The 102,688-nt window shown below is 39.6% G+C and overlaps 6 protein-coding genes across 10 annotated transcripts; 4 read left to right on the top strand and 2 right to left on the bottom strand.

Annotated features, from left to right (window-relative positions):
• Positions 1 to 2,401: 2,401 nt before the first annotated feature.
• Positions 2,402 to 24,330, bottom strand: LOC140268451 (macrophage mannose receptor 1-like). Of its 2 annotated transcripts, none has more exons than XM_072363315.1 (31): positions 24,180 to 24,330; positions 23,329 to 23,682; positions 22,829 to 22,999; positions 22,443 to 22,598; positions 20,107 to 20,217; positions 19,020 to 19,157; positions 18,719 to 18,895; positions 18,057 to 18,208; positions 16,273 to 16,386; positions 16,041 to 16,156; positions 15,524 to 15,672; positions 15,232 to 15,431; positions 14,827 to 14,942; positions 13,958 to 14,033; positions 13,712 to 13,865; positions 13,271 to 13,309; positions 12,652 to 12,815; positions 12,476 to 12,537; positions 11,745 to 11,845; positions 11,500 to 11,642; positions 11,187 to 11,289; positions 10,866 to 10,993; positions 10,660 to 10,704; positions 10,453 to 10,555; positions 9,974 to 10,206; positions 9,443 to 9,608; positions 8,162 to 8,326; positions 7,950 to 8,066; positions 7,643 to 7,798; positions 3,162 to 3,188; positions 2,402 to 2,972 (listed from the first exon to the last, which is right to left on the bottom strand). In XM_072363315.1, exons 1-31 carry the CDS (start codon positions 24,286 to 24,288, stop codon positions 2,731 to 2,733), a joined length of 4,287 nt encoding a protein of 1,428 aa, XP_072219416.1. In that variant the 5' UTR covers positions 24,289 to 24,330; the 3' UTR covers positions 2,402 to 2,730. The 2 variants fall into 2 exon arrangements, with proteins under 2 accessions (XP_072219416.1, XP_072219417.1); XM_072363316.1 differs by having other exon boundaries at positions 13,958 to 14,030.
• A 13,371-nt stretch (positions 24,331 to 37,701) lies between these two features.
• LOC140269166 (MAM and LDL-receptor class A domain-containing protein 1) lies at positions 37,702 to 44,213 on the top strand. Its single transcript, XM_072364191.1, has 16 exons — positions 37,702 to 37,780; positions 37,870 to 37,989; positions 38,333 to 38,435; positions 38,524 to 38,674; positions 38,786 to 39,005; positions 40,314 to 40,437; positions 40,965 to 41,094; positions 41,183 to 41,261; positions 41,363 to 41,515; positions 41,923 to 42,048; positions 42,142 to 42,354; positions 42,440 to 42,559; positions 42,790 to 42,951; positions 43,067 to 43,158; positions 43,688 to 43,855; positions 44,007 to 44,213. Exons 1-16 carry the CDS (start codon positions 37,702 to 37,704, stop codon positions 44,211 to 44,213), a joined length of 2,247 nt encoding a protein of 748 aa, XP_072220292.1.
• A 1,497-nt stretch (positions 44,214 to 45,710) lies between these two features.
• Positions 45,711 to 52,731, top strand: LOC140269165 (MAM and LDL-receptor class A domain-containing protein 1-like). The gene is made up of 14 exons (XM_072364190.1): positions 45,711 to 45,821; positions 46,565 to 46,679; positions 46,787 to 46,930; positions 47,438 to 47,628; positions 47,989 to 48,154; positions 48,822 to 49,040; positions 49,142 to 49,320; positions 50,276 to 50,513; positions 50,842 to 51,001; positions 51,079 to 51,193; positions 52,008 to 52,125; positions 52,268 to 52,364; positions 52,470 to 52,545; positions 52,630 to 52,731. The coding sequence occupies exons 1-14, from the start codon at positions 45,711 to 45,713 to the stop codon at positions 52,729 to 52,731; spliced, it is 2,031 nt and encodes a 676-aa protein (XP_072220291.1).
• Positions 52,732 to 54,735: 2,004 nt separating this feature from the next.
• On the top strand, positions 54,736 to 57,265 carry LOC140269451 (uncharacterized). The gene is made up of 4 exons (XM_072364545.1): positions 54,736 to 54,843; positions 54,942 to 54,989; positions 55,539 to 55,651; positions 56,746 to 57,265. The coding sequence occupies exons 1-4, from the start codon at positions 54,807 to 54,809 to the stop codon at positions 56,869 to 56,871; spliced, it is 324 nt and encodes a 107-aa protein (XP_072220646.1). The 5' UTR covers positions 54,736 to 54,806; the 3' UTR covers positions 56,872 to 57,265.
• Positions 57,266 to 58,089: 824 nt separating this feature from the next.
• Positions 58,090 to 66,989, top strand: plxdc2a (plexin domain containing 2a). The gene is made up of 14 exons (XM_072364544.1): positions 58,090 to 59,493; positions 60,920 to 61,065; positions 61,332 to 61,463; positions 62,137 to 62,206; positions 62,769 to 62,891; positions 62,979 to 63,097; positions 63,175 to 63,274; positions 63,353 to 63,448; positions 63,560 to 63,641; positions 65,005 to 65,065; positions 65,188 to 65,419; positions 66,079 to 66,114; positions 66,332 to 66,489; positions 66,774 to 66,989. Exons 1-14 carry the CDS (start codon positions 59,403 to 59,405, stop codon positions 66,987 to 66,989), a joined length of 1,662 nt encoding a protein of 553 aa, XP_072220645.1. The 5' UTR covers positions 58,090 to 59,402.
• On the bottom strand, positions 66,843 to 92,312 carry myripa (myosin VIIA and Rab interacting protein a). 4 transcript variants are annotated; one of them, XM_072364542.1, is made up of 17 exons: positions 92,158 to 92,312; positions 91,419 to 91,592; positions 85,394 to 85,615; positions 84,203 to 84,339; positions 80,848 to 80,928; positions 79,471 to 79,568; positions 78,646 to 78,726; positions 78,286 to 78,426; positions 77,719 to 77,854; positions 76,140 to 76,690; positions 73,260 to 75,218; positions 72,918 to 72,974; positions 72,157 to 72,336; positions 71,263 to 71,424; positions 70,894 to 70,992; positions 70,752 to 70,812; positions 66,843 to 66,884 (listed from the first exon to the last, which is right to left on the bottom strand). In XM_072364542.1, exons 2-17 carry the CDS (start codon positions 91,526 to 91,528, stop codon positions 66,877 to 66,879), a joined length of 4,083 nt encoding a protein of 1,360 aa, XP_072220643.1. In that variant the 5' UTR covers positions 91,529 to 91,592; positions 92,158 to 92,312; the 3' UTR covers positions 66,843 to 66,876. The 4 variants fall into 4 exon arrangements, with proteins under 4 accessions (XP_072220643.1, XP_072220641.1, XP_072220642.1 ...); XM_072364540.1 differs by lacking the exon at positions 66,843 to 66,884 and adding an exon at positions 67,537 to 68,615; XM_072364541.1 differs by lacking the exon at positions 66,843 to 66,884 and adding an exon at positions 67,537 to 68,612.
• Between the last annotated feature and the right edge of the window lie 10,376 nt (positions 92,313 to 102,688).

The following is a 102,688-nucleotide window of genomic DNA, read 5'->3' as shown; positions in this document are numbered from 1 at the left end:
TCATTCCATAGCCCTATGAAATGACTGGTACTCCTAATAAAGACAAAACTATGAATGTTAAGATTTATTTTCTGAAACAAGAGTTAATTGATTGCTGTTAAGAGAAGCACTATAAGTTAAAGTTCTAGTACTATTCAGCCTATCATGCTAGTATCACAGTAAGAAGAACACTCAATAAGACCCATGTAGAGAAATAGTTTAAACAAGCTTTTTTAGATAAATGGAGGTAGGCTAATGAAAAACAATATATATTATACAATATATATTTATGAAAATACATTTTTGGCGCTTATAAACTGTGCAGTTCAGTTGCCTGTATGAATATCTGCCTTCCCCATTCAACTGAAAGGCAGACAGAAACGGATGTGACTCAAATTGCAGTGTATAAAGGTTAACATGTTTGTCACTGTTTCTTGAGAATAAATTGTTTAAACTGGTTGACAGGATGAAGTGTTGCGCAGTGCTTACCAAAAGGAAGTCTTCAGATTGCTGACAAGTCTATTTTCATTGGAATTGCAGCTCATCTTTTTACAGAAACCTGACCTTTTAATACTTTGGTGGTGGTAGTGGTTGCTGTTTGGTGTGATTCAGAGGAAAAGAGTGATTTGTAGTTCAGAAGAAGCTTTGTGACTGATTGTTTTTACTTGTAGAAGAGCACAAGTTTATGTTCCCTTAAATAAATGGGCATGCTGATATAATATGAGGTAATTAGGAGTTAGAGATTTCGGATGCAAAATGCCTGTGTTGTTTGTCTAATATTTATAAACTAAATGAAAATGATTTCTCCCAACTCTTCTTTTATCTTTTATTTTAACTTTGCTCTCCATCATTGATGTATATTTTGTAAGTAGCAAAAGCTATAATGCACCAATGACTCAAGTAGAATACTCTTTCTTTGCTGTTAAATGTGTGTTTTGCTTTCTTAGTTTTGTTTTATGGTCTCGTTACACAGACTGCAAAATATTTCTCTTTTTAGAGAAAGTATTTTTCTGACCATATACATGGTTGAAGGAATTCTTTCGGCCAAATGTTTCATTATATCAAGTCTGAAAATACTACTAACCACAAAAAGAAATTACCTAAACAGATATAACAGTGCTATATTACTGTATTAGGTATTGCAGTTCATTTGATTGGTTATTCAGTCCTGCAGTCAGATTTATTGGGAGTAGTTTTAATAGTGTACTTTTTACTCATATAGTAGGCAACATTATATCTCAGTTTACAGTTTACATATTGGTCATACATCGAGGTGGATGATGCTATAATCTACATGATGAACATGGCCCTCTCCCATCTGGAGAAGCAGGAAAGCACTGACAGTCATGTTTTTCGATTTCTTCGGTGCTTTTAATATGATCCAACCCTCCTTGCCGGGAGAGAAACTACTTGAGATGCACATATTAACTACAGACTGGACTGACGGGCCATTGAGCCTTTCAATAGACTCAAACTGGATGTTGATTGTTGGTTGCCCTTGTCTCATTTGAGGCTCCACAGCATCCAGCCGTTCCAAGAGGTTTACTATGGCAACCTCATTAATGTGTAAATCTGTGACGGCAGAGTATGCTACCAAGCTGTCTATGACTTCTACTCGGTCACGGGCATCTGACACAGATATATTATTCGATTCTACCTGCTCAGCTAATTCCAACAGTGTTTTGCACAATTTGAGGGAGCGCCATGATCTGTGATGCGTCCTCTAAAGACCCGGCAATTCAATCAATTTCCTGGCACATTTGCAATGTAATGCAATGCAGATGTGCACACCGCCCCCTACCGAACAAGATGGGTAGCTCGGTCAGCAGGGAGCTGAAGAAGAGCTGACGTCACTCTGCTGTGCCGCTCAGTTGCTTTTTCCATATTCCAAAATGCATCTATGTGGACATATCAGAGAGAGCAGCTGGTCATCTCGCAAGAACGTTAGGTACGATGGGTATCATCTGAACAGTAATGTGAGAAGTCATGCATGCAGGTGACTGGGCCTAAAGAGGTGTGTGTTTCAGAGAGAGGGGTACCAACACCAAGCCTGATATAATCATTGATCCAAAGAACAAACCACTAATTACTGTTTTCATATGAATTTATGGGAGAGGGAAAATTCTTAAACTGTTGAACATTAATATGAAGAGGAGGTAACATACTTCTCCGGTGTGTACTGGTATCCTCATATTAAAACATAATATTAGAGAGTGCTTGTCAACTTTTATATATTTTTGGCTGCTGAAGAAATTTGCCATTCCATATATGCAACATTCATTTTATACAGTTCACCTTTGCCATCAGGATGAGTGGATACTCATCTGTAAATGTAAATTAGAGGGCTGTGTTATAAAGTGTTATTACATAATTACAAGTTAAACATCATACCTTTTCTTATTGATTAAATGCTTAAACAGTGTCATTTGTGTCAAGTTTAATTCTTATTTTACAGTGTCACGCAGTGAGGTTTTACACTTTTCAAGAGTACAAGCAATGACCAGCATCTTGGGTATGAGCACCACATGTTACTGTTATTTACATTTAGTCATAAGTTCAATACAAATCATTCTCATTGGGACATCCTGGACCCTGAATTGTTCTGTCTCATTAGGTTATACATTTCCAACTCCACTGAACTTAGTCATATACTGTTAAATAACCGAATATATACCGTATGTAGTAAAAAAAAAAAAAAAAAAAAAGCAGTAAAGCATCACAATGTAGTACTTGAGATTGGGATACATTTTCTCACAGAGTTAAAATAGGCTCAGGATTTTCCGCATTCTCTATCAGTTTGTTGGTGTCAACCACATCAGGCTGAGGTGGTTCGCTGTTAAAGTAGAGTGGATTGTCAAAGGTGGGGAGGGGACGAGGCGACTTCTTGTAGAAGAAGAATGCAACGACTATCAGCGTGGAAGTGATGGTGATGAGCAGCACAACTACCAAACTTGTGTGAGCCCGACTGGAATGAACCTTTTCTATGTCAATTTCTGTACATACAACAAGGAGACAGTCAGTTTAAACATTTCAAAACAGAATCAGACTTAAGATACACTCATTTTTTTCTTTTTCTTTTTAAATGTTATCACACTATAATGTTTTAGATTTGACTAAATGCTACTTCAGATGTAATAATTAATGAACTACACAACTTGAGAAGATACAAGGATTTAACTTACGAGGTTCTGGGTCTGAATCGATCGGCACTGTTGGGAAAATCACAAATGGTGGTCAGATCACAAATGTCTTCAAACAAGTCTGTTGGTCTAATTAATCTATTAGCTTTACTGCAATACAATGTCTAGGTCTGAACTATAGTCTGTAAAATTCCAGTGTAACTCTTCAACAGGACACACCAATAATAACCTAAATAACAAAGAAACAGTAGATGACCGGAGGCTGGAGGTTGTGAGGTAGCTGATAGAGGATAACATTTATTTTTGGTTTTTGGCAACTTGCATACTGATGCATGTAGTGAGATCACTGCGTTAGGATATCTGCATTAACTCTTTTATATCTGCCGCTTGTCCATGTAAAAGAAAAAAAAAGAAAAAGGAACTCAAATAGGAAGAAAAAAGCTATTTGAAAAGTCAGCACACGTCTTGTACATTGGCTGGTAATGTCTTAAGTTTGGATAGGCGCTGATCGTTGTGTTTGAAGAACTAATAAAAAACAGGCAACTGGTCACATTTGAAGATTTGAGTTATTTTAGACTCCCTCCTGAGCTGTCACCTTATCGTGGTGGGGGAGTTTGCGTGCCCCAATGAGTCTGGGAGCTATGTTGCCCGGGGCTTTAAGCCCCTGGTAGGGTCACCCAAGGCAAACAGATCCTAGATGAGGGACCAGACAAAGAACAGCTCAAAAGACCCCTTATGATGAACAAAAAATTTGGACCTCGTGATCCCTTGCCCGGATGTGGGACACCGGGGCCTCCCCCCGGAGCCAGGCCCGGGGGTGGGGCCCGGCAGCGGGCGCCTGGTGGCCGGGTCTGTGCCCATGGGGCTCGGTCGGGCATAGCCCGAAATGATGACGTGGGTCCCCCTTCCGACGGGCTCACCACCCGTGGGAGGGGCCAAGGGGGTCGGGTGCGATGTGAGCTGGGTAGCGGCCGAAGGCAGAGGCCTTGGCGGTCTGATCCTCGGCTACTGAAGCTAGCTCTTGGGACGTGGAATGTCACCTCTCTGTTGGGGAAGGAGCCGGAGCTGGTGCGCGAGGCTGAGCGGTTCCGGCTAGATATAGTCGGACTCACCTCGACGCACGGCTTGGGCTCTGGAACCAGTCCTCTTGAGAGGGGTTGGACTCTCTTCCACTCTGGAGTTGCCCGTGGTGAGAGGCGCAGAGCAGGTGTGGGCATACTTATTGCCCCCCAGCTGTGTGCCAGTACATTGGGGTTTACCCCAGTGAACGAGAGGGTAGCCTCCCTCCGCCTTCGGGTGGGGGGACGAGTCCTGACTGTTGTTTGTGCCTATGCGCCAAACAGCAGTTCAGAGTACCCACCCTTTTTGGAGTCTCTGGGGGAGGCACTGGAGAATGCTCCTACCGGAGACTCCCTCGTTCTGCTGGGGGACTTCAATGCTCACGTGGGCAATGACAGTGAGACCTGGAGGGGTGTGATTGGGAGGAACGGCCCCCCCGATCTGAACCAGAGTGGTGTTATGTTGTTGGACTTCTGTGCTGGTCATGGACTGTCCATAACGAACACCATGTTCAGACATAAGGGTGTCCATATGTGCACTTGGCACCAGGACACCCTTGGCCGCAGTTCGATGATCGACTTTGTGGTTGTATCATCGGACTTGCGGCCGTATGTCCTGGACACTCGGGCGAAGAGAGGGGCGGAGCTGTCAACTGATCACCACCTGGTGGTGAGTTGGCTCCGCTGGTGGGGGAGGATGCCGATCAGACCTGGCAGGCCCAAACGTATTGTGAGGGTCTGCTGGGAGCGTTTGTCAGAATCCCCCGTCAGAAGGAGCTTTAACTCCCACCTCCGGCAGAGCTTCAACCATATCCCGGGGGAGGTGGGGGACATTGAGTCCGAATGGGCCATGTTCCGTGACTCCATTGCCGAGGCAGCTGATCGGAGTTGTGGCCGTAAGGTGGTCGGTGCCTGTCGTGGCGGCAACCCTCGAACCTGCTGGTGGACACCAGTGGTGAGGGAAGCCGTCAAGCTGAAGAAGGAGTCCTATCGGGCCTTTTTGGCCAGTGGGACCCTGGAAGCAGCTGATAGGTACCGACAGGCCAGACGGGCTGCGGCTTCGGCGGTTGCTGAGGCAAAAACTCGGGCCTGGGAGGAGTTCGGTGAGACCATGGAGAACGATTTCCGGACGGCCTCGAAGAGATTCTGGTCCACCATCCGGCGTCTCAGGGGGGGGAAGCGGCTCACAGTCAACACTGTTTACAGTGGGGACGGGGCTTTGCTGACCTCAACTAGGGATGTTGTGAGTCGGTGGGGGGAGTACTTCGAGGAACTCCTCAATCCTACCAACACGTGCTCGGAAGAGGCAGAGTCGGAGAGCTCGGAGACGGGGCCTCCCATTTCTGGGGCTGAGGTTGCCGAGGTGGTCAAAAAGCTCCTCGGTGGCAAGGCCCCGGGGGTGGATGAGGTCCGTCCTGAGTTTCTCAAGGCTCTGGATGTTGTAGGGCTGTCTTGGCTGACACGCCTCTGCAGCATCGCGTGGACATCGGGGACAGTGCCTCTGGACTGGCAGATTGGGGTGGTGGTCCCCCTCTTTAAAAAGGGGGACCGGAGGGTGTGTTCCAACTATAGGGGTATCACACTCCTCAGCCTCCCTGGTAAGGTCTATTCGGGGGTATTGGAGAGGAGGATCCGTCGGATAATCGAGCCTCGGATTCAGGAGATGCAGTGTGGCTTTCGTCCTGGCCGTGGAACAGTGGACCAGCTCTATACCCTCGGCAGGATCCTGGAGGGTGCATGGGAGTTCGCCCAACCAGTCTACATGTGTTTTGTGGACTTGGAGAAAGCGTTCGACCGTGTCCCTCGTGGAGTCCTGTGGGGGGTGCTCCGGGAATATGGAGTGCCGGACCCCTTGATAGGGTCCGTTCGGTCTCTGTATGACCGGTGCCAGAGTTTGGTCCGCATTGCCGGCAGTAAGTCGGATACGTTTCCGGTGAGAGTTGGACTCCGTCAGGGCTGCCCTTTGTCACCGATTCTGTTCCTAACTTTTATGGACAGAATTTCTAGGCGCAGCCAGGGCGTTGAGGGTGTCCGATTTGGCGACCTCAGAATCGGGTCTCTGCTTTTTGCAGATGATGTGGTTCTGTTAGCGTCGTCAGGCCGTGACCTTCAGCTCTCACTGGAGCGATTCGCAGCCGAGTGTGAAGCGGCTGGGATGAGAATCAGCACCTCCAAATCCGAGACTATGGTTCTCAGCCGGAAAAGGGTGGAATGCTCTCTCCGGGTCGGGAATGAGATCCTTCCCCAAGTGGAGGAGTTCAAGTATCTCGGGGTCTTGTTCACGAGTGAGGGACGAATGGAGCGGGAGATTGACGGGCGGATCGGTGCGGCGTCTGCAGTGTTGCGGGCTCTGCACCGACCCGTCGTTGTGAAGAGGGAGCTGAGCCAGAAGGCGAAGCTCTCTACTTACTGGTCAATCTACGTTCCCATCCTCACCTATGGTCACGAGTTGTGGGTAGTGACCGAAAGAACAAGATCGCGAATACAAGCGGCCGAAATGGGTTTCCTCCGCAGGGTGTCTGGGCTCTCCCTTAGAGATAGGGTGAGAAGCTCAGTCATCCGGGAGGGGCTCGGAGTAGAACCGCTGCTCCTCCGCATTGAGAGGAGTCAGATGAGGTGGCTCGGGCATCTGGTTAGGATGCCCCCTGGGCGCCTCCCTGGGGAGGTGTTCCGGGCACGTCCCACTGGGAGGAGACCCCGGGGAAGACCCAGGACACGCTGGAGAGACTATGTCTCTCGGCTGGCCTGGGAACGCCTCGGGGTCCCCCCGGAAGAGCTGGAAGAAGTGGCCGGGGACAGAGACGTCTGGGTTTCTCTGCTCAAGCTGCTGCCCCCGCGACCCGACCCCCGGATAAGCGGCAGATGATGGATGGATGGATGGATGGAGTTATTTTAGAGCTCAAGTTATTAGATTTTCATATAAAAGGTGGATTCAAAGGCAACTGATTGCAACTCAAAACAAACTGGTTTAATAGAGAGACTTGCACAGCTAACATAAAAGTATGCGAGGATAAACGATTGTCATTTTTGTGGAGGTTAAAAGGTTACATCTTCTTAATTGCTAAATTAACACAAAATCCGCTTAATCCATCGGTTGGGTCGCAGGGGGCGCTGGAGCCTATCCCAGCAGTTTCTGGGCGATAGGCAGGGTACACCCTGGACAGGTCGCCAGTCCATCACAGGGCCACACAGAGACAAATGGGACAAACAACGACACACACTCACTCCTAGGGAATATTTAGAGTCATCAGTTAACCTAACATATATGTTTTTGGATGGTGGGAGGAAGCCAGAGTACCCGGAGAACATGCAAACTCCACACCGAAAGGCCCCAGCTGGGAGTTGAACCTGGAACCTTCTTTGCTGTGAGGCAACAGTGCTAACCACCACACCATCGTGCAGCCCCAGCAAAACCAATAATTATTCAAATTGACATATTGCACATGCAAATATTCATGACCTTACCTTTGGGTGTTTTACAGATGTATGATCTGTCGTGCCATCTGCGGCCTGAATTCCAAGTTCCATCTGAGGTTTGAATGGCTCCATAATCAGAATCTGGCTCTTCTGGAGCCCAGTTAGTGTAGTCCATGACTGTTTTATCCAACCACCTCCACGTTCCTAGTGGCAGTTTTGAGAGTTGGCTAAATAACCATTTTACAGTCACTTTTTATTGCATGAAAATGGATTTGGCTGCCTTTGCGTCTCAGTTATCTGTTTGAAACTGTTTTCATGAAGTAGTTTTGCTTCATATTTTTTAAAAAAAACTGACCTTTGTGTGTTTTATAGAGGCCAATCCAGTAAGAGCTGTGGCTATCTTGGAATATTTCTACATTGCTTTTGATGAATTGTTGCTCCAAAGGATCTTCAATACTGGCTAGGATTCCACCTTCACATCAAGAAAAAATATGGTTAACAATTAATAAACACATATTGGGGTCATTTGTGTGTGTTCCTTTTTTGGTGTGGAGTCCAGTCTCTCACCATGCCTAACACAACTGCTAGCGGCATCTGCCCATTCAATTTCATCAGTGATAAACAAATAGCAGTGTCCCCTGTATGGCAGCCAGGTGTTACTCTCCTGATACTCTATAGTAGTATCTTCAGGGCAGCGTCCGGAAAACTGGGTGGACTCAGACGGTGCCACATCTGTGAAGGACAGTGATAGTGCTGATTAACTAATTCTGTGACATTCATTGCCTGTATATTCTGTGAAACACATTGTTGTACTCCAGTTTGACTCCTGAAAAATGGGATAAATATTATGTTGTATCTGGGCTGATTAATTTCTCTGATGGAGGACCAATAAAATTACATTCAAACAAAACAATCTTAACAGTAGATTATTTAGAAGATTTTCATTGTGTATCCCATCATGAGTGACAACACAACGTTCTGAATAACAGTACCATACAACAGCATTTTGGGAGACATTAAAGGGTTAAGAAAATAGATGAATGAAACAAAACAATAATTAAAAAAAAAAAAATTTAAAAAGATGGACGCTCTCAGATATCTAACTGTTAAATTACGAGACACAAAAATCAATCGCATCATTTCATGTTTCAAAGCTGTTTGGACAATCTTTATCAAAGCACATATGTCAGCACTTGGCATATATGACTGCAGTGGCTGACCTAATCAAAGTATGTTTTGTGATTCATGTATCAACAGGATATGACAGGTTACATTTACCAGCAATTTAAATGGGAATTGTGTAACAGCAAGGCATGGCACCCTGTTAGCTGCTGTCATGTCTCGTGTGATGAGTGTGAGACTGAACACACGTTCACAAAGTGAAGCAGTGTGGTTCCTTCACAACAGAAAAAGCAGAATTTTTTATATTTATTTTTTTTGTTTGTTTTGTCCTGGATTTGTGACCTTTTAAAAGAGTCTGACTTCCTAACCTAATTATTTTGCAATGTTTCTTTCTTTTTATTATTATTATTTTCTACAATATAAATCATAGAAAATATACAGGTGTTTGATTTTTTTCTCTATAAATTTACAACGCAAGACATTTCTTTTCAGCAATATTCATAATATGCCATTGTAGTTCTAAGTTATTTTTTGTTTTAGCTATTTAACTTTAAAGATTTTTTCTTAAACATTTTCCTGGGTTGAAATCTCTTTGACTTCAAGCTTTCAAAGCTCTGCATTTAATTAGCAATGGATATTTGACAGTTGCTGGTTTGGTCATGTTGAATAAATAAACTGATGTAACATTGCAAATGTTCCAAAGCTATTCCAAAGATGTGGGAGTACCTGTCGACAGCATGCAAACGCTGAACATGGTCTGGTTGCAGAAAGCAGTCTTCCATTTTCCGTCCACATCTATGTACACACAAGGTCTGTCTCTGCTAGGTTCCAATGGTGCCCATTGGGCAGAGTTCAAGTGCCAGCCGTCAATATACCTGAAATAACCTTTAGTCTGAAAATAACAAGAACATTGTTGGCTGTTTTCAAGCATGAAACCATCCATCCATTTTCTATACCGACAGTCCGTTAATCGGGTAGCGGGTGGGCTGGAGCCTATCCCAGCAGTCATCGGGCGAAAGGCAGGGTACACCCTGGACAGGTCGCCAGTCCATCACAGGGCAAGCATGAAACCAAAATTAATCAATTTTTACTCACCTTTTTAAACCTTTGATCGCCAAAATCTAAATCTATATATACCTGACATCATTTAGCAGATTGCTCTGATTACTTACTCACTCAATAACTTTTGAAAATCTTTTTTTAAACCTGACCAAAGGGCACGTAGTACAGTAGTTTCACATGTTTGCAGTCCTCTACCTGCTGTTTGTTAAGTCCAATCCACAGAGGAGAGTTGAGATTCAAAGCCAGCAGTTCGACATGTGCACGTGTCCACTCGTTTCGCAGGCTGGCCAGGTTGGCCTTTTCACCCTGACAGCGTTTCTGGGCGTCATCCCAGGTCAGATTTTGAGTCACAGCCTTGATGCTGTCATTTCCCAGATGTACATAGATCAAAGGGTCTATTGGTTGTAGTTGATCCTGGATATTTGAGTCTGTTGGGTGTAAGTCAAACAAAAGCTAATTTACTTACATTATCACTGACATTGACTGTAGGTTGAATTTGTTGTCTTGTATTTTTCTCCAAACTTGAAACATGGGATGCAACAAGAATCCACACTAAATTTTAAGCAGTATGGTGCTACAAATCCCTTTCACTTTGGGGCTTCGTGGGACAACATACTGTTCTTAATATCTTCTTTAAGTTTTCACATTTTTAGCCACATTTAGAAGTAACTCACCAAGATTTCTCTGACAGACAAAGCCGTTGGTGTCATTGCAAGAAGCAATCAACCATTTCCCGATCCCATAAACTGAATTGCTGGTCATCAATACACACTCAGCCTGGTTAAGAGTGAAAAGATTTACAATGTGACAATGAACTTTCTCATCTACAAATGTACTTAAATGGAGTCAGTATTTTACTAAAAAATCTATCAAATTTTTACCTCATTCCATCTTTGATAAAATGTTCCAGGACGCCGTTGATTTTTCTAAAGAGCAGAATCAGATTTTTTTTAATGAACATTGCAGTTTCTTCTATTAGTTCTGTTATATCTTGAGTATCTCATTGTCAGAGCAAAGGAAGTGAGGAAGAGAAGCACCTGCCCACAAGAAGTCCCCCATTTAACCTGTAAATATGATGTGTACTTACAGAGTAACCCCAGTTGGTGTATTCCCTTTTTGCCCCATCAGTCCAGTAAAATCCATCCTGTCTTAAACTATTCAAACCAACCCACAGGTTTGTAGATAACACGTCGGCCATTTTTGTGGTAAAAAATGCTGAAAATTTAAAAGATCGAAAAAACAGACATCATTATTTCATTCAGTTTGAGTTTGCAACGTTTCCCTTATTTTGGCAAAAGTTCCAACATGTTATACATTGTTTAGGTTTTGTGAGTGTGAAAATTATATTTTCACGCTTCCCAATACAATATACACTGGTATATAATATACATGAATAAAGAGGGCAAACCTTGCACTTGTCTTGTGGGAATGGAGCCTAAATGGCCTCGCATTGTGATGCACTGTTTCCGTGCTTCTTCCCAGGTTGTCTTTCGGTCATTTATTAAGTAACACTGTAGATAAGAAATTCTAATTGGTTTATATCATACCTTATACGTGCCTAATAAATTCTCTCATACACACGTGCACACATCCTGCTTCATCTAACAATGTACATTAACCCTTAACCCTGTATTTATTTCTTGATTGTTATTGATTGATAACAAAAAACAAACAAACAAAAAAAAAACATTTCTGTTTATGGAGTAATGGCAATTTCTGACCTTCTTTCCAAATTTAGTCCATGGGGGCACACAGCCACCTTTTGGAGGAACTGTCGGAGCTGCGGTAGTGTTGACTGATGCTGATGTTGTTCGTTTACAGAGGAACTGAGTCTCTCTGCCACAATTGGTGGTGCGCCAGAAACCTGTAAGAAAAGCACCATGTCCATAGTGTAAAAATCTTATTCAGACAGTTCAGCTGGGGTTAATCATTTTTTAATGAGAGAGTGCACGACATTTTCCCTCACCCATGTGATAAGTCATAGTGACACAGTTCTCGTCAAAGGCAGCAGAACTAGGCTGATTTTCATCCCACCGTAGAAATGACACAGGAGTATCATCCATCCACCTTAAAACACACAAGTTCATTTAAATGATTATATGTGATTATAAAATAAAAATAGTCTTTTACCATTGTGTTGTCATTTTGATGAGTTATATAAAGAAAGGGAGGTTAAATTAAATGCAATGACGATAAATGTGGCCAAAGAATACATATACACAAATGAAGCATTAAAGCTGTATAGAGCTGTATGTTTCTATGCAGGATAAGGGAGCTGGGTGGATGTCTTTTGTTGCCCCCTTAGAGCCAACAGTAAACTGTATAATCTTTTCAACCAAAGCGGTTTCTTTGCTGGTTCAGGGCTGTTACCAGAGCATGTGCTAAGTTGAGTCAATAAAGAACCAGCCAAGAACTGGGTTGTTTTTCCACATCCAGAGAGCCACCACAGAGCCACATCCCTTTAAACGGCTCTTCAGTCCACATTCAAATGCTTCTCTTGTGCATTCTGAATGTGTGTAGAGAACCACAGGGCAGGAGGACAGTTCATCACTCATTACGGTGTTTGTCTTATTTCCCTGAAAACCTGTCTTAATGTCACCTGTCTAGTTCATAAATACTATTCTAAAAACACCAGTCATTGTTGCCAGCTGGTGATATTAAAACAGCCCTTATTTTTGTGGCATTAATAGTACTCACCAAAGTGATCCATCAAGTTCCACCGACAAACCTATATAAAATGACCCATAGAGTCTGGATATCTGCATAGAAACAAAAAATAACAAAAAAAGAGTTCTAGTAAGCTGTATGTGTTTACATGTGTCTATATGAGTCAAATCCTAAATGTGTTGTTTTGCAAACAGAAAAACACCTACCTGTTTCCATATGAACGTATTTTCATCCTTACTGTTGATTGATGCTAAGTCACCGTGCCGCTGCTGACAGAAGTGACGAGCTTCTTCCATAGATTTTGACATTCTGTTGATAAAATATTGTTTTCCTCTCCACTCAAGCCAACCATCGTCAGTCACATTGTAGTCTGTAAAGGTTTAGAGGCATACTGCATTGAAATTTGAGTTTTACAAACCTGTTAATGTCTCATCAGTTTGATTGGGACTCCAGAAATCTATCATCCGAGTTTTGTATAACCATTTAAAAAGAAAAAACTTGAACTACAGCGAGCAATTTCCAAACAAATACATATGTTGATTGTGCAATGAAGTAAGATTGAATATATTGAGTTCTGTTGTTGCAAGACGAATACATTCCAAAGACTTCACCTTAAGCTGTGGGAAGCTATACCAGGCATTTCTTCACCATTTTCTTGTATTTTAAAATAAAAAAAAAAATGTCTTTACTCTAAGAGATTTTTCATTCGGAAACTTATCTAAAATATGTATCTTGTTGTGGTAAAACAGGTTTGGTTTGACATCCATGAGCTTTGAATTTATGTATTTGCCAGCTTGATCGCATTATAATTTGTTATGAACTTACCGGAGGCTGTATTATTTGGAGGTGGCTTTGGAGTTACTCCTGTAAGAGAACAAACAAGTGTTAGTTTTATTAAAAGAAAAGGAAAAAATGAATCAATTTTATCCAGCATTTTTATCTTTCTTTTTTTGAGTTGCAGGAGAATGGGAGAGTAACCAAAAACGTCATGAAATAAAAATAATGTAACTGAGAGTGTCTTGATTTCAAGAACTTTGCGTTTATTCTGCAACATGGTTAATTAGATAATTATATATTTTCTTTATGATTAGCAAACTTGCATCAATTTTGCATCATGTATTTGACAGAGACTTATGGAAGGCTTTGCACCAAGAGACATGACACTCACTCAACTACTAGATCATTATGCATGTCAGCATGCCACTTTTAAAAAATATCTTAGTAATATCTTAGTAAGAGACAAAGCACACATTTTCTCAACTGTACCTGCACGGATCTGACACACCCAGTCATTGTAACTCTCACAGTTCAGATCGTTCCACGAGCCCTGCTCATCCCAGTTATGAATAATAAATTCAACACAGGATTCTGCATTATTGTGATTGTTTGGTTCTCCTTCCTGCCAGTGCAGGAAGTTTAGCTGTTAGGGGAGAAAAAGCAAGATGATATTTATTTATCCATATTTAATGAAAAAAGAGTCAATGTTATTAGGTACAAAACTTCTAAACCAACCGGGCTTCCATCACTCCATACATAACCAGTGTTTGGATCATCAACATGAAGTCCGATCCAAGCTTTTCCACCTCTTCTGCATTAGAACAAAGATATCATCAAATAACAATACTTACTTACAGAAGTAGTGTACAGGATTTATTGACATCACGCCCTGAAGTTACAGACAGCAACACGCTGAATACCCTTCACCTTTTCCTATACTTGAAACCATGTAGAGGGACTACAATGTCCACCAAAAGTGTAAAAATGTTAGAAAGAAAAAAATTTTATAAACATTCATATTTTATTAGGATTGTACATTAATGAAAACATAATTATGAATACTACATTGCTTTCTGCCAGTGCATCACTCTAAAAGTGAGCTGTAAAGATGTGTTGTTCAGCCTTAGAATACCTAAGCGTCGTAACATACACTTAACGACAAAGGAAAATGGGAAAAAACTCAACTTGAAACCTAATATGAGACAAAACAAAAAACAGAGATAGCAGAGAGAGAGAGGCTGCACAACCTGGTAATAACACCAATACATTGCTACTATATATTTTTACATAGCAAGCAAGTAATTGTGTGATGCTGCCTCTTGCCTCTGGGTTTTAGATATTGTATTTTGGGACATCAAATTTCAGGTTTTCTGATGATACTGCCATCACTCTGCTTTAAAGAGGCTAAACCATCTGCGCTGGTCCTCTCTCAAAAGGCAAGACATCATTGTTAAAGTGATGTATTTGCTCCTCTGATCTCTTGTTTACAATGTGGCTTTTTTTATGGGTGCTAGATTTAATGCGATAAGAATTGTGTACCTTTTTTTTTTTACATACATCTAATGTGGCAGCTTCATTGAAAAGTCGTATTTACTGCTGCTTACCGTCCTATTATCTGCTCAGGACCACTGTGGATGCTCAACAAATCCCCTCCTATGGCTCTGCAGAAATCTCTGGCTTCAAACCAGGTCTTCTCATGTGAGCGAGGCCCCGTGAAAAACTAAAGGACAAGATAAGGCGTTTGTTAGCGATATGAAAATATACCGCCTATACATAATCAACAGCAAAATATGTAGAAAAGGAGTACTAACTGTAGTATTAATGCGCTCACCATTGATACATGTATTCATGTATCACTGATGCATGAACTTATCCAATTCACATTCTTTAAAAAACACTTAGTAGTATTGTGATGATGGCAGTATACTGACAGAGCTCAGAGGCATGTTGTTCTGTTAGCAAGTAAAATTTTTCAATTCATTTCACCTAAATTTCAAATGTATTTGTACCTTAGAGCAGATGCTTCTTGTTCCCACTGGATTCCAACCATCAGCACACTGAGGAGGAGTTTGAGTTGGTGGTGGAACTGTTGAAACTGCCCCCTCTGCCAGGTGCTTGCAGATGTATTTCTCCTTATTGGTGCAGGGCAACACATCCCAGAGTCCAGCCGAAATTCCAGTTGCCATGGCAACACACCCTTGTTGGTGACCTTAGTGTTGAGGGGAACAGAAGTCGAGTTAAAACTGTTGGGCTGCTGTTCATGCTTTATATTATAGTGTGAAATTTCGCAACTTTGCGCACCTGGCATTCCAGCATTCCAGTGAGTAAATCTCACATGTTCTGTATTGGTCCATGAAAAAACCTCGATGTTGACCTCATTTGACAGCCCAAGCCAGAAGTGTTTCTCTGGTCTCAGTCCCACCAGGCTCACAAGGAAGGCATTATCCACCCTGCAGGTATACAAATTGATAATCGTTGAAATAAACTATAAATGGGTAAATATAAATATATTCTACATTATATGCTAGTACAGTGTTAACCCCGATCCACAAGGCACACAGCCCTGCATGTTTTGCATGTTTCCCTTTTTCGGCACACCTGATTGAACTGAATGTGTCTTCATCATCCCCCTGCAGAACTTAAAGAGCTGACCCATTTATCTGAATATGAATCAGGTATGTTGGAACAGATGGAAAACTTGAGGGGATGTGTGCTTTGAGGACCAGGACTGAGAAACAGAAACAAGTATATGCTCACATGAATTTTCTATGTCCTGCACAAATATTTCCACATTTATGAAAACACTAAACATTCTTACCCATTTGATACATCAGCTATGTAGGACTCTGACCTCTTGCAGTCATCTTTAGCTTCGTTAAAAGTCTTTGTCTCAGTTCCTATAAAGTAGCAATACGAGCCATGTTTTTTCCAACCCTGAAAATAAATCGAGCACCGTTAAGTACTGAAGTGTTGCACTTTAAAATGAGATGTAATGAATTTGCAAGTTAATGTTTGGCCTTAATTAAAAATGATTGATAAACTTCACTCACAGCTTTGCAGCCCTGATCCAGCTCTTCTTCATCCCCAGTTCTTACTGTGGAACTTTGTTTCATGCAAATAAATCCATGTTTCTGATCACACAGACCATCAGCCCAGTTCCCATTCTGCAAGAAAAGACATGCATGATAGGATAAGATGAATTTTGGAACTCATCATGATCTCAGAGCAATGCATATAAATATCATGAAACTTTTTATTCAATTTGAGCGTCATTCATATCGCATTTTAAACTTTTTGCATGTCACGTCATTCCCTTATCGTGACTCGCCAAATTGTTCAGGTTAGGGTAAAAGGAACAGGGCATAGTGTCATCCTCTGTCTGTACAGATGAAATGACACAAAAATATCAACAAAAGAGAAGTAGTTATAACACACAGTGTAATTTGATGTGTTATATCTTTAATATCGCATGACACCAGCTTGCAGGTTGTCATCCCTCGACAGAAAATGCCCTTCAATAAGATAAAATGCAACTATGGTGTAATGACATGTAAAATGACTCGGCACACCATTTACATGCTATTTAATGAGACCAAGCTGTGCACCTGGATGGATAAACTGCCTCTTTCATTAGTGAATACCATTTTCCTCTTACAGCTTGAAATGCTTGTCGTCCCCAGATACTGTACGTGATCAATGGAGATGGTCCCCTGACTACAAAGCCAACTCCAAAAGAGTTGAGACACCATGTAAAATGTAAATAAAAACAGACCGAAAAGACTGAATATTCTAAAATCTTCGGTACAGAATATCAAGAGATTCTGAGAAGTTTGAGGCGTCTCTGTGCGTGGTTAGAAATACAATCTTTCTTCTTCAGGCAGCACTGCACTAAAAAGAGTCACCATTCTCTTATGGAAATCTCTGCATGGGCTCAGGAGCACTTCCAGAAATCAATGTTTTTGTAAACACAGTTCACCATGATGTCCACAAAGACATGTCAATGCTCTATCATCCAAAAAAGAAGCGATATATGAACATGACCCAGAAACAACGCTGTCTTCTCTGGGGCAAAGTTCATTTAAAATTAAACGACACTAAGGGAAAAATCTAAATTAGAAATTGTTTGAGGAAATCATGGCTGCTGTGTTCTCTTAACTAAAGAGAAGAGGAACCATCAGACTTGTTAGTAGCACTCAGTTTAAAAGTCTATATTTGTGATGGTAGCAGGGTGTATTAATGCCTATGGAACTGGCAACTTTTACATCTAGAAAGGCAACATCAGTGCTGAGAGCTATACTCTATACGATGTTATGCTCCCACTCAGATGACATCTTATTCAGGGAAGGCCTTGCATATTTCAACAAGACAATACTACACCTCATACTACATTGAATAGAACACCATGGTTTCATAGTGGAGTCCAAGTGCTGGACTGGTGTTTCTGCAGCTCAGACCTTCACCAATTGTAAACATTTGGAGCATCATGTAACACAAAATACAAAACGACCAAGGACTGTTGAGCAGCTAGAATCCTACATGAGACATGAATGGGACAATATTCCCCTGCCTAAGGTCCAGCCGCTGGTCTATTCAGTTACCAGACATTTATAGACTGTGGTTAAAAGAAGAAGCAATGCAGAGAGATTTTTAAGATAAGCTCATATCTTTAAGGAAAAAGTACAACATCTCATGTGCTATGGTGCTGACACACCCTGTGCTAGTGTTCACAAGTTTGGAAAGTGTATTTTTTACTAATATCTTGACAACTATTCGATGCATATGTATGTGCAGGAAGGATAAATGTGCACAGTCATATCCACATGATTCCTCTTACCTCTCCTCGGATGACAACGCAGTCCTCTGCCTCAGAGACAGCTGGTTTCCCAAACTCCCAGCTAGTGAAGCTGACAGTAGAGTGGTCACTCCAGTCAAACAACCCCTCTGTCTTCCTGTCGTTCAGTCCAATCCAAAGCTCATCAGTGGATGCTGCGGTCACAGAAAGATGAAATGTCATCTTTACAATAATTACAGTTGCAATGTAGACCTCAATAAATCTGTCAGCAACACTGTCTAAATCCTCTTAAAGAAATTATAAAGAAACTTCATACAAAATGCATTTTTTTTCTTTTCTATGATTAATCAATTTTCATTTGCTGTGAACATGATTACAGAATCTTATTTTTCCCATTGTGGCAGCTAAAAGAATTTGAAGAACGTGCATGCAGCAACTTGAGTTGGATGAACAACATGACTAAATAATTAATAAGAAACCTAAAGTCCTTATTCAGCTCACTGTCCTTCCTGATTTATAGAAAAAGTGACGCAAACAGCATGCCCTTACTGGTTTAAGAGTATCAGAATTGTATCAGAATTGTCCGTATGTCTCTAGTTTACATGTACAGCCCTCCCAGAGAGAACTTTTGGTCATGTTTTATGTTTCCTGATCCATGTTGGAATTTTGTTGTATTTTTTCAAAGAGATGGGGTTATCACATACCATATCCAAGTTGAGAGATGACAAAGCTTTGGTCCTCCACATTGCGGATGCTCACAAGGTCCCCTCCCTCCTTGCGGCACTCTATCTGAGCATCAGACCATGTCTTAGGATTGCGCTCAAGGTGGAAACAGTGGCCATTGTAAGGGATCCAGTGGGTGGAACAAAATCCTTGTTCAGCTGATGTTGAAAATCAGAAACATGGACTGAGTGACTGATTTATCTGATAAAACACATTTAAACATGAAACATCACAGCAGCCAGATGAAAGTAAAATGTCACAGAGTCAAATCATTTTCTGTACTTTGTGGGGGGGCTGGTGGCATGCCGCCTTTATAGCAGATGTAGCCTAGTCTCTTAGCGCAGGATGAACTCTGCCATGAGTACAGGCCAGTGGAGTCGAGAAGAGCACAGTTGTGTCCCGGATTAGGCTGTGGGTATCCTAAAACAAGATGATGATTAAACTGTAAATTCCCTTTTTACAAGTGTTTAACATCAACATTTTGCTAACTGAGTAAACCAGAATCACAAAATCACGTGCAAAGCTTTGCCAAATCAGGAAATATTGCTGCGTGAGACATTTGATGGACACTCATCTAAAACAATACATTGAGAAAGAATTGTATTAATGGAAAGAATACATATATATATATATTAAAAGAGGGTCAACTCTATAAGGGATGGCCTTGTTACAAGGATGATTATCACATAAAACTAAGCATATAACGTTTTGGCAACTTGGAGGGAATAAAGTCATTTTTACACATCCACACAAAGAAGAGCTTAATGTGTGGGTTGAGATTAAGATTCACAAATAGAAGCAAGTAGCCTACAGCCTTTTCCATCCAAAATCGCCGAAAACAAATACAATTTTAAATCCAGTAAGTGCTCCTCCTGCTTATTTTTCAGCATTCAGTTTAACCACTATTTTCTGTACAAATGTCCTTAATCAGAGTCTCTTTATGTTCGGTTTCAAAATACTAAATATAGTATGATTACAAGCTAGTTAATGTTCAACAGGTACTGTATAATGAACTTTTTCTATGAATCCTATAATTGGAAATGATAAAGATAAGAACCATTAGAGTGATCTGGTTATTAAACAGTCAGCCATTATGACATCTCCTATGTGTTAATTAATGTGTGCCATCCCTATAAAACACATACCATTACATTCATGAGCCTTGATAAAAATGCGTTACTTGTATATTTAATTCTCTGTTACAGAGCATCCATCAGTTTCATGTCTTAGAAAAAGCCAAAATACTTAATGTTATACACGAAGTACCGACTTTGAGGACCAGTTATAATGCTGGATTCAAACTGGATTGTTTTCTTACTTTTCAGCAAATGTCTGAATGGCTTAGATATTGGAGGCAGCGAAGACTTACCTTCAGTCCATCTCAAATAGCGGAAAGGCTTCCCATTGGTCCACTGCCAGCCATGTTCTTGGTCCAAAACTAACCCGATCCAAAGTTTATTTCTGCTGGAGCCCAGTAGTGCTGTGCATTTGTGTGATAGCGAGAGACAAAAAAGAAGAATCAGAAATTTGTTTTGTTGTTCCTCTTTTTCATTGCTTGGGTCTGCTGTCCACATATCTTTTCTTTTAGAGCTATTCTCAATTGATCCCACCCAGTAAAGAGTATATGTGGCCACCCATTTGAATAGTTTTCCAACTATCACTGCTGTTACCATCTTACCCTTTACCGTTTTAGGCAACAAATTATATGGGTAAAAATTGTCTCTCTGCTACCAAGGAAAAAGAAAGTTGAACTCTTTGTTTCTCAATCCAGAGCTGTAGGCTATGATATGTCAGGCAGAAATGAGCAAAACAAAGAAACCACAAATTTGTAGGAACAGATCGATCTGAGACTAAATGTTGGTTGTATTAGCTTAATATAGATAATGTGACAGGTATGAAGCTGAAATGGTCTTTTGAAATGTCCCAAAGGTGCCAGAGGATCATAGAAAGAAGTCCAACTTAAAACTGTCCCTGCTTTAACCTAAAACAGGCCCATAGCCAGGTTCCTTCCAATAGTATCTTAGCTCTTGCACAAAATTATGACATTCACAGTACTGTTTCTGATGGATTGTGTCATACACAAACCTCTCCCTACAGCTGTCCAATTTAGATGTGAAAAGCTCATCTGTATGGGCGGGGTATTCGTGGAGGAAACAACAGTGTTAAACTAATTTACTATTAATTAGATAATAGACTACAGAGCTTACAGCGTAAAGTTACTTTGTCATAAAACAGCAGTTAAAGTGGAGATGTACTGATGAGGTACTGTTGGAAACGGAAACGGAGATGATGAAAGACTGCTCCCTCTCACACTGTCAGAGAAAAGTGCAATATGTATACAGGCCTGCAATGTGACAATCAAGACTTATGAAGTGTCTCAGGTCTCAGATTAGTTTAAATCCCTACTTCAGCACCCCTTAAAGAAGAGAAAGTTCTATTGTTATGATTATTCCGTGTTTCCCACAGTGTTGGGCGGATCATCCAGGTTTCCCACCCATGGATTTTTAACAACGTGTTAACATTTTCTTCTTCTTTTACTGCAGAGCTTTGTGCAGCACACTGAGTCAGCCCCTTACTCTGTCACAGATATTCACATGACATTGATCACTCCACTCTTAATCTACAGACACACTCAATCTATGCACAATCATATGAGGAAGGAAGGCTCGAGTGCCATCTGAGCATTTGTATCCCAGCATTTAACTTTTTGTCAAGAGGAGAATGGATGAAATCTGGCAGCACTGTGTTGTCTGTCCCTGCTGCAAACACAGAGAAGGAACAGACGATTTTACAGAGTTGCAACAGATTTGACAGTGTTTTGTCAGCGAGAGCCAGAGAGAACAAGGAACAGCAGCGCAGCTGACGAGGATGTGGATCTGAGTGAGACCGGAGACATGTAGACATTCTGATTTGTTATGATTTGAACTGAAAAATGGATATAACTACAATTATAGATACAAAATAGCCAAAATCAGACTGACCACCTTGCAAGTTGCAAAGACTTGTAGAGATCATTTTATAATTCTCACTGTATGACTTCTCAAACATGGCTTATGCTGTGTAACTGTCACTTTAGGATGACTGTGACAGACTAGAACTTTTTTATGTTGGGATTGGGGTTCATGTGTTGAGTCTGCACAAAAGAGTTTGCATAAAGAAGAAGATCTTCATATTCAGAAAATCTGATTCATTTCAAAGCTTTATTCTATATATTCCTTTATTTCGTAGTCTCAGATTTTTTTGTTTTGTTTTCTGACCAGTTTGCCTCTTGCTCAGATGCAATGAGTAGAACAATAACCTGATTTCATAACTTGCATGTATAATCTGATGCTTCTTTCTTTGATTTGTGGACTGTCCATGTGTGCTTCAGAGAAACAAACTATATACCCTGCTGTTACTGGATCTTTTTGACTCTGACTAACATCTTTTCAACTAATCCATAAAACAGGTATATATCATTTGAATATATAATGATCATTCATGGAAAATAGTTATTACAATTCAACAAATTATTTTCATGAAAAATCAAGCCTTTCAACTGAATCATGAATTTTATGTCTATGTTTGAAAAGCCGGATCATCTTGCAAACCTTAGATTCAACCCAAATGTAATAAACAAAAACAACTAATAGTTGCCTAAAGAAATCCCTCTATGCATATGTATTTATTTCACTGCCTGCAAACATAGTGCAGGCAGCGCCTTACCTGAGATAAAGGCCTGCTCGTTGGGATCGATGATACTGACAAGTGAGGCGGCCTGCTGTTTGCAGCTGGCATCAGCCTCTGGCCACGTCAGAGCCGACTGCGTGTTCAGCTGGTAATATGCTCCTGATACAAGGTTTTTGGTCCAGTGCTCTGTGGCTGTGTAGTCATACAAGAACATTTTACATCTCAAGTCATTCAAATATTTCAAACTTATGCACTGTGCCTTTCGTGTTAAACATTACTTATAGGCAAAATCTTAATCGAGTTTCTTGTGTTTTCTTGGACCAGTCATGTATGCTGTGCAGTGTTGGCATCTACAGGATAATGCATTTCATGTCAACATGATTCTCATTCATTGTAGTAAGGTTTGCAATTGACAAACTCACAAGAAGATGGGCAGTATCCCCACAGTTCATGATCATATTTGGTTTCCACTGCACACCACTGGCGCTTCGATGAGGCGTCAAACGTGGTGCAATCTCCAAACCAGCGATCTTTGTACATGAAGGGAAACATGCAGATCCTACCAAATGCATTTCCAGCGATGGTATAAAGCTCTAGAGACAAAAATAAGTTGATTTTCAATTTTTAATTTATTTTTTTTTTGCAACATCAGCTGTCGTGTAACTTAATCAGAAAAAAATTGCATCATTCTAAGATACTTTTGCCAAACTTTTATATGACAAATGATTTGTCCTAGCTTCTCTTTACAAATAATGACTTGCTCCACTGATACAAGACAAAATTTAAGTTATGAAAAAAATTAGCTTAATTATTACTTAAACTGTATCAGATTTCAGTCACTTTAAAGTGGCTTGTGTTTTTCAACTTCACATTGGTTTCTTGGGACTCAACAAAGACACAAGTCAAAACATATTTTCTGTACCTCTGTGTGTTCTTGAACAGGCACCGCTAGATGTCCCTGAAATTGTGATGCGGTTATTTGGACCGACAGTTTTGGAAAGCACAATCATTTCGGCTTTGATTTCAATGTAGAGCAATTGGTCTTTGAGAGCAAGCAGCGTTTCGTTCTTGCATTCCCACTTTTGGAGGTCGTTCTTCTCGTCACAGTCATACTGGCTCACTTCACTACCCACACTTTTACCCTGCACTCCAAGGCACTTTCTGGTCGTGGTTACTAGAAGGCGGTTACCGGTGGTCCAGCGCACATCAAGGCAGCGGGTAGTTTTTTTGACTAAGCAAAATCCAGTGGCCTGGTTGATGAGTGTGAATGGGGAATCTGCAGAGAGAAATAATCTAATCACATTCTTATCAGCATTTCATGTTTTTTTTCCAGTATGTAGTCAGAGATGCATTCAATTATTTGTTTGGGTTTTTTAGTTTAATATTCAACTCTTCATTGGTTAAGATCCTATTATCTGAAAGTTCTTGCACTCCCTCCTCCCCCAAATGCAAATTAACAATACATTTTAATAATCTAATTTTAATGCTGAAACATCCTTTTAACTGTCAATGATATAAAGTAGCTCCCTCATGTTTCAGTCGTGACTGTTCTTTTTTTCGTCAAATAATTTTCCAAAAGGTATTTTACAGTCCTTTAAGGTCAAGATTTTAATTTGGAAATAGCATTTTTGCACACTACATTAGCCTTAGTTATAAGACGACTTAAGTGATGTGTGAATTAGAATTGCATTCAGTGCCAAGACAAGAAACTCACCAAATGCAATGAAAAACAACATTTCACATAAAAATACGAAGCTCAAAGTAATACTATACCATTTACTGTTGCTGTTGAATACTGAGGTGCTGGAATAAGGAGCACAAAAGCCGCTAGAGTTATCCGTAGTGTCAGCATTTTTCTCATAAGTCTCGGAGCAGACATCATTCATGCATTGCAAGCTGGAGGATGTGTGAGCATGAACATGAAAAAGGAGGGAATCTTAAAAGCATACTGACATGCTGCTTTATTTGCCCTTCCTTTTCATTGAAAAAGTGTCATGTTTCAGATTGTCACATTTCAGCATTTTCGACTGGTTACGAAAAAAAGGAAAAGGGGAGGGGTGGAGGGGTGTTTGGGGAGGAAGGAAGTTTGGCAGAATGCACACAAACACATACAAACAGATGCTCTCTTGCTCGCACGGATCTCACTCTACGAAAATGGCAGAAAGGGGCCACATTTACTTCCCATTCACTGAAAGAGAAAAAAAAAGTTTAAGTGATATGTGGTAAACATGATTCATGATTAGAACTCTCAGCCTCAGAGCAGTGATGCAGATTATTTCAATAGATCCTGTAAATGAGAGTGAGTACTATTCAACACTATACTCAGATCAATCAGTAAGATGGAACGATATATTTCTGTAGTTTTTTTGGTTGCTTGATCGATCACCTGGAGCTTCTTTTGATTGTTGTATGGTTCACCGGTTATGTTTTCAAGCTGCGTGTTTCAGTTCTGTGTGACGTTATCTGGATTCTTTGCCACTCTTATTTACAGTATTGCTTCAGTTAATTGAGGTTTGCAGCCTTTGTTTTCACACAGCTCTCTTGAGGTCCACCCACAGCATTTCAATCAGACTGAGGTCTAGACTTTGCAACACCTTGATTCTTTTCTTTATCAGTAATTCTGTCGTAGATTTGCTGCTGTTCTTGCGATTATTGTCATGTTGCATAACCCTGTTTCAGCAAAGCTTTATTTCACAGACAGATGACCTCACATTTGACTCTAAGATACTTTGGTATACAGAGGATTCCGCCCACAAGGTGTACAGGTCCTGTGGCTGCAAAACAAGCCCACTGTTCCAGACGTCTTGAGGTTTACCTTGTCCTTTTTTAATAGCTGAGACTTTCTTACAAACAAGTCATATTTGTCGCATGTCTTTCTAATTGTACTGTTGAGAACTTTAACATTTGACATGCTAACTGAGGCTCGTTGAGTCTGACATGTAGCTTTTTTTTTTCCAATTGCTTTGAACATCATACAGTCTGTCCTTGGAGTTGGGATGTCCACTCCTTGGGTTACTGTTAACTGTTAATTTACTTGTCTTGTCTTGTGTGTTTCATACTTGTGAATAATCTCTTACTGTAGAATGATCGATTACAAATTGTTTGGAATTGGATTTATAATCCTTCCCAGATTTATGTGTAGCATTGTGTTAACACGCACCCAAATGCTACAGGCAAGCAAACTTAAAAAAAACAAACTCTGCTCTCACTTGAAGGACAAGGACCTACAAGGACTGTTTTATTCTCAAGTCCTTATATGTAAAACCTTCTAACTGAAAGAGGGTGTACTTTCTTTTACAAATGACTATATATATATATATATGTATCTGTATGTATGTATGTGACAGATATATCTGAACATGATTTAACAATAAATATTGCAACTTAAAAATCAAAGTTCTACATCGAGTCAAGTTCACAAAACTTCTTAAAAAAGTGACACAAACAATAAAGTTCACTCAAAACTTTAAACACAAAAAAAAAACTCTTTCAAAAGCTGCTTTCACACCTGTACTGAAGTCCTGAGGTGTTCTAGAGATGTTCAAGAGAGGTGGCATGTGAGGAAAAAAACTGCTGTTGATTTTGTTGCTGATGCTACATTTTGATTAAAGGCTGAAAGTTGGCTTGGGCCAGAAGTTTAGACAGCAACCAATTTCATAACAAAGAGGAAAAAGTGCTAAAAACCATAAAAGGCAAAGAAGCACAGGTTAAAAAAATAAAAAAGAAACAGTAACAGCAGCTGTACTTTCAGTCTTTATCATCATAACACTTAGTTTCACTCCATCACAAAGCAGATCTTTGTCTACTTTGACTTCTGCCTTTTCCAAAGCAGAACAAAGCTAAAGGAACAACAGCACAAAGACAACCAAGAGCAGCCCACAGCTCAGATTGTTCCACATATTTCTGATCCTACCTCTAAGTTACAGCAAAATATGTCCTGAGCCTGCAGAGGTATATCAGGGCCTCAAAGTGCCTTAAGGAAAATAAATAATCCAAGTCCTGTTGAAATTGACATTAATGTTTGGGGAATAAAAAGGTACAAGTAGCATGATATTGATGTCACTAAAAGAAAATTCCTGGTGACAACAAACTTCCCACAACTTATAAACAATAGAAATACAAATGAACTGTCGCGTTCTGTAAAAGGCCCCTAAAAGTTCCTACATTACAGCTGTTCAGAGATGTTGGAAGAACCAAAATATCCAAGTACAACCTACTATTATATCAATGTCCAAAAGACTATTGTGATGAACCAAACAACCAAAATGGGAAACATCCCTCAAAAGAAGAGAGCAAAGTTTCTTGAACATTCTGGAAATAAATTGTTTGCTGGAAAGACTATATGATTATTTTTGTGTCTCAGTATGTCTGGGGAATTTATGTTTTAAGTGGATCTCGTGGACTTGTTGAAAACATTTGCTACTGCAACCCTGAGAAAAGGGTGAAGAAATGACTGTATCTTGAAAACTTAAAGGAGCTACATATTTAGTGCTGAATAATTCAATTGATTTAAATTTATTTGTCCTGATCCAGTGTTTCTGGGAGCATTCAACTTCTTACTTGTATAACTCTTGTTTAAATTTAGTTTGGATGGTGTTATGCTGTAATTTTGTCATGTGTAAGCTCCATGTTTTGGTACAGAGAGACAGCTGGAGAAATCCTGTTTTACAATATCTGGCAGCAGGCCAGAACATATAAGGGAAGCTCTCTCTGTTAGAAAGTTATCAGCAAGATGTTCAACTCAGCAAAAGTGAAGTTACATTTAGACTAAGACCATTTAGGGGATCTTAAGGACAACTTCACTCTATAAGTCAACACGTTTTTGGTGAGAACTGCTAGACAAGAACTGATGACGATAATGTATCTGTCTTAAGCCGTGCTGCTCGTCTTGGCTGAAGTCCAACACTGCTTCAGGCTTGAAAGGCAACAGGGAGACTTTCACTTTGAACCAGTGTGTCACTGACGTGTCCAGTGCAAAGATCTTACACCAATTTTGCTTCCTTTCAAAAAGATCCAGTTAACTACCGAATTCTACTCTGCAAATCTATACACATGCAGACATCCAGCAAGTTAGAAGTTACCTTATGGGTTTCGGTTAGTAAGTGAGCTTCATCTAAATTAATTTTGTTTATGTATGTTTTTGCAGTGTAAATGTTTGTTTTCTTTGTTTTGATTCGGATAATAGTTTAATGTTTCTGATGACAAGAACATTGCGTTCATCCTGAATGTAGCAACACAATATCCTGTACTGGGTGAAGCCATTCAGATGTCCAACTCTTCCTTTACATTAATCATAACATTTTGTACTCTCACTTCCCCTTTGGTTATTCTCCTTTTTGAGTTTGCGCACTCTGCTGAAATATTAACTTATGTGACCACAGTGATTGTTTTTATGAGGCTGTTGCACCATTAAGGCTAACGGCTGAAAGAAAATGGAAGAACTTATTTCATTTGAAATTACAAGCTAAATTTCACCAAACACTAACCATTTTTACCAAACAAACCTTAACGTAATGAGTCTTTGAGAAACAAACAAAACCACCCCAGTGATGACTGGCTTTGCCCTTTTATGCTTTAGCAATGAAAGGTCCTCACATAGGAGGTTTGGTAGAGAAACTAAATCCGTGATGGTCAGATGTGATCAGTTTGTGGCAGCAGGCACTTGGTTGGATTCTATTGATTCTGTCATCATTAGAAATAATGTGGAAAGAATTATGTAGGGCAGCTTAACCATCCGTTGCTAATAAAGATTCAGGAGTGAACAAACCAGTGTAGCTAAAAGAGCTCTGCCATTTCCTTTGTGTCAGGTAACTTATTGCTAATTTGTCTCTTCTGATCTGATGTTTCCTGAAAACACACAAACCTTTGCTCCAGCCATGTTGATGACCTGCTGCTGTCTCACGAGCACGTTACTCTCAGTTTTATGGACCACATGCCTGCCTACACTATCAGATATAATCTTACATTTTTGATAGAAGTTGATTTATATTCCCTCTCAAGGAAAGTGGTAGAGATAATAGTCTTTTGATTTAAAATAAGCAACCTTCTTTTGTTGCCAGCCATGTATTCTTCAACCCATGTGTGGCTTCATGTGCTCATTTTAGAACTTTATAGTATTTCTAAGCTTTTAAACCCAAACACATTACTCACATGGTGATTTTGGGATGAACAGCTTTTTTAATTGAGGAGATGAGCCTTTCAGAATTCCTTACAATGGACTGTATCTGTGTACTGTTGGTTAGTTAACAAGGTTTATATTATTATTTACTGCCCTGCTTTATAGAACACAGGTTGACCTTACATACAGAAACTTAAACATGAAGTGTCATCAGTTTTCCTGGTAGTTGTATCTTCCTCCTGGAAATGACAGATAAGATCCATTAAAACTTGGGCATTGCATTTTTCACTTCACAGGAAGCATTCATTTGATTTTAGTACAACAGCAGATGTTTCTGGACAGTTCATATGATACAAATGCTTCAGCAAAAACTATATTCTTAGTTCATTGTGATCACACTACATTTTTCTGGATTACAAAGTCCATCCTCATTAACATTTATCATCATACGTCACAGTTCGTAGTGTTTCATTTATAACCGGACACTAAAATTCTAGTTTGGCTTTATCATCTAGAACATATATCAGTAATTATAGTGTTCTCTAACCCGGGGACCTGCTTGGCTGAAATATAATAAGTGAGGCATGCAGTATAGTGAAGGAAGTGGTGGGTTATTGAGTTCACACTGGACTTTAAGCTGGGTTTGCAGATAAGGACATGCAGCCTTCGCTCAGTTCTTGTAATAAAAGTGGCATTCCGTCATTTTAAGAACAAACTGTCAATCAGACGGCTAGCTGGTCATCCCACTTTAAGGATTTTGTGTTTCTTTGGATGAATGCTCTGTGTCATGACACTCTAAAAATGAAGCATTTGTTTATGCTGCCGACAGGTAAGAAACATTAAACCTCAATATCATGCACATTTCTATAAGTGTGCACGTGCTGATCAGAGGGGTGTTAAGATGAGGGAGAAGTCACTTATGTTTGTCACTCATTAAAAATGCAGAATTTTCTTTTTGACCACTCTGTGATAAAACCTTCCTTGCAGTATTGTTGGTCATTGTGTCCTCTTGTCCTGACGGGGAGTTTCACTGCACATCTGGAGAATGTCTTCCTGCTCGACTTGTCTGTGATTTTAAGAGGGACTGTACAGATGGCTCAGACGAGGAGTATTGTGGTAGGCTGGCTTATCTACAAAACTCCTATCTAATTTGTTTTTTTCCAACTTAGTGTTGTCAGTTTTGCATTTGTGCACAGCAGTTGATGTGTACAGGACAAGGACAGCTGTGGTTCTGGAGGCAGAGCAGGTCATCTGCTGACCGAAAGATCTTTGGTTTGATCTTTTGTCTTCTTTTGTTCACATGTTTATGTCAATATTTGGAAGATACTGACCTCAACAAATATGTGTGTGTGATAAGTGATTATGGCTTGTACATAATCACCCATTAAAACACAATAAGTGATTAAGACGCTTTTTATAGCCTCTATAGAAATTTTACTTTGTACAAGATGTGTATCCCAAATGGTTGGTAAATTTAAAGCCTATTAAACTATTAAAGCCCAAAATTTAAAAAAACACAAAATAATACTTGTTTAATTACGTGAAGAGAAATTACTTGAAGGCTCATGTTCATTTCTAGCTAATAGGACAGCATGTATTTAACAAATAACAAGAAATTAGTTAAAGGATGGTCATTTTAATCACTTAAATAGGAAAGAATGTGAAAATGAATTATTTGGAATTTAAAAAATAAAGTTAAGTAAGTTATATATTGATATTTTGTTTTGTTTAAGTATTTTTTCCCTCGATTGATGCCCTGTGGAAACTTTACATTCACATTTCTAACTCTCAGCTTGTTTCTACATGAGGTACAGTACATTATCAATATATCTTTTTATTATCAAGGTTCATGTAACTTTGAGGATCACTCTTGTGGTTGGAAAGACAACAGCGGTGCCTCCCACAGCTGGAGGTGGCAGAAGGCAAACGCCACTTCAATACCTGGAGAGGACCACACCACAGGAAGCCCTTGGGGTCATTATTATCATTATTAACTGCTATTAGTAACTCAGACAGTACTTCAGTCATTTGAAATGGATGCGGAGGCATTTCAAATATGTGTTTCACTTGATTATCCAATCCAGCTTGTGATGATGATCTTAAACTTAGATTTTTGCTTGCTGGACACAGGACATTTCATGCATATAGATGATAAAGAAGAAGAGAGTTTTCCTCAGACAGCAAATTTGGAGTTTTCTGTTGACCACCTGGCTGCTCTGGGATGCCAGATGAGGTACTGAGAGCAAATACTTAAGATATTTGTTTCACAGTTGACAACTCTTTGGCTGAAACTGTATGTCTGTGTACCTCATGCTAACACTCTCCTATTTTTCTGATTTATCTGTTTATATCTTTTAGCTTTTGGTATCATATTCATGACAACAAGACATCATCATCATCAGCAACCCTTAAAGTTAGAATGGTCAGAGGTACGGTTGTGAGGGACTTGCTGCAAATTTCTAAGAGCAAGACAAACGGTTGGGAGAATGCCACAGCTTTCATTGGTAATCAACCAGGAGGTTACAAGGTCAGTAAAGTATACTGTACATCTTTAATCTGTACACAGATACGCTTGTTGAAATGTTCATATATTTTTACTACTCTGTGTATTATGTGCATACCTTTTAGTTTTATGGATCTTTATCTGGCTTCCTGTGCTTCATACCTCATTTCCACTGCAATAATTGATAAGCGACTTAGATTTTATTATTTTATTTCGCTATCTTTGATCAGGAGTGGAAATTGCTGCAACAGAGATTAGAGCAGACTGACCCACCTGTCCGTGCTGGTACAAAATCCACCTTTCTAGATCACATTCAAACAGATCTACATGAGTTGCTGTGCTGTGTCAGAACTCGTGATTATGGATATTGGTTTAAAAGGCACGCTCACTATTGCAGATGAAAATATCATTAGAATTTTATGGCAATAACATCTGCTGAAGTGTCACATATCCCTTAATAGAAGGTTGCTCGCACAAATGAACAAAGAAAACCTGGGGGAGATTATGTGAACAGTTTTTGGAGTAATTGAGCTTAATGTTTTTTTATTGGTTTGTTTTATTCATCAGAAAAAATTAAGGGTTTCTTCAATACATACTCTGAACAGAGAGTGGAAGGGGGCAGACAATCCTCAGCAGGCACAAAACACCCATCTGAGGTTAGCCTGTGTTTCTCCTGAGGTTAGATTGTCAGTAACCATAAACTAATATTATTTCTAACAAGTTGTGTTTTGGAATTTCTGAACACAACGATTAGAGAACGTTCCTCGAACCTTGTACTGAGGTGTTTGACCAGCACAGTTATATTATTCAGGAGTGAAGATATAACCTCTGTTGAATAGCACTCCATTTGAGCAAATTGTGATGGCAACAAGAAAATTCCTAAGATTTATAGACCTTAATATCAAATTGTAAGAGTTCTCTTCTTTGTACAGTTGCAGTTTTCACACAGGCCTTCAAGTCTGACAGCCAAGGATGTTATGCTGGATGATATCAGTTTTAAGTACTGTGGAGACGAAGGCATCCCAGATGGATCAGATCTCCTCTCCTGTGATTTTGAAAAGGATACCTGTTCGTGGTACCACGACTACACAGCTAGCCTTTTGTGGAAAAGGAGCAGTGGGACATTTGGAGAAATAACTGGGAATGGTGAGGATACAACACACAAGACGACACAGAAGAAGAAAGGGATTAAAACTCCATTCTATTTAAGGGTTGTTATTCAAAACTATCTATTTAATTCACAGAAGCTGAAACAACACCATGTCCTTTGTTTTAGAATAATGCAGTGCTGATCTTTTGAGTAGATATGGAAATGTCACCTGTTGAAAATTCAAGTTTACTCCCACACTGGCTAAAATGCTCTGGCTATTGATAGGTATCTAAGTGAAAAAGAGGATTGTTTTCTCTTGTTTATTCTTCTTCCACAGGCGACTACATGTTTATTAAAGCTGCGTACAACCTAAACGTATTATCAACAGCCAGACTTGCCAGCTTACCTCAACCTGCGGGTCAACTTATATGTGTGAGCTTCTGGTATCACATATTTGGAAACAGCATTGGTACGAGCCTCAATGTACATAACTGCACTTCCAGACAAAATCAAACCCCCATTTGTCGTCTTTTTTCTATAATGCACAAATCTTTTTGATATTCTCCTGTGATAAGGCTCATTGAAGTTTATTACGAAGCATTCTGATGAACCAGAGACGATTGTGTGGATGAGAAGTGGCACTCAGGGAAACAAATGGCGTTTTGCAGATCTTACCTTCAACAGTGACAAACCAATCCAGGTAGTATCAGTGCCTTGTGTTGTGTTGTATGTGTGTTATTGGGTGTTGGCCAGATTATTTTAAAGGAATAGTTTACTAGTAATACTCTAGTCATACTCTCTAGATACATAAGACATTTAATTTGCTGCAAAGTTATGTCATCAAGACTTGCTGGTCTATAGACAAAAAGTTAAAATATGCCTGTGCTTCTCTTGCTGTTTTTTTCTGTAGCTTACACTGGAGATATTTGCTTTTTATCTAATTTAGAGTTTTGCTTTTGTTTTACATCGACTCGTTGTGGCTTTTATGTGGTTAAACTACTATTATAATAAATCAAATTGCTCTCTAGTTCATTATAGAAGCTGTGCTGGGTGGCGATCAAGGGAGCATAGCCATCGATGACATTGTGGTATCCAGCAGTATAAATGGCTCCTGTCCACCTGAGAGAGAGTGCACCTTCCAGGGCTCCCTCTGTGGCCTTCAGCCCCAACTATCTGCAGACTTCAGCTGGAACCGGATCACTGGGATGTCTCAACCTTCCAACTCTTCTGGCCCCCTCACAGATCACACGCTGGGGACAGAGCAAGGTTTGGCACTGCATGAAATAACAAAAGAAACAATCTACAGCTGATCTAGCAGCATGCTTTACATCACCCATGAAGCACTTCAAGCACTTTCAGCTTTCACTCCATTTTATCTGTAGGTTATTACCTGAGTGCTGAGTTGTGGAGGCACCCTGTGGGGTCAAGAGGCACAATGATGACGACAGTGATGAAGCCCACCCCTTCCAATGGGGAATGCCTAATATTCTGGTACTACATGGAGGGAGGAGAAGTGGGTGAACTCAGTGTTTACCTTATGACAGCTGACAGCCACAAAAACTCCACCAAGCTGTGGACCAGAAGAGGAGATCAAGGGACGCACTGGAGGCACGGAAGAGTGACGCTTTTCAGCCCTGATAAGAGATATCAGGTAGGGGTTCAACCAAAGAAAAATCTCAGTACTCACTTATTTTTGTCTTTGCTGTGATTTTATGACATCATATTTCATGGTTTGTACAGTTCAATCTCTGTTTAAGAAGATTTTTACAGTAGATTGTAAATTAAAACTTTAATCAAGATGTTTTTTGCATTTATCAAGAGTACGTTGATGTAATTCGTAAGGTTTTAGAATCTCAGTCAAGTCAGATTGATTTAATAAACTGTGTTTATTAAATGTCAGATTGATTAAACTATCATAATATTAAACTACTGACTAAACTGTCAACCAATCTCTAATAAAAAACAAACAATGTTTGCAGCAGAGTAATGTGTCGCTGTTGGGTAGTACATTTCATTCTCATCTTAGAGAGTTAACATCAGTTCATCCTTCTGAGTGACAGGTGATTTTTGAGGCAACGGCAGGGGACGGAGAGAGGAGAGACATTGCCATTGATGACCTCACTGTCCTGAACGGTGTCTGTCCCCCAACCGGTTAGTGAATTTAAGATTTTAAAAAGTAAAAAATCATTCAAAGCTGATCATTACTGTTTGCATGCGTTTACGGTGTACCTGTGGCTTTTTTATTGGAGGTTTTTGTGACTTTGAGATGGACTTCTGTGGTTGGGTGAACAGTCGTCCGCCTCAGTCTGGCGCTGACTGGGACTGGTTCTCAGCTGAAAATGAGGGTCTCTTTGTTCCAGGAAGGGACCACACCACAAATTCTGCTTTAGGTTAGCAGCCATACGTTTACTTTAAGTACAACAGCAGCAGGATAACGTATGCTTTACTCGATTATGATCTATTTTATCTCCACAGGTCACTTTGCAATTTTTAACACCGGTGGATTTTATGAATCAAAAATTGCCCGGCTTGAAAGTGAGTCGATGGATGCTGTAGACCAAGCGTGTCTGGAGATATGGCACTTTGCTGAAGCATGGTCTATCAATTGTGCGTATTTTTTCTTTTTTTTTTTTAGTTTCAACCACATTTCAAATTAAATACACATTTTCTATCGGACATATGATGTTGTTTGGTAACAACAGACATCAGAGGTAGGGAGTATACTGCGTAACATAGAGATTTGCATACTAATGCCTGATGCTAATATGGCACACCCACGTGTTTGTCACAGAATAACTGTTAAATCGTGCAGAAGATATTGGTAGGAGATTTGATGAACCATCTGTCTATCATGTTCACAGACTAGCCTCAACCAACTTCAGTGGAGTGAAGCCTGTGGGTAAAATCAAACTCTTGCCAAAGGCATTTGGGAAAATCACTTAAACAAGTCCCCATGAAAATAAATGAGATGTTTGTATGTTTTTAAATACAGCGAAAAGTTTATGGTTTTGCTTAGATTGTCATTTCCTGTAGAGCTATTTAGAAACGGTGCCTCAGTCTTACACTCACAACTGCATTGCTTCCAATTAAATGCTATGATTGAGTTTCAAATTATGCAAAAAAATGTGAGGGGCCTGATCAGACCACTGGAACTGACCAGTCAGAGTAGACTAGGTCTTTTCATCTCTTTAAAAGAACAGCGTTCACAGTTACATTCATATTTCCAAGTTAGATTATTTGTTGAGGAGAAAACTAGCAACATTGTTTTAACTCTGAAAATATTTTCTCTTCATGAGTGATTTCCAATGATGATGTAATGAAAAAAGATGACCAAACTCAGATACCATATTTACTATACCACCATGTTTCACCTTTGGGATGAGGTTCATTTGCTGGATTACAATGTTCCGCTTCATCTGAACACTGTGCTTTTCATTTAAACCAAAACACTTTGGTTTTGTGTGTGCACAAACATTTTATTTTTGCTTGTGCTCTTGATCTTTCCAAACTTTTACATTTTTTTAATTCACAGCTTTTGTTTGGAGAACCATTTTTTTCTATCCATGTTTTGTTCCTTGATGATTATGTTGGTACTTCCAGATCCGTCAGACGTTAACTTAACAGTGTTTATCAATGAGACTGCTGAGCTGCGTCCTGTGTGGAGTACGAGGGGTTATTTGAATAACTCGTGGATCCTAGACAGAGTGGATTACAGCGCTTCAGGTCCTCACCAGGTAGATTTAATATAATTTCATTACATACCTTTGTCATTCTTTTTAGTGAAATAATACTATAAAACGAGTTTAGTTATAAGCTTCAAACAGAGGTCCATCCTTTATTTCAGATTATTTTACAAGCGGTGAGTTCAGCCTCAGCAGATGGAAGTTTTGCTCTGGATGATGTCCACATCATCAGGGGCAAGTCATGTGATGATGTCAACCCAAACACCACACCGAACCCTCCCACCACGACCACAGCTGCTCCTCCCACCGCCATGGACTGTACCTTTGAAGAAGGTGAGGCTGGAGTTTAATGGAGTTAAAGTAGATGCGTGAGATACCAGTCAATTCAGAAATGTTATGTTTGCTTGGAGCAAAGAGGCACTTGAAGATGTTAGCTGAATTGTTATCTTATGTGGATATTTACATACTTTTGATTGCATATTCTCTATTCTCTTTTACTGACATTACAAGTACATTATTTCACAATTTAAATATATTTCTTGTAAAACAGATCTGTGTAACTGGGTCCAGGAGGTAAACAATGACGTGAACTGGACTCTCAGTAGTGGAATACAAGTGGACAAGCCATGGGATGGACCTCAGTATGATCATACTGTTGGGAATAATCATGGTATTGATTACTGATTACAATATAAACACACACACATTGCTGTGTGTAAGTGGAATATGTTTTATTTTTTCCTATTGCTGTTTCATTCCAGTGGGCACATCTATGAACTATTTCAAGATCTTTTAGTGTTTTTTTCTGTGTTTTTTTTTTTTTTGGAGATACAGTATTACAAGCTACACAACTGACAAAACAAGTTGTAATTGATAGTGAATAATGTTAGCTGGAGCTCTTTACATTGTCACCTGCTACATTTCCTGTTATCGCTCCAGTAAAGTACATCATCCTCACAGAACTAACAACCGTTGAGTGATTTGCATTAGTTTATCTCTTCTGGTATCTGGTCATCCTTTTTTTTCTACCAAGGTTTCTTTTTACTGCTGAATGGATCTGGATCTAAAGATAACGAGAAAGCAGTCATCTCTGTTCCTATCCTCAATCCTGGGTCACAAAGCTGCGTTGAATTTTGGTATTACATGCTTGGGCCTTCAGTATCCACGTTGGATCTGCTGGTTCAGACAGTATGTCCCCGAGTTAAAATCACAACAAACTTTCTCCTAAATACTGACAGCAGTATTTTACCTTAGAGATATAATTGTTTTATTTGTTATAGAAATCTTCTGATGTTTTAGTCTGGACTCGTCAGGGGACACAAACTCCAGGGTGGATGAATGCTCAAGTAACGATTGTCATGGATGATGCACTCCGGGTAATCTTTAATGTTTTCAAACCTCTAATATACCCCTTCTGCTCATGGATTTTTTTTAAGCTTGATATCAATATTTAAATTATTTTTAAACATAAAATAGTTGCTGCAAACCATTCATAATTTCTGTATTAATCAGAACATTAAACTGTTTGTTAATTTAAAAAAAATAAATTTTCAGGTCTGAGAACCTAAGCTGCTGAGCTATGCTGAATAATAAACTAAAACGGACTTTTTTCAAGCAGACTTTTTGATTCATTGACTAGTCTGGACCACAATTGAATTTTACTTATGGATACTTAAAGATGAATGAATAAGCTAATATCTGATTTGATTGTGCAAGTTTTGCACGTGCATTGAATATAATTTCAAATGCTATAATATCTAGTTTAATCTAAAGAGACACAAAAATCAAGTACATATGTATCCTACATTTGTATGTATGCTAAGTCTTTCATCTAATAAGAATGTCTTTATCTTGTTTTTTTCTATTTGATTTTGCCATTATTTCTCCTTCATCCACAGATAATGTTCAGTGGCCGCAGAAACATTCACAGCCAAGGATTCATAGCTATTGATGATATTACTGTGAAAGAGGGAGCCTGCAGTAATCAGAGTATGTACACACTGATGCGAACAGGTGTCCAAAATATAGTAGAGATTGTTACCATTTTGCCTTTTTCTTCACTATTTTAGACTTGTGTGGGTTTGATTCGGACACATGTGGCTTTGAGAACAGTGTCAGTCTTCGGGGTCAGTGGGAGCGCAGAAAGGGAACAAAGAATCATGTGGATCACACCTATGGAACTGAAAATGGTGAGTGCAGAGCTCTGCTGCAATGTAGCTGCAGAGTGTATATAGCAGCTGAGCAACCCAACTGATAATGATTTTATTATTATTTTCTTTTAATTTACAAACAACTTGCAAAATATTCAGTTAGCTTCTTTTAAAAAGATTTTTAGGGGGAAAATGTTTTTTGATTGAAGCAAAAAAATCCTATGTTTCACCTCAAAATAATTGTGTCAGTGGATATTTTGTGTATCTAGCTGCATTGTGCGTGGCACAGTAGCTATTATTATTCCTAACGGCAGCAAAAAGCAGCCTGTTTTAAGTGTATATCTGTGGATGTGTGTGTATTTTCGTGCCCGCTCGTGCATAGGTTTTTACATGACTGTGACGACCTCCAATTCTTTGGACTCTGAGGTAGCTGAGTTGCTCACACCAGAGTTCACCTCAGCTACAGAAATGTGTATACGCTTCTGGTGAGTCCGGTACTACTATCACTCTTATCTATGCACTATTATCTGATTCATATTTCAACGCTGACATTCATTTGATGTTCGCTTTCAGGTACTGGTTACCCACAGATTCCTCTAACATCCTTTCTATCCACGTGCTAAGAAGTGGGGATCTGGGCGATGCCCTTTGGCAGCGGCCTGGATCGCCCTCTACAGACTGGGAGGTGGCAGAGGTCACCGTGTCCTCGCCTGCAAAATTCTATGTAAATTCATCGACCAATCAAATAGTATCTTACACAGTATACTGTTAAGATGCACACCGTTTTTCTCTTTCCTGCAAAGTTCCTACCCAAACAGTTACTCTCTCTCTCCAGGTCGTGTTTAAGGCCATCCACATGCCTGGCACTAATGAAACAGTGAAAATAGATGATTTCTCCGTGAGGGATGGGGCGTGTAGTCCTCCAGGAAACTGTGACTTTGAGTCTGGACAGTGCACCTGGGTCAACATCCCAAAAGAAGATGGACATGAGTGGGTCCTGGCCAGTGGAGAATCTCATGGCCCACCAACAGACCACACCACTGAGACTCCAGAAGGTATGACATAGTCATAATGCAGAGTGTGGATGTTTTAGGTCCTGAAAGTGAACCGAGAAGGCTCTTCAAGCTAGATACGAAGTTGAGTAAACTGAGAAGGGAGGTTGTTCCACATATTTCTGAAAACTTGCCACAATTCATGTCTGTATTCAGGCTGTCTCAGCTGTATCTGTATCTTAATGTAACCTCAGTCTGATAAGATGATGTTGAGATCAGGCAGCCCAGTCTCACCAAAACACGTGTAACAGGTACGTTTTCCCACTTGTCCCATTTGTAGTGGTTTGACAACACATGGCTAAGCTGTTATTTTCTGTCAGACAGTGTTCATGTGACACGATGGGAATCACAACCCATGAATGATAAAATGTCTTTACATCCAGTGTAGATTTTTGTAACTAATGAGGTGTAGACCGAATCAGTTACATGAATTTGAACCCTGACCATGTACTTTTTTCATTATCTGCTGGTCAAAAAAAGTGGGTGAGGCTCATTTATGATAATTTTTGTGTTGAAATAAATGACTCACTTTTATGAGCACATCCACAAAAGCAAAGAGAGGTTGGCAGAAAGGAGAATTAGCCTACTAAATTTAAAGTAAAGACTGGTATATTTGCTGCTATGTTCACACATCATCGTACCCATTGATTTGCCAGAGGTTTTACTTGGAACGTGAAAAATATCTGCTAGAAAACCAAAGCAAATGACGCGAGAGTTTGCCACTGCTCCAGAGCATCTCTAGATAATTTCAGGATTCCAGTACATGTAAAACTTTTCTCTTGAAAACAGGTCACCAGTGTCACATTGCTGAGTGTGACCAAAGTCCAGGATATCATGATGCACAACTTGAAAAATTTCCGTTTGATGATTCAATATGTGAAAAAAATGGCATGTCAAAACTGCCAGTATAGCACCCTCTGATTGATGATAACAGAAGCCGCTGATACAGCATGTTAGTTAATAACTTCTCTTTTTCTCCTTGACTTGTGTCCTAATGCTGACATTATCTCCCCTCTGCCCTGCAGAAAATCTCCCGTCTTAAACTTGCACTAAAATAACTAGAAACCATAGTAGTCTCCAACCAACTTTAATCTTGCTGTTCCAGTTTGAACTATTAAACAACCAAAATTAGTGTGTCTGCAAAGTATTAACAGCTATCAGTTTATGCTAAAAGTAAGGGCCTGTGAAGCACAAGTTCTCTTATCTTGGAATATTTCAATGACTTAGGATATATAAATAAAGAACTGCTTGGGAAAGAAATGCTTAATTCTTTGGTTGGGCTTAATATTTTGGTTTTCTTTTTGCACGTAGGTTGGTTCTTGTTGAGCTCATCCCTTCACCAAAACCACCGCAGTGTAGCACAGGTAGTGTCTGAATGGATCCAGTTGAAAGACACCTCCTCCTGTCTCACCTTATGGCACCATATGGACAACAGGTTGGCAAGGGAAAAAAAACAAAGTCATGGCTTTTTTTTCCTACTACATACAGTATGTGACAATGCAGTACAAGGATGCCCTTTATCTTGTTGTTTAGTTTCCTAAGCGACTTCCTCAGGAAGTGTGAACAAATGTCATGTAGTCATGAATCACCTGCTTCACTTTGTGCAAGACTGAAGATTCTGTGATAGAGTTCACTTTTTACCTCAGATTTACTATTAACATCAAACCAAATAAGATTATTTCAGCCACTTTAAAACAACTTCAAAAATAGGATTTTGAGGAAAATTGAATACCATTTTGGCTTGGTTATCATACAAATTAGAAGAAAAGGTTCTGCTTATCAAAGATTTCATGATTTCGCTTTTGATTTATTGACATAAGAGTAATATAGTTTTAGAGGATCACTGTCACAGAACACAAACTAAGTCATTTCTGGATAGTTTTTCAAACAAATTATTTTGGGTTAAAATAACTTGTTTTGACATGATAAACTTAACCATGACATTTGTATGTGGATTGTCAGTGCCTCTGGAACACTGCGGGTCTTCATGAGTTCAGGCCCCTCAGAGAAGGACCTTCTGTTCCACAGTAACAGCAGTGGTAGCAGCTGGAGCAGGTTCTCTCAGTCTGTAGAGACATCCAAACCTTTCCAGGTACCCAAAAACTGATATAGTTTTAAAAAGAATAGTACTGATAGAGAGGAGTATCTTAATTATGATGTTTTCATATTCTTAACAACAGCTGTTGATTGAGGCAGAGTCTAACAACATGGGATTTATTGCCATCGATGACATCAGTCTCAAATCAGGTCTTTGCCAAGGTACAGATGCTATTGTTTCATTCATTGCCTTTCCTTTTGTTGTGTTTACAAAAGTCTGTTTCCTACTAGAAATTAATGAAATTGTTTTTCTATTCTTGCAGAGAATGAAACAAGTTCAGTATTTGTGGGCTGTTCATTTGAAAATGGCACCTGTGACTGGGAAGACATCAGTGTTGGCCAGTTTCAGTGGGTGAGAAGGAATGCCTCTGGAAACGATGGACCCTATGTGGACAACACACTAGGCACTGAGCTTGGTAAGGCTCGAAGACTCTGAACTAGAAGACACTGACACAGGCTGCGTCACACTCCTGATGTTTTAAACGCACTGACACACCTTTATGATATGGAAAGCTATAGGAAATAGAACTCAGATTTTAGCCAAGTTTTTTCTATCAATGAACGTGTTATATTTCAAGGCTTTTTGTTAAACAGCTATTTGATAATTGTTGTAGTTTGAATGTTCACAGTAAATATTCAAGTATAACACAAAATTGAATGACTATTTCATAGTTCTTCCCTTGAACAAAAAATCAAATCTTAAGAAATCTAGCAGATGTATAGTGTTTCTTGTCCTCACAATTGTCATAAATATCTCTTACTCCAACTTTATTACCCCATCTCAGCTGAATATATCTACCTGTTTCTGCACTGATTCTTCCAGGTTGGTACATGGCAGTCGAGGCTCAACGGGGAGAACAAATGAGCCCTGCTGCCCTGCAAAGCCCCATCATGGAACAGGCCAGCACAACCTGCACACTACACTTCTTCTACAACATGTATGGAGAAGGTATGTTTTTTTTATTTGCACCTATAAATGTGTAGCAGAATTTGTGTCCGAGCCTCCTTTGTACCTGGTTCATTATTTCTGTAACTGTGACAGACTCACAGCTCAGTGTGCTGCTAAAGGAGGGCTCCAGGACCACCACTCTGTGGTGGTTATCTGATAACCATGGAGATTTGTGGCAGCATGGTCAGGTTAAAGTTGGCCGAAACCCGCATGACTTCACCATCCTGTTTGAAGCCTCCAGGAACTTCAACAAGCCTGGACACGTAGCCATTGATGATGTTAACTTTATCAACTGCTCCCTGCCTGGTAAGATGCCTGCTTTTCAATGCTTTTGGACTCCTTTTTTTCAAGCTGATTTACATCAATGAAACAGCTTTTCATTGATGTGTAGAGCCCCAGCCATGGTGTCCTGAGAGTATGTTCATGTGCAACAACAGTGTGTGTATCAACCCCAACCGAGTGTGTGACTTCAGTGAGGACTGCGGGGACTGGTCAGATGAGATCAACTGTGGTGAGATATAGCAGACGTTAAATGGGAGATTGTATGGTTAATCCCAACTGTGCATGCACACTTTGCTCGATTCTGCAGGTGCCTCCTTTGCTCTGTTAGGACCCTCAGATATGAAATATTTGTGTATATTTTCTCAGACTTCAGGTTTCAGTTTTCCTGAAAAAGTTGTCTATACTTGATATGTAAATTATTGTCAACCTCCTTCATCACTTTACCTTCAAATACCATAGATAAACATGGTGTGGTGGAGCGCTGCGACTTTGAACAAGGCCTCTGTTTCTGGGAGGAAAGTGATGTGGACTCACCTGGAGCTGAGTGGATGCATCACAAAGGACAGGAAGCTTGGCCCAACCACGGGCCTCCCAGGGATCACACCCTGAACTCTGCTGCAGGTCTGAGACTCTAAGCTGATGAGCTATGCTGAATAATAATGCTCCAAATTTATCCTCTCTTCTACAATAATGCTCTGCTTTAACTTCATTTGTACTCTGTGATGCTGTTATACAGGTCACTATGTTACTCCTGCAACTCAGCTGACTGTGAAGGGCCAGACATCAGAGATTCTCTCCAAAACATTACTACCCAGCTTCAACTGCACTGTGAGTTTTCTGTATATTGATCAAATGCATTATTTACAGGTATTTAAAAAAAAATGTTTGGACAGTATTTTTCAGCTAATACTTGGTGGTAGATCATAAAAGAAGGAAGACAGTAAATGACCCTACAAAAAACAAACAAACACAATAGCCTACGGAGAATGAGATCATCACAATACGCTGCAATAATGGTTTGAAACTGGCATTCATAATATTTGAAAAATTTTCTTTGCTAAAAACTTTAATATTACATATTTGTCAACAGTGTTGACCTTTTACTATCTCTTTGTTGGTCAACATTTTTACTGTTTTCCAGTCCTCTAACACAGGGATGACTATATGTTTACCGGAAAATGTGGGTGGCACCATGACAGGCAGTCAGACTGCAGTAAATATCGTGATGATTGTTGTTGCAGTAATTTAACAGCAGTTTTGCGTGAAGTAAAAAAAAAAAAAAAAACTTAAGAGAGCTTCAGAAAACCTTGTCCTCTTGTACTTTTCTGTGTTAATTTTATTCTTTCAACCTTTGTAGGTAAGGTTCTTCTACTTCAGTGAGGACGATGCTGCAGCCAGACTGACAGCACTGTCCAGGACGCTGACGTCTGGTACTGATGACAGACAGTTGTGGCTCAGGGAGCCATCGCAGAGCTACAGTTGGCAGAGAGCAGAGGTCACGTTCTCCTCCTCAGTTAGCAGCAAGGTTCGTAAGAATACAGTTTGCTAAATGACCTAGTTCATAAAAATGCTGGCTCAAACTTGGAAGTAAGATTTTAGAATTTTGTTTAAAGGCTACAAAAATTACTTATAATTAGACGCAAAATCCAACTGTTGTTTTAAATTTGTCTCCTCAGTTTGTCTTCAGATATGAGCTTGGAGAAGCTCATATGGGGCTGGTTGCCGTGGATGACATCTCATTCTCCAGAGAGTGTCTTTTTGACCCTGACAACAGCAAACTACCCAACACATCACCCACCTCTGTCCCACCAACACCCTCAGCCTCGACTGCACCCATTAATCCCTGTCAGGCAAGTTATAGTATGAGGAGTTCATGGCTGTAGGAGTCTTCCACAAAGTTTTCCACAAAGCAATTGTGAATTCTCTTTCATTGGGGTTGTAGGATGGTGAGTTTTTTTGTCAGCTGTCATCCGGTAAGGTGTGTATTCCAGCCACGTTGCAGTGTGATTATCATCCAGACTGTCCTGAGGAGGAAGACGAGGCTGGCTGTGGTGAGAGCTCCATGTTGCATTTACAGTATTTATTCAGAGAGACAGAAGAGTCACTGTTACCATTTTGTTAACACTTTAAAGTGCGTTACTGAAATGACTGACTCATACTGAGGGGGGGGGGGGTAACTCTATCAAAAGCTGGAAAAAGATGTGGAAATATGACATTTCTAAGTAGCTACTTACACACGTGAACAGCAGAGGTTTTTCGGAAAAAGAACAGATGGTTTTGCACTTTTTCCACATTCGATGTCAACACAAAGGTTAAGAGCAGGGAAGTCTCTGCCTGTGATTCACTTTTGCAGCTGAAAATGCAAGGGAGGGGAATAAGTCCACGACAGAATTTCTGCAGCAAATTCTACTGTGTCACAATGTCTAAAAAAATACCTTCTGTTGAATCCTCATTTAGAAGCAGTAGCTTGTACTGTTGCTGCTGGTTTGCATTGAGATTTCTGTGAAATATCCTCAGAATATCTCCTACTCTCACTGATGTAACAGTAGTGTTTGCATAAAAACATCTTTGCAGCTTTATATCTTTGCAGCTTTATGTATTGCATAGATAGACTTAATCAGATTTTTCTAAAACTGGGAAGTTTTGCAAAATAGTCAAGTGTAAATCACAAATTTCATTTAATACATTGAGCAAACCAAGCATTGCCTTTTCTTTCTTTTTTTAATGGACACTGGCAGGACTTACATAGTATGACTCACTTTGTACTTGTTACTTTAGGGCCATGCACATTTGAGAATGATCAGTGCCAGTGGACGGACACCACTGACGGACAGAGCTTGTGGCAGAGACAGAAAGCCAGTAACAACACGGAACCACCAACAGATCACACAACAGACACTGGTGACTTTGATGATTTATTGACTGATTAGATGAATAGTTGAGATTGTGGGCCCAGGATGTTTGAAGTGAGCAAGACTCCTCCTTCCTGATGTCTGAGGGCCAGCTTTGTTCATTCAGTTGTCCCTCATTCTCAGGCTTCTACATGATAGTGAATGTCAGCCAGGAGTCCACCCTCAGTGAAGCCAAACTCCAAAGCCCCCCACTCCCCCCTTCATCCCCCTACTGTGAGATTCTGTAAGTGATATCCACTGTAAATGTTCTATGATTATCATGCTGAATTGATTCAAAATATTTCTTCTGCTCAAAAGTTGAATATTTAAGTGTATGAATTGCTCAATGCTTGCTCCCCACAGCCCCCATCCTTCTACCATGCAACTCTCCTCCTAATCCGACATTCTCTTCTTCTTCCTTCCTTCTTTCCTAAACCCAGGTTTCACTTCCACATCAGCTCAGAGAGTACTGGGTCACTCAGAGTGCTTATGCAGCAAGCTGAAGGTGGTGAAGCAATCCTGTGGTCACGCAGTCACAGTACCGTCTCCCCCTGGACCCCGGAGCATCTGCCTGTAGGCCTGCACCAACAGCCTTACAAGGTGTTTTTGTCACGCATTCACTTATTATATTAAAAACTTTCAATTCAGAAAAAATTCATAGAAGGGCAGATTTTAAAGAAAGTGACAGTGTGTGTAGAGAGGATGCCCACTTTTCTAAAATATGAAGGATCATCGGTGCACTTCAGCATTCCCTAAGAAAAGAGAGAGAGCAAGAGAAGACTGTCCCAAATCTGGGACAGCAGGTGGACAGTCCTCTTATGTGCTCGACTGAGAGTAAGGGACAGCTAGTGGGTTACAATTAGAGGATCTGAGAGGTCTAGTAAGGATATTCAACATGGAAAGTTCACTGGTGTGTTCTACAGACAAGCCAGTGTTGTGTCATGAGAACTAGGGTGATGTGAGAACAGAGTATTGTAGCAGAGTTTTGGGTCAACAGTAAACGGGTAACAGAGTCTCGGCTTGAACAGGAATGGAGAGAGCTACAGCTGTCTGTGAGTGATGAGACAAAAGCAGGAATTAACCATTATGAATTTCTGAAAAGATGATGAGGGAAGTCATTTTGCAGTGTTTCTTAGGTGAAAACAGCTGGACTGAATAAGTAACTTAACATCTTTATCAAGTTTCAATGAACAAAACAGAGTATAACAGCAGCCCCAGTGCCAGAACAGCATTACATTTTCCAAAATTTGTATATAGACTCATAGGACCAGTAAAACCCAAAGTTCTCTTTATTTTAGGGGACACATTGCCTTTAAAGGATTTATGACCATTCGTGTTTTCAGGTTTGGTTCAGTAGTACAAACAAAGCAATACAGGAGACTCCAGCTTCTGGAGACCACGTTGTTGCTGTGGATGACATCTCTTTTCTGAACTGTGAAAGATCCTACCAGCCGCCAGGTAAATAGGGTTATATTCAAAGTTTCATAGTTAGTGATCTGATTTTGAACTAGAGGTAATAGTTTGAGGGTGATTCATTTATTCTGAAACACTTCTTCTCTCTTCAGCATTGCCTTCCTTCAGCTGTACTTTTGAGGACGGCCTTTGTGTTTGGGTGCAGGGAGCTGAAGATGAGCTGGACTGGCTCAGCAGGTCAGGCCCAACTGAAACCCCCAACACTGGGCCTGCAGGAGACCACACAACGGGCAAAGGTCAATACTAAACTGTCGTTGTACATGCAGTTTTCTTAAGATTTTACAGATTAGCAAGCAGTAATCTTGTGTACTTATGGATTACCTCAACTACAATGTCGCATGTGCTGGGAATTTTCCTTTAAGGCCTTGATATATTTCCTGAGAAGCCGCCACCAGTAAGCATTACTGGAAAACAATTTCCAAGAAGAAATTAAGGTAGTCAGACATGAGTAAGCAAAGACGAAAGCAACGCCAATAATAAAGAATTGAAAAGAATAAATCTTTTTGACAACAGATTTCTTTTTCTGCATTAGCTAGACTTTGGCAGTATGATGAAAAAGCTTACATTGTACCTTTAACTCTTCATCAGAGGCACATTCCTCTAAAACTACATGTATAATATGATATAAAAGGGGAAGATCACACCTCCGGGATCTCAACAATTTGTGGACACGGGTGGAAATGATGTATGTGTCTAATCAAAGGATCAAAGGCTAAAAGAAAATTTGCTTATTTTTTTCACAGGCAAATACCTTTACATCAACAGTTCCACAAAGGAGAGCATAAAGGGAAAATCAGCCCAGCTTAAGTCATCACTGCTGCCACCTGCTGGTGACAAAGGATACTGTTTCACCTTTTGGTATCACATGTTCGGAGCAACTGTCGGTTCTTTAAGGATGATTCTACAAACAACTGATCCCTTGGAGAAGACACTGGTGAAACATGCATCCTTTTAGCTGTTTTATGAGTTTATCTTGTGTGTGATCAAATGAAGTAAGTAAAGGTCAGAAAAGGCTGCATTGATTTCATCAATGATTTTTAAGTAAGGGCACTTTACTTCCCTTTGCTGCAGTGTTAGAAAATGGCTATGCAACTGATTGAGAAATATTTGCGGCTGTTTCCTCCCAATTTGTTATTATACTTTTCTCACAGTTGTGAAATACCGATTGCAAAACAACATCAATGCATGGTATAATGAGTGCAAGCTGCACACTTTTAGAGTATACCACTGTGTTGCAAAAAGTTCCTCACATCCTCATTGTTACAAGTGAATCAGCCTCTTGTCTTTCCTGTAGGTGTGGCAAAAATCAGGAAACCAGGGGGATGAGTGGTTACTGGTTCAGAGCCACGTGACCCTGGAGACAGTACACCAAGTGGTCCTGGAGGCAACGGTGGGAGGAAAGGCTGGGGACATAGCCATCGATGACGTCTCCCTCATCCATGGACCATGCCCAGCTTCCGGTAATAAGGCTGAAGCTGAGGAAAATCTTTTTTTCTAATTTGGTGATTCTTTGTAGATCAGTTTTAAAGTAAACTCTAACATACAATGCTCCTTGTTAAACTGACATATTTGTTTGTCACTCATCTTATTTCTCTAGATGTGCTGAAGTTGAATGTTGAGCATTCTTTCTTCCATGTTACTTCTCATTTCTTCATGTTTGTTGCCACTTACGTGATCAGACAGAAGCAAGTTCACCACAGGCTTTGCGTGTGTTTGCTGGCTCGACAAAACCAAAAGCTCTACACAGAGATAATAGATACTGTGACGGTGGTTATGATGCTTCATTGCAAACTCAGGCTTTCATCTTGAGGCTCTGTGCACGCCCATAAAGTATGGGCATTACATGCATAATTTACCGCTTCTTCCACACAAAATACGCCAATCACCAGACACGTCATTTACAAGAAAAACAGTTCATATGGAGGGAAGAGATGGGGAGTTATGAAATAAGTCCCATACAAGCTATTAACTGTCTTTCGAAATCATCACACTGACAATGAAATTTTAAAGAAAACTATTATCTATTGAAGAAAGACTTTGGGCGGAGAGGAAAAGATACTTGCAAAACTGCAAAGTACACATATGATGTTCAAAATATACTTTCTGTAATGTTATCGTGTCTTGTAGATTTGTGTGACTTTGAGGAGGGCAGCTGTAACTGGCAGCAGGTGACAACCGATGACTTTGACTGGGTCAGACAGTCAGGCCACACGAACAACCCCAACACGGGACCAGACAGCGACCACACCACCAACACAGCCATTGGTCATTACTACTACCTGCCGTCTTCGGCCGATGACCGAGCCGGCCAGAAAGCTTCAATGTCATCACCGCTGTACCCTGCAGGTGGGAGTCACCGAAATGAATAAAAATTAAAATGTGCTATTGTAAATATTCCCTATAATAAATCACATTTTTTATATATTTTTTTTCTCCAATCTTTTCAGGCAAAGGATTTTGTGTACAGCTTTGGTATCACATGTATGGTAAAGGAGTGGGGACGCTGAATATTTACCAGCAGAGTGAGGACGAGAAGGAAGCTCTGATTTTCTCGCAGACAGGGGACCAGGGCCGTCTGTGGAGGTTCGCTCAGGCTTCACTCCTGCCTCGTGTTCAGCCTTACAGAGTGAGTCACGCAGATATACCCAAGATAGGGTACCTTCACAACTTTTTTAGAAGAGTCACTCCCTAATTTAAGATAAAGCAGATCAACATAAAACTGGAGAATGTTAAGAATGTTCACCTGCTTGTTCTCTTTCCAAGTTTTATTTCATTATTAAATACTACCTACCTTTTTCTCATGAAGATCAGCTGAAGTGGTGTCTGTCTCATAAGCCAACGAGAAACACAACTTCAATCATAGCCACTTTTATGGGCATTTCCCACATCATTTAATTGAATTTTAAGATCCCCATTTGGTTTTGCATCTATTTATCCGTTAAGTGACGGGGCAACGGCCTGTTATAATCATCAGAAATGAGCTCTGTTAGTCGATTCAGTACATCAGTGTTCCTATTATGATGGATTTCATTTTTGGCGTCACCAGTTCTGAAATTATTCTTGCAGGGGCAGTTGTGCCAGCACAATATGCACTCCTTGTTGATGTTTAAATTTGCCTAAAGTCCTTTCTCTATGACAGGTCAAATTACTGTACAATTATTGTACAGTCACTTCATAGTCTTTAAACACAGAATTAAATGTAAGGCAGTAAACAGTAGGCTACTTGGAAAGTCTTAAACCATGGCCAACATATTAGAACTTATCCTTGAGTGTGTGATTTCGTGTAAGCAGTTTTGTTTTGTAATTCACATTTTTTATCTTTTTTTACATCAAACTTTGTTGGATATGTTGGATTTAAGTGAATATAATTCCTGCAGTGGTGGTCTTTTAAATCAGGATAGTCCACAACGACGCTCTCGACAGTTCTCATTACCTCAGAGAATTATCTAAAGCAAATATATATCTCTAAACCTGAATACATACAACTGCAGGAGCAATTAATACAGCACTGAAAGAAAGAGTGTTGTTCTTCTCTTAGTCAGACAAAGACTTTCAGTCAGTAGTTGCACACTGTGTCTCAGATTGTGCTGGAAGGTGTGAAGGCTGGTCCCTCCCAGGAAGGAGACATGGCCTTCGATGATGTGCAGCTGACAGACGCTCAGTGTCCCCCTCATGGAGTCTGTGACTTTGAGATCTCCCTCTGTAGCTGGAGCAACCTGGGTGGAGGAGTCGATCAGGGAGACTGGCTCCGGGGTGGAGGAGCCTCCCCGAACCCCAACACAGGACCCAGTGTTGACCACACCACCAACTCTACTCATGGTAGTAACACACTATGTAACAGCTCAAGTGATCAAATCCACTTTAGAAACTTAAAAATGAAAAATCATTGCCTCTAGTTCAGTTGACTATTGAATGTAACAATCCATTGAAACTGTAATGAAAAACTGTAATGATAAATCGCTCTTAGTAGATGTGGATCTTGTTCTAGATACAGTTATTGATACCAAAAAGCCTGGCTGGATAAATTATAGGTAATCAGACCTGAAATGTTCTCGCGTGCAATTGTTGCTTTCCACCTCATATACCTGCTTCTCTAAAAGGACAGAGGAGCACCTTCCTCTAACTGATTTTGCCATGTTTCCACCAGGTCACTATGTTTACGTGGACAGCTCAGTAGGTGAGTGGGGAGACACGTCCTTCCTGATCAGTGACGTGTTCCAGCCCTCCTCTAGAGGGCACTGTCTCACATTCTGGTACCACATGTATGGCAGCCACGTTGGGACTCTTAAAGTCTACATAAATGACAGGTCTGAGGATTGTCAACATTAAAGATGATCTTTTTGCCAGTAGCAGAGCGTCTATTTAAACCTATTCTCTCCAATAGAAAAATGCACGCAGTTGGCGATGAGGAGGGACTCCTGAAGTGGATTGAAACAGGAAATAAGGGAGACCAATGGCAGCAGGCTCGTATGCCCATTATACACAAGGAAGCATTCTGGGTAAAAATTTGATTATTATACCAGATGCATGAAATATAAGGATAACAAATGTAGTGTTTTAGTTCAACAATCTTGCTCATTGATCTCTTGACAGTTATAATATCATATTTCATTACATGTCCTGTTATTATTTCTTTGGCTCCATTTGAGTCCTTACTTTACACACTGTCAGAATTGGTAAACTGATTATGCCTGACTCTCTACTTCTCAACCCTTTCCATCTGAAACGCCCCTCTGTGCAGTATCAGAATGTTGACCTAGGCCAGTGTTTCTCAACTGCGGTCCTCAACTCACCTGATTCAAATGAATAACTCCTTATCAGGCCACTGCAGAGCTTGATGACAAGCTGATCATTTGAATCAGGTGTGGTGGAGGAGGGAAACATCGAAAACATGCAGGGCGGTGGGTCATGGGGACCAGAATTGGGAAACTGTCTTACACAGACTGAGGCACTGGGTGGGAATATCAACTGCAGCGTGATGGTTATATTAACTCCTATCGTCTATAATGAAAATAACATTTTCAGGTAAAAATCTTGTGAGTGGAAGCTGTGAACAGGACTCACAGATCAACCTCGGCATTGAGAAAAAACTAAACAGTAATCCAGTATCAATTTAAAAGTGATGTATTCATGTAGGGGTTTGTGGAACAGCCACTTAATCAATTTAGATCTAGTGCCAGTCATAAGAGCCAACATATTCTGAGAAATGCATCATTTCTTTGATAACATTTACCTACCAGCAACTGTTTAAGTCTGCTGAATTTCTTGATGGGTGTTCTGACTTTAAACATCTGTCTCTTTCTTATTTCACAGTTTGTGTTTGTGTATCAGAGAGGGATGAATACAGGTGGTGACGTTGCTCTTGATGATATCACCATCCTACCCACTGAATGCTACTCAGACCCTCCCATCAACCCTTCTGATGATAACGGTAGTCCTCCTTAGATACTCTAAGATCTCAACAACACGACAATTTAGCAGCCTGATTTTTTAGAAAATATATCATTAAAGTAGCTTAATCATCTAATTCCTTTTAGAAATGTTGATATCAACATGGTTCCTTGTGTCTATAGATACCCTGTCAGTCGGCCTTGCAGTTGGTCTGACTCTGCTGACTGGAGTCATCATCTCCATCATCCTCTTTATGCTGAACCGGAAGTGCAGTATAATGTACACAGTTATTTATTCCATAAATAGTGAACATCATGGAAATAATATAACTGAGTTATGTTTTCAGTAATATTCTTGGCTTGCCTGTATGCTTGTGTGTTGCAGGAACAAGTCGGTGATTATGAGTAATGAAGAGACCGACCGGAACTCTGTTTTCGACATAACTGACGGCAGAAGAGATGTGAGGATTAACTTAAGGATATGGTGACAGAACATCTCACAGTTTGACTGAGATTGAAACACTTGAATTTTCATTTTCTTTCAGGGCACAGAGCATGGATCTGAATCTGACTTTTCCTTCTTCAACAAACTTTACGATCAATCGCCTCATTCAAATGATGACACCGTGACGTCGTCTGATGCTTAGTGAAGACATTTCTTCTTCAAGAATAAAACAGATGAAATACTACTAACTTGCTGCTTGTTAGGTTTTACTTGAATGTATTGTAATTTCATTACAGAAAGAAGATAACACGATGATGGCCATCTTTCTTAGGCAAAGAATGTAACAGTAGATAAAGAAGAACATTTCAGTGTTACTGCAGATACTGCCATGTTTACTATTTCGACTGGTTAAAACTACTTTTTTTAACAGCTAGTTTTAGGCTTAATTTTGCTCTGTAGACAGTCAGAACCAGTTGCCCTGTTCTAATAGAGTAAAGGATCTGAGTTATGTTACCACAGCTTGAAAGCTCTTAACCTTACATAGATTTCAGACCTAACCTTTTGTACACGTTTAGTTTTGTAAAGACAACTGTAAGACATCAACATGTTTCGGAAGCCATATTAAACTATGTGAGTTAGTCTTTGAATGTATTATTAAAGTATTACCACACTGTTAACCTACTATCCAGCTGAACAACAGAAAGTTGTTCCCTTGTCTGGGGCTGATGGAGGTGACCAACAGAAGGTGCTGGAAAAGTTCTGTAATATTACCAGACAGGAACTTTAAGTTAGTAAGTTCTATAGAGTAGTACATGGTGGTTTACCTTTGAGGACCATTGATAAAAAAGCAGACCACCAGCCTCTTATCAACTAGTGTCAGCGCTCCAGAAGAGAAGTCTGTCTATGCTCACACATCACGTCATACTCCAGCTCCTTCTCCATCGCCTGCCTCTCCAGCTGCTGGAAATACTGTTTTCAGTAACACAGAGAACTTGTAAGAATGTTATTACAAGTTGTTACAGACCAACCACCAGAATGCTCCCTGACAGGACTAAAAGACACAGACGAATTACATGGACACCTGAGATTGCATATATGCAGCAGGTCGCCAGTGGCACACTTTTTTTATTCAGGTGAGGTACTAGTGAGGCATTTGATTTTAATTGACTGACTTATCAAAGAGTGCTTTCAAACCAGGAGAGTTCACTCCTGCCCAAACTTAGTAACTTAGACTACCCGAGGAAACAAACTCTGGTCTATATTAAAAGCGGAGCAAACAGCTTTGGTGTGACAGTGACCTAAAACGACAGCTCCACATCTTAGACTTGTAATAATCTCAGTGCTCATCCTGTTGATATTAGGCATTTTCACACACACACCACAGCCCTGTTTTTTTCTTGCGATATAAAATCACCGAAACATCTGAATCAGCATGTTTGCAAGTAATGTTCTATTGAGTCCATGTGTGAATGGATGATTATCCAAAGAATTTATGTGGAGCAAGTTTGTGTGCTCGTTATGTTTCATGGTTTCTCCTCTTTTTACAATACTTTGTCATTGTTGCTGCTATGGTCACATACAGATGATATGAGCAACACAGTCACATCCCTGTGTGAACAAAACCCAGCATACCTTTTGCTTCATGTCATTTGCGATCTACTTTTGGTTATTTATAGTGGTGAAAACACATGTCACACACAATCTATTGTTGTGTAGTACATATGTGAAACTGTGACTGACTAAATTTAAAGGTATACAAAACAATGGCAAATCTTTACTTTGATTAGTGTTTTAGATTAATGTTGCTGACAGTGATTAGCAGACAGATCACATAGTTTTTCATCATTTTGTGGTCATTGCGCATCTCTTTATGGTTGCTTTTAGTATCTTTTTGTCAATCAATTTTACATTAGGTCATTTGCATTTTCTTTTGATAATATAATGCATCATTTTGCAAGGTTTTGTAGACGTTCTTGGCCTCTATATGTCAATTTCGCATGTCTTTATGTCTGTTTACGTGTTTACGTCTTTGCTGCAGTGCCGTTGAACTGTTTTGTGTCAAAACTTACTCTGGGAGTAAGGTGAAATTATGGGGTAAACAAAGGGCCCCCTGATCAAGACCTATCGGTTATCAGTGTATGCATAAGAGAAAGTCGCCAAACCACGTGATACACGGCCCACTGGTCGGCGTCGCTGCACGAGCCTACTCCGTCGCTTGCGCTGAACACCCAACACACTCACAGCTTCAGGAAGTGTGAAGACTACACTGAAAGAACAATGGGAGTTGACGTCGAGACCATTAAGCCCGGAGACGGTAAACATTTTTAAAATCAAGTTAGTGTTTGAATTAAGAATGCTATTTCCGTTCATGTGTATATGACTGAAATTCGTCTTCTTTTTTTGGTCCTCCAGGAAAGACTTTTCCGCAGAAAGGAAAGATGGTTAGCGTGCACTATGTTGGTGAGACTTAATTTTTCACGTCTCAAAAATTATATTTATTTGATTGGCATTCAAACCAGAGATGGATCCTGTTTTTGGTGGTTAGTTAGATTCTATGTGGGGTGTGAAATGTCTAAACTAATATCGCTTTGGTAAATTCTCTAAGAGGTGCTAGTGGTGTGTACGCCGATACGATGCTAATGTGACAGCTAGCATGCGCTTAGCTTAGCACAGATCCTGGATACACGAGGGCGGTAACCCTTACTCCGACCATTCAATTAATCAAATATGTACGTCCACGTATCGCCAATTTAAATCCGATACATGCATACACAATTAACAGCTTAAGAACAGCCAACCTTAGCCTAACTGTGTCTCTTTCTTTCAACCCAATCCCTGTGCTAAGCTAAACGATGCTAACCGTTTCCTGCTAACGTCTTCATGTTTAATGCAGACGTCGAGATGCTCCCGTTGGGGCGTTTTAACACATAGTTTCGTTGTACAGAAAATGCTGCCACATAAACGAGCAAGTCTAAACCTGTCTGCTTTTTGTTTGTTGCCGCTGAACAGGCACGCTAACATCCGGAAAGAAATTCGACTCCTCCAGGGACCGAGGAGAGCCCTTCCAGTTCAAACTGGGAGCCGGTAAAGTCATCCGAGGTTGGGATGAAGGTGTAGCTCAGGTACGGAGAAGTGCTGTAAGGGTTTCATGCATGTCAGTATTAGAACGTACAGCATTCTATATTGGTCGTAATATATAAATGTAACATACACCAACGCTGATAATTTAAATCAGACGACATGTTTCTTTCAACATGTGATGCAATTTATTAGCAAGATAGCAGGGCTGTAATAAACCTCTATCAGCAAATTGGCAACCAGAATCTTCAACAAAGCAATGAGGACATATTCTGTGTTTCATATCTGCCTGCTGACTGATTAATACCTGACATGGGTCTATTCCCTTTAGATGTCAGGTTAGCTTTCTGACAGGAAGAGTCAGAAATTCATGTCATCTCATTAAGAGACAAACCTGCAGAGGAGTGTGGAAAGTTTTCCCTCAGGGTGTCTCCCATGTAGATAAATGTGCAAAGACAGCTGGCTGCTGGGATCCTCTACAAACCGCAGCAGGTGCACATATGGTGAGCTTGTCAAGTTGCACTTAACAGAGCAGTTGCCATATATTATTTTGGTCTGCAGACCAGCTGTAGGACGAAAGCAGTCCTCCAATGTCCTCAGTGGTTTTGGAGATTCCCAAAAGTTAGAAAAAGTCCCGTCCCCCCCCTTTTTTTTAAGAGATTAGTCACACAAAGAACAGTGTTACAAACCAGGGCAGGATGCAATTTGCATTTAAAATCTAACCAAAAAATGACACTGTATAAGATGGAATCTATTGCGTTTTAGTCAATATACAGATTGTCAAACTCAGTTTGGCTCCAAAGAATCTACATTAGTCCCTGCTGAGTAAAAAGTATTATGAATTATTATGAATATCAAACCTAATGGTAGCACAGTGACCCACAGGCAGATTCACATTAAAAAAAACGTAATACGAGTTGTACACATTAATGGGGCATAAAATACCCCATAAGCATGTTTCTGTAGCATTTCCAAATAACTATAACAGGATGATCTAGAGCGAGATCGTGGATTTTTTAAAAATTAATTTCTTAACCTGTATGTGTTATAACTTTATAAGTGTGGTTCATTGGCCATTCTGTGTTTAAAAGGTCTCACCATTTTTCTGCAACTTTTTCCCCCCTCGCCACCCTCACAGATGAGCGTTGGTCAGGTGGCCAAGTTGACCTGCTCGCCGGACTACGCGTATGGCAGCGATGGATACCCGCCTATCATTCCTGCAAATTCCACCCTCATCTTTGAGGTGGAGCTCCTGAAATGCTGAGAGTTTAAGCTGAGCGCTACTTCTTTGAGTTTTTCCATCCCATCCACATCTGTCATGCAACACTTGCTCAAGGGTTCAGTCAACACAAATTAATACATTTAGAAATGACACTCAAATCTTGATGTAATTGAGATAAATGACAAAGTATTGTGACCATTTTAACGCCAACTGTAATGTCAATGCTGAAACAATGCTCAGGCCCATGGACTTACAAAGAATAGTGCAATGATTTGGGGTAAATGGTGCTTGCTTTCTTGCTGGGAGTCAGATTAGATTAATGCATTTGGAGTGACGTGTGAGATCCAGCGACAAAACTAAGCAGCTGTGAGTACAGAGTTCATATGCATCCAGTATTGATCTGACCTTTCTTTCAGTTAGAAACCCCCCCCCCCCCCCCCCCCCCCCCAAAAAAAAAGAAGAAAAAAATCAGTTAAATCCTGGGAATATTTGACATGTAATTGGTTTAAATTACAGAATTTAATCACACGTTGGTCAATTTCCAAAAATCTTTCTAAGTAGCAGACTTTTCCCATTCGGTGCAGCTCTTAACACCAGACTTTGAGGATTTATTTGGCTTTCATTCTTCCACTTACCTGTTAAATGATCATTTCAGGAGTTGGCCTGCAAAAGAGGGGCACATAATGAGATGGAGCAAAACACAAGGAACGTTAGAAAGACGGAACCAACAGCACTAATCTGTTTTCTCAGCGAACCTATCACATGTTCACAAGTGTTAATTCCAGTGTCTTTAAAGTAGTGTGGTAGTGGTTATTGAAATGCACACATAACACCTTTAGTGAAGAACCTGTTTTCCCTGCAGTAGACGCATTTAGATCACACCCTAAAACAACAAGGCAATGAATAGAAATTTGTATGGAAACGGTCATGGCTTGTGATTAAATTTTTCACTATCTTTTGTGTTGCCATATTTTTCTCTTAAGACCAGATTTTGACTCCTTTGTTCCTTAAACTACTTTCAGGTCTTTTACCTCATTTTAGACCTGAAGTGTCCTTTTGTTATGTCATAATGAAAACCGTTTTCCCCCACTCATTGTATCCTCTGTTAGAAGCCTCATCTGTGGGTATTGCAGTCATACATTAAAACCAGACTACTGGATAAATGGCTCAATGTCATGTTATTCGTCACGTTAAGTCTTTGGACAAAATATTCTGAAGAATATTGAGTATAGGCAGTGTTTTTCTTTGGTCAAGATCCAAACGGTCGCACACTTTACCTTTCTAATAGAAGAACACGCAATCTACTTCTAGTCGCAGTTAAAAGTTCAGACTAATCATCTGAATAAACCATAAAAATAGTCCATTGACAACAAAATGCTTGGAAATAGAATCCAAATTTGTGAAAATACATATTCAAAGATGTTAAATTGGGTTACATTGATTTTTTTTTTTTTTTAATGTTCATTCCAGATATATTTTCAACACATAAGACCTTTGTCTGTTTATCCAATCTGTTTAAATGTTATGAGTCACTTTAATTTTCACATGTTATTAAAGAATTGGGTCTGCTGCAGAACTCTGGACACACACCGAGCTTTTCAGTGCGTTTTCAGTTAAGTCGACACAAACTCAGGGATTGTTGGGTTAAAAAATGAGGACTACGGTACGTTGTTTGTCAGGTCTTTTTGTGTTTTATTCACACTCTACCGCCATCTACTGGGGAAATGTGGCATTAAGGCTCCAACTTGTGCAACATTCACTTACTGCCGGTCATTTTAAACTTATCCTCCCATTCAGATTTTTACTCATTGCAAAACGATTTCTTTATACGTTGTTTGTATGTTTTGAATTACCCCTTAAATTCTGGTCGGTTATTCATTCATAATGCGTTGTTTTGCAGTTATTAATTTGAAAAATTAAGATTACTAAAAAAAATTCAAAATTTTAGTTCAATGAATGCTATATTTTTACTTCGAAATGTAGGTTGACACAGATCGTCAAAAAAAAGGTGAAGAGCCTTTGATTCGAGCAACACGAGCAGTATATCTGAGATAGATTCATATTTTAATATAAATGACTTGCTTCTTTCGTATAACAAACTGCCTCAGGTGTATGAAAAGGTATCAATTCATCATCAATAATGTTCTGCCTAATGTTCCATTCTTCTTCATTAACCACACTAATATTTCTCCACTCCTTTTTGTCACGAAATTTGAATTTTCGTGAAATTTAGAGAACATTTAGCAGTGGAACGTGTGTCACGATAATAACTACAGTACCTGAATGCCACGTTTCCACGGGTACACGCTCTCATTAACAGCGACGTCACTGCTGGATCACAACTCGCGCACATAACATTTGCGGACAACCTGGAAGTTCCAAATGGACTTGAACTTAATGAAAAACCTCTCAATCATTTGCTGGACTTACTGGCTTTGTTTTACCCGCGTTTCATTGCTAAAGTTTCGATTTGCTGCGTGAGACGTGGAAGAAATCCCGGTTTATTGTGCAAACTCTTATTTTGCGCCTGCTCATGATTTTGTTTGCGCTCTGGGGCTTAAATCAAGGGAAGGATGACGACGATTAAAACGGTATATGCCATAATAGGTCTGGTCTTTGCTCTCCAGTTACAAACAGTTTTCATGGATTTTAAATCCGCCAAAGGTAAGTCACAAAATTCAGTCAGTTTGTACTATTCCTTTTTAATTAAAATGTCATCAGGTCAAAATGTTTTTATTGTATTTGTATTACCACAAACTACATAATATAAGGACCAGGACATGAACTATCCAACAGGCAATGCAGTTTTTTTCTTCAATGCTAGCATTAATAACTTTAATTATTCTGTTTTGTAACCGCTTAGTATAAAGTTTCACCTTAATCTGAATCCTAGCGTTTTAGGTACAAATATCCATACGTGAAATCACTATTGGCGATTTGAGTTGAATATGCCTCAGTAGGTGTGTGCAACATTTCTACGTACTTCATTTGAGACCCGGTGAAAGATGAAACATTTCAGAGGGGAATTTATTTCTAAGTTTCACTTAGTGGAAAATGTGTCACTAAATCTAATCAGCTGCATGTAAGCGGGAAGTTGCATGAGTATTTCTTTCTATGCATCCAGCCACCAGGTGGAGGTTTTTATTCTGAGGTTGCTGCTGCTTTGTGTCAGAACAGCACACTGCTTTGATTTGGTTCCAGTATTTGGTTTATTTACAGCGATGAGGGAACAGAATAACGCTGCAGAAGCCGTTTAGTAACAAATCTGACTTGCAAAGAAGGCATTTCAACTGGAGCGTCACCGTTACCAGTAAAAAGGCTCTACTTCCTCCAAATCAACACTATTGGGACCACAGAGCAGGTGGCATAAGCCATGCTAGTTGCAGGCAGGTGATTCTGAGACCTTTGCAGCCAGGGTGGACCCCCGTGTGACAGATAAATGACACAACACCCACTGTTGCCTGGTCTCACAGGCCGGGTCTTGGAGCTGCTGGTGTGAAGAATGTGAAGCATGCTTTCACTGTCCACTGTGAAGAGGATGAACAGGACGCTCCGTTGTCAGTGGTAGGGAGGAGTGACCACATATGTTTGCCACATGGTGGCACCCGCAGAGGAATTGTTTACATCCTGTTGCATGAGGATGAGGCTGCAGTGGGTTCACTGATGTCTCATTTTTTCATCACGTCCACTTTGCTATGTAACAAGCACATTGGTGTATCTGTCTCAGTTTAAAGTATCTTTGAAGTTGCTGTAGTTTATTCAAACTCAATCCAGTCACACGCATCAATAGCTTTGTCGGTATGAGGTGAAGCTAACGGAGCGAAATGCTTCTGCTCTCTGAAACACTTTCAACAGATTCTTGCATAAAGAGGATTACACATAAAATACTGGAGATGTTTAAAAATGTAACTCCCCACAAATCAACAGCTAGAAAATAACCGTAATGATATGAAACCTTTGTAAAACATTTAAAAAGTTATTGTCTTTTTGGAGGTTAAGTTGGTGGCAAAATGCTGTCAGCATCAACTAACATTTGGTATTTGGATTGTTTTTGGGTTTTTTTGCATTTTGCTTCAATTCACGGTAACAGAGCACAATCAGACCAGAGAGCAGAGTTGGGGGTCGGCTGACTGGGCCACATATAAGAGGGGCCACTACAGAGACCAGCAACAGCCAGAGGGGTCTGATCCAGACCTGCTGATGGAGGAGGGACACAATAATTCTTCACAGATTGTTGTAAGACTATTCACTAGTTAGGATTTAAAGCCAAAAGTGAAAGTTTAATTTAAGTAATTGATGGGCTTCTTTATAAACAACCATCTTCAGAAGCAGTCCATTTTTTTTTTGTTTTCTGTTTGTTAAGTAAAACTTGACATTATATTACAGATGTACTTTTATAAGGAATGAAAATACCTATTTTTGCCTTTACTGTGGACGATGTACATGTGACAAACAAGATAAAACACAGAAAAGAATGTGTTGATTAATGTATGATGTTGTAGGACATTGATCATGTTTATTACACATCTAAAATCTACGGTCCTGGAGACGCAGCTGGTAAAGAGCTGTGGGTGAACATCAGTGAACAGTGGAAAGTCCTCAGCTTCCTGTCCAGCACACACAGACAAGCAGAGGTATGTGTAAAATAAGTACTACTCTGTGTAAAATTAGTGGGACTACCGGTGGTTTATGAATATTTAATAACTTTTGGTAAGGTCATAGATGGCATATAAAAGATGTAGGTTCTGAGTTTTTTAAAGATGAATTCTTGTCAGCATCTTACCAGCAGGGGGCGACAATTCTGGATGGAAGGCTTATTGTGTAAAAGTCTTTGATGAAATGACCCTACCTATCGCTTTATTTTCCCCAGGGAACATTTTCCAATTTAGCTTGTGGTCTCAATTGCTAATGTTAAGTCTTTATTGTGAATTACATTCCCATTAACTGTAAAACAGACATTAATACAGGGTATGGTGTAGAGTGAGTACTGACTGATCAGAACTGTAAGTGCGAGCATGTTGTCCACTGATCTTCCATCAGGTTCATTCATCTCTTTAATGTCCAGATAAAAAAAACAAACAAAAAAACAAGATAGCATTGGCCGAAATGCCAGCGAATGATGTCACATATGAATTTGACATTAAAATGGACATGCTCTTATAGTTACATCTTTGGTCTCTGCACAAAGGGAACTGCTGCACATTCCAGCAAAATGTTTCCATTCTGACTGTGAAAATTATCAGTATTTCTTGTTTTCAACCACAACCACCACAACCGGTGTTACAGTTGATCTCTCTGTGTTTCCAGAGAGTGAATCTTTCCTTTGACTTTCCTTTCTATGGTCATGTACTGAAAGAAATCACAGTTGCAACTGGAGGTGAGTATTTAATGTGAGTGTTTTTCTGTCCCAGATGTGAGCTCAGTCTTATGAGTATATAGGTTCTGAGATGTTGACATGGAAAAGATGTTCCGAATCAGAGGGAGTCATTTGCTAGATATATCTTAAAGTGATGTCAGCAGTTTTTGACTTTTTAACAAAATAACACAGGATGAAAAAGGTTAAGCACCTCGTTTTAGTGCACTTGCTGTTCAGTGGTTGATAATGAAGGGAAGGAAACAGCAGAAGGGATGCAGAGGCATGATAATAAAGATAAACAGATGTTGGTGGCAAATGTCTGTAAGATGGGCCAAAAAAAAAGTGGTTACAATATCTGGCTTCAAGCTGAGGACATTGTGTCACGGAGAAATGATTGAAACTATAAAGCCACATAAATCAAAGAGTACAATGATTATTTTTACTGGTTGCTGATTTAAAAAAGAGCTACATCACTTCTTTATTTTTGTTGTGTAATATTACCACCGGAATCTTGCAAAAATTGTCATTTGTGGTCAAATGTTTAAGACTAAGATAGTAACATCTGTATGTCTCCCACTTCTAGGTTTCATTTACACCGGTGATATAATCCACCGGATGCTCACAGCCACTCAGTACATCGCTCCACTGATGGCCAATTTTGACCCAAGCCTGTCCGAAAACTCCACTGTGTTATACTTTGATAACGGTAGGTGACTGTAGGATATGTCCACATCATTGTGATCAGTGTGTGCTGTTTATGTGACTTTATTCTGAGTTTGTGTCTGTCCATCAGGAACTGCACTGGTGGTTCAATGGAACCACGTCCATCTCCAGGACAACACCAGCCTGGGACCTTTCACCTTTCAGGCCGTTTTGCACAGTGACGGACGAATTGTCTTTGCCTACAAAGAGGTGACGTTTCTTCTTTTTTTTTCAGTTTTTTCTCATAGCGTTAAATAATTGCATTCATGCAGTTCTTCTTTCATCAGATTCCTGTCAACATAGGTGACATCAGCTCTCAGAATCATCCCGTCAAAGTGGGCTTGTCAGATGCTTTTGTGGTGCTTCATAAGATAGAGCAGATTCCCAGTAAGAGACTGAAAAAAATATTAAATCCTCCAGAAGTTCACTACTTTTTAACGTAATTCCTTTTCCGGAATGCTTTAGATGTTCGTCGAAGAACCATCTATGAGTATCATAAAGTGGACATCCTTAAATCAAAAGTCTCCAGTTCTACAGCAATCGAGATGCTTCCTCTACCCAGTAAGTTATATCTGTTAAATTTCTAAAAAGTAAAAAATGCTTTTCAGCTTTCTTTACAGAGGAACAACTCTTCTCTTCCTCCCAACTCTTCCCTGTTTTCTTTATTCTTAGCGTGTCTGCAGTTCTCCAGCTGTGGCCCATGTGTAACTTCTCAGATTGGCTTCAACTGCAGCTGGTGCAGTCGGCTACAAAGGTAAACTGGAAAAGCACTTAAAGAGTATTTCAGAGGGAGGCTGTGAACATTCCACAAATTATATTTTGCTATATCGGAATTTTTTGAGGTATCTTAATCTTCATCTGGATTCTAGATTCACACACACACACGTGGCCATTTGTTTGCTGACAGATGAAATTTTAAAATAATTCACCATGTTTTTAGTTTGATTTAAAAAGAAACAGCGCCATTTTAGTCTCTCGATTTAAGAGCATAATTCCTTGTTTTGATGCTCATGATTTTTATTCCCACACTTTCAAAAAACAATTCAGCTAAACAGTGCTGCCTTGAGTTTTATATTCTGCAATTTCAATGAGAAAATGATTCATTTTATCAACTGATAAATGGTAAAATTTGGAAAAAGCAATAACACCCTCTTTCACTTTTTAGGTTTTACATATCAGGACAATTATTTAAAAATCATGTGGTCCTTACTAAGTATTACAGTTACAATAAACAACCTCAGATAAACGACACATGACATGTAACACAGTTTCATTTAACAGAAATTTTACCAAAATGCAGAAGCAGTGTGTAAATATCAGAAGACACTTTTCTGCTTCCATAGTTTTTAAGATAGTAAGTTGCAGCCAGGTGCTGTTAATCAAATACATTTGATTTACTGATTATCAGCAAGTGTGAGCACCTCTATAAAAGCAGAAACTTTGGCAGTTTTCTGGCATTAAGGTTGTGTAACACAATGACAAGGAGGAAAGACATCAGTAATGATCACAGAGAAGAAATTGTTGCTTCATCAATGTGGGAAGGGTTATAAGTCCATTTAAAAGAATTAGAGTCCATCGTTCTACAGAGAAAGATTATTCACAAGTGGAAAACATTCACATTTATTTAATTAATTCATTAATGATTAACGCCATTGTTTAATATGTATTGTGTTGTTCATCTGAAGTTGTATTTTACTTCATTTTAAGTTTTGGTGAGAACTATTATGTCCTGATACTAAAAACTTGAAGAAAAATTGAAATAGTCTGTGCCTTCTATTTCACATGACTATATATAGCACTTTTCTACCATTTTACATCAATAGGACTTTGTAAATGTTTCTTATTCATACACTCACAGTGTCATCAGGAGCAAGTACAGGCTCGATGTCTTTCCTAAAGACAGTTTTTGCTTGTGGTGAGGCTCACATCACCAACTTTGTGATCTGCTGGACCACATAAACCATGGTTTTTGAACATTTTAGCAGACACCTGTGACAGACAGTCTTTCACGGAAGAATATTTGTCAGTAATAGACCTCAGCATGTAAAATAAAGTAGGCTGAGTTCTTTTTTTTTTTTCAGCAATGTAACAATGATAACCGTTACTTCCTTTCTTAGATGCTCCAGTGGATTCGATCGTAACCGGCAAGACTGGGTTGACCTTGGCTGCCCGGAGGAGGTTCTCTTTATTTTTGCCTTTAATTTAACTACAGAAAGTTAAACAGAGACAAACCATTGCACCACATATGTCTGTGCAAACAAAAGTGTTAACTGATTTTTTCCCTTCCTTTTGTTTCCCAGAGGCAGGGTCCCCGATGTCTACAGAAGACAGACGTCGCAAATGGCACCTCACACTACCTGACCCACACAACCACTCCTGTTACAGCCACTTCAAAGAACCGGATGACCTCAGGTGTGACCTCTACACCCATCAGCAAGACATCCACTGTCACCAACCCCTCATCAGACAGCAGCAGCAGCAGCAAGAGAAACAAATCAAGTGCACTTCAACCAACCAGCAAATCTGCAGATGGTAAACCAATAAATGTATTTTGTTGATTAATAAAACTGTAATAAAATGTAGACCAACCAATTGATGGTTTTAATATAGTTTATAGAATGCTTTTGTTCGATAGCTTTGCTGATATATAATCTTACTTTATGTTAAATCACATTTCAAACCAGATCACAGCTCTGGGCAGGGCATGTATCATTACGTCATGAAGAAATGTTTGTTGCTGTGGCACAGTAGCCATGCACAATGTGTTCTGTAGGGTCTGACTGTACGAGTGTCAAGTGGTCAGCTATTTCCCAGAGCTCTGTGAGCTCATAGCTGATCATATACAGCGCCATGTTAAATACTGCATAGTATCCTCAACTGCTAAAGGACGGCCTGACGTATGTGCATCACTCCGGTCATGGGAGGGGATCAGGGGCTGTTTTGGGGCTGTAATAGCTTCTGTTTGTAAGCTAAAGGGATTACAAAGCCTCTTTGAAACAGATGTCTTGTTATTATATTTTCTCTTTGATTTTTATGGATGTTTTAACAATTGTGATACAAGTGTTGTGAATTCAATGAAATCAAAGTAAATCAGTAGGATGACTAATAACTACTCAAAAGTAGAAATTTGGTATGGTTACATAAATGAAAAATGTGCAACATGTGACTTCTTGATTGTTTTTGTTTCTCAGATGATACAGCAATTGCTTTCCACATCAATGAAGCACGTAAGTTATCCAGTCACTAACTTTGCATTTTTCTCTAACTTTTTCCTAACTTTGCTCTGGTTCATGATATTTTCTTTTGAATTTTGGTCAAAATGTCCACATTTGCCCCAGGAACTAGCAAAAGCCAATGTGTGTAACGTTTTTATATGGCAACAGCGATGCTTATTATGATAATTAGGATCGATTCAATAGTAATTTCACTCTGATCTTTGTATAGCAGGAGATGGGGAGAGCAAGGGGGACCGTAATGAAGGGCTGCAGATTGGTCTCCTGGTGGGCATCGTTATGGTGATGGTAGTTATGGTAGCGACCATCCTCGTGTCCATCTATATGTACAGTCACCCCACATCAAGTGCCAGTCTCTTCTTCATGGAGGTGAGCGTATCTAAAGCCCGAAAAGTTCTTCACGATAAACTGCACCGAAAGAATCAAGCCAGAAAACATGGCTTTACGTTGTGGCTCCACGGGACCTTTAAATGAGTAGATAATAAACAGATCTATGACCTTAAAAGTTTCCACATTTTAAGCAGCATGCTGTTATACACGGTGTTGCTCCCCTTAATGCAACTCAGAAAGAGAGAAACTTGTCTCAAAATCATATTTAATTTTACCTTACCCTTCCAACTTGTATTTTGATAATCTCTCTTAACCTCCCACAGCGACGTCCGACTCATTGGCCAATCCTAAAGTTCAGACGGGGCTCCGGTCGACCTTCCTACGCTGAGGTGGAGACTCCTGGTCAGGACAGAGACGGCACAGTCATCATCGACCTAAAACAGTCATTTGTCATGCGGGACAGAAGAGAGAGTGAACAGAAAGAAGGATTCATAGTTCCTGATCAGAGGGAGCGCTTCCTTCTCCCAGAGAGCTCCTGACCAAAACTACATGTCCCAAGAGGCTTTGGGGCAGAGCTGGTCCTCTGTGAGCTCTGTTTTTTATTTAGCTGATGCACAAGTTCACTTTAAGAACAGAATAAGCGACACAAAAACATTAAACCTCTGAGGAAATTGTTCCAGGTTATTCTGTGCACCTGTTTGGCTTAATGTTTGCATAAAGGGGAAAAAAGTATTCTGCTCAGGTCATTCATTGTGTTTACTGCAGGGTCAAAGAGACGCTGCTGAATATTTTCAAACCATTTCTCTCAAAGACGTGCTTTATTTTCCAGGGCTGTCCCTCCCACACCTTCTTCACAAAGAGGAATGTCATATTCTGGTGTCATTTCCTCATCTCAAAAACACAGACTACATTCCTCACCATCACACCCACCTCCATCTGACGGGCAACAGGGTGTGCAGTGTTTTCAGCCCTGTTTATCTCAGAGCATAACGTTTCCACACTGCCACAGGTGTGTTTTATGAGATTAAAAGGCTTCAAGCATTTACTGATCCCATTTCTGTACAAAATATTACACAACAACATACACCAGCATGGAAATGTTTTATTTTCCAATCATTTTAAACACAGTACGGTTTCATATCATTTTTCTAACATGTTATATTTGCTCATCTGTGTAACCTGTACACCAGTCAGCCACAACATTAAAACCACTGGCAGGTGACGTGAGTAACACTGCTCATGTTGTTGCAATGCAATGTTCTGCTGGTAAAACTCGAATGTAGGCATTTTTCTTGGATTTTACTTTGACACTTGCCAGATGCTTATGAGATAACAGCATTCTCCATCAGTGGTTCCAGCAGACACTGATTAGGAGGGGCTCAGACAGTCTGAAGTGTTTCCCCGGCATCCAAACTTCCCAAATACCAATCTGAGGGTGGCTGTGGGAAGCAAGTTCAATCCACAAAGACCCCACATCACAAGGTCCAAATGATTTATTGCTCTAACAGCATGGTAACAGACAGTCCAAGACACACTCAGACGTTCCACGGCGTGACTGGTGATAACTGTTTTTGGAGGCATGAAATGGTCCCATTAAGCCGTAGGTCACAAAGTTATGGCTAATTGGTTTTATATTTGATATCTGGGGCATACAGTGTGTGTTGCAGGTTTTATCTGACAGCTGCTCCTAGAGCTGTTCAATTTGCGTCTTTTATTTAAGCAACTGAAATGGACAACTGTGTAAAAAACTAAATCTATAAAATGCATTCAGATTAAAACCAGGATATATTTTTTTTGTACACTTGCTGCATGATGCAGTATGTTGATTGTCTTGTATGTAGTGAGATAAAAGTTTTTGTGCTTCTCTATTTATCAGATGAATCAGATTTGATACATTTCCCTAAACATTTTTCCAACAATCTGAAAACAAAGAGGTTTTATCTACAGTGTACTTCTCAGTGGACAACACAAGAATCAGCAGTTTCCTTCACTACTGGATACAACACTAAACATAGTGCTCCTGTTCCATATTGCTTTAGGCATGTTTAAAGTTGGATTAAGGCAAATGGTGTCTGAAAAGATCCTTTAAGACTGGCCTGTGGGCTGCAGGGAGTTGGGGTCAAGGCACTGCTGTAAAGCCCATCGGTTTTACGTTTCCTTGTCTTCTAGGAATGAAACAAAAAAAGAAAAAAACATGCATTAACTTGTCACCAGAAACGTGATGGGTACTCTTTCCATGACCATCATTTTGGCCGATCTCAACCAGAAGAATACATATTTTAAAATGAAAAGGATTTCTTTTTTTTTCACATAAAACATTATAATCGTGGACATCTGCGGCCAGATGTGTAATCGATTTGTACACACAAATGTAGGCCTTTTTTTTTTCCTATCCACAAACTGAGAAATGTGCAGTGAGAATGTGACAAATCTGATATGTTGCATGTATAATGGTAACTAACCTAAGGTGACAGAATTTGTCAATCTACTTCATGGAGCTTGCTCTAAAGTATGAAAATGATATTTTTGTCTCCCCAGATTTTGTTTATTAGTTTTCATAATATATTAACTATGACTGGTATAAGTAAGTGCTACCTTGCACAGCAGTTGTGTGCATCATTGGAAGACCTGCTTGGTCTTCATTTTATTTTGTTGTTGTTTTTTGGTATTCACTTTGAAATCCGACCATTTCTTATTTACCTCTGCAGGGTCCTTTGCTCTGAATAGTTATTTCTATTGTTACTGAGAGGGGTTTTCCCCCCATTTAGCAGTATTTGCTCTATTTGTGTTTCCAGAATTGAAACTGCCAATTAAAACAGATTTCTTTTCTCTACTTCACTGACGGTTTAATTCCATTACAGTCAAAGTGGGCTTCTCTTTTGCTGTTGCTTTCATCATGTCAGTCTTGTCACACTCCCACACACAGCTCCTACAAACAGATCTATAAATCCAGTGAAGATAATGTGTACGTTCGGCATTTTGAGCATCAACAGTTTTATTTATAGAACTACAGTTTGATGCATCTGTCCCCTGGAGCGGTTCTCGCTCTACTCTGGTTCATTCAAAGGACGGGTGGATCAACATTTACATGACTCGAGGATTAAAAAAAGCAAATTATTGTCTTAGGCCAAAACCGAGCTTTTAAGATGGATGTAAACATCAAGTCTGACCGAAATCGTAAAAATCAAACTTTTCAAAACTGGACAAACACACCCTGATAATACAGCCAGGGATCACTAATACATGTGTATGCTCAACTAGATTCAAATGGGCCCATGCCCTCTGCACATGCTCCAAAGTTCCATCTTTTTGTAAAAACACTAACTCTTAATTGTATATTAATCACATTCACATATTTTTATGTTCCTTTTGTCAGACAGCTGAACAGAAACTGTGGCTGAAAAACTCTCGGGACGCTGAAGGCATTTCCAGACTGTTGCTCTACTCTAATAAAATCCTGAATTTATAACTGCAGCAACATCGGACAAAATCACCATTCATGTAACTTAAAAGACATCTGTGGAGTAAATTTGATTATACTTACATGTACAGCGATCTCTCACAGATGAAAGCTTAAAGCAACAGAATATCTTGAACTTACAGCATTGCAACAGTCTTGGGTTAATCACTAAAATCCCCTCCCGTGCTATATCCTGGGACAAAGATCTTGGTCCAGTTAAATGTAACCATGCTGACTGTCCTCTTAAACACATATTCTTTCATGTTAAATTAAGTTATCCGGGGTAGGCACAGTTGGTGTTCTTGTGGAACATCTGTGCAAAACCTTTCAAGCAGCATTAAGTGTAACATCATGGATGTTTGACGGAACTGAGCCATCATGCTGCTTCTCCTATTACAAGACAAATAACTGAAATAGAATTATTCATTTTTTAAATGTTTTGTGAAGAACCACTTACATCCAATAACAGTAATTAAGTTACTTGTATTTACATGGCCCTGGACGATTTAAAATACAACACTAATTCAAGTTTGAAACTGACTGATTTTTTGTGTGAATCCTTGTCTGGCAGTTTCATTCAGCTGTAACTTTGTAGATAGACATCAGTAACCCACAATGCATTGAAAACTGTCCCAACCACAGCCAGTAAAATTAAAGTGTTAAATTTGGCTGATAAAATACTCAAAAAACATCCTCTTCGAACGCTAAAGTCAGAGTTTGAATGACCGCCATTGTTTCCTGGTAGTGTACAGCAGCTCAGAGTTTATATTGGTTTATTTCTTCTCAGACTACATTCAATATAGTGTGTTAAGTGGGTTAGAATTAGAAGACAGACTGCTACCTTTAACAGGTGGTGCGGGTAATCTTCTTCTTTGCTGTCTTGAGGAGTCCAGTGTCACAGACTGCAAGAAGATGCATGTGAAAAAAACTTCAGAGTTCAGCACCTCGTAGTTGCTTTGCATTAATGTGTTCAGGAATCATACCATATCTGGGGTAGTTCTGGCCTTAGTGAAGCGGGACTGAGGGTCCACATTGAGGCCCGCACTCTTCAAAGCAGCAATTCTGGCGGAGATGTCGCAGATCTACAGCAGGAACAGAAACATGTAAATATGACTTTGAACAAACGAGACGCAAAGAAAACAGCACTTTTAGGTGTGAGTTTTATTTGGTTTATATTCTAATCTGTATTTACACAAACTCCAGATCAGTTCATAGTTTGTCTTAAAACTTCTTTTATCTTTATGGACTAAGAGCACGACTCAATATTGAGATCCTACTATAATTAGCAGAATTCATGTTAACACCACATTTGGCCATCCATCCATTTTGTTGCCTGTCCAGCTCCAGCTCACCTGTAGGTCAGACTGATGAACTTTGGCAGCTGCTGCTGCCACCTGCTCCTCCAGGAAGGACAGCTCCATATCAGACGTGGAGCTGCTGATTCCCCTGGCACACTCCTCCAGGTCGCTAAGCTCCGCCTCCAGACTGTACACGGAGCCAGCTGCCACATACACCTGAAGAAAAAGTCAGATTTGGTTTTGAATTAATTCAGTAATGCCATATGAAGTTGTTTCTAACCATTACTTATAACATGTTAATGTTTGTAATCTAAAAATGACTTCTATGTTTTTGTTTGGAAAGTAAACTCACCCAAATTAACATATGAATATGGAAATGATAATATTTTAATGCTTACCAAATATTATTTTTAATACAAAATTCTAAGAAGTGAACATTAGGCTGTAGACAAACAGCTGGTGTATTCTGAGACTGAATTAATCTCATTGGAGGCCGAGAGGCCAACATTTGTGTATGAGCACTTATCCGGCATATCTCACAAAATATGCCAGTTTTATTAATTAACCAGACACTCAACTGCCAACTCGTGCTCGAAAATTGAAATCCATCCACCCATCCATTTTCTATACCCGCTTAATCCGTCAGTTGGGTCACGGGGTGGCTGGAGCCTATCCCAGTGGTCACCTAACATGCATGTTTTTGGACGGTGGGAAAAAGCTGGAATACCTGGAGATAACCCATGCATACATGGGGAGAACATGCAGCGGCTCCACAGAAAGGCTGCAGGCCTGGATTCAAACCAGGAACCTTCTTGCTGTGAGAAGACGGTGCTACTGGCACTACTGGATTGTGTAAGGTTGAATAGGTAAAAGAACAGAGGGGCACTATGCTACTGCACATTGAGTTTAGTGTGTCTACAGTAAATGTAAACCGTAAATTGAACTCACATTTTCCTCCAGTCTGCAGAACTGTTGGTCCAGTTTTTTGGGGTTCATGCTGGAGGGAAGGGAGATGGTGGAGAGCTGCGTGCCCTCTCCTCCCTCCACTCCTTGCAGCAGCTCCTCGGTGGCGTTCAGCACCTTCAACACCTCAGTGGTGATGCTGCGCAGAGACACTGCCGAGTATCTCTACGGTATACAAAACAGACAGGTGGTTTCTAATGTCTGACACTCAGAGTGTGATCAACGATTTTCTTTATTTGTTAAGTTAAAAAGAAAAATAAGACAGATAAAAACTTTTTACCCTTAATAATATTCTTCTAACAGCTTCTGATGTTTGACTACGCAGGACCGGAAGCATTACCTCAACATGCATTACACTTTGGTTGGTTCTCCTCCACACTTCTGTACAGTTTGTGTGTCAAAAACTTGTTGAATGTTGAATCTCAGAGACATAAAAAAATACTGCAGGTCTCTGAACATATGGTGACGCAGTCTGAGTTAATAAAAACTACAGGTTAAAAGCTTCTTTCAGAGCTGAGAATTCCAAGGTTTTTGTTGGACTGCGACAACATGTTTTTTTTTATTTATTCCAAAGGTAATTACAACAATCTCACAAAAAAAAAAAAAACTGTTTAAATATCAGAGTACACATATTTAAAAGAAAAGAAAGGGAGGTACGGAACAAGCACCAATAAATTAAAGTGAGAAAAGGCCTGTTTTAACAGCTTAGGTCTGAAAGAGCTGAAGGGAAATAATTTCACCCTCACCTGCTGCAGCCAAGATGATATTAATTCTACAGTTTTGTAAAGCGCCATGTCTCTACCCTAAAGTTCACACAGCACATAAGAGAAGAAAAGACAGCACACAGAGGAAAAAGTGACAGGAAGAAGTTAGCTGCATTGAAAAGAAGCACACAGAGAGAGCGTTTATCACATCTGAGACAAAGTGAGCCATCGTTTGAATTCAAAGTATGACACAAACCTTCAAATCACTTAAAATTAGGCAGATGTTCATGTAGAAGTAACTCAACACAAGCTCACTTTACCTGCAGCACACTGTTAGTGGAAAATAAGGGATAGAAACGAGCTTCTGACGCTGGGGTTACTTACATTCTGAATCTCCTGTGGTGACAGAAAACCCTCCTCACGCGCAGATGTGCTGCTCTGCTCCATGTTGTTCATTTGTTGGTTGTTTGTTTCCTCATGTTTTTCATTGACATCTGTCTTCTCACAGCCTGCAGTATCTCCCTGTGTCTCCACTACTTTCCTCTCCTCCATTGCGATTCCTCTTCCATCCTGTTTTTCCTCATCACTTACTTTAGATTCTGGACATGTCAGCTGGCTCTCATTTGTCTTAAATGCTTCTTTGGTTGTCATATCTGTACGTCCTTTGTCCTGCAGGTTGCCATTTCTATCTCCACTCCTCTGTTTACCTGAAAGCTCTCCTTTAGTTTCCCCACTAACATATAATTTCATCACTGACTCTGACCTTTTATTTGAAACTTGTTCAACTTGTTCCTCTGGAGAATCTGTGAGTTGTGCATCAACAGTACTCTCTTGGTATCCACTCTCTTGCTTGCTTTCTAATTCTTTGTTTCTTCCTCTGTTTTCTCCAACTTTGTTCTTTGTTTCCACCTGCATGTCTTCCAGAGTCATCATCAGCATGCTGCTGATTATTCTGTTAAAGTCTTCTTCGTCGCTGTCTGCAGCTGTTTCCCATTTTCTCAGAGTCCCTTTGCTTTCTTTCTGAAACTTTTCTTCTCTTTCATCTGGCCTGTTTGCCCCTGGCTCATACTCTTGTTCAGCTTTTGTAACACGTAAGGTTCTTATCTTCTTTGTTCCCTCAGGCTCCACCCCTGTTTTTAACCACATCTCTCGTCTTTCCCCTGGCTCTTCTTTCTCAGATTTCAAGGTCAAGCAAAATTGCCCCTTTGTCCTTGTAACATCTCCTGTTACTCTTTTGTCTATAAAACTTCTATTTTTCTCTACATCAGCTTGATTGTATTCAACATTTACAACTTTTCCTTGACTCTCCAAAACATTCTCACTTGTTATTTTTTCATCACTCCTCGCTTTGTTTCTTTCCACAGTTTCATCCCTCAAATCAAACATTTTCATGTCTATGTCTCCCATGGATTCTCCCCCCTCCCACATCTCCTCCAATGCAACGCTGCTCTTCACTCTGCCTTCATTTATCACATTGTCTCCAGCTCTGTCCAACTCATCCTCAGTGGAGGAAAACTGGGAGGCGCTGACCAAACTGGCTAAATCACGTAGCTGAGCTTTCTTTGGCTGCAGCTTCCACAGCATCTCTTCATCAGTCCCCTCCTCCCCATCCTCTTCTCTTCCCACTCTGTCCAACTCATCCTCTGTGGATGAAAACTGGGTGGCATTGACCCGATTAGCTAATCTGCATACTTTCACAGCCAGACCCTCATTCTTGCCATCCTCCTCCTCAACTCCGATTCTGTCCAGCTCATCCTCAGTAGATGAGAACTGTGTCGCTCTTACTTCTCTCTCCAGCTGACAAAGTCTATAAGTGAGTGGCTCTGTCTCTTCCTCCTGCTCTTCATCTTCTTCCTCCGTATCTTTGTCTCTGTTCAGTTCTCCTTCGCTCTGTCCCGCTCTGTCCAGTTCATCTTCAGTAGACGAGAAGTATGTGAGGCTGGACTGTGCCACAAGCCTGTACAGTCTGTACTTCATCTCTCCATCATCTTTGTCGTTCTCTTCCTCATCCTTTGTTCTTCCCCCTTCTAAATCTATGTCCATCTCACACAGCCTTTCATCTTCATCACCTCTGTCCTCACTTCCTTGTCTCCTTTTCTCCTCGTGTCTCCCATAACCGGCATGTCTCTTTTCATTTAGCCCTCCTTCTCTTGTGCAGGACTCAGAAACTCCACCTGGAAGCTGACGTAGTTTTAAAGTGAAGTCCTCACCGATCTGATTGGCTCCATTTCCAGTGATGTCACCAACAACGTCAACAGGTTCAGGGGTTGTGCCTCCAGAGGTGAGGGTGTCAGGGGTCACAGAATCAGAGGGATGTGGAGAGATGTCTTTCCTGTTTAAATCCTGCAAAAGTTAAAAGTCACACACTTTAAAATACATTTTATGATATTTCATGATGCAGGTATGTTTACCTCTGATGTCCACACAAGTTGAACATTCAGTATTTATTTTCTTCATGCATCTTTGATTATTTATCGCATGATTGTTATAACACTTAAATACAAGCACTAATGCATGAAAGGGAGTAAATTCATGTTACAATAAAAATGACAAATGCTGCCAACCAGTAAAGTGCCATGACCACTGAATGTTCAGTGAGCCAAAAAGACACTAACAAGTTTCAGTATTGCAAATTGCTGAGATAAAATGGACCTGTATCTTTCACTTTGGCACAGATTTATTTCCCACCTACAGTGGTACATGGATCAGGGAACTACAGATAACTACAGTGGCGTTGTCATCGGAAAAGAAAAAAATAACCAAAAAACAGTAATACTGACCCATGATGCCACTACTAAGTGTAAATTCATTGTAATTGTACATTTATATTTTGCTTATATACATGCAAACAAATGTGACCTGTGGGCAAAATGATTGTAAAGCATGCAGTCCTGCAGTAAAGCCTATCTTCATGCATTTTTAAGAGATGTGTTGATTAAAGCTTATCATTCTTGGTACTACTATGACACACTATACTCAGAGGTTGACTCAGCCATTGCACGTCACAGTTTTTCAATTGTGAAATGATTATTATAAAATAATCTGTTCTCCTGTTTTAAGGGTCTGCAAAACATTAGAATCAAAATGTTATGTGAGACAACAGAAAAAGCTTCATGTTTTGGAGACTTTATGCAGAAAGTATTGGCCTATTTTGTTTGATTAAACAAATGACAAAAGTTAAAAAATATTCAATCATTATCCTATCTGCACAGTAGGTGATAGTTTACCTCATCAGTTTGTGATTGAAAGAGATTTCCTTCTTACCGAAACAGAAGAAGAAGCAGCTGGCTCTTTTTTACTCTTCTTCTTCTTCCGTGTTTTTCTGATTTTTCCCACGTCTGGCTCGGCAGCCAACTTAATCTCCTCCTCCCCCCCTCCTGTTTCTTTCAGGTTAAAGTTCATGTCAATGATGCTGGTCCTGCGAGAAGATGAAGGTTTCCTGATCTCTGCAGGCACCTTCCGCTTTAGAAGAGCCAGTAGATGTTTGTTGGGCTTCCAGTTCCCCTCAGAGTCTAAAAACAGATCGTCTCTGCTGCCTTGCTGGCACTCGAGCGGGGACATGCCGTCACCGAAGTCGTGCAGGTTGAAGTTTGAGTCTGTCATCTTTCTGTGGATCTCCTGCAGGACGGCTCCCCAGGAGCTGTCGGGCTCTGCTTTGGTTTCGTTGTCAGATTCCAGGCCCTCGTAGGCAGACACCACTCCGGACTCCCTCTCCAAGGCACTGTAGACCAGGCTCTTCCTTTTACTGAGAAGGTTGGGGCGAGACAGCTGGGTGCTCTGCAGGGCGATCCAATTCCCATCTGGGCTCTTCAGCACTGAGGACACACCTCCGCATCACAGCATGTACATGTACACACACACACACACACACACACACACACACACACACACACACACAGGTATCATGCAGACACACAGAGACAATGTGCCAAATAATCACACATGCAGCAACACAAACAAACACAGTGGAGGCAGGTATTAGCTGACACATCAGAGCCGAGAGGCGTCACTTCAGCTCAATTATTTAAGACTCATTAGTATCACTCAGTATGACTTTAAGAACTGTCAACTTCAAACTGCTCATAAAAATAGATAGACATGATTCTGACCCATCTGAATAACATGGGGGAACTTTCTCGTTTTCTCTGAAGTGTGGTCTTCAGCATCCAATTTTTAATATGATGTATGATTGATAGATGATCCTCTGCATACCTCATTTATAAAAGGTGGTTGTTTAAGTTTCTTTAGCTTTGAAACAGCCCAACCATTCCTTTATAACTTCTGCCCTCAAAAGCATGTTTGCCCAAAGAAATACCACTGACTGGACCATTCTGGGAGATGGCTATGTTTAAAAATCAGCGTAGGAAGTTCTTAAACCACACATTAACATTCACACCATATTCTAAGTCACTCAAACTGGTTTAGTCTCAGCCTTCTGCTTAGTTTGAACCTTAGCAAATCACCTGGACCATATCCAGTTTCTGCTGCATTTCTGGCTCATAAGCTACTGCATATTTTATAAAACCAAAGTCATATACGACAGAAAAATTAAAAAAATGTTCCGGAAAAAGATTGCTTTTTTCAAAAAAACAATCAGATAATGTAAATTGAATCGTAAAGGATCCTGATTGTGCAGCCTTTGGCCCAGACAAAAGACCTAAATGTATGCACAGGCTTGTATTATAGAGAAAGATACAATTTAAAGAAGTTAGATCAAAAAGAACCAAAATTGCTCAACTTTATACCCATCATCCAAAAATTCAGCTTGCCTTCACTGTGACTTTGTAGCAACCGACATACTGGTAGTTTTTAGAGGAGACAAAAAACACGAACATAATCTTACCAGAGTTGTCTAGTCGATCTACACTCTTCCAAGCAGTCATAGCTGACCCGCTGCCCTCCTTCTTCGTGGCCAGGGGAGAGTCTTGAATCAGAGCGGGTGAGTCGTCATCCAGCAGTGTGAAGGCTGAATGTGACCTCTGAGGACAGATATGAAACTTACTGGAAATTTTCTCCTCAGTGGTCACGCAGGAGCTACCAACAGAGTCAGCAAAGACTGTTTAACCAGCAGAATAAAATGATGACAGGTCTCGCTGATGAAAAAAAGCAACTTAATTTCTATAAAAGTACAAACAGAATTATAGATGGGTTTTGAACTCCTGCGATTAATTTCTACAGGATATTAACTGATTACAAAAGACTGCAGACGGTTTATAAAAAAAAAAATAAAAAAAACTGCTTCTAAATCTGCAAAACCTTTATTCAAAGTATTGGATTTTAAGCCAAAGGTTTTATTTTAAATGCCTTTAGGATCAATTTCAATCAAAAGACTACACCGTGACACAAAATTTGGCCTAATAGTGAGCCAGTGTTCAATTAAACCTAAATAGTCAAAGTGATGTGCTTTTACCCAGAGGTTTGGTTGCTGTTTCAGGGAGCTGGAGCTTTGATCACAGGCAGACTGATGAAGATGGTCAGTGTTGCACTCAAGGGTCCAGTCTTGGTCATATTCTGCCCTCATCTCAGCCAAAGTCTTCCTCCTGCTTATGATCTAACACGCACAGAAATCAGGTTTAGCTCTAAACACTAATCCCACACGAGGGAGCAAAGGAAAGCTTTTATTTAATTGTGTGCAGGAAATACTAATTTAAACCAACCCTACGCTAGCTTGAATTTACATATCAAAAATTGGCTTCACCCAAAAAAAATAAGTCAGTCAAATTATACACAATAAAACATCTCCTGTTATACAATTTAATTTGGTTTTTACTTTTTGCACGATAGTTTTGGCCAGTTCCTCGATGAGCTCTCCTCTGTGCTCCCGCAGATAGTGTGCTTCATCCTGCTTCTCCTGGGAAACGCACAAAATAAGAAAGCTATTCAGCACCGCACACATGCACACTGTGAACTGATTACTCCTCTATATGTTCTGTGTCAAGTTCAAAAGATTTGGAACACTTGAACAGATTAGTGAGGAGGAAATCTTTTCTGATAGATTCAGAAGGAGGCTGCAAAACCAGAGGAGATATTTGGGATTCCGATGAAAAACTGCACATGCATAAGATAATATATTACTGGCATAGTTTAACTTTTTCTGTAGCTTTGACTATGAAAAATGAGTATGTAACAAAAAGGTTGTTATGAAGAGCCAATCCTATGTGAACTGCACCTTATCTTTAACATCCTCGTTATGTAAAAACATACAGTGTCTTCTTGAAACAGAGAATTATTTTCAAGCTACTGAAAGTTTATTCACATCAAGAACAGTTTAAATATTAAAAACTGTAAAATACATGAAGACTCTTCTTTATTTCATCACTTTGAATTTTTTTGTGAACAATAATCTGGACCTGAGGGGACAAGTCAATAGTTCCTCTATTAACAGTCATGGCACTTCCTTGTTCTGCAGTATTAAAGTGCCACTAAAACTGTAAAGGGCAAACACATAAGATTATAGTTTATAGACCATACAATAAGATAATGCAGCATCTTTCACACAATGTGGGTACATGAGAATGCCAACAATGAGTCACTTGTGATGACTAGCTATAATGATGAGTACCGCTGTGCATATGACATGGAATATATGAATGACCTGATTGGAGGTGTCAATCTCAGCTTTAGAAATGGCCTCATCTATGGCCTCTTCTGCCACCCGCCTTGCCACACTGAGAGTCTCTGCCACGCTGTGCTCTAAACACAAACACGTTAATCACTTGTTATTCATCGGTGTCAGCCACATAATTAAAATCAAGGCAAAAAAACAGGCTACGGTCTTTGTTGCATGCATGGAAAATGTGTGGTTTATTTCTGTTTTCACTCTCTCATCTCTGATTCTGAGGCTCTGTAGACAGATGTATGGCCATCGGGCCGGTGCAGCTTTTCATTCATGTTTGCAGTCACTCATCTTGTTAGTGCAGTGAACTGGGAGAGTGAGGAGACTCAAAAGGCAGGCCAACACAAGTGTTTCAGATGCTACTGAGAATCTGAGCCCAAAGATTAAAGCCAACATCATGAAATTATTTATTTCCAGCTGTTCCGTGTGCTGTAAACACTTAGATGCATGTAAGCTGGGAACAAATGATTCCCTGGATAAGTTAGGGGATTGCATATATAGACTCCCATAAATAATGTGCAGAGAATTTACTGTGGAAAGTTACCATCACAAAAATGAATCAGCAAAAAGGCAAACAGAGGTATCGAATACAAATGCACGACTTTCAGTAATTTGATTAGCTAATTTCAAGTAAACTGTCATGGAAAAAAGGTCACATCATAACTTCTTCATGCTAACTCTTTCACCTTGTTTACTGTCATTACACTAATCTAAGCCAACAGCCTTTTTGCAGGTGGTATTAAAACTTACTAGCAATAAGTGTGCATTTATTTTCATCTAAACTTTCCTTCTTACTTCCAAAGCTTTTACACAACCCTTGTACTGAGAGCTTTAACTGCACCACATCAGAGCTCCACCAGTACAACAACCGTTTCAACTAGCACCACTTACACAACGACATTTGCCTATTATGTTGCTCTTTTTTGGCAGCTATATTTTTGCAATGAGCAACTGAAAGGAAAGTGAACAAACAGATTCTAGTGCAGAACGTCTTCTTAACTTCTTAAAGCTTGATGCGAGAGTTCATTGTTTGTTCACAAGTTGAAGATTTATTTTAGACAGATACTTCTAGAAAAACCTGCTATCATGTTAGTTTTATTGAACATTATTTTTCTTTATTTTGTTGCTGAAATTATTCTAAATATTCAACATCAAAATGTTTTATGACTATAGGCGCACATATTATGTCATAATGGACCTCCACCTTTTCGTTTTGTATCATTTTAGAGGAAACACATTTTTGATCTGATAGATACATTTTTTTGACATCACAAGGAAATAAAAACCATCTTTATAAAACTAAAATCATAACTACAAAAGCAGGTGTAAACCAACAAAATGTGTGTAGGTGTGCACCTTCGGTTTGTCTGTAGAAGGTGGAGTCGCTCCCACAGATGCTGCCCTCATTGCAGATGCTCTCCTCACAGGCGCTGCCCTCTGCAGATATACACAGATGTTGACATGTATGTGAAAAGACAGATGAGGGACATGGGAAGGGATTTAAGTCTGCATCGTGAAACCAGATCAGGGTAAACCTGGAAATTAGATGGAGGATTACAGAGTTGAAAAAGGATGTCTCTTGTGATTCATTTTCAATGTGCATATACAACCTGAAATATCAGAGCAATGAAAGTAATTACTATTACATGTTACTATACGCTTGATTTGTAAAGTCTAAGTTTTGACCAATATGCATACTGTGAGATTGACGTCATTCTTAGCACTTCATCGTGCAGCAGAGAGCTCAGTCACACAGCAGAAAGTTTCTCCTCCATCTTTGAGCTCTTCAAGTCACGGTAATATTCCTGCAACAATGCAGCCATTTGTGGTTATGTAAGTGCATTAGAGCAGCCTCGTGTGTGGCATTACCAGGCGACCCGAGCTGTGTGCAGCAGACCCAAGCTCAAAACCACAGAGCAGTACACGGGGTCACCTTCAATGGTTTTAAGGGGTAAAGAAAGCACTTAAACTAAGTGGTATTAACTGTGTATTTTGAAAAATGCATTGAGCACTTCCACTTAATTCTGATTCACTTCAATGTCATGAACTCTAAAGAAAAGCTGGAGTTCACTAATGTAGAATATTTTTAAACTGAGGATTTCCGTTTGCATTTCAGGGGTGGGAGCAGGGATTGTGTACGAGTGACCCTTCACTGATGTGCGAGCAGATGTCAGTATAGTTAAGATTTAATGAGTCTGAACACATTTTGCCTTAGCACAGAGACATGGAAAAGACTTATGACCAACCAAGTAGCTGAAGGTGATTTTAAAAACCTCTCTCTCTCCTTCAGTGTGTTACACAGGTTGTTTGTGCCTGTAAAAGACCTGCACAGCTACAAAGTCCACACCGGAGGGAGTTAAGCTGCAGTTATACTTGGCACTTGGGGTATTACTCATGACAACAGGGATGTGGGAGTAGCAGAAGTATTGATGTACAGGAAGCACAAAGTGTTTTTTTTTCTATAGTTCTCTGGAGAATATGGTTTCTATTCCAACTGTTAAAGAAATCTGACTCAACAAGTGCTGGTCCCATGTGGGAATCCTTTTGTTTCTGCACTGATTGATTCTAGAAATGTTTGTAGAGATGGACATGCTTGCACAGTCCTGCTTCCAGAAAAAAAGACTTCTAGAAAAGTAAAAGTACTGATTCAACTATTTTATTTAATTAAAAGAGAAAAAGTACAGGCTCTGAAATGTATACTATAAGAGTCAAAAGTAACCAAGACAATTCCACCAGGTGTTTAAATGCAAAACTGTTTATCCTCACAATGTAATTTCAAAACTGTCAAACCTTTTTGATTTTAAAAATAATAGAGAACAATAAACTGGAAATAATAAACAGACTCAACACTTTCACCAAGAATCATTCCTACAGTCTAACAGTTAATGAGGAATAACTGCATAAATGCATTCAATCTCTGCCTTTCTGCACATGGAGATGTGACTTATTTTCATCCATGTCTCTAGTTATTATCAAACACATATAACTTGTGACAAGACATCATCATTTCTAAATGTAACTGTCCCATCCATATAGGTTTAGATTGATCTTCTTGTTGGAAATATAAATAAGCAAAATGCAAAAAAAGATTTAAAAGATTCCCATTAAATACCATAAAAGTAAAAGTTGAGTTCAAGTATAGCATGTGGAGGTAAAAAGAGAAATAATAACTAAGATACTACATACTTGAAATTTTTCATGAATTATTTGTACTTCTTTATTTCCAACCAATTCCAGCATTTGGGTCTGCTGATACTGATGCTATTCATGTGGCTCACGTTGTTCTTATGCAAGCACCATCAACAGGGTTTTTCATGAGTCACAATGTGTAGATCAGATTTTGCAGTTGAATAAACGCAGCAGAATTTTCAGCGCAGGTTAGGTTGAAATGTTCGATGCAATGTGAGCAACCGTCATCAGAGGAGGGGCGGCCCAATGTCAACCCACATCAGTTCTCCTCCCACAGGAGCCACAGCGCTGCATCATCTGCAGCCAACAATCTCTCCTCCACAAAACACACATAATTCTCTGAAATACTGTTGGTTCAATCGGATCAGACTGTGGACCGATGGTCCAGTGCGGCTTTGTCTTTTGACTGGGTCTGCAAACTTTAACAGATGCTACTGGGTAAACACTGTCCAGGACAACTCAATTTTCAGTATGGCTGCCCTGTGCAACTGGCCTCCCCACCCTGCCTGTGTTAAGCTGTGAAAAACTCTGACTGCAAAGACCCCCCTGGAGGTCTACTGAATGTTTTCATTACATAAGCAACTAAAGCCTGTTCCCTCACTGTCACTGCTGGAATATACACAGGTTAAAAGTGAAACTGTGTTGGCAAATAAAATAAAAAAAAAACAGTGAGTAAAACTGCCAAGCAACCAGGAACTTTTCTTTTAAATAATAATAACAAAAGTCACAAAGACGATAACTTTTAAAAAAATGTTTGCAATCTCTGATGAGTTCCATCATCATTAGACAAACATTATCAAATTTACATTTATATAGTGCACTGCACAGGAATCAATTTGCTGCACTCAGCATGACGTACAATGGGGGCGAATGGATACTCGCATGTCTGCAACAAAAGCCCTCAAACGTGGCTTCCCCTGACGTGCCTGGAAATGCAAGGGCTTGTGCCTCTTTTAACACAGCAATATGAAAATATTAGTGTATCAAAAGAAGAACAACAAGGAATTGGACATCAAACTTGGTTTTCGTAGTTAAAACTGTGTTTTTGTGACAGCACCATTGTGTTTACACATGTATTTAATATTTCTACCTTGACAGTTGTTTACTTTTGCATCTAAATACAAAGACACTGACTCCCTTCAGAGTGAAGATATGAAGGAAGCAAACAAACATGAATATATCTGGAGTTTGGCCCTAGTGGCTGTAGTTATAACAGCTTAATCCCGTTTCACCCTTTTCCTAACTACCTGTTCTGCACTGCTTTGATTTATCAAATTCAAAACAAGCTCATGTAGTTGAATACACAATCATCCTCTTTACAGTAGTCTATCACAGCCTTCAGCATAGGATTAGGATTGTAGAATAGTCAAAAGTGGATATTATATTCTGAATTTCAATCTACTTTCAGGTGTCAAGTGAAGATTCCCAATGTGTGTCACATGTGACAACTTACACAGTTTTCTGTATCTGTTCCAAACAGGTTTTAAGCATGGATAGAGCTCATATCATAAGAATATTTTACCTGTAAGCTCTGAAAGTGCACTGTGCTCTGCCAGGTGCTTCCTGTAAAGAGTCTTCAGCACTTTGGCGCTGCCAAACCTCTTGAAGCGTTTCTTCACGTTTGTGTAGAACCATTCCAGAGACTGTGTCTTCAACAACCTGAGAAACAGACAGATGTTTAATTTTCAAACATGCACTTCATGTTAAACCTGTGGCAACACAAGTACACCCACGCACACACACATAGACTCAGACATTCTCTCTACACTCGTCCTTCTTGTGGGCGGTACCCTTTTTCCTACAAGCTCGGGTCCTCTAATAGAAGCCTGGAAACTTGAGGGTTCTACACAGTATCTTAGCTGTTCGTGAAGCTGCAGTCTTCTGGACAGAGCTCTCAGATGTTGTTCCTGGGATCTGCTGAAGCCATTCTGCCAGTCACAACCCCAAGTACTCAGATTACCACTGGTACCACTGCTGCTTTCAATTTCCACTTATTTTCAACTTCCTCCTTCGGCCCGTGGTATTTTTTCAAGCTTCTCATGTTCCTTCTTCTTTATGTTACTTTCATATGGAATGATATCACTCCTACTTTCTTCTGTAGTTTGTCAACCACTTGTCTGGTTGCTTAGCCATCACCTGTTTATCTATCTGGATCTGGAAGTTCCACGGGATCTTTGTTCTGTCATTCTCCACTACCTTTAGAGGAATCTCCCACTTTGACTTTGGGACTTCCAATCCATACTCTGCACTCAAAAGGGGTCCTGTCTGGTGTGGTAGACCCCGGCCTCTATTGCTTTTGTGCTCAGGGCCTGTTCTTCAACTGCCCTGATTAGTGCCTCTGTACTGTCTTTCAGACCAGCCTTTTACTAGCCACTGACAGGACTTCTCGATATCAGTAAACTATTTAAATATCCACAGACGGAACCATTAAAAACTTTCTGTGACACGAAACAGAGAAGCTCCATTCAGGCTGCTTCACTAGAAGCATGTTTTGTCTGTTAAGTCACATCCTGATGTTGCAACATTGTAGTTATTAGAGCCAGAGGAAGCTTTATTCTGTTCTGGATCTTGGAACTAAATCATCCTTCCCAAAGCAGAGTAAAACCTTAATAACCTTTGATGTCACAGTCAGTTTCTCAACCTTAGTTAGCCTCCTTATGCATTGCACACAGACACACCATCACACTCCCAGCGGCCACCCCACCGACCTTACCTGCTCTTTTGGCAGGCCGAGCAGAGCCAGGCTTTGTCCCGCTTGTTGTAGACCCTACAGGCCTTGCAGATGTTGTACTTGCAGTCCTGACATCGGCGCTTGGGGTTGAGCAGGAAGGTGAAGGGCGAACAGCAGCGGATGCAGCAGCGCTGGTTGAAGCAAGTCTGCCGTGACAGCAGGAGGCAGCGACTGCCCTCCTCGTCTAGCTCCTGCTTCATTTCACTGTAGGGAGGAGGTGGAGGAGAAGAGGAGAGGACACTGAGTGCCCACATACTAAAACACACACTGATTCCCAACCTATCGTTAAATGAAAAAGGGGCAGAAACTAAAGTGGCTTCACAAATAGTCATTTCATTTCATAATTTACTAAACATCATTACCGTGGCAGCCTTCCCTTCATGAAGATGACAAATTTGAAGCTGGCAAAGCCAGACAGTGTATTATCAAAAGAGACGCTTACATAAATAAATGTCTGACTGAATATTCCAGCAGAGCACTTATCATTTCACATCAACTTAAATGCCACATATAAAGGTTAAAGGAAGCAGCAGAGCTGAATAATACATCAGCGTGTTTCCTCGACAGCAGCAGATTGTTTTGTATAAACGGCCACAGGTGGTAGTAGACCACAACATTTATTATTGTTTGAGAAAACCACATCACAAGACACGGTCAATAACATAAGTGGCAGTTGTGGAGCCTTTTCTGGTTGAACTTGTTTCAAGCTGTTTACCGAGTAACACTAAGATCTGTTAAAAACAAAAGCAATGGCTACTTTAGCTGCAAATACCCCCTCTTATATGAGTCATATTCCAGGGTATGAATAACATCCTATATGTTGCTTAAATATGAGATATGATATATGTATATATACATATATACATACATACATGTAGTTGTGCAACTTTCTTTCATGAAAATGAAAATGAAAACTACGGACATGAGACAAGCTCCATCTTAAACTGAAAGGAGTTGATGACGGAATAATATATTCGAAAAATATGACAGATGATCGCAGAAAGAGACAAACTGATATAAGTTGCACCAGAGGGAAAGTGTCAAAAAAATTACGACAGCAGGAGCATCAAGCCTGACTGAATCATTTATGGGTGATTACAGTTGGAGACTGATTAAGTCTGACAAGATGAGGTCGCAGGAGGAAGCAAGAAGCCATTGCAGATTGGATTAATTTCAGTTTCAAATGGCAAAAGTTTACACTCCTTTAAAGTCAAGGAAAAAACACTTTTTTCTAGCTTTAGAGAACAGGTACAGACAAATGTTTGTCACTAAAAGTTGAATGTGGAGAAATGAAAGACTTATATTACTAAGACTTATAACTGCTTAATAATAGTTTAATCCTGATTTATATTTTCCTAAAGCACAAACTGACATTCAAAAGCTTATTATTTTATCATATTTTGTTTTGTTAAACAAACTTCACCATTGTAAAGAGGAGAGGAAGTAACAGACAAGTCTGAGATCCATGAATTTTGCTCCACAACAGGAAATTCTGACAGCTAGAATCTTTAGTTTACACTCATAAACCTCAAACTATTAAAATTTAAAGGCATCAACTCCATTACTGAAGCTCAAGACATGATATAAATACCTCTCAGACACAACACTTCGTTGCTCACTGGGACAGAGAGGTGTTCACAGCGAAACATGGAGGTAACAAGCAGAAACACACAAAACAACACTGATACTTCTACAGTTCTGAACTCAACGTGGACAAGGCATAGAGCACATTTTTATAAAAGACAAAAATAATATTTATTTTTTGTACGGTGAGTCATATATTCAAAGAATGTTGTGCAGCTCCATCTTTGCACATTGTCGTCTAAAGGGGTGTTTTCCAGCTCCAGACATAAAAAAAAAAAAAAAACAGAGAAGAGAAGAGACTTAAACTGCAGGAAAAACAGCCATAAGCTGACTTCTAATATACACATAGGTGTGAATACAGACTGGTTTATTTTTTAAGATCTGAATGACAACAAAGTTATATTGATCTTGATTAGAAAGTATCCCTGCTGAGCTACTTTCGAACAGTAGGAGGTCCCTTTAGGACACTTTGTGCTCACTGCTCAGTGACAGCTAATCTTATTTCAGAGGATGAGTTTGGTGGATCTTGGTGTTCAGCAGCTGAAGTAAGTTTCGACCTGACAACCTCACTTCAACTTTGCCCCTCTAAAAGGCTTATTTTCCCCTCCAAATTTAACCTTTATTTTGTTCATCTTAAGCTAAATAAAGACTTAGCTGAGCCTCATGTCAATACTAAAGTAAAAATGAGTAAATAAGATGGAGAAAAAGGGCTGATATACAAAACATCTAATAAATAAAAAGGCAAATAAATATAACTACTATAATAACTTTAAATAATAACTTTGATGCATTTTTAAGAATTATTCACCTATTGTAATATCTATTTTCTGAGAGGTTACATGTATGATTGCAGAGGATTCAGCAGATGTATTTGACTCCATCTTCCCCTCTTACAATTGTCTTTAAGTTTAAGTCTTTCTAAATTATGCGCTGATGGTTTCACTTTTAAGGGACAATAAGTTCTTTATTAATTACTTGATCACAGCAGATGGTGAACAAACTCCCATATTGGTCATTTCAGTTGACAGGTTGTCATGACTATGTTTTTTTTGTGTTCAGGTTCTTGGTTTAGTCATTAAGTTTTGCTATGTTTTCCCCTCAGTCGCTCTTGGTTATCAGCTTCACTCATTTCACCTGTGCTTTTCCCCTCAGCTGCACTCCATCACAAATCACCTCCCTTCAGTATTTAGTTTCCAGGTTTCCCCTTGCACTTTGCCAGATCCTCCCCTTCATTGATGTCCATGTCTTTAGTTCTAGTCCTAGTTTGTTTCTTGCCACGTTTTGTTTAGTTAGTTTTTCATAATCCACAGTTTAGATTTATTGTATTCCAGCTCAGCTGTGCTTTGTGTTGTTTTTGTTTAAATAAATCAAGTTTTACTTTCTAAAAATATCTTCATCCGGGTCCTACCTCCACGCCAAGCCACACCACAGCAACCACAGCTAACCCATTCTGACACAGATAACTGCTGCTAATTTACATTTTGTGCATCAAATCAGATTTGTATTCTCCAGAAACTGGTGAATCGAAGCCTCATCACTGTTCAAGCCATGTTTTCATGGCATGCTTTCAACAATGTTCAAGAGAAAGTTAATAGCAGTGCCTATGTGCTGGTTTTTCTGATGACCACTAAGAGGCTTTTTACAGCAGCAGACAGGTAGGAACCAATGCTAACATCAGAGTTTCTTAGCACACTGAAGAATACGGTCCCCCGGCTGTCACTCATCACTATATGACATTCATTGAGGTTCCCATGTTTCATCTTTCAAAAGTGGTTGAGAATCAGTGAGAAACAAGAGCCCACTAAACAACTTCTGTGAGTGAGGATGAACAGGATTCACCACATAGATGTGATGTCTGAAAAAAAAGCTTTTTACTATAATACAGGAAACATAACCAGCATTAAATCACCTTAACATTTATGTTGTGAATTTATCAAAAATATTTAAGCAGCTCAGACAAATGACAGCATGTCTAGTCACAGCTACTAAGTAACAATACGATTAACTGCTAGTAATCACTTGGTGGCCCAAAGCTCTGAAATGAATCGATGTGGCTCATGTCACGCTGAGCCTTAGATATAAACGAATAAGCTTCAAGGAAAAAATTTAAGAAAAAGTGTCAGTGCTATTGGATAGTGCTGAGTGGCCTAAGTGGAAATAAAAATGCATGTACAGTTCTGAAAAAAAACACAAAAATCTACAAGGACAAATTGAAATCAAATGAGATTAGATCAGTTCCACATGATTTTCAACCAATCTGTAACACTGTTTTGCTAAATGCTGGCCAGGCCGAGAAAACACAGGTTCTCATCCCTTCTCTCGTGAAGGTTTACATGTTGAGTTTAAATGGATATTAGAACTTGCATTATATTGTCTTTCCCAAGAAGGGAAACTTATAGATACATAAAGCGCATGATGATAATTATGACTCAATAATTCTTGTGAATATGTACCAATGCCATAACTGCAGCTGCATTCTTTTATTCAGGGTTTACTTATATCTATTCTTTAACAACTTACTCTTACATAGTCTCTTTTGTATGCTACACAAAAACAAAGTTCTTTAATGGTGCCTGAACCAGATTATTAAACTATCTGAATATTTGTTCACTGAGTAGTCATTTAGTTGACGACATTTGTATTTTGATTTGAAATATTTTTCTTCCATGTAAATAAACTGCATACGTTCTCAGCTCAAACACTTTATATTGCTCAGTTTACCATAAAAACACCCTGTGTCTTCATGGTAAAAATGCCTCCGGACTGTTTTGGACAGTCATCAGGACTGCCGTGAGCAGTGAATAATAGAATGTGCCTCTTCTCTGTGCGGTCAATGCAGAAAGGAACAAGCAGTAGCAGCTATGATTGAACTGTTTGCATATGCTCAGTGTTGTTTTTGTGGTCTGTTACTTAGATGGAGGCCAGGCATTATTTTGCAGATCAGCGGGACTGTCATTAGATTTGAAAGCTAATTGCCAAAGAATCCATCTCTCCAGGCTCTAAGCTATGCAGTTTGTCGCAGAAACACAAAAGTTTGAACCAATCAGCATCCTGTTCCAGCGTCTTGATCGCAGGCAGGAGAAGAAGTTACATGTTCTGCTGTTTTTGAGCAGACAGGATTAATAAACAACGGTTTGCGAGCAGTCTGCATAATCTTAAGAAGGCACATTCTCTATTGAGCCACAACACATGACTGAGCTAACACAATAGGCAAATATTTTCCCAACTAACTGACCAAATCTCTACATTAAGGCCTTTTGTTAGGGGAATATGAAGGAAATAGCAGCCATTAGGTTTATCTTTAATCTGTGTGCTTTATCTGATTGGACTTCCTACTTGCTGAATTCACTTTGATATAATAAGCAGAATAATAGTTTTGGTAAAAAACAAGTGTTTTGTAACTGAAGCTTGAGTTGTCATATCAGAGTCCTGGAGAAATGATGTAAGCATGTTATTCTGAAAGTCGGAGAACTGAATTTGTTTCAGTGAGTGAATCATTTCCTGCTTTTGTACTCTGTCTCAGTCTTGAACTTGTACTACAGACTTCATTCAAACCCACCTAATTAGTGAACTACGGTACTGTGTGTATTGACGTTGGCTGCATAACTGTAAGTCTTAAGGAAGCTGGTCAGAGTGCAGCAGGAAGGTGCTTAACTTCCTGTCCACTGTTTCCAGAAAAGACATCCTAGCAGAAAGGCAGGAAATCTCCACTAAGTTCTAAAAATGCCTCGAATGCAAACCGAGTTGCTGAACAAGAGTACAGTAAGACTCATTATACTACTTATACACCATTACTGTATGGAGAATGAAGTTTAGATTATACATCACTTTGTTTGAATGCCATATTGTATCCATGCTTGCTATCAATATATCTTTTGTTTTGCAAGCAAAATTAATAAAACACATTTCAAGATAAAAACCTTTATCATTATAATGACTAATAAAGCCCAAAATAATAAACTTAAGTAAAAGGGCCAAAAGGGGAGGGTTATATTTTCCGGGGAAATTTCAGCACAAAACCCTCTTAAAACCTTTTCTTTTCTCCATCTCTTCCCTCATCCACTAGATTTGGTTGGTTTCAGCAAAACAAGACAAAAACTAACCAGGCAACAACAGCACTCTCATATTCATTAACTACCTCTTTAGAACTGAGGCACTTTGGCACTTAAACAAATTTCAATTATAAAAATGTTGCGATGATATTGATTATTAAGCAAATTAATAATACATTCTGAATAATGCTTCCACCTCTCTTCTTGACAAGAAAATAAAGTTTAAAGGTTTAAAAGAGACTGGTAAGAATAAGTACCAGGTGATTCTAGAGCGGTAACAATACAGGCACTAAAAAAATATATAAATGTACTAATTTGAAGAGTTTAAAGTGGACACTTGGAACACATTCATGATGGAGGTCAGAACTCACCTGAGTCGCTCCTCCTCCTTCTTGCGAAGCCTCATGTCTCTCTGCACCACCTGCAGCACATGTGCTGCCTCATTGTCCGTCAGTCCTGTCAGATCCAACTTCCGACCCATCTTTGGCACCTCCTCTGGCTGTCTCTCAACCCCTCAGACTGACCAATCAATTAATTATTCTCATCTGAATAAAAACACAGGACAGCAGAAAAGATCAATATATTTCTGTAAAAAGCCTCATGATATAGTGAGAACCAGCAATAGAAAGTAATTAACTTCAATCTAATACAAAACTGTACATCTGAAGAAGAGGTACCTTTACTTCCATTTCAGTCCTTTATATCTCTACTCAGACTGAATGAAGATGAATACTCATTTGTGAAGTACGACTTTTTATTACATTTCTCATCTCATAACACCATGAGTTGTACACATACTATAATGTATTAACAGCGAGAATGATTAGAATTGTCTGCATTCAGAGGTGCACAGACGAAACACTTTTTTTTATCAGTTAAACAAGAAATTATTATCACCGCAGGGACTCCGTTACATTATGTAGAGTTGGTTAATCGCCATTCATTTACAAACTAATAAAAATACCAAAAGAAAGACTAGTTTGCTCATAATCACAGACTCGCTTGCAAGTTGTTAAAAGTAATTCTAGAAATGAAGGGCTTATAGGCTACTAACAAGAAACAAGGTTTAAACATAAAAAAAAATAAAAAATAAAAAATAAAAAAACTCACCGGTCTCTTTCTGATCCCCTCCCTGGACTGTGCACCTCCACGGCCTCACAGAGGTGAACAGATGTTTAACCCTCCGGTGAAATATCTGTGAGCCGACGCCAATCATTTACAAATAGCCCAAAAAGCTTGTCGTGTGCAATTTGAGAACATCCGAATTAGAGACAAAGTTCGGGCAAAGTGTCGGTGAGTCGCAGTGCAGCGGGTGTTGGTCAGTGAGAGGAAACCCGGATAAAGCCAGATTAGCGTTTCTCCGTTTGCCAGCTTGACATGAATGTGATTCCTGTGTAATACACCGATTTAGGGCAGGAGAAAGGGGGATTTATTTAAAGACGGAGCATAAAGACGGGAGTGACATTTATGTTTTAGATTCTTAAGAGAAAATCTTACATACAGATATTGTTTATCTGCCACTGTGGTATATCACAGTCAGGACCATAATGCTCCTTTGACAATTTTAGTCGACTGCCAGGGGGAATTAAAATCCCAACAACCTTACAACTATAACTGAGCTGGTGCCACACAAGGATGGAGGAAACAGGCGAATGGTGAAAATCAGGAGAAGGTGGATGACTGACGCCACCTGGTGGACTACTACGGAGTGTGGTAGATTGTGATGGGGAAGTAACACCGGCGACAAATTTCCCCTATATTAAAGCAGTGTGTGTAATGCAGGAGGTCAGTTACCAGAAATGCAAGGTAATACTGACCATGCGGGGCGCCAGCTTTTCAACTTTGGACTTCGGGCCAGAGTGATTTAGGGTGGACATGTAACTGAGCCAGTTAATAACATTAACATGAATTCTACTTGCAATTACAAGGAGGTGCAAAACTTGAAAGAAAAACATATGTGTAACTGCATACTACTGAATGTTTACAGTTTTCAAGGTTTACAAGTATAGATTGAAGTTATGTTTGGGTGCTTTGTCACTTTTCTTTATTTAAAGAGAAAAATGACCTTAATTGGTCTGATTAGAATGATTATTTCTTGGGTCATTGTAGACTGTGCTACCAGTTTTGTTGCATGCAGTTTATTACAGCCTTCGTTTGTACATGTACAATTGTTATGAGAAGTAAATAAATCTGATACAATTTTCAAGATAATGCATGGGAATCTACAGGCTCAGAGATAAAACAGAATTAACTGGATTAAATAAAAAACATTCGTTTAACAAGATTACTTCATGGTAGAAGATTTTATTTAGGGTTAAATTATCTTTGTTGAAAACATTATTGCAGTCCAAATTGCCTGTGTTCACTTGCTCAAATCAGCAATTCAGTAAGTTAAAAGTTCACATCTGGAACACATCTTAAGCTTTATCCTACAATATTCCCCTAAATTATTTCTCAGCACTATTCTCAGTTATTTTCTGTAAGCATTTTGTAAGCGTCAAATATTGCACTAGAAAATATTTACCTCTGAATGCTGGGTTGCACGCTGTCCTATGTTTTAATGGTTTGCAAATTCAATTCAATTTATTCATTTATCGCTAAATCACAACAAATGTCATCTCAAGGCACTTCAATGATGCAGTCCTACTCAAGCCAATTAGAGTCAATTAATTATTTTTCAATTACTCAGAGAATCCCTTTCTATGAATAGAGCACACTGGCTTTGGATCTCAGAGCAGCAGAGCATTTGGATTAAGTTTAATTTTCTCTACAGCAAAGCAGAACATGTTAGCTTGTAGATATGAGTACCAGCTGGCATTACAAACACGACCACAACACAACACAGATAAGATGAATCGGTGCATTTCTTTCATTTCTCACTTGGTGCCTGCTGACTGTCCATTTAAAGACTTTACTGTTCAGAGTACACACTGAAGAAATGTAGGAAAGGTCATTCCATTTTTAAATCAGATATGATGTGCTATAGTCACCTAGCTGTACGTGAGCGCACAACACAAAAAAATACTGTTGCATTAATGTGTAATATTCATGCACATTTGACAGAACAGTATGCTAATTTGATATGAAAGACATCTTTATCATCACTGTGGGTCATAAAACAATATCTTAATCAGAAATCGTTCAGTAACAGCATATGATTATTAGCAACAACAATAACAACAATCAGTACCGATATCATGGCTATACATTATGGCTATGACTTACGGCTGAGGGCGTCAAAGCCACCAATACAAGTATGATCTGTGTTGTATAACATAGAGCTGTCAGTGTATCATTTGCACAGAGGACACTCAGTGATGTTATTGGGTAAAGCTCAAATCAGAAAGAGGACACTAGCCAATCAGAGGCAATAAGGTGTTGATGGCCTACTCACCATCCATCCATTAATCAATTTTCTACATCCACTTAAAGCAATCAGGATTGTGGGTGTGCTGGACCCTTTCCCAGTTGTCATTGGGCAAAAAACAGGGTGCACCCTGGACGGGTCAGCAAACTTGATTTGTCCAGAGCAACGGAAAATTTGAAAAATGTTTTTCTGTATTGTTTGTTGTTTTATGTATCAGTCTAGAAAACGAGGTCTTTCATTTTCTTTTTTGAGTTTTACTCCTAGTCCAAAATTAAAAACACCCCATGTCTGTTTCTGCAGGTCTCATTAATACTGAAAAATCAAATGCAAATGTGTCTTGGTCTTCAAGCCCCAAAAGTGACTACAGTCTCTGTGGGCACAAAAACAGCTGGAAGTTCACGACCTTGTGATTTCTTCACACCAGGAATCAGGCTGTAATTCAGAGGAGAGGAGTTTGTTGCCACTTCAAGCATGGCTTGTGCTAATTTGCTATTTTGGTTCAAGGTTATAGCTTCTCGTATACTGCGGACTGGTGGCTGGTGATCAGCACTGATGAATTTCCCCATGTTTCTTTGTTGTTGATGTTTTCGCATTAATTTGTATTTTCCTACTCCTCCAACCTCTTTCATACATATTTCTTTCTGTTTTTTTGTGAGTCTTGGTGCACCGCCCTCTGCCATGTACCAGTCTCCTCCTCTGAGTGTTTCAGTCCACACTTTTCGTTTGATGAAAGGCTCCCAATGGTCTGGATGTCTGAGTAGAGTTTTGGCCTCCAAAGATCGGAGGTGGTCTGCGTCCAAAGCAATCTTTTCTTCACTAGCTTTTGGTTTCATGCCTCGTGCCAAAGCATGAAACAGGCAGCTCTTGCCCTTTCCATCAATGATCATTGTGTCATTATTGATACGCACATCATAATGGCCACTGGGATATTGGGAACTCTTTGGTCTGTAGATCAGTGTCACAGTTTGACTTGCAGGTTTAGTACTTGGGTTCACTTCCTGCATTTTGTTGAGTCTGCCACGTTTATCCTCTGTTAGGATGACAACCTTAGTGCCAGTGGCCTCTGACAGGACTCTGACATCGAGAATGGTGCCCACAGTCTCAGGGTTTTTGATCCTCTCAGCCTGTGACCATGTGTGCAGGTTACCTGCATCTTCTGCAAGTTTAGAATTCAGATTTACTGGCATGTTTGTGATATATCTGTTGTTCTGTCCAGCTCTGAGTTTTTCATCTGTTCTGTCACTCTTTAATCCACGTCTTGCATGTTTCCGAATGACACCATTCACTTCACTTTGAACACGAGAAACAATGTGACCGGAGAACTTCTGGTGGAACACTTCCACTAAAGCATCAGCCAATAAATCACTGATGACTTTGGCTAAATCCTGTTTAAATGCCTTCAGCATCTCAGTGTCTGAGGAAGATAGATCATTTACCATCACTTTCTCTGAAATAACTTTTTCTTTTTTAAACACATTCAGTTCTTCTTGAAGGTTTGAGAAGAATTTGCTGGAGAGGGTGAGTCCTGCAGCAATGGCATCTTTTGCAAGTGCCATGTAGTGGATAGCTTGAATGGATGATAAAATTGCATGCAATTTTCGTTTGGAGCCTGCTTTAGCGCCTACTTTAGCTGCATCAATCACTTTGATGAGGGTTGAGTTCAGCTTGTTCTGCCAGTTGAGGTCTGCATGGAATGGCTGGACTGCAGTGCGGCTTAACTGTCTGAAAATGGCCAGCAGATCACTCCTTTGGTTTTTGTCACTCAGCAGATTATTGAGTTGATCTATATCCTGGAGGTGTGAGAGGATAATAGAGTCAACTAATGTAGCCAAGGGCTCTTTTTCTATGTTGGACTTTACGTCGTCAGCTATTCCCTTCTGCACTTCCCTTTTGATCTTGTTTAAGATTTGTTTCAGTATTTCTTCCTCTGCCTTCCCGAGTCCATAGATAATGATTTCCTCCACTACCTTTTTAGCTGTGTGTTTTACTGCATTCTTCATGTTTGCCTTTGCAACAACACTTAAACCGTCTGCAGTCTGCCTGGAGAAGAACTTTGGCAATGACTTCAAGTTTTTGCCTAAACCTTTAATTAACGGATAAACCAACAGAAATAGATTTCTGTATAGCCCATGATTTCCAGCTGAACTCTCCCTTTACCATTGCCTCTACGCCAGTGATGCAGTCTGATATTCCTTCATTGATCAACCCAATGCCGACTTGAGCTAATGTACCACATGTAACCACAGTGAGCAATGCTCCTCCAACAATCTGCAAAAGTCCTAAACAGAACACCAGCAGACCTCCCCATGAGAAGCGAGGCTTTTCTTCCACAGCAAATACATATTTCAGACCTTGATTGTAGAGGTTGTAGGCTTCCACTTGGAGTTCCTTATCAGCACTTGACACCAAAGAGAAAACTGGTGATTTTTTGGCTAATGCATCCCGACCTCTTTCTTTAATTTCATCAAGCTTTTGGATGGCCTCACTGATGTTTTCATCAAATAATCTGTACATATAGCACCTGGTTGTTAACTGTTTTTCAAGGCTGGTTGATTCATTGTTTGTTGAGTCTGCAGAGGCCATTTTTACAAACTGCAAACAGGCCATGGATTCTTCAGTGAGATACTTCAGAGACTCCTGTGCCTTTTGTAGATCTTCTCTGGCATTTGTAAGGTAATCTGCCTTCCGCTGCTTTATAGTGCAGTATGCATGACTGTAAAAAGCTACAGCTGCCCAACTTTCATCTTGATTCATGGCTTTTTCGAAGAACCTGGCGCCAAGGTCACATTGTTTTTCACCCACAGCAATATTTCCAAACTTTATGTAGTGATAAATACTAGAACATGGTGATGTTTGACTTTGAGACTGAATTCTTGCCTTCGTCAAATCAGCTTTCAAACTCTGTTGCAATTCATCTCTTTTCAGCTGCTCAATTTGTTCTGATTTCGTTTGCAGCCAGATCCCCCAGTACTCATTCATGATCGCAACAACAGCTCTTCTTTCATCTCCATCTGTGTTCTTGTAAATATCTTTAAGAGTTTCACAGTACTGTGAAAACAGGTCCTCCCGCAGATTCATCTCAGTGACATCATTCATCATGTGATTCATCTTTTCTGCTGCAAGTCTATCTCTTGTGCTCTTAGCTTCCTCCAGAGACCACATCATCCTGAAATCCTGCTGCATGTGTTCAGTGGACATGATTATCTGAGCAGATCCAGGTTTACCTTTGCGTGCTGTTCGACCAAAAGCCTGTAGTTCCACTCTTGTATTTTCAGAGAGGAAAGAGAGGATTACAAATAATCCTCCACTATTGTTCACCTTTTTGGACACTTTGATGTTTGTTCCACGTCCAGCAAGGTTTGTGGCAACAAGGACATCACCAGGAAGCAGTTCCTTGTCTATTTTTCTCAAACTTTCTTTGTCACTGTGGCAGTAGAGAATAATTTCACCTGGAATGCTGCTTTTCAGCTCTTCATAGATCTCTTTAGCTCTGTTGATTGTTTCACAGATTACCAGGGCTGCTCTTCCATCTCTGTATGAGTTTGGGGAAATCTGAGCCATAACCACACGTTTTATTTCAGATTTCCACTCTTCAGATGATTTCCTCACACTACCTTTGACCTCAAACAACTTCTTCCTGTTGAATGTTGGTGTAGTTGAAAAAAAAAAAAGTCACTCAAGATGAAATCATTGAAACTCTTGTTTTATGGGAGGCATATTGATATACTAACCCTTATTTTCTAAAGGCCTTAGACAAAATTGAACATAATGTCTTAGTAAAAACCCAACAAGTATTCAGAGCCTTCTTAAGAAGCTTACAAACCTGTTGTACAGGAAATGCAGCATAGATAAGCTCTTTTAGACACGAGCTCACGAGTCCGCAAGATAAAAATATACCCAAACCTGATTAATGCCTACTGTCAGAGCTTGTAGAGCTCGGGTAGGGCAAAAAAAAAAGTGTTGGTAGTTAATGTAAAAATCATTCCCATTGACGGTTAAGTGGAAATCACTGTCAACTTACCTGGTAATGAGGAGTTAGTGTTATCTATTAATGTCCACTTTCTTGCAATTTCATTACCTCTATATATGTATATTGGACCTTCTGCCATAAACCTTTGGTAGTACTTCTTGTTTTGATCAAGAATCCTTTCCGGGTATATATATATCTTCCAAATACACTATAGATGTAATGACCATAGACATGATTTAGGATCAAGGCAGGTGGAGTAGGAATCCGGTTGTGACAATAGATTACTTTTTTTGAGAAAAATGTTTGTCAATGTATAACGTTACCATCATGAAATATCATTAATATGTAACTGTAAAACTTCGATCTTTGCTAAAAGGGATGAAGCAAAAAGGGTATTTTAGGTGTTAAATTTTGAATCACAAGTGCTGGTATGGAACTGGGTTACATACTAATACAAATGAGTTGACTGTTTATCACACTAATTGTTTGGAGCTGTTTTTGTCATGTTTTTGCGTTGCTTCCTCATTATTCATTATTCAACGTGTTGGTGGTGCAATTGCTTGGACTCCCACGCCCTGATGTGGCAATGCAGTCATATCTCTGCAGGAAAGCAATCATGTTAAGTAACAGCCCACATCGGACTGTACACATGCAACAACATTGTTTAGCAATCTAAACACAGGCAGCAGCTTATAATTAGCTTATAACTAATTAATATAAATAATTCTATCAGTGCAGTTTCTGCAGTGTATGGTTTTGTTTGTACAACATATTAATTAATCTTTTTACGTCACAAGATGTGATGTTATTTTGCAAAGCAAGAGTATCTTATTAAAACAGACTTCAAGATGCAAGTTCACAGAAGGGCTGGAAGCATTTAGAAAGAGAATAAGACTGCGTTCAGACTGCAGCTGAATTCCGATTCGATGTGATCTTGTTTTGCCTGCAACAGCAATCCAGTCGTGAATCACTGTCTTTAGGTGGCATCGAGGGGAATTGATTTTTGACATCCACCTCAACTGAAAAAAGAAAAAAAAAACAGGAGATAAGACAAGATATAACACTATGATTACTGTCATAATTTTTTCTGCACAATATGTGGATCTCTGTAAACAAAACAACATATTTGTCCATATACAATGTACAAACAGCTGTCATTTCGACACAACTTACGAGAGATTTGGTCAAGATATGGTCAAGCCTCAATTTGAGAAATACTCCTGTGACGTCTTTTGATGGTGTAAAGCATTGGTACCGTTGGTACTTCTTCTTTTTTAACATGAAAGCAGTCGGTTGCCAGTTAGTATATAAAGAGCCGTGTGTTTCACACTCTTTAGTTCCTCAGCCATGGACAAAGGTTTACTGCTGGCCCTGTTGACTCTGGAGGTCTTCCTGCTCACCACAGCCTTCAGCTCTTCAGGTGAAGCTGCTCTTCTGACCGATGATCGTCAACAAGGAGAGCAGCAACAGGCTGCTGATCTGGTAAGACAATAGTCACATTTTTATTGTGATGTCAGAACCTTGTGTTTTCACATCAGATTTGTTTACTTGTGAAGTAACAAGTTTAAGTTAAAATTCATATTACAAGGTAACAGCACGAGAGGGCGTTTTTTCATCCAACAATGATCCATTTATCTTTATTTTGTTACAGAATGTGAGAGGAAGAGAAGTGGAGAAGGTGAGGGTACGAGTCAGGAGACACTGCAGCAGAAAACGAGGAGGATGCAGTCCTTTCAAAGTGGTAAGCTTGGTTTTCTCAGAATGTATTTGTTGGCTAAGAATGTTGAGGGAAAAAAGATATTTTTTAAAGATATTTTTTTACATATAAATGTGTTCCTTAATGAAAATGTGGATAACAGTTGGTTAACTCTTCCTCTTTCTACTGTTTAGAAGCCAAAAACAAAACCCATCAGTACTTTTTTAATGCAAAATGTGCCAAGATGATGGAAACACATTTGCGTGTGCATGTGAACATCAGAAGTTCAAAGCAAGATTTTAAGGAATTGCTGTTTTGCTTAAACCCACAAATGAATCTCCGCTTTGCCATTTATTACCATTCTTCTAATCTGCTGATTTATTATAACAAAATAAAATATTTGACATTGATTTTGGGTGATTACTGTCCACATTTGAAATGCCATGTATCAGATTAAAATCCTCTTAATACCAACAGACGAAATAGTTCATAACCTGGCACACATTTAAAATCAATACTGATCTAAACTGGGAAGCTTCTTTTAATACCAAATCCTAAATGGCAAACTTTATATCAAAGTGTTTTTTATTACGCTTGTATTCATAAAATAGAATAAATGACCAAATGGAGGTTAGCTAGGTTAGCATAAGACATTTCACTCTTAATTGAAATAATCCCACCAGAACATAAGAGTATAGGCACAGCTACTAATTCAAAAGGAATGAGTCCAAACTTTGGAATATAAGATAAGGGACTAACTCCTCTTAGATAAAACCTCAAGTATGAACTTGATTACTAAAAAATAGAAATCTTGTGATTCAACAAAGAGAAGAAGAAAAAAGGTTTTAACAGTTATTCATGTGTTAAGCAGAACATGTATCCTGTCTGAATCTGAAGATGTTTGATTTCCCCCAAAATGTTCACTATTTGCCTGTAGTGTCTGCAGCATTACAATATATATTCTATCTGCACTTCACTTATTGTAAGATTGTGGTTTGGTTACACATGCACACACACAATGATATTCAGACATACTTAAGAAATTGTGTATAAAAATAAGGGAAAAATCAAACAAAACAAACAAATTAAAATAAAAGTAGGTTGAAAACCTCGTCAACCTATCTCAGAATATGTCCAAACCTCTAAAATCATGTCTTCAGTACTTTGCTCACTCCAAAACAAATAAATGATCGGATTCACAAAGTTCCTGCAAAGGTTGACCAGCACCTTTTGAGCTAATCTTCATTTGGTGGAAAAAACATGACTTTAAAGTAGTGGACAAACACAAGCATCATGTAGAATTTCACAACTGTAAAGCACTCATAGCCACAGAGCTGAAAAACAAGAAGAATCTGTTTCGTTAAGATTTAAATTAATCCAGTTTTATTTCTATAGCGCCAAATTACAACCAATGTCATCTCGAGGCTCTTCAAAGATAATTGACTTGAATCCGGTTCAAGTCAATTAGAATCCAATTCATTGTAATACAATTATAATCCAGTTGCCCCCATGTGTGAAGAAACAATCTCAATCTCAGAGTTTTCTGAGTCACTTAGCAAAGATATACCATACCATTTTATTTCTAAAGCCCCTTGAAAACAACATAACAGCCGACCAAAGAGTTGTACAATAAAGTATGAGAGAAATAAAAGAAAAAACATAAAACATTGCACAAACGTGGAATTAAAATGCAGATGTAGATAAAATAGACAATTAAAAAAGAATTAAATAAATTGAATAGAATGAACACTCAGGAGCTTTAAAAAATTTGAATAATAGAGTACGGTACATAGAAAAAATAAGATTTAAATCACAGACAACAACTCACACTGGGTCAAAGGCCAGAGAGTAAAAGTGAGCTCTTAAATGAGTTTTAAAAACGGCAAGAGAGGGAACCTGTCTGACCTGCAGTGGTTCCACATTTGGGGAGCTGCAGCTGAGAAGCTTCTGTCTCCTGTAGATTTAAAAATGTTTTACATACTATTAAAAGCATCTGTTCAGCTGATCTAAGAGCACTGGTGGTAGTAAGGATGAAGCAGCTCAGACAGATAAAAAGGGGCAAGACCATTAACAGATAAAATGATTTTTAAATGGATTCGTAATATGGACAAGAATCCAGTAAAGAGACGCCAAAACCGGAATGATGTGCTCTTGTTTTGCCTGAAATAACAATCCAGGCGTGCGGTAATAAAAGCATGAAGGTGGCATCTAGACAGGAGGGACTTGATTTTTGATGGCCACCTCAACTAAAAAAAAAAAAAAAGACAAGATATAACACTGTGATTACTGTCATCATTTTGTCTGCACAATATTTGGGTCTCTGTAAACAAAACTTCATATTTCTCCATATACAATGTTTATCAAACAGCTGTCATTTCTACACAACTTACGAGAGATTTTATGACTCAAAATGTGGTCAAGCCTCAACTTCTGAAATACTCCTTTGACGTCTTTTGATGTTGTAAAGCATTGGCACCGTTGGTACTTCTTTTTTAACATGAAAACAGCCGGTTGGCAGTTAGTATATAAAGAGCCGTGTGTTTCACACTCTTTAGTTCCTCAGCCATGGACAAAGGTTTACTGCTGGCCCTGTTGAATCTGGAGGTCT

Source organism: Leuresthes tenuis, unplaced genomic scaffold (genome assembly GCF_036924035.1).
Source record: "Leuresthes tenuis unplaced genomic scaffold, fLeuTen1.0.hap1 SCAF_14, whole genome shotgun sequence".
Taxonomy (NCBI): Eukaryota; Metazoa; Chordata; class Actinopteri; order Atheriniformes; family Atherinopsidae; genus Leuresthes; species Leuresthes tenuis.
Note: the sequence above shows the minus strand (reverse complement) of the source record. Positions and strands in the feature narration are given on the sequence as shown.

Coding starts and splice junctions, on each gene's coding strand:
- LOC140269165 (XM_072364190.1), top strand. CDS start 45,711: ATGCAGCAAGCTGAAGGTGGTGAAGCAATCCTGTGGTCACGCAGTCAC. Junction 52,126..52,267: donor CAACCCTTCTGATGATAACG/GTAGTCCTCCTT, acceptor TTGTGTCTATAG/ATACCCTGTCAGTCGGCCTT. Junction 52,546..52,629: donor TAACTGACGGCAGAAGAGAT/GTGAGGATTAAC, acceptor ATTTTCTTTCAG/GGCACAGAGCATGGATCTGA.
- myripa (XM_072364540.1), bottom strand. CDS start 91,528: ATGGGTCGGAAGTTGGATCTGACAGGACTGACGGACAATGAGGCAGCA. Junction 76,691..77,718: donor AGATCGACTAGACAACTCTG/GTAAGATTATGT, acceptor GTGTGTCCTCAG/TGCTGAAGAGCCCAGATGGG. Junction 70,813..70,893: donor CCAGAACTACCCCAGATATG/GTATGATTCCTG, acceptor ATCTTCTTGCAG/TCTGTGACACTGGACTCCTC.
- plxdc2a (XM_072364544.1), top strand. CDS start 59,403: ATGACGACGATTAAAACGGTATATGCCATAATAGGTCTGGTCTTTGCT. Junction 62,892..62,978: donor TGTGTTATACTTTGATAACG/GTAGGTGACTGT, acceptor TCTGTCCATCAG/GAACTGCACTGGTGGTTCAA. Junction 63,642..65,004: donor TGGTGCAGTCGGCTACAAAG/GTAAACTGGAAA, acceptor TTCCTTTCTTAG/ATGCTCCAGTGGATTCGATC.
- LOC140268451 (XM_072363315.1), bottom strand. CDS start 24,288: ATGATGTCTGCTCCGAGACTTATGAGAAAAATGCTGACACTACGGATA. Junction 10,705..10,865: donor ACACCAACTGGGGTTACTCT/GTAAGTACACAT, acceptor TCTGCTCTTTAG/AAAAATCAACGGCGTCCTGG. Junction 9,609..9,973: donor TTGGACTTAACAAACAGCAG/GTAGAGGACTGC, acceptor TGTTATTTTCAG/ACTAAAGGTTATTTCAGGTA.
- LOC140269451 (XM_072364545.1), top strand. CDS start 54,807: ATGGGAGTTGACGTCGAGACCATTAAGCCCGGAGACG. Junction 54,990..55,538: donor GGTTAGCGTGCACTATGTTG/GTGAGACTTAAT, acceptor GCCGCTGAACAG/GCACGCTAACATCCGGAAAG. Junction 55,652..56,745: donor GGGATGAAGGTGTAGCTCAG/GTACGGAGAAGT, acceptor CCACCCTCACAG/ATGAGCGTTGGTCAGGTGGC.
- LOC140269166 (XM_072364191.1), top strand. CDS start 37,702: ATGTTCAGTGGCCGCAGAAACATTCACAGCCAAGGATTCATAGCTATT. Junction 37,990..38,332: donor CACCTATGGAACTGAAAATG/GTGAGTGCAGAG, acceptor GCTCGTGCATAG/GTTTTTACATGACTGTGACG. Junction 43,159..43,687: donor TACCCAGCTTCAACTGCACT/GTGAGTTTTCTG, acceptor CAACCTTTGTAG/GTAAGGTTCTTCTACTTCAG.